This window comes from Abrus precatorius, unplaced genomic scaffold (assembly GCF_003935025.1).
Source record: "Abrus precatorius isolate BTA unplaced genomic scaffold, Abrus_2018 Scaffold10, whole genome shotgun sequence".
NCBI classification, from domain to species: domain Eukaryota; kingdom Viridiplantae; phylum Streptophyta; class Magnoliopsida; order Fabales; family Fabaceae; genus Abrus; species Abrus precatorius.
The window spans coordinates 29,732,137-29,849,334 of NW_020874292.1; the positions used below are offsets into that span (position 1 = coordinate 29,732,137).

At 30.0% G+C, this 117,198-nt stretch overlaps 5 protein-coding genes and 3 non-coding genes across 13 annotated transcripts; 3 read left to right on the forward strand and 5 right to left on the reverse strand.

Moving 5' to 3' along the window:
• The first annotated feature begins 10,286 nt into the window (after window positions 1–10,286).
• On the forward strand, window positions 10,287–12,506 carry LOC113848524 (probable protein phosphatase 2C 13). The gene is made up of 2 exons (XM_027478102.1): window positions 10,287–10,655; window positions 11,208–12,506. Exons 1-2 carry the CDS (start codon window positions 10,449–10,451, stop codon window positions 12,207–12,209), a joined length of 1,209 nt encoding a protein of 402 aa, XP_027333903.1. The 5' UTR covers window positions 10,287–10,448; the 3' UTR covers window positions 12,210–12,506.
• A 3,252-nt stretch (window positions 12,507–15,758) lies between these two features.
• LOC113853379 lies at window positions 15,759–15,876 on the reverse strand. Its single transcript, XR_003502551.1, has one exon. It is a non-coding gene; the product is annotated as a U5 spliceosomal RNA (small nuclear RNA).
• A 2,561-nt stretch (window positions 15,877–18,437) lies between these two features.
• Window positions 18,438–18,555, reverse strand: LOC113853367. The gene has a single exon (XR_003502540.1). It is a non-coding gene; the product is annotated as a U5 spliceosomal RNA (small nuclear RNA).
• A 2,116-nt stretch (window positions 18,556–20,671) lies between these two features.
• Window positions 20,672–20,785, reverse strand: LOC113853412. The gene has a single exon (XR_003502584.1). It is a non-coding gene; the product is annotated as a U5 spliceosomal RNA (small nuclear RNA).
• Window positions 20,786–22,317: 1,532 nt separating this feature from the next.
• LOC113865199 (30S ribosomal protein S1, chloroplastic-like) lies at window positions 22,318–25,854 on the forward strand. The gene is made up of 6 exons (XM_027499608.1): window positions 22,318–22,651; window positions 23,313–23,669; window positions 24,128–24,409; window positions 24,492–24,602; window positions 24,902–24,988; window positions 25,371–25,854. Exons 1-6 carry the CDS (start codon window positions 22,391–22,393, stop codon window positions 25,473–25,475), a joined length of 1,203 nt encoding a protein of 400 aa, XP_027355409.1. The 5' UTR covers window positions 22,318–22,390; the 3' UTR covers window positions 25,476–25,854.
• A 1,315-nt stretch (window positions 25,855–27,169) lies between these two features.
• On the reverse strand, window positions 27,170–41,939 carry LOC113862886 (nuclear export mediator factor NEMF). 4 transcript variants are annotated; one of them, XM_027496181.1, is made up of 16 exons: window positions 41,584–41,834; window positions 41,393–41,505; window positions 41,217–41,313; window positions 40,995–41,119; window positions 40,030–40,525; window positions 39,718–39,903; window positions 37,788–38,081; window positions 37,024–37,176; window positions 36,051–36,205; window positions 30,523–30,628; window positions 30,086–30,403; window positions 29,438–30,016; window positions 29,013–29,091; window positions 28,316–28,400; window positions 28,041–28,267; window positions 27,363–27,804 (listed from the first exon to the last, which is right to left on the reverse strand). In XM_027496181.1, the coding sequence occupies exons 1-16, from the start codon at window positions 41,686–41,688 to the stop codon at window positions 27,611–27,613; spliced, it is 3,312 nt and encodes a 1,103-aa protein (XP_027351982.1). In that variant the 5' UTR covers window positions 41,689–41,834; the 3' UTR covers window positions 27,363–27,610. The 4 variants fall into 4 exon arrangements, with proteins under 4 accessions (XP_027351965.1, XP_027351991.1, XP_027351975.1 ...); XM_027496174.1 differs by having other exon boundaries at window positions 27,297–27,804; window positions 28,041–28,400; window positions 29,438–29,879; window positions 29,946–30,403; XM_027496164.1 differs by having other exon boundaries at window positions 27,170–27,804; window positions 28,041–28,400; window positions 29,438–30,403; window positions 41,584–41,939.
• Window positions 41,940–44,670: 2,731 nt separating this feature from the next.
• Window positions 44,671–72,879, reverse strand: LOC113852903 (E3 ubiquitin-protein ligase UPL6). Of its 3 annotated transcripts, none has more exons than XM_027483301.1 (27): window positions 72,813–72,879; window positions 72,282–72,480; window positions 68,191–68,288; window positions 67,904–68,031; window positions 65,039–65,150; window positions 62,457–62,637; window positions 61,566–61,748; window positions 60,377–60,559; window positions 57,233–57,308; window positions 56,629–56,747; window positions 56,220–56,521; window positions 55,980–56,076; window positions 55,666–55,809; window positions 55,081–55,164; window positions 54,918–55,004; window positions 54,632–54,772; window positions 54,410–54,535; window positions 53,557–53,655; window positions 51,595–51,662; window positions 51,155–51,221; window positions 50,453–50,623; window positions 50,277–50,366; window positions 48,310–48,390; window positions 46,522–46,595; window positions 46,377–46,448; window positions 46,176–46,265; window positions 44,671–45,137 (listed from the first exon to the last, which is right to left on the reverse strand). In XM_027483301.1, the coding sequence occupies exons 2-27, from the start codon at window positions 72,438–72,440 to the stop codon at window positions 45,071–45,073; spliced, it is 3,099 nt and encodes a 1,032-aa protein (XP_027339102.1). In that variant the 5' UTR covers window positions 72,441–72,480; window positions 72,813–72,879; the 3' UTR covers window positions 44,671–45,070. The 3 variants fall into 3 exon arrangements, with proteins under 3 accessions (XP_027339102.1, XP_027339101.1, XP_027339103.1); XM_027483300.1 differs by having other exon boundaries at window positions 72,810–72,846; XM_027483302.1 differs by having other exon boundaries at window positions 44,733–45,137; window positions 56,629–56,705; window positions 72,282–72,842.
• A 28,456-nt stretch (window positions 72,880–101,335) lies between these two features.
• LOC113852687 (transcription factor MYB108-like) lies at window positions 101,336–103,738 on the forward strand. The gene is made up of 3 exons (XM_027483031.1): window positions 101,336–101,780; window positions 102,373–102,502; window positions 102,642–103,738. Exons 1-3 carry the CDS (start codon window positions 101,615–101,617, stop codon window positions 103,360–103,362), a joined length of 1,017 nt encoding a protein of 338 aa, XP_027338832.1. The 5' UTR covers window positions 101,336–101,614; the 3' UTR covers window positions 103,363–103,738.
• The last annotated feature ends 13,460 nt before the right edge of the window (window positions 103,739–117,198 follow it).

A 117,198-nucleotide genomic window follows, 5' to 3' on the forward strand; every position in this document is an offset into this window, starting at 1 on the left:
TATTTTCATATTCCACTAAAAAAAGCAGACCAAAATTCGTCAGGCAGACCATGATCCTTTGGTTAACATAATATATGATTAAAGAGGAATAGAGAAAGCAAGAGAGAGTGAAATTTTCATAAGCTTTTCTTATCTGGTTCATCGTGATGGAGATAAATGATAGGAGTTACAACCCTTTCTCATTGTTGCTATTGAAACTTGGAAGCAGAAAAGTTTTTGTACTCATTGGACTAAATAATCTCTAACTTATTAGTTTATTTACTTATTCTAAAAATATAATAGTAAACATTTTTTGTAATGTGTTCAAGAGTGCGCAGTAAGCATGACAAAAAAAAGTACACAATAATAAATTAATAAATCATAAATTTTTATTACAAATTATAATATTTATTATTATTAAATATTAAATCTGCAATATTTATAATTTTTAATAAAACTCATCATACATAAATTTTTATTGTATATCACATTAAAAAAATAGTAAATTTGATATTTTCATCGCTCCAAATAATTATTTGTGAACTAAAGGTATTCATCACTTCCTTCTCATCCCCTCCTTCGAATCAAATTAACAAATGCAGCAGTTTAGTGAATAAAATAACATAAGAAAGTGTGTTGTGAGGCTTGAGAGGAATGCAAAGACGGGTAAATTATATTGGTGGAATGTGGTTTTGATGTAAAAGCAATCCATATCGTGACTCTTGTTGTTGTTTAGCTTATTGTGGCTATGAATTAGTGAGGAACACACATTTGGTACGCGACAACAGAATTAACGCATTCACGGGCGGAATCAAATCCCATATGATTTAATGCAAAAAAGAAAGGGTGAGAGAAAACAGATAATTATTACACAGACACACAAAGAGATAGAGACTTAGGACATAAAAAGTGACCCTCATCAAAACTAAGACCCCCCTTATATTATCCATATCTCTTACGTGACCATTCAAGCAAATAAAGGAACATCAAAATTAAAATGAGTTTGTGACTTCACCTGAGTTGTAACCATCCAAGGCAGTGGAGTTAACGAGATGTTTGTAATTAGGTGTGTGACTAAGCAAATTAACGTGCAAAAAGAATGTGACTTGGTTTGTAAAATATGTGTACGAGGGGGCTTTTATAGAAGTGCAAAGATTGGAGACTATAGATATGAAAAATGCTGAGCATGCATTCCCATTTGTCTTAACCTGTCACGTGTGTACAATCACAGGTGAGAAACTTCAAAAACAAATCAACAATCGCAGTTTCAACACAGCAAAAGTTTGTGTCTAGAGAGATTCTGGGGTGCACTTTTTTTTTATATGTGACAGAAGAGTTTGTGGCTATCTGCCATGCCACGTGTCATGGCTCACACTCACGCGCCTCACTCGCCAAGTTAGTGGTTCATTGCTTCAAAATGTGGGTCCAGTATGAGCATGATTGATAGGGCATGAGAGAGAGTCCCTTCAATTCTATTATGTATCACAGTTCCAACACAATATTTATGATCACATGCAGCTCTAAGCAGATTCTGCAGAAATCCGAGAAAAGGGTACTCTTTTTTTCCTTTGATCACTTCGTTTGAGGTCACATTTTGATGTTCATGAAGAAAGGAAGAGGGGACACGTGTTGGGGTGGAATAATTCACGGGCTGGTGTTGCTAGTGTTGTGTGTCACGGGTGAGTGTAAGTGGATTAATTAAAAAAGTTGCTTAATTATAATTTTTTGTTAATAGATTTGTTTTTGGGATTCTAATTAATGGCTGTTATTGTGAGGCAGTGATGTGGACAGCATATGAAGATCAGGAATATAACACAGCATTTTGGTGTCTGATTAAGTGACCTGTTAAACCCATTAGTTTAAGCTTAATCTTGTTCTCATTGCAGTATTTTAATTAAACATTGTGATCAGAAGACTTAGATGGACCAGCCTTGAGGGAATGCTGTCAAGTGTTCCCAAGTTCACTGGCGTTTTGCTTATTTTAACCAAGGAACAAACGCTAAAAAAATCTGCAATGAGTTTTTTTTTCTATTTTCTTTTGAGTTTTGTTAACATCTTTATCTTTAAAACAATTAAAAATGTAAATATTTAATGTATACTTAATTTAAAAAGTATTCTTGTAATAATTACAATAAAATAATAAATACTAATTTTATTTTTGTATCATGGTAAAGCATGTTTTGGCAAAGACAGAAGATAGGATGTTGGTGTGATGTTTTAATCCAAGTTAGAGTTTCACGTTAATTAAATGTATATATTTATTGTTATTACATATTATTAATATGAATTTTTAATTTTAATGGAAAAGTGACACGAATAATATTTAAATAACTGCATCTAAATTTTATCTTTTGAATAAAATTTTAACTTTTCTTTACATTTGTTTATTTTTGTATCTTTCTCTTAATTTTATATTATGTCGTCCATTTAACACCCGGGTTTTGGGTGTCAAATATCATTTTCCGAACTTTTTTTTAATGACGTTATATGGTATAACAGAAATTTGCATAGGTTATGACAACAATTTTATAACATTTTACGTATTGACCATTGAGCAAAAGCTAGCTGCAACTCAATCATCTCTTCGTGTATACAACTGTGTACACTTCTTGAATGTTCTCTCATTTTATAATTTGATATAGGAGGGTTAATATTCTCTTTTGGTTTTCAAATATGGTAACTTGTGCTATTTAATCTTTTGACAAGTTTATACACATTCGATTCTTGTAAGATGTAATATATTCTTTAATATACTATTAATTAAAAAAATTTGTTAAAAATTAAATAAGTATCAATTTTCTTATTTTTAATTTAATATTTTTTATATTTTTATAAATTTTATCAATAATGTATTAAAAAATATATTTCTACCAAGGCATTAGAGGTTTACACCTGGCAGTGCTGACGAACTCGAGATGATATATTATCTTTTGTTAAATCACGAGTTTTAGGCTTTTTGGAGAATACTGTGAAGTAGTGCTACTAATTTATACAAATAACTGTGTGCTCTTCATCCAGGTTTAAATTGAATAATTTACTAAACCAGTTCTTATAAGTATTATTTAATTTAATTTTAAAAATTATAAAAATATTATTTTAATTCCAATTTATTAAATGATAAATATTGAATTACAATAATAATTAAAACGGTATTTTTTTTATCGTTTTAAAAATATTTTTGTTCATTAGTATTTTTAAATATTATTATTTATTTTTAATAAAAAAAATATGTGTGATTTGTTAACTTGTATAAATACACTCGAGAAAAAAAAAGTATTGTTATTAACAAGCCAACTCAGCAATGAGTGTTGGATACTTCCACACAAGTGGGACTACGAATGCATAAATTGTTAATATAAGAAAGAAAATGTTTAATGGATACAAGAGTCTTAAGACTAAGTCTTGGATGAAATAAAAAGAAAAGGGATAAACTATGCTTAAATATTTTTCTCAACTAATTTCAATATGCTTGATGCATTCATTAATATTTATATTTTTAAAGAGTAATTTAATATATTACTCAAATAAATAAAAAGTTCTATGGTTCCATGAAAATGGATCTGCCCTAACTAAGACCCAAAAACAATCCATCTATCACTCTCCCATGTGTGACCCTTCAAATTAAAATTAATTAACATTTTTTGGGGTGGATAGATATGGTTAAAATTAAGTTATTTATATACCCATTTGAATTGTGGATGGTTTGGAGAGTCACTCGAAGAATGGATCAATACACATTGGGTATCTGTCACTTAAATCAGTGATGAACAGATTGGACATTGTTGAAAACAAATCATTCATGGGCCATTTATGATCCTCACAGGACTTTGTTTTTTTTTTTTTTACTCTCTTTTTTTCTTCTTTTTATACTCTATTAATATATATACATATATATATATATTTAATATTCTTCAGAATAATAAAATAAATTCTTGATTTTTTTATCTTCAAATTTAGTGTGGAATTTACATTTTAAAATTATGTTTGAAATTGACTTTTCAAAATTAAATTATGGAAGCTTCTATAAAAAATGATTTTGAAAATACATGTAAAAATGGTTAATTTTGAAAGTATAAATTTTAATTTTAGAAACTTATTTATAAAAGTAATTGATATTTTGAAAATTAAATTATAAAAGTATACAAATTTCATTTTAGAAGTTTGTTTCTAAAAATGTAAAATCCTAATTTCAGAAACTTATTTATGAAAAAATTTAATAATTTTGAAAAATAAAATTTGAAACTGTGAAAACTTAAATTTTAAATTAATTTAATTCTAAACATGTAGAATTCTAATTCTGAAAAATTATTAATAAATCCATAAATTATTTTTTAAAAGTGTGAAAACTTTAATTTAGCAAATAATTTAATTTTTGAAACTTATTTATGGAAGCATAGAATCCTAATTCTGTAAACTTGTTTCTGAAAGTGCAGTATTCTAATTTTAAAATTTTATTTCTAAAAATTATTTTCCGAAAAGTGGTGGCAAAACTTAATCTAATGTGTAAATTTTCAATTTAATTTATTTTTTAAAAGTATGAAGTTAATAGGTCGACAAAAACAGATAAAATACAGTTTTAATGATAAATTAAACTTTTTATAAACATTTAATATAATAAAAATATTTAAAGAGTAACGATGTTTAGTATATATGTTAAAAAGAATGTGGTGATGAAAGAATAACGAAACTTAAAAGTAATAGAGAGGAAGAATGAAAATTAAGAAAATTTTATCATCTACCTAAACATGATTATTTTAGATATATAGATTTTGTGTACTTTTTAATATCCATGTTTTATTTTTAGTTAAAATTAAGAATGTAAAAAATTATAATTTTTTATTAAAAAAGTAAATTACAATATGATAAGTGTATGAAATTAAAAGCCATTAAAACATTTTTTTTTCTTTTTGGTTTCTTACAAATATCTTCCATAAAAAACAACAAAAGTAGTTGAAACTATTAAATAAAAAGTTCTCATTATTATTTATTATTGTTGAAATTTAATTGAATGATATTGACTCCAAAAAGATTGAATAAAGTTACGACTAAATAAAACGATTTATTTATATTAGCTAATGGTGAAAGACAATATTTTTAGAGCAAGTTTATTTTCATTTTTAAAATATAATATAATTTTGTATTATATTTTATTTTTAAAAATAAAAAAATATTTTAAAAAAGAAACAAACATACTCTAAGTCATTATATTTGAATTAAAGAATTTTATATGTCACATATAATTGTTGTGCAAGCATGCTTGCAAATTTTGGAGTCTCAGTTTTTTTTTTTTTTCATTTTGTACAATATTCTCCTTAATTTAGTACATTCAATGTAGTACAGTCATGTTGTCAAATGTATTTGGTTTAGAGAGGATTATGAGTTGATTTTCTGTTATGTTGTTTCATGAATAGTTATAAAAAATATACTCACTTTACATACTCTCTCTCAATGTGAAGTCATATAAATGAGTTAAATATGCTAAGTAAAGAAATTTTTTTAAGTGTCATTACTCTACCAATATAAATACCGACTTAAAGCCTGTTTAGAACTAGGTTGAAATATCTGTTGAGTGTTTAGAACATAGTAAATAAATAAATAAATTCTATATATCCACATATCAATATGCTCTTAAGTGTTAGATATGGATTTTTTTTAGATGCACAATTTATTCAATAAATTTTCTTTAAGTGATAGTTTATGTCAGAAATTTAATAATAAAATTTATTAAGATAAGTTGAAAATAACTTATTTTCTACACTAAAAAAATTATCAAAATAAGTTTAAAACAGTTTTTGAGGATCATAAACTATTTTCTATGTTTCCTTTCAAACAAGTCCAGTATCTACTACTTTCTTCAGTTGATCTCGCTAGTTAAGATAAAGGATTTTTACCCAGAGGTTGCTTAGAAGGATGGTTTTGAAGAAAAATAAAGAAAAGGAGAAAATTTTAATTTTAAAATAAAAAAAATTATATGTTATTTATAATAATAATAAATTATTACTACACTAAATTTATCTTAATTCATTATTTTATATTTTGAATTTAAAAAATCATAAAATTTAAATATATTTATTCATTCAATTTCTGTCTCTTATACCTTCCTTCCCAAATAATCGGTGGCGCACACGTCTACTACTGAATAATTTGGTATGTTATCGAGACATGTTAAAGACAAGGGGATTCATACCTTGCCATTGTTGGATGTGCTAAACAAACACAGTACTATTCCTTTAGTATAAAGGGAGAAAAGCAATGCTAAAAAGAAGTAGTTTGCAACAATAACAACAATATTAAACTACAAAATAATAAATAATAGCAGTAAAAGTTAATTTATTTCACCACTGGTATAGTTGATCACATGAATAAATCAAATTTTAGAGTATTTAATTCATTTCTTAATAATACACTTTGAATAAAATTCTTTAATGAAATAAAATGAGTAATTAATGTGATAAAAAAATGTAAAGAAAGAAAATTAAATACATATGCTTAAAAGGTGACACACCCTACTGAAACTGGTTGATGAGATGCTTCTTTCACACATGCCTCGTACAGAAAAGAGCACCACAATTTCCATGAAAGAAATTTTATACCTCTTGAAAAGGAAAGAATGGAACAAGAATTTGCGTAATCCCAAGTAGCGTCTCTTTTCTGTTTATTATTAAGCCATGTGAATGGGATCTATAACGTAACTTGTGTTCCCAACCTTATGTTAATATTTTATGCATTTTTGCATGTCATAAAGTCATACCCCTCATTGATGGTTATCTACTTACCTTGTGGGACGAAACAACACTATTCCACTTTCCGGTAAATATAGAAGAAAAAACTTGATAGATAAGCTTCTAGCATGTTTTGGCTTTCAAATTTAAGCAATTGAATGGGGAATGACGTGTTGTAATAATCACCAATATCAGCTCTTATTATAATTTGGCACTACTTGATAATAGTGATCAGAGCCATAATTAAAGCCAATTTTTAAATAAGGACCGTAAGCAATCAGGTTATGGCCACGCATAGCATTACTGGGAAGGCACTTTGATTGATTAGTCATATAGAATTATAATAATATTGAAATGGAAAGGGTGCTTAATTGGTGGCCCAATCTTGCTTATTTTCATGCAAGAGGACTATTGAGTGTACGGATAACATGTTAATAAATTAACATATATTGAACACGAGAAGAATGTTTAGAGAAAGCAATAGCTTGTATTAAATTTCAGCCCAATGCACCAAACTCTTTAAACATGTCTTTCTACCGTTTTGACTTTAATTAGTACCAACCTTTTGTTTGTCTATTTCATCTGTGTGGAAAACATGCTTGGTTATGTCTTGACATATATGTCTTTTTATTCCTTTACTTGTGGGGATTACTTAATGTTGAAATTTTATATTTCCTAAGTGCATTTGGCATTGTAAAGAAATAACCATTCAATTATATCCAAGCACTGGCATATTCTATAAATTTTATCTACGAACTGCGTTTATTATTGAATAAGAACAAGTTATATTCATATACACATAATCAATAAAGTCGAAGCCATAATTCGCTGCTTTCAAGATAAAATACAACAAATTAATATTAAAAAAAATAACTCATACGTGATTAATGATTGCTTACTCTTAATATAGAGATAATATTAAATGACACCATGCACAAACTTTAATAAATTATATTTTAATAATTTTATAAAGTTTTGTCAAAATTATTAAAATATTATCTTATTAATTTTGATTCACAATGTCATTTGATATATTTCATTTATATATAGGACATTCGATTTTGAAGTACATTTACATTTCGGTTCCATTCAAGAGTCTTAAGTTCTATGTTAACCCGTGCGTGTCTTGAATTAATGCAATTCTTCGCAGTTATATTATATAATTACCAATGAAAATAATAATCAAACCTTCTTTATTTGTAAATTATTAATATATTCTGATTGTGTTATGTAATTTTATGTATAAAAATATAATTTAATTTATATATTCTAATTGCGTAAAGATTTTTTACACTCTTACCAAATCTTGAATTGTTATATTAACAATAGTTGTTAGTTTGTATAATATTTAGTATAAATTTATATCTATAATATGTTTTAATTAGTTAATAGTATAAAATTTTAACATTCTTAATTTATTAAAATTAAACTCATAAAAATAATACTTTCATTACTTCACATATATACATATAATCTAAGCATTGTCACATTGAAAAATAATGATAAAAATAATTATTTAAAGAGAGAAAAAACATAATAAAATGTATTATTGTTAAATAATGAAAACAATCTTTGAGACATAAAAAATAAAGAAATAAAAATAATATATGAAAAAAAATTATAACAATACAAGTTATTTCTAAGTGATCTATTAATTTTATATGATATATAAAAATTAAAAATTTAAATTGAGATTGATTAAAATAAAATAAGAGTTTGGTTTCAATAAATAGAGTCTCGCCTACAATTTATAAAATAATGAAGACTGTCTTAATTCACTTGACTAATGTTTTGCCTTAAAATTAATTTTAAATATCAATGTAACATTTTAAAAATAATATTTGACAAATATTAAAACTATAGAAATCTAACAATATTGTGGATTGCAAATTGATATTATTCAAAGTATCATAAATAATGCTTAAAAAAAGTATCAATAAATAAAAGATTATAAAATTTTATGAAATGTATGCACATTAAATTAATAAGTCCTTTTGACTTGTAAACATTTTTTCTCTAAATCTCGAATTATCGTTCTTGACCCAAGTAAATTCATAAACAGAACTCATTAAATTTTATAGTTTTACCCAAAAATTTACTAATAAAAAAATTCATCTTTGACTAACGATTTAAAAATTCCCAATTTTTTTTCTCCTTTTAAATTTAACATCACACTCCTCGTAAAATTGTTTTGTTCTAAACCGTTTAAAGAGTTTTCTACTTAAACCTATCTTAAAATTTTAATTGTTTGAGCTAAAAAAAAAGGATTTTAGGTAAAAAAAATTCAAAAGATATTGATTATAATAAAAAGTTGAAAGACTAAATTCAAATGTATATGTTCGTTGATGAATTTCAAACACAAAATTTGAATTTCAAAATCAATTTGAAAATATGCAAAACTCGATAGGATCAAGGTCGAACATTGATTGCAGTATGACAAAAAATCCATTGAAAATAAAGTGTCATTATGTGTTTCCAAAAACTTATATCACGAAATTAATATTTCAAAAATTCCAATTATTACTTTTTAAAAAATTTTGTAACTAGATCAATTTTTTTATTACTTTAATTTTCTATAAGAATTCATTTGAAAAAAAATTAATTTTTTACTAAATTTAATTTTTGATCATATCCTTTCAAAGGATTAATATAATAATATTTTAAATTTTTAAACTATTTATATTATAAAAAAATTGAAAGACTTATCCAGTGACAAAATTTGTGAAAGTCTATTTTAAAATATACTTTTTTATTTTTATCAATACAAAATTTTTATTTTAAAATATTCAATACACGCAATATAATACAATAAAATATAGTTTTAATGAATTAACTTATTTAATTTATATAAAATAATAAATTTATACAAACAAAAAAAATGAAATTACTTATATAAAATTTTAATTTTAAAAAATATATTAATTTTTTTTACATTAAGCAGATTATAATATTAAAAAATAAGCAATCTAAACATGTTATCAGCATAAATGAGACTTATTTAAAAAGAAAGAAAAGAATATTTCGAATAGAAAATGGACGTAAAAAATAAAATATTAGCAGTTAATAAGATTATTCAATTTTGTTGGCAATTTATTTTGAAGATATCCTTCTTCAGGGAGGTTACAATTACTTGACGAATACGCAATGTCAACCAAATCAACTCCTTCCAGAGAAAGGAGTCAATGGTATTTAAAATCCACACACAGAGAGATGTTTTTATCAAATAAAAGAATTTAAGATTTATTTTTGTTTTGGTTCTTCCACAAATATTTATCACTATATCTACAAATCCGTAGAAAAATCCCGAAAAATAGAAATTAATTCAAATAATAATTGGTCGTATTAAATAATGGATGCGTGGTAATTTAAACTTGGATTAGAAGGAAGAAAGAGATAGGGTTATTCTCGTCATTTCAGTTACAGAAGTGTGGCGAACCCAAGCCATAACTGGTTTTACATTTGTAGCCTTCATACTGATTCGAAGCTTCTAGGGAATATCGTGCCATCCAAAGGGTAGGATGGTATTTTGATAACGCACGCCAACTACCGCATTTTATAAATACTCCCGCGAATTACTTTGAGGCGAAAGAAAATAAGTAAAACGCAGACGCGCAATTCTGTTCGTTAGAGTTCTGAGGGAAAACAGAGAAAACCCTAATTCGAACGCTTTTGGAATCCCTAATTAGGAGCCCTAGTATTTGCTTCTACTGTTTTTGGAAGAGTCGAGCTAAACGCGGCGTTTTTGCGATGATCGTGAGCCAGAATTTGGTGACCGAAGCGGAAATCCTTTGTCAGCAGAGCATTCCCATGTTGGACGTTAAGTACCACCTTTGCGTCGCGCACGAACACGGTGTTAAGGTTGAGGTTTCACCTACCTCCAACGGTGTTCCCATCTTTGGCCATGTGCGAGTTCCATCTGAATCGGTTTCCGCTGAAACGACTCGTTTTGAATCGGTGAGTCCCGTTTCCTCGTTTTTTGTGTTTCTGTTTGAATCGAGTCTTTTTTATTAATTGGGCTGTATTTTTTTTTTGTTCGGTGAACGAGTTGGTAATTGGTGTTTCGGTTCGAATCGGTGTGTTTTCTTTTCTTTTTTGGGGATGATTTGGATATCAATCGGATGGATTTATTTGCTTTGGTTAATTCTCAGATATCTATCGGGTTTTGATTTCTTTCTTATTGTGTTTGTTAGATTTGGGAAGATCGAAATTTTCTTTGGTGTATTTGTGGGATTTCAGAATCTGTATTTTACTTCTAGGGTTTTTAATTGGCTGTTTCTATAATATGTTACGCTGTTTAAACGTTTTCCTCAGGGGAAATCGGTTGATGTAGCGGGCGTTGATGTTTAGTATGTTTCAGATTTCAATTGGTTATAGGCCTTCTTAGTGAAAGGGACTTGGTGATCAAACTTCTGTTTTGTCTGTTTGCGACTTTGTGTTGTTGTTTTAGGTGATTTTTTCTGAGTGGATTGTTTATGTGTTAATTGATGTTTTTTATGTATGATATAGGTTGTGAGTTGTTCTGAGATGATTGAAGATTCTATTTTAGAGACTCCTGCTGCCAAGTTTACACCGAATGTTCGATCTGGTTGCTGTGCTGATATTGGAGCCAGGAAATCAATGGATGATGAACACATTCAAATAGATGATCTGGCTGCCCACCTTGGATTTGTTTTTGAGCGCCCTATACCGAGTGCATTTTATGCCGTTTTTGATGGTCATGGAGGTCCTAATGCAGCTGCTTTCCTTAAGAATAATGCTATGACATTATTTTTTGAAGATGCTGATATGCTGCAATCATATGATGCTGATGCACTTTTTCTGAAGAGGTTGGAAGATTGTCATCGAAGAGCTTTTTTAGATGCAGACCTTGCCTTGGCTGTTGAACAAAGTGTTCCCGGTTATTGTGGGACAACAGCATTGACTGCCCTTATACTTGGAAGGCATTTGCTGGTTGCTAATGCAGGTGACTGTCGAGCTGTTCTTTGTAGGCGAGGAGTGGCTGTTGATATGTCCCAAGACCACAGACCAAGTTATACTCCAGAGTGCAATAGAGTGATGAAGTCAGGTGGTTTCATTGATGCCGAGGGGTATCTCAATGGGACTCTTTCCGTCTCACGTGCCCTGGGCGATTGGGAATTGAAAGTTCCACTTGGTTCTGGCTCTCCACTTATTGCTGACCCAGATGTTCAGGTGGTGACATTGACAGAGGACGATGAATTCTTGATCATTGGATGTGATGGGATTTGGGATGTAATGTCAAGTCAGAATGCAGTTAGTATCGTGCGGCGGGGATTAAGAAGGCACGATGATCCACAACAATGTGCCAAAGACCTAGTCAAGGAAGCATTACGCCTACACACTACAGATAACCTTACTGCGATTGTTATTTGCTTGTCCTCTGTTCAAAGCATTGCCGAATCATGTCCACCCCAAAGGCGAAGATTCAGAGCTTGCTCTCTTTCTGAAGAGGCCAGAAACAGATTGAAGAGCTTGCTAGAGGGGAACTGAATGTAAATACAATTTTCATGATTCAGAATCATTCGTTGTGTTCGGAGGCTGTTTTAGAGTTAGATAAAAGTGGCCATCAGTTTTGTAGGGATAGAAGAGGGTAATTGGTGGGGCATGGGGCGTTTAGATGTATTTAATTGGGGTGTTTCTCTGGGTTATGTGGGTGCATGTAGAGACAAATGTAGCTAGCTAATTTTGGCGGGAACCAGTGGGCATTGTTCCTACGTCTGTAAATAAAAGAAATGAATGATTTAGACTTATCAGCAATATTATGGGTGAAGGCGACCTCAAAATTAGTTCATATTTTCTTGCTACTTGCGTTCAATAGAGGTTTGTCGAGTTCATGTTTTAACCCATATATATATATATATTTCTACCCGTTTACTTTCAATCTTCGAACACAGGGCTCCAGATTCGAGAAAATAGTTCACATTAGGTGCGTTAGGTTATCGAGCTTAAAATGTTATTTCACTTATAAGATATTTCATTTAGAATAATTCAATGGAAACAAATGATTGAAAACAAAGTAGAAAAGATAAAAAATAAATCAAAACTTAACTTTTCAATTACCAAACTTAATCCAGTGGGTTAAAGTCTATCGGTTGCCCTCGTCCCATCCAGCAGTTGATGAGCTAAGGTGGGTAACCCCGTCCAAGTTGTAAACATTTTGAGTGTGTTTTTTGGCTGTTGGGGGAGACAGATTGTAAACATACGTGTCTCCCTCTTTGAAACACTGGGAAAAGGCTACTCTCTCATGCTTATGTAAGTCCAATTAAAAATAGTCTAACATTCCGATGAGCGTATAAGAGAGAAATATGAAAAAAACAACTGATCCTATGGAAAAGGAATAGAAAGATAGATGAAGATATAAAACTTAAGGATGTGAAAAGGTTGAAATGCCATCTTACGCATTTCCCTATCTTCATTATATGGATCCTACAAAAATTGCAAACAGATATATTTTTTGAACAATTTTGGAGACAGCTTTTAGTTCTTTTCTACTTTTTTGTGTAGTTTTGAGATACATATATACAGAAAAGATAATAATTATATAAAAATGAAAATTATATACAATAATATAATATATATTGAACTATTGCTTGTCAGAAAATAAACTAGCTAGCAGGAATTTTGTTGTAAGGCATAATTTGAAGAAACTTTTTTAACAAACACTAATTGTAGAAAAAAAAATGAATTAACATTTTTTATAAATTAAAATTAACTTATACACTTCAACTTATTTAAAAGCTTCTTATTTTTTAAACTTTTTCATTAATTAAGACACATAAATTGATTTTATTTTATTTTTAAAATTATTGATTAATTTTATTTTTTCCATCTTTGAAAAATTCATCCAAATAAAGGATTGCTCATTTTGTTGTAAGTTTCGGTTTGATTTCTGACATAGGTGTTTGTTGGGTTAAGCCTAAACCCCACTTTCCTCGGGTTCATGAAATATGCGCTTTCGGTGATTTCAACGTTTAAGCGGTCTTAGTCCTTATTGATGATGTTTTGTCGTTAAAATTGATCTTAATACTCTATATCATGTTTTGTAAATATCACACTTAAAAAGATGGAGAACGAGAACGTTAGTATGATTAAAAGGACCACTTTCTTTCTTCTTTATCTGTTCAAAAAGAAAAAAGAAATTATACGGATCAAAAAATTTAATTACTATTAATTGTTAAATTTCATTATGTATCCTTTATTAATTAGTTTCATATTTATTCTTAAATTACTCAAATAGTATATATATTTTAAATGAGTCGTTGAACTTCTACATAAATAAGAACAAATTCTTTTTTGGTTCTCTTATTAGATAAATAACAAAACTTGTTAATTATCGTAATGATTGAATTTTAATATCATAATATAAGACTGATTGAATTACCATGGAATAATGCTGGTTTAATTTTTTGGGGGTTGTGTTGTGTATACAGTATACACACTCTCAGGTTGCATCCAATGGGAAGACAACGGAGCATGTGAAGGCACTTGGTGTTGAAGGCAATCAATGGTGCTGAAGGACTAGTAAAGTTAATGGCTGAAAAGGAGACAGACAAAACATTTGGAGTGCAGTATATTTCAGTAACTGAGGACATAGCAAGTCTTTGTCCTTCAAATCCAACAACAATGAGGAGGCAGTGAAAGTGAAAGAACCCACAATTCCCTATTTTGATTAGTCCATCCACAATTGAAGAGCCGTTGCCACATTTTTCTTTGTTTCAATTTTGACAAAGAATTTTATGATGACTTGGATATGATACCAATCTTGTGTTAATAGGCACATTTAAGTGTATAAATACATAACATACTAGCTTTTTTTAGTTTGAACCAAGTATTTTCCACCCATTTCTTGAATCATAGAGATTATCAAAGCAAGCTTCATTTTTTTATACACACGACTGATAATCAAATCCAAGATGTTCAAGAAATTATCTACCAAATACATATTAGTTAATAGCTAGTTATTACCTTATGCATAATAAGTGGAATAATTTTGTTGCTTTGTTGTTAATTCATTTAACTGTTCGATGAAGCCATTTGAAAACTTCCTAGTAATCACTCGTCCATACTAATCGATCTTCACCTTTCGATCTTTATTTTACCATACTAGCAATTTGTAGCTGTATCACAGCTAAATGAAGTCTCTTAAAACTCAAGCTTTTTATAAACTCAGAACAAAGGTTAAATTTATATTTTTAAAGTGTTTTAACAATGTGGGATTTGTTCCTCTTAAAATGCCCTTTAAAAAAAAAAGAGTAAAATCTAATTTTGCATGTTCATGAATGTGTGACCTTCGAAGCTCACAACTTTTGGTGCCAATAATAAATTACTCCATTTTCAGTGGAGCCGTTACGGCAAATGCTCCTGATAATTTTGTCTCCAGTTAAAAGAAATGACATTTAAAAATATGAATTTGATACATAGTTTTATTATTTGTCCAAGTTATGTTATGCCCTATCTAATTACTATAAGTAAAATCCTACTAGCGGTTCCACTAGGATTGTGAAATCTACCTGCTTGACCCAAGAGAGTAATAAACAAGAAGTATAAAGGGAGAAACCAATCTACGGAAGCTCGGAATGTCACTGAGGAAAGTAGTGGAAGAGGCAATTCCATGATCAAAATAGATTATGAAACATGAATGTTAGATTGTGTTCGGATGAGACATTTTAAAATTTCTAAATAGTAATTTTAAAATACTACATAATTTTAACTAGAACTTATTTTTATGTGAAATAGAATAATATTTGCTAAGTACAGCGTTTGTAGTTGAAAACCTAAAAACACGAGATCATGATCAAAAGTGGCAAGCAATTTTTCTTCTATGGCAAAGCTTAAATATTGTAACCAATGGGACACATTTCATGTAAGGCGCCGAGGCGTTCATAAAATTAGTTATTGCTAAGAATCATGGCTTGACAGCGGAGATTGGACAGTCGAACCCTCTTAGAACAATTTCAATTGTTCTTGTGCTGTAAATTTTTTGCAATGAAATATCGTACTTGTCCACTTATCTATAAAAATTTAATGACTATAATTGTGAGGACTCTCGGAAGAGAAGCCCCTCCAAAAATAAGCGTATACTGTTTAATGTGACGAACACACGGTATTCTTTAGTAAAAGGCGAAAGAATAGTTCGCTTTGTGTTCAGCACACAGCTCCGTGACTTGAAAAGGTTTAGATAAAACATTTTATAGTAAGAATACTGCTTTCCTTTTGCTATGCTACTCAATGTGGGCTTTATATAGTTCTTTTCATGAGAATATTAGCTCATTGATTTTCACCCTTACCTGATTATTTGCAATCTCTTATGCACAGAATAATTAAACTTGAAGACCTCTTTTGAACAAGCCTCTGAGATATATTGCACTTACTCCATGGATGGGGTTTCCTTCACCCTCACCAATGGCTTCCTTATGCTATATTTCATATATGATTTCCTTGTTGATTTTTTAATAACATACTTCCTTCATTTTCCACTAGATGATATGGTGGTTGTTAGGGAGGATGGAAGCACAGACTTCACTATCAATGATGCTATAATTGCTGCACCAATTAAAACAACTACTAATAATCATTATCAATATGGTTTGTAAGCAAGTACCTTGTGTTAGTGTGGGTCGGTATGTCCCAACCTCATATACTTTACCTGTTAAACATTTTACAACCTGATCCACCCAACCATTTTATGAGGTGAATTGCATCAAAACCCGTCAATTCAAGGATTTGTCTTGAATTGATTGTTAAGGGGCAATTTATAGTGATTTGGCTAAGGATCAAAGAGATGAATGGTGATGAAAGGAACTAGTGAAGAACTTCAGGATCTGCAGAAAAGTTTGTTTGTGTTGAAGAGAGTCTCAAATAACACATTCCAATTTGACATTGCAAAGGACTTGGATTTTGTTTTTTGTTCCTAGAAGGCCTAGTTTTTTTACCTAAAATTAGTTTGGAAGAGTCTATAAACCATTTATACGAAACATCATATGACTTTTATATGCTGCTTTTAGCTTATTTTAATAAGTAATTGTTAACTTATAAGTTTGATTGTTAAATTTAAGACATAATTATTGTTTAAAAAGACTAATTAAATAATTGTTTAAATAAATAGTTATTTAAACACACTTTAATGGTCAATAACTACTGGTATTCATTATATGAATTATTACCTAATAGCATAGTTTCTATAATATTTAGGCCACCTTGTGCTCCATGTGAAATTTTGGATCTCGGAAGTAAGGGGTGATTTTTTGTTGTAAATTTTAAAGTTGGAATAACATAATGGTTAGCTCAGATCAATATGTTAGATGAAATTTTATACCTATTTGGAAGAAATTATAAACAAACAACTTAAAGAGTTTCATGAGTTATATTCAACTTATTTCAATAAACTTCTTGATATAGCTTTATCAAATAAGTTCTTTTCAATTTATTCTAATAAATTTCATCATTACATTTATAAGTCATTTAAATAAAAATATTGAATAAGTGCTTAAATAAGCAATTATTCAAATACACTGAACCATTGGATGAAACCATTTGAGTCAACAATTTCTAGTCCATATAAAAAATTGTCTTCATCTATCAATATTTATTTTATCATATTTTTGTGTGAGCGCTATAAAATTTAAGTCTCAAAACTTCTTAAGAAAATCAAGTGAGGTGTTAACACTTTCAGGGTATGTTTGGATACACGTATGCTATGCCATTGACGTTAACTTGAACCCAACACTTAATCTAATTTCACCTGTTCATGAATGAGGCTAGTGACACTCGATTGACACAACATTATTGCTCATTTTCTTATTTTGATACTCACGGCTTGGATGCCATTGATTGGCCCAACAATATTTGTTTTCTGGAGATTTCCTTGGCTTGAATGTTGTAGCATCCTGCGTCACCTCAGATGTTAATACATAGCGACTCGCACACTAATCCATCCGATTTGGAGGATATTTGTCACATCATATTAATATAATTGTTGCTAGTTTCTTGTATCATAATCGGAATCATTCTTTTCATTAAGTTTGCTTCTAGTGATTGATTAATAATGTTTTGGATCGTTAGATCACTTGGCACCAAATAAAAGATGGCAAGACTACTAGTGTCCAATAATGTTCTGTTCTCTCTCCCTCTCGTAAATTTTTAGTTAACATGCAGTTTTTAGTTTTTATTAATTTAACTTACTGGATTTGTTACAGCGTAAACCTTATTTTCATAGTAACAAACAGATGTTACTTTGGTATTTTTTGTAATTAATATATAACAAATTTTGTAACGAATCATAAAAATAAAATATGAACAAAGGTTTCTTTATAATAATTTCTTTCAGTCTTTGTATTACACTAGCAATAATCAAGGGACAAAATTATAAAATAAATTTGAAGAGTAGAGTGAAGATGCTTATATCTTTCATTAGAGAACAAAAATAATAATTTACTTATTAATAAATGAAATATGAATCCTTCCTAGTTGTTGAAAACATGCAACTCTTTTTATCATTTTATTGCAAAGAAACGAGCCGAATTACATGAGAGGAGCTGAAACCAATTAATTGCAAAGCTTGCAATGATAATCAAGATGATAATTTAACACCGAAATTCATGTAAGCCTGTACAACATATTATATTAAGCAATATAATTTGTGCCGATAATGGATATGATTCATAACTTGACACAAACTCAAACCAAATAGAGTTGAAAACATTTTACAATTGAGTTGTGAGGCCCTCTTTATGAAGACCCCTTCCAAAAATAATCGTATGCCGTTTAAAGTGACAAACACACGGTATTCTTTAGTAAAAGGCGAAAGAATAGTTCGCTATGTGTTTATCACACGGCTCCGTGATTAATCCGCATGCTAGCTCTTAAGTTTTATATTAAGAACACTGCTTTCCTTTTGCTATGTAATCAATGTGGGCTATCTATTGTTCTTTCCAGTTTCAAATGCGACCTTCATCTGATTTAATCCAAGAATCATAACGGTGCAACGTTCTTCCAACTCTCTGATTATTTGCAATCTCTTAAGCACAGAATAAAGAGAGGGTGAAGCTGGAAGAACTATTTGAGCAAACCTCTGAGAGATATTGCACTTCCTCCATGAATGGTTTCCTTAAGTTATATTTCATATATGATTTCGTTGTTTGTTTTTGCATAACATACTTCATCTTTCCACAAGATGACATGGTAGTTGTTTGTAAACAAGTACCTTGAGTTAGTGTTGGTTGGTTGGTTGGTTGTAAGTCCTAACCATCTAAAATGAGCATTTTACAATGTTAAGCATCAGGTACATTTAATTGCATCAAGACCCTTGGATTCAAGGATTTGTCTTGAGTTGACTCTTAATGGGAAAGTTACAGTGGATGGCTAAGGATAAAAATGGTTGATAACTTGATATGGAGATCAAAGGCACTGACAAGAAGTTCAAGATCTAAAGAAAAATTTGTTGTTGTTCAAGGGATTCTCAACTCTCAGATAACAAAAACTCTGACTGGATTATTACCTGATAACATAGGATTTTGTATACGGGCAGTAAGGTGATTTTTTGTTGTGAAAATTGAAGTCGAAATATCTTATTGTTACCTTAGACCAACATGCCATTGACTTTGCTCTTGTCTTGCCAAAGCTCCTTACAACTCTTAAATTTATTCCACTTGCCCATGAAGGAGGCTAGTGACCCTCGATTGCCACCACGTTATTACTCAGTTTCTGATTTTTATGCCTATAGCTTGAACGTTTTACCATCATGAGTTGCCTCAGATGTTATCAGTGACTGATCCATCCTTACTCCCAAAGAATAATATATGGATTTGAAGGATGTATGACTGTAATGACATCTAGTTTCTTGTGTCAAAATCATGCCTTTGATCAGGTTTGCCTCTTGACTTTTAGTACTTGAGTAAATGTCTTGACCGCAGGATCACTCTAAAGCAAACAGGGATGTCAAGACCACTAGTATGTGTCATTGTTTTCTTAGTTTTAATTATTTTAGTTAATAATTTGGTTTAATTTATTAGATTTATAAGAGTAAACATTATTTTCATATTCGAAAGACGCATGTGGTTACTTTGCCCTCGAAAGGTTTTTGTAATTGAAGTGTTACAAATTTCATCCATAAAACATGCAAAATATATTGAAGTTAGTATATGAATCGAGGTTTCATTATTATTATTTGACTCGAACAAATAAAAGTTCAAATTGATTACACTTGTAATTTATTAAGGGACTAGATCAATAGTTAATTTAAAGATAAGTTGATGGCCCTTATATCTTTTAGAGAACCGAAGTAAGAATTATTTTTTTAAATTGAATACTTTATAATTTAACTTATTGAATTTATAACAAGGTAAACCTTATTTTATTAGCAGGTACAAATACTGTTACTTTGATCCTTAAAAAAAATTGTAATTAATTTAAAACCTTAAAAAATGTTGGAATTATTATAAATTTCATAACCTATCTATTATGCAGAACATTGTCAAAATAGTATATGAATAACGGGGTCATTATACTCATTTTTTTGGGTTTACAATCAGACGAAGGACTAAATTGTTGGCAATTGCAATTATTAAGCGAGTAAATTAATAATAAAAATAATTAAAGGGATAATGTCATCTTTTAGAGAACAAAATAAGAATTTACTCAACTATATGAAACGTAATATTTTACTATCCACTTATGATTCCTTTTTAAGCCGTTACAATAATCAACTTCCTTTGTTATAAAATTACCATATATAGCAAAGACTAGTGCCAAATAACATGAGAGGAACTGATACAAATTATTTACAGACATAGTTTAGGTACACCAATGACAAATTTTTCAAAATATTAAATCCTACATGTATACATTAACAATATTAGAAGTCATGCTAGTTTTACTTGCACGTAATTTTGTTTACCTCTCCTATTAGACAATTAAGCACTCACAAAAATTTACAACTAAAATTGCATGGTCTACACATACGATTGGACCCTTTAAAAAATTATCGTATGCCGTTTGAAGGTGACGAATACACTGTATTCTTTAGTAAAAGGCGAAAGAATAGTTCGCTTTGCATTCATCACACGGCTCCGTACTCACCTGAGTGAAGTTCTAAGGTTTTTATACTATGAACTATAGTGTTCTTTCACTATTCTATTCCATGTGGGCTTATATAGCCATTTCTGAATATTGACCTGATGGATCCCGTGAAGCTGAGGCACCAAGAGCTTCCGATTGGGTGTTTTAACAATCTCTAATGCACGGAACAAAGGGAGGGTGAAGCTTAAACTAGCGTTCATACAAACCTGTAGGATATGCTACCACTGGGCTTCCCTTATGCTCTATTTCATATACGATTTCCTTGTTGGTTTTTGCATATACAATGAGTCGACCTCACCCACTATAGATGATGCCATGGTTGTTTCATCAATTAACAAAGCTACTAATGATGGTTATTACTATGGTTTATAAGTAGTTATAGTTGATTGGCTAAGTATTGAAGGGCTGATATGAAGATGATGGAAGCATTTGTGGCACCGATAAGACAATGAAGCTATAAAGAAATTTCCTTTAATAGAGCCTCAGATAACATAAGAAACCAGTTTGATATTCTCTGCAGAAAAGTTTGTCTTTTCCCGTACTGGTTAATGATGATTGGAGTTTCTTGTATGGATTATGACCCGACAACAAGCATAGCTTTGTGCTTAACCATTAACGAGACCAGCTTATGCTCACCACGCAATATAAAGTTATTTTGAAATGAACATTCAATCGGAAATAAGTTGTGGCTCATACAGATTAGTAAAAAATTCAGGTGAAGTTTGGAACTATGTAGTTTACGTCTCAGATTGAAGTTATAAGCTAAAACTATTTGATTAATCTGTGTGTAAGTTTATTACCCGCATAGTTTTGAGTTAGGATTGCTATTTTGAATGCCTAAATAATTTAAAACCTTTTAAGCTCAACTTAAGCTTTCTACTTGCATCGGAACGAGAAATTGACAAATTCAAAATGTACAATATTCTCTTATCTTGTAAAATTCATAATTTTTTTTTTTTGGGGGGGGGGGGTGTTTAAAAAATAGAAGTCTTATTTAGTACAAATGAGACTAATTTAGTATGAATCACTTGTTAATATTTCATTAGAGAACTATAAAATTAAAAAAGTGAAAACAAAACAAGAAATTTTGTGAAAAATAAGGATGACTATACTCTCAGTTTTCGTCACAATTAATTTTTGTACTACCAAGCATTTTTAATATTAAAAAATGCAATTTAGTCTCTATAAAACAAGTCAATGATAAAAGTTTCACATAATAAATAAATAAAATTTATATTAAAAGAATCACAGTAACTTTTAATTAACTAATGTTTTTTAGTTTAAAAGACTCAAAATTCAAACTTTATTAGAGATAAGACTTTTTATCTAATAGACCTAGTACTAATATTAATTATATATATATATGTAATATAATATAATAAGACTATATTTTTAATAATATATATAATTTAAATTTAATTTTTTGAAAAATAAAACATTTATCTCCTAAATAAGTGTCTATTAGTGGAGATATTTTTTATTAAAAGAAAAGGATAAAACAACACTTCATTTTAGTTTCTGAATTTATTTTGGTGTTAAACAAAATGATTTGATACCTTATCTTCTTCATACGAAGCAAAGAAGAGTAACAGGCAATGATGGCGTCTTTGGCTCATCAGTTAAGGTGGTCCTCACTGCCGTCGAAACCAATCCACAACCACCGAAGACGCAACACCGTCGTGTGTTCCATTGCCATTGAAAACGCTCAGAACAAAGAGAGAGCCAAACTCAAACAACTCTTCCAAGACGCCTATGAGAGATGTCGAACTTCTCCCGCCGAAGGTGTCTCCTTCACCTTCGAACAATTCTCCGCCGCTCTCGATAACTACGACTTCGACGCTGAAATTGGAACCAAGGCTCGTTCCCTCTTTTTTTTTCTCATGAAGTTACCAATTTGATCCTCATATTGCAATCTGTGTCTGGATTTCCCCTTTGGGTCGCTGTGATTTTGAGTTTTATTCTTTGTTTCGTAGAATTTCGGACTCGGTTTAACTGAAAAGGGCAAGGGGTGTCGTTGAATTGAAGTATTTGCTATGAGTGTGCGTGGATGAGGAGTGTTTAGAAGTTATAGAAATAACTTACGACTCTAAGCTTTTTTTTTGGCTAAGTAAGTAATCAAAATAAGTTATTTTCAGTGTCTCGTTGAATTGAAGTTGCTGCTATAAGGGTGTGCGCACACGCTTTGAGAGTAGCTTATGAAAATAACCTGACTCCTAAAATTTTCTTAGCTTAGTTCAATAATCATTTTGGTATAACTTATCAAAATAAGCTATTTTCTATTTATTCTAATAAGTTTTATGTTTAAATTTATAGCATAAGCCATCATTAAAAAGGACTAATTGAATAAGCACATTAAGCTGTGTATTCAAGCGCAACCTTTGTCTAGTTTGTCGGTGGCAATAGTTAATACTTAATTGTTTGTGTATGGGGAAAACAAAAAATAACTGCTTGAAGTTTTTGCCACAGATGGGGTTTTGGGATAGTTTGGTGATGATTTGATTGGTGGTGATGTTTCAGGTTAAGGGTACTGTTTTTGCCGCAGATGCGAGTGGAGCTTATGTTGACATTACTGCAAAGTCGACAGCGTACTTGCCTTTGCAAGAGGCAAGCATCTACAGAATTAAGAATGTGGAAGAAGCGGGCATAGTTCCTGGCTTGAAAGAGGAGTTTGTGATCATTGGTGTAAATGAATCGGATGATACATTGATATTGAGTTTGAGGTCTATACAATATGACCTTGCATGGGAACGCTGTCGACAACTTCAATCGGAAGATGCTGTTGTCAAGGGTAAGGTTGTTAATGCAAACAAAGGAGGTCTGGTGGCTGCAGTGGAAGGCCTTAAGGGGTTTGTTCCATTTTCACAGATATCAACGGTTAGTTCTTGACCTGTTTTGACATGAACTTGCATGCATCCGATTCAAACTTTCCATATGGCAGGAGTTCAACTAATTGTCAGTAAAATAAGCATAGTTGTATAAGGGCTTTTGGTGGGAATAAAAATCAGATGAGTGGGAGCTAATTCTTTGTTTGGCCAAAGAATTGCTCCAATAAAGCGTTCAACAATATGGAGAATGACAAAGCCATGATAAGTCTTTGACAAGTAGTGAGTTTTCCATATTGTTGTCAATATTGAAATTGAGTCATGCAACTTTATTTAAAGAACTTATATGTCTCAGCAAGTTCATGTAGATAGATAATTTTGGGTAATTAGTAAGTTTTTTTTTTTCTTCTTTTTTTCATGTTCATTTCTGTCTTGCGCATGTCCCCTTCTTAAAATTACAACTTCAGCCGCCAACCCAAACTCTATCCCTTTTGCCTATTTTCTTCTTAGAGAGCAACTGGAGAAGAGCTTCTTGAAAAGGAGATTCCTTTCAAGTTTGTGGAGGTGGATGAGGAACAGTCCAGACTTGTCCTCAGTCACCGTAAAGCTGTGGCTGAGAACCAAGGACAGCTAGGAATTGGATCAGTTGTTACTGGTTCTGTTCAAAGTATAAAACCTTATGGTGCCTTTGTTGACATTGGTGGTATCAGTGGCCTCCTTCATGTCAGTCAAATCAGTCACGATCGTATAACTGATATTGCAACTGTTCTTCAACCTGGTGATATTCTGAAGGTAAACCTATAATAAGCTATGTGGGCATTTGCTTGGATCCCAGGTGTCATGTGGACATAAAATCTTGCTTATCTTTGGTTAGGTGATGATCCTAAGTCACGATCGGGAGAGAGGACGAGTAAGTCTTTCCACAAAGAAATTGGAACCCACACCTGGAGACATGATTCGCAATCCAAAGCTTGTCTTTGAGAAGGTATGATTCAAAGAAACTATATCAAACCTTTTGCATGCTGCATATGTAAATTATGATTGTAGCATATCAGTGTCTTCATTAGTCATGGTTTATTTCCAGTTTTCCATGCCCTGCTTTTTATGCTATCTAGATTGATATGTTAGAAGAAGTCAAAGCAATGACTTCCTCTCCTTATGATTTGATGTTGTGTTTCTTTCCATCTCTTCCGTTTTATGATCAATCATCTATGTTAACCCTTTTCATTAGCATTATCATTTTTGAAAGAGAACACACACTTGTAATTCTAATTTGTTTTATAGGCTGAGGAGATGGCTCAGACATTCAGACAGAGAATCGCTCAAGCAGAAGCTATGGCTCGTGCTGATATGCTAAGGTTCCAGCCAGAGGTATTTATTTGTTAATTATTTTTTCAAAATTCTGAATTCAATGAAAATGAACAAGCAACAAGGGATTAAAGGTGACTAGAATACGAATAGCATAAAAAAAGGCCACCTCTTGCAGCTGCTGATGAAAAGTATTATAGCTTCCAAAATGACAAGATTTAAATGATTTTGATGGACCTTCCTTAGAGGATGACATACTAGAATTTATATACATTTCATTTAGGATGATCTTAGTTGGATAGAAGTGGTTTTGGTATTTTGGATTCCTGACTGACTAATTTTACTGATTTGACATATATTCCTGCATTTACAGTTTCATCTTTAATTTGAATAAATTATTTGTTCATTTGATGAACCTGTTTTACCCTAATCCTTTTGTTTACAGAGTGGATTATCTCTCAGCAGTGACGGGATCTTAGGACCACTTGCTTCAGATTTGCCTCCAGAGGGACTGGATCTGAGTGAGGTACCAACAGCTGAAGATTCATGATTGAGGCTTGTGAACACCTTGCTCTAAATATTGTTGTAGAGAGCTAAGCCAAATATTTTCTTTTGTTTGGATATATTTATCTTTCCGACAGCATAAAACAAATTCAATACTCTACCCATTTGACAAATTGCCCCCTCCTTCAATTTTGACTATATAATGGTTCTTTTCGGCCACTCATTATTGTAGTTAAGGTCAGGCAATTAGAATTCTTCATTTTCTGCCCAAATTATAGTTAGACCAGTTCAAAACCAGATTTATATATTTATGTCTTCGACAATATTAGGCCCGTTTGTTTTAAAGTAGTGTAGAACTGACTTTAAATCGTTGCATGTACCAAAACTAATCGTATAATCATAAATTTTTATTGGATATATTTTTTTATTTATTGAAATATGTAAGATTTTTATTGGATAACATCAGAATGACAATGCCAATATCATATTACCTTTTTTTTTGCAACAATTAAGCGTCATCCAAGCTATAAGCCATAATGTGAATACTTTGAAAGAAAAGGGTATGACGTATGTTAAAAAAATGGATACATGGCAGCCACGTTCATTTTGCAAAAGCAGAATCTTGATTAATTGCAGTTCTTACATTTCATTTCATTTCAGTGTGTATGCATCTACTCATTGAAATCAGGGTATTAAAGGAAGAGCAGTTGTGTCGTCATCAGATTTATCTAAATACCAGAAATACTAAATTCATCACTTATCACTGGTTTGCATCGAGGAACACGCGCATCACACACACATATATATATATAAATATATATAAACACACATTTTTTTCTAATGTGTAGCTACTGATACATAAAAGTAGGTTATATATAATAAATTGTCATTAAAAATTGTAGGATATTGTATTAAATATTATAATTTTTAATAAAAATTATTTTTTATTGTATGCCTTGGACACTTTTAAAAAAATTGGTATTAATATATGTTATATATTCAAAAATTTTAATGAAAATAAGAATATTTTAATTATATTTTTAAAATTTGCTGTTTATAAAATGAGATAAATAATCTAGATAATGATTAACTATAATATAATATATAAGATAAAAAAATATATATTTTATGTAAATTTGTTGAATGGGGATAAAAATTGTGCTTGTTACGGTACTCTTAAATTTGAAGATCAATTGAATACTCTCTTTAGATTAAACTAAGATATTAAAAAATATTTATGCCTTTTATAAAAATATCACTAACTCAATTACTAAAATCAACGGTTATGATTATTCTATATATACAAAAACATAAAATATTTTTTTCTTTTTCTAAAGCACCGTAAACAATTACTATAGTGAGTAAGGCATTTATAAATTTTTGTTAATTTAAAATTATTTATACTTTGTTTATATACACCAAATTAAATGTAATATATGTTTCAATAAATAAAACAAGTAGCTTGATCATATTTTTTATTTTTTATAAATTTAAGACACGATAGATAATTATAATACAATAATTGGATGAAAAAAAATTATAATACAAAGTTGTTTAGATATTTTAAAAATATAAAATCCTTTCTTTTAAAATTTATCTATAATACTAGCAATGCTAACTTTAACTTCAACCTTATTCCCTTCTATTTATCAAATTAGAGTACTCGAATTTGCAAGTGACTTGATTTTCATTGTACTCCTTTTAATAATGCATGTGTCATTTTAAACAAATTGTTTTTCAAAAAAAATCAAGTCTTGTTTTGAATCTATGCGGTTTGTTTTCCAATTATAAGTATACATCTGACCAGTGGCTAACTGAGTCTTCGGCAGTAAAGAGCAGATAACCAAAAAGGAAACAAAACAAAAATCCGTACAATTTCAGTTGTTATCCACATAGCCAGCAGATCTACAGGGAGGAAAAATTTTCAGCTGTAGCAAAACAGAAAAGGAGAATAAAAAGGAACTCTTTACTTCACCTATGTAAATCCTAAACGGGGTTGGGGATTAGGATCCCATCCTGGAGTCGAAAGAAAACTTGGGGGACATTCAGTTCTAATCCAAGGGCTTATTAATAGATAATGGAAGTGCACTATCAGAGTTGCAGGGAACAAATAATTAAAACTGCATGAAATAAGTGCAGTTAGTTTTCTAACTGTAGAAGATATAGCGATCCTGGGGTTTGCTAACTCTCTTGTTTGCTGTTCTTCTTGCCCTTTTTTTGCTTTTGTTTCAATTGAGTAAGGCCAGCTGCTGATATCTTTACATTACCAATAATTGAAGCAACTAGCTCAGGATCTGTGCAAGCTTTCATCAACTCCTTCTCCCGGTTTGTGGCTTCTGACATGTGGCTGAACAAGTTCATTGCAGTCTTTGCAGCTGCACAATAAATTGAGAAGAAAAAAATTATGGTGACATCTTGAAATTAAATATCATTATGCTGTGCATCTATTGCTGCATAAATCGTAAACTAGAGCATAGGTTGCCAGGGTCGGGGAAGAGAAAGCGAGCATCGTAGACTCCAAGCAAGAAATAATACCCATGCATTAAAAAACAGTATTATATCTTAAGGAGAAACATGGTAAAATTAAATAAAAATAAATAAAGAAAAGAACCTTTCCCTTTCTTCGCTGGTCCAGGAATTATCTTCACCCGGTATTTGTAAGACTGAATTGCATTGTATGGACCACAGACAGGAACAGCATATAAGAGAATGTCATTAGGAAGTGGATTCCCTGTCAAGTAATCCACGTCATTTAGCTTTTCTTTCTCTTCTTCTCCTATTTCATGGATATCATCTTCTTCCATTGCCACCCTATCTGCTTGGGAAGTGTCAATAGCACTCATGTTGGGATTTTCTTCAGCTTCACCAATTGCATGTCTATGCAACAGATCATCTGTTTGCTCCTTACAGTCACGAGATAAGTGACCTGCCTTTTTACACTTGTAACATATTTTTGGAGCTTCTGCAGGCCCTGTTACAATAAACATTAACATTATAATATCATAAACAATATAGCAAATTTAACGGCAATGATTGGCATGTAAATATGTTTTCTGTCTATTTTACAGCAAAGTTTAGATTTCACTAATCAGGTAACGGTTATGAGGTAGTGACACATTGAATTGCAAAACATGCCCGAGGGGGCAATGAACCAAGTTGTGTCACTACTCAGCTCTTTAAGCAGCTCAAAGAGTCTAGTACATGAAACTTGCTAAAGAATTTCCTAAAGCTTGTCCCATGGACACAGTCGACTTCTTTGATTCATAAACTGTCAATTTGATCAAGTCATATATATGAATAAAATAAAAAACATATTAACAAAGTTAATATATATTACTATAGAGAAAGTAATATATAGTATAATATGCATGTTCATGAACCTATTGAACAAAGTTTATGAGCCAGCTCACAGCTAAAATTAGCTCATTTATCTAAAATGATTCAAGCTATGCCAAGCAGAATAATTCACAAGCTTTATTCGAGCCAGGCCCAATCCAAACATATTGGTTCACAAGCTGAGACTGAGCTCGGCTTAGCTCATTGTCAGTAACACTGGTGATGAAACTTTTTATGAAAGGCTTACCACTGCTGGGTTTTTCCCCCTTGTCCAATGCTTCATTTCTAGATGATGTCTCTTCCTTCTTGATTGATTTTCCAGAAGACTAAAAATACACCCAAAAAACCAACTTTAGAGCTAAATAATCATGGACCTGGTGAAATCAGAAATATGCAAGAATTATGTGGAAGCAGTAATATATTCTTTGAGAATTTCCATTGTGTGATCTCTTAGGTACTTTCTTCTATTCTAACTTATTTTTAGGGAAATATTACAACATTAATTGAATTTAACCTTTATTGAATCATCTTAGAAGGTATGAAATAAGAATCCCAGGCACATCAGAAGTTCATATTAGAAACAAAAACACATGCATGTATTGCGCTTCTATAAAACATGTGAATTATTCTGTGGACAGAAATGAAAGGACATTTGTAAGCTAAAGAACTCACAGCCAACAATGCCATTCGGATGCTCCTTTCTTCCTCATCTTGGTCAGCATATTTTTCCTTTATCTTCTTAAGTTTGCTCCTCTGTCCACGGCTGATTTTTTGACCTCCACCTTTCTTCAAATTTTGAACTTCTTTTGCAGCTAGATTAGCAGAAATATCTTTCAGTTTTGATTCATCCTTTCCATGTTCAACATTTGAATCTGCTTCTTCATGTTTCTGTTCTTTTTTAAACTTTCTTCTCTCAGCTTTTGACACATAAGGTTTATCCCTTACTGCAGCTTTGCTCTGTTCAAATAGGTGCTCACTGCCTAAATCATTTTGCGAATTCTCAACTTCAAAATTTTTACTTGATTTAGCAACAGATCCAAGTCCTAAAGCTCGATCAATAAGTTCCTCAAGTTGAGGGGTAACAGATGCTAAGCCAGTTCCACCAATGTCAGATAATTTCTCCCTATCAACCATGTTCATAATACTTGTCTCTTTCACAGGAAAATCCTGTGAAACTGCAGTTTTGTCATTGATAGTAGTAGCCAAACTAGTTTGCAATGAGTCTGCAGCAAAGTCTTCTGATAAAGGTTTCTGTGAATCTGCGGATAAATTACCATTCCTTTCTGGGTCTATTCTTTCCGAGTCTGCAGCAGAATTTACATCAGTGACATCCTTCTCAGACTCTGAATCAGATTTTTCTTCGAGAGGACCAGTTTCTTCATAATCATCTATTGCTTCCTCCTCTCCTCTTACTCTCCTTTCATTTAAATGTGATCCCAAGGAACTCTCATCCAAGCAAAATAGTAGGCCAAAACCCATGATAAGAGGATGTGGTGGAAGAAAGTTTTTCTTTCCCCGGATCATGAAACTCCCTACTGTCAGATATTCACCTGTGGGAGCAGTTTTACTAACCTGATGAGGATAAACCCACCAGGCACTAGTAACAATTTTTGAATCCCATGCCTGGCTATGGCAGACCTACATTCCAAAACGATATGGAGGTGGTAATTAACATTTGATTTAGCTCACAAACATGAAGTGAACCAAAAAAGTAATTTTAGATAACATTATGGAAAGGTGTTAAAACTTCAACATACTGTGAAACATCCTGCTTGGTTTAGGGTCAGTGGTGGAACTGGTTGCGCAGGCTTGTGATTCTTGATAACTGTACTAGAAGCTCCATGCAGATCAGCATGTACATAGCTATTGCATAAACGAATCAACAGTATGAGAGATCAGATATTGTACCAAACCAAATTTCAAAACAGAAAAGGTTTACACATTTTAAGGGAGTGTCTAATCATTTTTATTTCTGATTGGGGATTGCAGATGTTTCATGCACTTCAAATTGCAGCTTAGTGTATATATATATATATATATATATAGTTCATTTATTAGATATCACATGGTAAAAATAATTTGAATTACGGGGTTGAAGTGAAATGTCATAAGCAAGGAAGAAAGAGCCTTCCTGAGAAAAAGGGGCAAGAGATGGTGCTGATGTAGCAAGTGCAAATGAAGAAAACCAGTATATTTTAAGGACCAAAAATGGAAGCATCTCCCACAGTGAAGCATGCAAAGAAATATTACATCAATGTTATCAATGGCAGATGGCGGCTCATGGCGGAAACTCAAAAAACTGCCATAAAGTTATGGCGGCCGCCATGGCGGGTTATGGCGGATGTAATAAAATATATAAAAAAATACTATAAATCACAGAAAATAATAAAAAATAATTAACTCAAAATATATATAACATAACCTTTAATCTAAAGTATAATTAAATACAAAATATGTAATTATCAAATGTCAAGTTAACAATAAAAATAAATATTATTAGTTTAGTCTTCTTCTTCAACTCCAACATAATCATCCTCTTTCTCATCCACCAAGGCATATCCCTCCTCCTCTTCTCCTTCAGATTGTGGAAGATTAAATTCTAATTCATCTTCTGTTTCTTCCGACATTTCTTCATCTTCTAATTCTTCATCATCATCTTCAAGAACCATTTTGTCTCTTCCTTTTGTTATTGAACATGCCTTGATCTTGGCAACTTTTGCAGCTTTGATAGTGATACCACTTGATGAACTCTTTCTTTTCTTAGAATGGCGCCTAGTATATGTTGTAGGCTCTCCAATTCCAAAAGCTTCATAAACAGTTGCCCAATTTAAAGTGTTATCACCATAAAAAACTAAGTCATTTCCAGCATCCTCATCTAGAGCATCATCATCCATTTCTCCAACCAACCAATCATTACACTCATCAATATCATTGAGTGTAATTGGATCAATTACATCTTTAAAATTGTAACGTTCTTTGAGTTGTTGGTTGTATTTCACATAAACCAAGTCATGTAATTTTTTGTGATCAAGCCTATTTTTCTTCTTTGAATGAATCTGCAACGTGAGTTTAATTATAAGAATATTAATTAGTTTCTCTTTAATTTCTAAAAGAAAGTAGTAGGCTCGAGAGATAGAAAATTACTTGCTCAAAAACACTCCAGTTGCATTCACATCCGGATGCACTACATGTCAAGCTTAAAATTTTGATAGCTAGTTGCTGCAAATGTGGAGCTGAATATCCATACATTCTCCACCATTGAGCTATAAAACGAAAGATAAATTATAACTCTAAAGATGAAGTATAACCTTAAAATTAAAATATTGAAGAATTTGATGAATTACCAGGAGCAATGCTTTTTCTTTGTGATTTTGCAAAGTCGGACCTAAAGAGACCACCACCGCTCTTGTAAATTGGTAATTCAAGTAATATGCTTTGTTGCACATCCCGACTTGGCACCAACCTCTTGATACAATCATACAACCCATTTGTAACTTCCAAATCAAATTCAATTTGAAAGTTGTCATAGTAAAATTCTGGGTTTAAAATGTGACCAGCTGCATGTAATGGACGGTGAAGCTGACAAGTCCATCTGTTATCAATGATTGCAAACACATCTTTGTATTTACTTTTATTACTTTTGAATGACTTCATGATAGCTTCTTTACTTTTCTCCATTGCTTCATAAATATACCCCATGGCTGGTCTTCTTTCTCCATCAACTAAACGTAACACCCGGACAAGAGGAGCCATGATTTTCAAAGTATACACCACATTATTCCAAAATACAGGATTTAATAGAATTTTTGTTGCTTGCTTCCCTTTAGCTTCCTTTGATAACTTGTTTTTACACCATTCCTCAGAAGTAAACATCTTTCTAAGATTTGTTTTTCTTGGTGAAGCCTTTCTAATGATAGAAAAGAAGTTGCAAATCGAGTAACTGCATGTCTTACCAATTCCCTCTTGTTTGTAAAATTTCTCAACAAACTCAAGGTACTTGAATGACTGTAGATAAAGCCAACAACTGATATTCCCCTTTGAATTGTCTTCTTTATCAAAGGAAGCTTTCCAATATCTTCAAGCATAAGATCTATGCAAGGAGCTGCACAAGGAGTCCAATAAAGATGTGGTCTTTTTGCTTCTAACATCTTACCAGCCAAGACATAATTGCTTCCATTATCCGTTATCACTTGCGCAACTTTATCTTCTCCAATCTCTTCCACAAGAGCATCAAGCATCTCAAATAATTTTTCACCAGTCTTCACAAAATTAGATCCATCAATAGACCTCACAAACATAGTACCAGCAGGAGAGTTGACCAAAAAATTAATCAAGCATCTTTGCTTTCGATCGGTCCATGCATCTGACATGATGGAACAGCCATGTTTGCTCCATTGCTCTTTATGATCTTTCATGAGGGAATCGGTATATTCTAGCTCTTTCTTTAGAAGTGGAACTCGAATATCATGATAACTTGGAGCTGGTAAATTTGGACCGAAAGCACCAACAGTTGTAAGCATTTCTTGAAAGCTCTTCATTTTAATGAGGTTAAAGGAAAGGCCAGCTTGATACCAAAATCGAGCTATGTATTGATGGACCCTTACTTTGGCTTCTTTGTCATAAACTTCTCTTATATTTGCTTGTCTCGATTTTAACTTTTTCCTTTTCTCAATTGCATTTTCTGGCTTTCTACACAACAAATCCATTGGCCCTTTTTGATTACCCATGGCAATAGTATGTGTTTGGGTATCCTCCTCATCCTCACTTTCATTATAGCTTACACTTTCAAAGCTTCTCACATTTGGCATTTCAAAGTTGTTTTGACTCTTTTTATCCTTTTGATATGCCTCAATCTCTTTTCTAACTTCTTCGGGACACTTGGGACAACCTTTCACATTACCTTTCTTTCCAATCAAATGTTGTTTCACTCTAGTAATTCCAGCACTCATAACTTTTCCACAAAAGTTACATACAATGTTGTTTGTATCACCCTCTTTCAATGAATGAGCGTATTTCCATCCCGGGTCGGATCGATTAGAAACTCTTGATGATGAAGATTCTTGTTGAGCCATGTTAAGAGAAGCTGAAATAAATATAATGGGCTTTTTTGAGGATAAACTCAGAAAAAACAGAAAGGTGGTTGAAGAAAAAATTGAACCATGGAAAGAGAAAAACAGAAAGGAAGAAATAAAAAAAAACTGGAAGAGAGAGGGAAATACAAAAAAAGATTGCTACTGGAAAAAAAGGGTCGCCGGAGATGGAGGTTCAAGTCACCGGAAATGGAGGTTCAGGTCGCCTGAGATGGAGGAGATGTCGCCGGAGATGGAGAACAGTCACAGCCACCAGCAGAACAGTAACAAGTCAAAGAAAACAGCAATGGAAGATGAGTGCGACGTCGGAGAACAAAGAGACGAAATAGAGATGAGAGGGATTGGAGAGTCCAGACGAACAGAGATGAGAGATCGGAGACGGGAGATGAGATCGGAGACGAGAGGGATTAGAAGAGAGAGAGAGAGAGAGATCTGAGATGGGGTCGGCTTTGAGTGTCGAAGAAGAGGGGTACTAACCTTATTTCTGCGCGGGTAACGGCCGCCATGGCGCCGCCATCTGAATCCGCCATCTAATGGAGGCGGTTTAACGGCTGTCTTCAGAACTGCCATGGCGAACTGCCATGGCCGCCATTTGATAACACTGTATTACATACAAGAAACAAGATATGCTATGGATTTCCAATCCTGTAGCAAACTTACCATTGAAAACTAATATACAAATTCTTACTTTCTTCTTATTAAAGAAGACAAATTTTATTCAAGAATAGAAAAACTAAGGGTAAAGGGGCAGAAAACAAGCTATATTCCAAAAAGGGGGAAAATCATTTTTGTATCACTTGCCAATCTCTTTGCATATCCATAGGCACTCCTTCACAATAGCTATTAGCTAAGAACCACATTGAAGCTAAGAAACACTACATCGCATAAAAAGATGTCATGCAAATAGTTGTCATTCCAAATTCTTGAGTTCCTCTCCACCCATAGGCACCAAATACCAGTAAACATGGAACCCAGCCAAAAGGGCAATCCTCAAAATCTCCTAAAATGTCTAAAATGACAAGAGAAAATGTTATACACACACTGGACAAATTCACAAATACACCAAAAGCATCTAGCACTAGCAGCTGGTACTGCAGAATTAAATGCCTGCTATTGTCTGACAGAGACACAAATGCATAAGAAGATAAAACTTTGTGAGGCTATTAGTCCTATTAAGTGCATGAATCCAAATAAAAAAACTTCATCTTTGAAGGGGCCGTGAATTTCCAAAGGTAGTTAACAAGAAAAACCTTTCCTTGTTCAAAGAGGATGATGAATTGGAAGGAAAATTTACAAGTAGATTCCAGTCTCCTAAGGAGTCTTAAGACCAAATCCTCCATTGCGGTGAAGAAAAGGGATGAGTAGAGCCAAGTAAACCAAAAAGCACATCAAACTCTACATTTTTTTTTCTCTTACTGAGGTTTCAGGGGGAAAAAAGACAAAAGGTCCAAGACAAGGAATGATTTTGGAAGGAATAGAAGCTGCTAATGGGTTAATGATGCCACAAGGAAAGACAATTAAGATGAGGAAAATACATAAAAAGGATTACCTCTCCAACCAAAAATCCTACCAAAATTGGATACAAAAACAATCACCAATGTCAAAGTCATCAAACAAAGAAAAGCAGTATACCCATGAGATAAATCTCCAAGAACTTTAATTTGCATTGTGCACAGCCATCACATGATCCTATCCATGAACTTGTTTAAAGAAGTTGAATCCGGATGAACTATCATAACCTCATAGTTAATGCAATATTCTTGGACGTCAAAGTTTCAAGATCAGATCTCCCTCCTCTCCCCACCCCCCCCCCCGGCCCCCCTTTTTTCATAGGGTTGCAAGGTATTTCCCACTAAGATGATCCCTAATTTCACTATTGGTATTCCTACTCTAAGTTTCCCATGATTTTCTGCAACATCCATAGGAATAAAGGGACCATGAAGAAATACTCAAGTTTTCTTAATAAAGTATAAGACAAGCTTGGGTTAAATATACATTTCTTTCACAAAGACATTCAAGTTAATATATTCTTTGAATGATCTAGAGACATGTTAAACATCAAAGTATAACTCATTCAAAAGAAGATAGCATCTGAACCAAAATAATATTGTTTTCATGATTACTCAATAATATTTTTTGGTCAACATTAAGCTTTAGCAAATCTAGGAGAGTGTAATATAACAAGAAATACTCACAGATCTCCTTTTGACATATAACGCTTCACTATCATCTCATTTTGCTGTGCATCGCGTCCACTGATAACCAAATAGTTCTCACTGCTAATGAACCAATTAAATTTCTCAAACCAGTGAACTTTGCGCATATGTGAAATTGTGGCAACAGTTTTTTCCTGGAAATTAATTGGATTAAAAAGGAGAAAATTGCTTACAATTAATTAGCAGCCAGATAAACCAAACAATAAAAAAAACAGACTGGGAACATGCATATCATTGTTTTATGTTTATATATTCAGTGCTGAAAAGCCACTATTATTTTCTTACTGGAAGAGAAGAAGAAAGTGTTAACACTAAGAATGAGGCACTCTCCAAATATAACAAGAACTGATCAAAGAAGAATAGCATAAGCACTAGAAAATAAAATTTGGCCAAACACCAAAGAGAGACCACAAGGACAAATAATATCCAACCACCATAGAAGGGGGAACTTGCATTAAAATTTAAGAGAAGTCACAAAAAGTTACATTTTAAAAAAACAGCTTCATTAGAGCAGAGAAAGTAAAAGGTGTGGAAGAAGAGGATAACATTAAACTCCAAGGTAAAAAGGTAAAAAAAATACAGGGGAAACAAATCACAGGCGATGAAGAAAGAGGAATTCCAAGAAAAGTATTATGATCTGGTAATGGCAGATTTCTGAATGTTGCCACAAACTCAAGTGAAATTTGTATGTCCTAAAAGAAATGAGACCCCCTTTAAATCACCAATTTATAATATGTATGATATCCATAAATGTAACAAGTATTGGCCCAATAAACCTCTGAGAAGATTAAGAGACAAACTCTGCAAAACTAATTCAGTTTCTTTCCATGATCACAGACTACACGTTTACTTTTCTCCAAGTTTCTTCTTCAATTTATTTGAGATAGCAATCCAGTAAGTATATATCAATTTGCACTCTATATTAAAGATACACAAATAAATTTCTAGCCACCTGACTAAGCTGTAATCGAGTCTTTCTCTCTGCAGCTTTAAAAGCTTTTTCATGGGCAGTTATAGTCTTTTCCTGTTTACTCTCTTGCCTTTTCTTCAGTTCATACCACCTCCTAGCATTGGCATGTGCGGAGAGAGCTAAATCAACTTCAACCTTAAATGTAAACATACTATGGTTACTAATATTATATATCGAAGGGGAAAAACAATTCCACATGTAAAGAAAATAAGTGATGAAAGAAACAATGGAAAAATAATAAAATTCCAGTCAAAATTTTGTTTCCTTATCATGATAAGATTGGTTGAAAATCATATAACAATGGTGGACAGTTTGAGAAACACAAAACTACACACAATTCCTCTTGTGCACAACCTAGATGTCTTCAAGGAATAGTAGTCTGAAGACAGAACTTTTAAATGTTTTATGTAGCATAACAGAAGACCAAAAGAAAATTTTTAAATAAAACCCATGTTAAAATTGTGGCAATAGCATCCTACTCTACACTTGGTGGATTTTATTGAAGTATGAATCATATTTTTAAGGGGGTTTCAATGGCACAACACTTGATCTGGGATAAATTACACATAAAATCCTATTTTTAACGATGTTTCCATGTTGATGGATTGAGTGCTTGTTTTTCTCTATTTTCTTGGTTGTTGCCTACACTGCTCCTTTTGAGGAGGATTGGTTATCCTCCCTTCTCTTCGTAATTTTTCAGTCCTAATGAACTTCTTTGTCCAATAAATAAATAAATAAATAAAAACCTTATCCACAGGGAGTGTCTTCTCATCATCATCCATTTCATCAAGATTGTTGGCCAACAGTAAAGTCATGCAGTTCCTCTCAAGATGGAGCTTGTCAATGAGACCTGCCACTGGGTTTCCAGCTTTCTTTTCTTCCTTCACCATCCGAGCAAGGTCATCCCAGTTCATACCCTTTGCAAGAGCTACACGAACAGCCAATATAGCAGCATCCACATCTTCTAAGTTGTATTCTATCAGTTCTGCCATCTTAACACAATGATTGGCTTCTTTCCTCAAAACATGCACTCTATTTTCCTACACCAGATAAATGAGTTATATTAATTTGTACAACATATCATCACTGTCAAGTATCAACTATCAGAAATACTAGAGCAACCACTTTTTTCTCTCAACTTCGCATGATTACATAAGTGAAGTCCGTTTCTGTGTCTGTATCAAAAAATATTAATGACAACAATGATATTTGGATGTGAACAAAAAATAAATGAAGATCATATGAATAAAATTTGAAGGAAGATTCTAATTCATCTAGAGAATTCATCAATTGAACCATTTTACCTGACACCCAGCCTCCCTTGCTCACAATAATAAAAACATGAAACTTTCATGCATCCAGACAAAAAATTATACCAAGTATCGGATGTTCTAAATTTTTATTTTAAGTTTGTGTGCTGTGTTACTATATTCAATCATAAATGATTCTCAAAATTCATAGGTTGAAAACACCAGGCATACATCCAATCAAGATTCAGCCCTCTAATGAATATGAGTTCAAACACAGAATAAGGGATTCGAAACTTGATTGGTTTGAGAAAGCATTCTATTTTTTTATTTCCTATTATGAAATGAAGAAAGAGTGTCTTATGAAACCAAACAGATCCTTGTTTTCCTGTCCTCCATAGCAAGAAAATTATAATTTTAAGTACCATAATCCAAACCTCTATATTTAGCAAAATGAAAAAGGATAGATATATAACATGGGCTTCAGAAAATACCACTATTAAGCCTTTTGGCAGACAAGAAACTGAGCTCTTGTAAAACTACACTTTTCAGATCCACATGTTTTGTGGCCAAAAGGGGATTTGACGCCAAATGCATCAAGGATCTAGTTCAAACAAGAACAGTGCAAGTATGCTTTGCTGTTGGACCTAAATCATTAATCATTTCTATAGAAACTTGATAAAAGAATGTGTTTTGTGTCTCTAGCGATAACATAATAATAACACATATTCAGATAGAAAAGCAAAATGACCAAAATATTTTTCTGGTACAAGTGATTTCAAATAAAAAAGCAAAATGAACATCTAGTTTGCTAGAGACAAAACATAAATGTTGGAAATAATATGATATCATGTAAATACAGTAATTATGTAATGGTAAATCTTTATACTTGTTATACCCTGTGTATTTAATTCACACCGCTATGTAATTGACACATGGATTCCAGCATATGTCTCCCATTTTCTCCTCTCACAACAATAAACAAATTTTTAGTACCCAATCATCATGAACATAAACTCTCTTCCTTCTCAAAATTAATGCAAAAGTTCTCTGATGTTTCATTGAAACAGACAACTAAAACCCATATAAATTTGAAGGTTACAAATTAGACCACTGTTACTACCTTGAGATGGCCCTAAGATGAGCAAGTCTAATAAAGAAAGGAGCCTAATTTAAAGCATCCAGTGACATCAACAACAGATTCATTATAAAACAAACAAGAATGCAATGTTATTGGACAGAACACTCAGTGTGACAGCATATAAAATGGCAACAACAACAACAACAACAATAATAATAACAATAAGATAACAAAAAACACACCCAGGTATGATTCAGGACAAGATATTCCAGACTGAATATTGGATGCTACATGGTTCGGCTGACATTTCAGTCATGCAAGAGTTATAGTTTGGGCGTGGGCACCAACCTGATCCTGGCGTATCTTATTAAGTTTCTGAGCAGCTGAGTTTTCTTTGGCTTTCTGCTGTTGTTCAGCCCTTTGACTCTCAATATTGCTATAGAACTCATCTAAGGCTGCATCAAATGTCTCAAACTTTGTATAATCCCTTGACTTAAACTGGTTGAGTAAAATGGGGCAGAACTCATCATACATCTGTTTCAAAAGATACAGGAATGTAAACACTAAATTCCACAAAAACTATCAGTAAGAAAATCTTTTCACCTTACTCTCTCACATATTCACAATGCCACTAAAATTATAAGAGAAATAGAATATAACCTGGCTAACACTTCCTGGTTGAGATATGGAAGAATCCTTCCCCAAATTTTTGTTCTGCATCAAAATGTATCCTTCAGGAACTATATTACCTGAAATAATATCCTCCATCCAATCTTCAAACTTTGCAACAGCTTGGACCAAAGCTTGAACAGTAGCATCATCCCACGTTTTATCTTTGGGAACTTTTGTATTGGGGATTAAGCCAGCATCTAATATTATGTGTTCAGAAAGTGCAGGTCCATAACCAAGTGCCTCCCCAAGGACAATCTTCAACGTGGCAGATGATTTCCCACCTTTGCGTGTTCCCTGCTTCTCTTTTGTGACATTAGAAGTATTAGTCCCATCTCCATTGACCTTAACAGCCTCATCATTATCATCTTCCTTGGAAGACATCAGGGCTGCATGCAACTTTTCAATAGTAGTTCTTTCAAAAACTCGACAACTTTCCGTAGGATACCGATGGCGTGACATGATTGCAAGCCCTTTATCATCATCCCTATTATTGACGAAATGCAAGCATTCCACTTATTATAGAGACATTTTTCAAATCTCAATCGATAAATTAAATAAGCAGAGAACCCAAGCATTAAGAACATAAATTAAGAAAAAAGAAGCTAAATGCGTTCAGAAAATAAAGTAAAACCATGTTAGTAAATTAATCCCATTTTCAACAATTAGCATAGTATGTCAAACCAATTAGCTCGATAGGGCACGACATGAAAAACTCATCAATACTAAAAACTTACATACAAAGTCAATACAACAGTATCCTGATCCTCCATTAACACATGCATTGTCATCCTTAACAAGTTTTTCTTTTATCCAAACAAAATAAATACTACTATTGTAAGCTAATGAAAATATATGCTACCCACATGCAAATTTTCAGTTCTGCATTTATATTTTGTCCTACAGCGTACACAAAAAAATGGGAATTAGAGACCAAAAGAGAAAACAGTAGGAACCTGTGAGATCGTAGTAGAGTCATGACAGTAAAATTAGAATCAGTGAGGAGGATGTTCCCCTGGGCATATAGCTCCAATATAACATAGTTTGCATTCTCTCCAAGTCCAAATTGAAAGAGAATAATCTGTCACACATTCATGAAAACAAATAAATGAATAAATTTTGAAGAGTGATGGTACAATACTACTACAAGGAAGAAAAGGAAGAAGGGTTATATATACCCGATCGTACCCAAGTTGGCGCACATCCTCGAGCCTCCTAGTTCGAATATGCTTCCTCAATTTGAGAGTGAACCCAGAAGGAGTGTTGCTTTTGTCGCTGCAAATAGGGAAAATAATAAAAAATTTAATTTGTGTAATTTTGATGGAAACTAAATCGTGATTGTGATTGTGATTACCGCATGTAGAGAGTAGTGTGCAATCTGACTCCACTTTCGATGAGAAGAAGAACCTTCTCGCTCTCGCCGGATTCGGAGACTCCGCTGCTGTTCATGAGCTTGAAGACGTAGGTCTGAACAACAAGAAGAAAGTGAATTGAATTGATAAAACGTAAGTGAAAAGGAATCAATGGATTAGAAGTGAAAGTAACCTTAGGAGAGAGATCGTAGACATTGGAACATCGCATTCCGATTAGCCTACGGAGGCATTTCACCTCCGCCGCCACATCGGCGGTGTTCATCCGCACCTTCACCATCGCTCTCTCTTCTGTTAGGGTTAATTGCTACAATCACAATTATGCGATGATGAAGAGTTAGGAAGAAGAAAATCGACTCTTGGGTAACTCTATTTCGTGTTTTTTATTTTCAATTTTTATGTAACCTTCCTTCGTTAATATTTAAAATGCTTAGGAAAGTTGGGTCTTGCTCAGAGTTAGAAGCCTTACTTCGATTGAAGAAAGTGTTCTTGTCTTTCTTCCAAAGTGAAAAAACAGGGTCAATTTTTTTCAGAAAAATGTTACATGTTCCTACAATTTTAACTTACAATTTCTTTTATTCACAGAAAAAGAAATATGTATCTTTTAAAAAATATTAATTAATTTTGCATTTCAAATTTTTAAAATCATATATGTCACTTTCATATAAATAGAAAAACTTGTAGGATAAAATAGAAAAAAGATAAAATATTTTTTTTAACACACTAATTCATCCGAATAAAAAAGAAGAGGAGAGAGATTTTAATAAAAAGAATAAATATTTTTTAATAAAATTCTATCATCTTTTATTTATATGTTAGCAATAAATATATCAAAAGAATTAATAATTAATAAGATAAATTAACGACAAAAATAACTAATTATAGATGATGATAATAATAATAATAATAATAATATCAGTAACCGTAATTATAATAATTATTGTATATTTTAAAAAATATATAAAAATTGTATGATTTATTTTTTAACTAAATTAATTTTTTTTTAATTGAAGTAAAATTGTTTTGAAGATGAATTGAAAACTAATTTTATTTTATTTTAGCTGAGTATGTTTTATTTTAAATTTTGCGTTTAAAAGTCAAATTAAAAAACTCATGACTTTGAGCATTAGTTAATTGTTAAAAATTAACATAAACTTATTTATTTTTATAATATTTTAATTCAAATAATCAATCAAATATATTTAGTTAGTTAAATAAATAAGTTGAAATTTGACAATAAATTTAGAAACCTAAATGAATAAAATTCAAAAATTATGCGATTAATTTGACATTAATATTTTTTAAACATACATCTATGTATGTATTATTTAAAGATTTATAACTTTATTTATTTTATTTTTATGTAGAATAGAATGTGTTAAAGCTTTTTTCTTCTTAAAAAAAAGTCTTAGCTTTAATTTGAAGTTTTATCTAAAGGTAATACATTTAAGATAAACTTTTTTTATTCTTTTTGGTTCTTGAGAGTAAATGGTCGAAAGAAGTTTTTTAAAATAAAATAATGATGCCTTATAAAATTAAGAGGTGATTAACTATGAAATAAAATACATCTTGAATAGTATACTCAATAAGATAAAAGGAAATTCCTACTAACCTAGTATTGTGCTTTTATGAAAGGAAAAAAGAAAAAGAAAAAGAAAAAGGCATTATCACAAGCACACCTACATTTACATTAAGAAAATGTAATATGTTGAAAAGAAAAAAACACTTGTCCAATATTTTTAATTTCCATGCATTTAATACAAACTCGGAATATTTGTATTCCTGAAGCTTACGTTCATTTCTTAAAGTCCACCACCCATTAGAGTCTTTTAATCCAAAAAACCAAGAAGCAAAAACAGCATTAACCTTATTTAAAAAACATGTATTCTCTTTTTTTATTTCCTTAGTATTTTTTTTATATATATTTATAATTGAAAGTAGTTATCATTGTTCATTATGAAAGTATATTGACATAGCATTAAAGTTTTTGTTGTTATACATAAACACCTAACCAATTTCAATAAAAATCTCGACTATACAGTGAAAACTAAACATAGCCTTTTGTGTTTTAAAGGTGAAGCAAAATAAATATAATGCTAAATATGATTAAAGTTTAACAAAATTATACCATTTAAAATATTTTAAAATTTTTTTATCTAAACGCTCTTTCAGTAATTATCCAAGAGTTAAATGTGATTTTACAAGTCTTGTAATATGAAATTATCATTTTATTCCTTAAGTGTACTTAACTGTTGAATGCATCTCTTAAGACTTTGACTGTGAATCAATTATTTCTTAAACACAACTTGATATTTTATATTCCTTATTGTTAGGTTTTAAATTAATAACGATAATATATGAACATATTTTGTTTAATATCAAATTATTTTCATTGAAAATAAGTTATAGAATTAAAAATAAAAAAGAGAGGGGCAGAGAACTCTCAATTTAATTTTCTATAACTGAATGCATCACCTTATTGATATTTCAAAATTTTGAAACGCTAGAAGAATCCCTCAATGATTTAAATCATCATCAAATTAGTCTTTCAAAAGTTTCATCATTACATTAATCTCTAAAAAAGTTAATATGTTGTCAAATTAATTTCTCAAAAATGTTAAATGTTATATTTCATTCTTATATAGGGCTAAAATAGTTGCCAAACAACATCTTTGAAAAACTTAGTGACAAATTAAAGTTAAGAGATTAACTAGACAATTAAACTTTTTAATGTTTAGTGATGACAACAAAAATATTTGATTGATCGTCATTCTTGGTAAAGGGCTAATATAATGAAACACAAAGCTTAGAAATGAATTAAAAGTTTTCTAAAAAAAGTCAAACTTTTTTATTGGCAAAATATTTATTAACTGGAGTTTACCTCTCCTGACCTTTTTCACTATAACCACTGCTGTTATTAAATACAAACAAACATTCAATCAAATACCATTCATAATGCAACTATTATATTTTATTCTCAGTTGTCTTACATCTATTATTTATCTTCTTTTTTTCCTTTCTACCTCTCCCTGCCCATTGCACATCCATTTAATGGGTGTCAAAGGACTACTTTCCTTCATAGTAAGATGTTAAAGGCTGTTTTCTCCCTTTCACCCAAGTCCACATTCTAATCTTAGCAAGGTCTAAAACCATTTGAGGGTCCAGTTGGTAATGTGTTTTGATAATTTAATAATCAATATACATAACATTTATAAGATTTAACTTCATCTTGTTTAACATGAAAAAAATCCACTATTACTGAATAATATTCTATGCAGTGGCGTCATGTTTTATAACGTCAAGGGGACAGTGTAGTGAAGTAGGGATGAAAACATCGTTGGTTCCTTCAGTTTTGAATTCCTATACAAATTTAATATTACACAAATATCCTACCGCATATCTATCTTTCTTAATTATACAAGCAGTGAAAAAAATTCCTGCCAAAAAGTGAATTTTACAAAATTTATATTTAGGTATATTTACATTTAGAGACAAATTGACAAACAAGATAAAAATAAAAATATATACACGGCATTACTATTCTCAGTTCTCACAACTATCGGAAAATATTTGTCTTCTGTGCCGCTTTGACGATTGTCTAGTAGTGAGTGATCCTCTACTAGTATGGAAACGTAGGATGTGGTGAATTGCAGTGCCTCATTTTAACTCAAATCAAAGCCAGCATCAGCATTTATGGCATAAAGTAATTTGGTTTCCATTTGCTCCTTACTGTATTGGAAGATGAGTGTTCGTTAGAGAAATAGTTAACAGGCAAAACATAACTAAAAGGATGAATTAAAATAAAATCTAAACAACGGTATCAAGGCAATATAAAGATGCATGAATATATGCTAAAGAAAGATGGCTCCCGTTATTGTGCCTCAAAAGCTGTCCTAGTTTTCAGAGTCCTAATCAAGGGCGGTAAAAAAATTATAGGGAAAACAGTAATATCGAAATCATAAACCAGAGATCCATCCTCCCTCCCTTGACAATTTGCAGTAAACCACCACATGAACAATGTATGAAATATTCAACAACCAAACTCAGTCAAAAACTAAAATTTTAAAAAGTATATCAATAGAAAATTTTTATTAGAAATCACAGGATGTCATGAACTATAATGCAATAATAACATTAATGCTACAATTTCTTATAAAAAACATAGTAGTTATTGATTTATTATTGTATCCTTAGATGCACGTTAGAAAAAAAAAAATACATAATGAGTCACATCTAGCCCTACATAACAATATCTTCAAAGTCAAACTCTTAAATGATCCTCTAAGAACCGACACCCATAAATTAAGCACTTTCAATTAAAAAAAAATATTATTTCATAAATTAATATCCAAAATCCCCTATAAGATTTTAATTCAACTAAAATAGTGTATTTATTTTTAAATCAGCTGAGATAATATTTCAATATTCCTACAGCACGACAAACATCATTCCTAAGTGATATCTTGTACACAATAAAACTTTCTCCTGCCTCCAGGAGACGCTAGACAGACAGTTAATGGCACATCTAAAGAATCTCAACCTATGTCACAGTTCTCTAGATTAATTTTAGTTTCCAATGTAGTCTAGCCAATCAGTTCAATTTATTTAATAAATATATGCTGCTAATTGACAGAACAAAATTTCTCATTATCATGTCAGTATCATCAGTTCCAATATATTCAATTCTGACAATTCTCAAGTTCTACAATAAACAGAATTCTATGTTTGCACAGCAAACTGCAAAGACAAGCTGGCACTATGACAAACCTTCTATAAGGTGGAAGCTTTAGCAGATTCATACAAGTAGCTGAGGTGGGTAATCTGTCAAGAGCTTCCTCTGAAGCATTACCACCGGCCCTACAAGAAGAGATATCAGATAATTTCACTGTGATCTTGTCTTTGCAGGATACAAGAATCAGTGAAAAGAAAACAATTTGAGCAAATATTTAATGCAATTAAAGCATTCACCTTTGTATGCAAAACAAAGGTTCAAGATATCGGAATCCAAGCAATGGTCCCCTAGAACAACCTGTCACAAACCTGTAAAGATAATAAATTTGTTATTTAATGAAAAGAGCCACTAAATCATATCACATAACTATGTATATCTTACTTCAAAAATTTCTTTTTGTTTTCCAATGAAAAGCCTTTGAGAACTTCCCAGAACATCTCAATCACATAATGCTCCTGTCAGAAGAAACCATATGTCAAAATTTCACAAGTCAAATAAGAAAAAAGCCGGTTCAAGACACAGAGTTGGCTTTCCTATCATGACATTCAAACTCCAAAAATTTAGACTGGATGGCAAAAATAAAACACATAAACTACGGGATCAACAAACACCATTTTTTATATAGAAAAGTTTTATTAAATAGAAAAGGAAATGCCTTTGAAAAATCAGTAAAATTAGGGGGAGAAAAAGATATCCTCCAACATCAAATAAAAGAAAAAAGACTAGTTGGAGGAAATTCCCCTGAAACAGCAACCAGAAGATGTAAACAACCAGATCTGCAACAGGTTTAGCAAGAGGCTCCCTTATCCCCCCCTCCCCCAACCAAATGTATTATCCAAAGGGTTGGAAAGACTGAACCCGGCCAAAAAAATTTCACCTCCATTTTACCAAGACCTTTAGAATGAGACATCAAAATTCATCCAATGTTGAATGACAAACCCAGTGCTCAACGAGGACCCAAAAACATTGTTCCAAAGGAAAGTAGCCACCTTACAATGCAAATTAGATGGTATAATGTTTATGAACTTGTTGAATTTAGAGAGGAAGATTTAGGATGGAGTTACTTGAGTGGAAAAGGGAATAATTTAGAGAATTTTCGAATCGAACAGATTATTATAAAGTACATTTGTTGTGCAGCAGAACATCCATACACATACACATCCCTATTGACAAAGTGGGTGCTGTTTCCTAGACTGAGAGTTAATAGGCGCAACTTACTAAATACTAATTATTACAAATATTAGTGAATTTTAACATGTGAAACCACATGATATTCTAATGAAGGTTAAAAATTAGTGGGAAAAAAGTGACAAATCCATATATCCTCTAAAAGTCATTAGTATCATAATAAGGAAGATTTGGACTTCGAAATAAGACTTGTCTAGAGGGAATCTCTGGAAGTTAAGAGAGCAAGGAGTTAAAAGGAAGAATTACAAGAACGCTCACCCTAGGAATCTAACGTTCAAATTTTCCTATTCAAATTGGCTGAAAATGGTGGTATAAAGGTTTATAATAAGTTAGTCTCTCTATAGCTCAAGCCAAAAACTTCTAGAAAAGTGAAAGTCCCATGTTAAATGACAAACAGGTATTTGATTGGAAAAATATACAAAATAGATATACTGTAAAGGTGACAGAAACTAGACCAAAGTTTAGAAAATATGCAGTATATGGCGTGTATATCCTCCCCTGCTACTGATATTAGTGATAGAGTCAGAAAAGAAAGGAACAGAATGGAAATAGCCAAAATAAAATGACAAAGGCTTACAAGAGGCACGGTCTCCCAAAATAAATAAATAAATCCCTCGCTTATAATCCTTCCCCCTCTCTCCCTGTCTTCCCTTCTTATATTTCTCTCTTTCAACAAACCCTGGGTTGTGTGCAGATAGTTACATGGAGTCAGCTGATTTATTCAGCTTCCCAGGGCTGTTAATCCCATTTTTCTCCTCCCTTTCTTTAAATGGTCCACCTAAGCAATATAAGAAGTTCTAACATGCCCTAGCCAAAGTTCAATCTAGGAAATTTTTTAAATAAAACCTAATTAATCATTAACTGTATTAAAAGAACTATACAAAAGATCAATCTAGGAATGTTTTTCTTTTACAGTATCATTTGACTGTTTCCAGCTAGGCATTGCTGACTAAATCCTCACAAAAATGCCAGAAAGCTTACACTATGATAGCCTCCTGCATAGTTTGTATGCATCCGCAAATCATCAACATCCAAGCTGTCAAGTGAACCTGATATCAGAAGCTATGAAAAGAAATAATGTCAATCAAGTTGGATATTAAAACGCATTGTGGCACAAATACAGATTCCAAAAAGTTTTGGAGAACAATTTGAAGATTTCACCCAAGAAAATTAGCGGAAAAAAATAAAAAAGGACAAAAGTCATCAAACTAATGAAGTTCAACAAATAAGTTCATATTAGAAGGCCAAGGCTTTCAGCTACTATATGTATTAGGAGTATAAGAGGTTTCACAAAACCAACTATGGCTACAATCTAAAACACAATAATACCATTTGCAATGCACTTTAAAGCAAGGTCAAACGAAATTGCATAGCTGATGGCTTTCAGTTTTGTTCTTATTCCCAATTGCTTCCTCAAATTTCCACTTCTCTAGAAATTTGCATGATAGGAATTCATTAAATTGACAGTCTCTTTTGGTGTTGCCAGATTTAATGCCTCGCTCTTCTAATCCAGAGGTCAAATTTTATGTTTGGATTGTTGTTCTTAATAGGATTAATATCAGTGATCTACTTCAAATTCAAAAACCTCTAACTGCTTTATCTCTTGATTATTGCATAATGTGCAGATCAAGTTCGGAAACTGGTTCTTATTTGTTCTTTCAATGGTCAACAGTCTCCTTTCTCTGGAATAGCTCATTTGGTGTTTTTGGTAAACACTGGGTTTGCATCTAAGGACCTTCAGCAATTCCTGTGTTAAATTTAGGAGATTTGACATTAGTAGAGACTGCCAAAAAGCTTTGGCATTGTTCACAATGTAGTTCTTTGATGCATTTCATAGGGAAAAAATGCTAGAATCTTTCCTAGACACCAATCTCCAATTAAATTCACCAGGGATCAACAAGTTTTTCTAGCTTTTCTTGTAGTGTTCTGCACAGTCTTTCTAGGGGGTCTCCGTAGAAAGATTGGGCATCCTTACGGGAGCTGTATTTCCTTTTGGACATCTCATAAAATTCTTTGAATAACAATAATAAGAGTTCATGTTAGATACAATCCTCCCCCCCCCCCCCCAATCAGATGGTACATTAGTGAGTTTAAATAAGGCATGTTGCCTATAGATAAGAAGAGGGGAGGTTAAGAGAGGGATACTATGGCATTTGAGAGGAAATGGGGGCCTTTGAGCATTGGGAGGAGCAGATCCTTGAAGTTCTGCAGCATTCTAGCTTTATAATTGGGGTTTATCCCTATTTCTTTGTAATAAGATACTAGGTTCCTATCAGTTCAATCTTTAATTTAGTGTTGCTTTTGTATCTTAAGTTTTTGTGATAGTCGGTCTTTTGTAATTTGTTTAACAGGTTTGTTTTAGACCAAAACTCACATAAAAAATAATTGCAATCACACAACAATAAACAATATGATGAATTTCACAACAAAGTGTAGTTTTAATTATGCAGTTTATAAGTATTTCTAAATTTCCCTTAATTTATGCTCATCAAAATAGGCATTAACATTAGACAAAACAAAAAAATTATCTTAGCACATTGTTACATATGGCCCTTTTGATTTATCACAAAGTAGAAGCTTCAAAGCACAGAATGGGAGGAAAAGTGTCATGCAAAAGCAGCCAAGAAAAAAGAAGAGAAAGCAGAAACAGAAAACGATAGCTTCAAGAAAGGTCAAAGGCATAGAAGCAAAGATAGGGACATAAAGGCATACTTTTCACTTTATAATTGTGTATCACCAGGAACATAATTTGCAACGGCAGACAAAAGACAGTTATTTACCCAGGCCTCTAGCAGTGGCAAGGGTATATTACAGTATTCATGAGAAAATGATAAGCATCCAGTTGTCAAACAGATCCTTAACATCACCATACAAGAGAAGGAACTAAAAAAAATAAAGAAAAAAAGGATAAATTCACTGGCTTAAAGTGAATCAAGTTAGAAGAAAACCTGAAGTTCATGCTCATTAAACATATCAATCCAATCCTTCTGAATAAGTTGCTGAAATCCTCTCAGGAAATGAGAACTTTGTTGACGTATCTAAAATCATTATTTTTGTTAATGTACTGGGAGCAAAATGCATGGGTACTAAGGGATGTGATTCAGATTAAAACAAATTTACTTACCTGAAAGTTCAAGCGATGGTTGGCTACAAGATGGATAAAAGTAATGACATTCTCATTAGTGACACGAAGGTTCTTTCCCCCTGGAAGCAGCTCCTCTTCTGTTTGCTCTCCATATTCGTTGTTTACTATAACAAAGTATAGTTCCAACTCCGAAACATCACCCTTATAATGCTGTTAGTCAAAACAGATTCAATGAGAAAAAGTTGAACACTCACTCAGAAAATCAAGGGTGCCCTATGAGTAATCTATCAACTTTGGTCACATTTGAGTCAATGTGGGATGTCAATAAATACTTCTACAGATTTCTTTTTTAAGTTAGCATAGGCACATGCTAGTTTAGTAAGGATAAGTACGAAAGGTATGAAACAAATAAACCTTATAATGCATACTACATTTCAGAAATATTTGTATTGGGCCTATTGGCTTTATAAATTAGAATATTTTATAATTTATACAATTATCGATAGTTTGGGCATTGCAAAATTTAGTGCATATCCCTATGGCAGGACAATTCAACATGCTGCTGTCAGCCATGCCATGGTTATGTATATATATGTATATAGTTTATATCTGTAAATTTATATTAAAAAAATGTCCAGTTATGTAGTTATACTAACATCTTAGGGAAAACAAAATAGACACTCTTAAGAGTTTTCTCAAGAATGAAATGGATGCCAGGAAATGAAAACAAAGTGAGGATACCTTCAGAAAGATAAGATGACGATATAATTCTGGGTCCAAGGAAGGCAAGTCATTCAAATAGTTGTGCCTGATATAAGGGAAAAAGAGGTGTAAGACAGCAGGAAGTATAGCCACCTCTTTAGCATTTGAATGTTAATTTCCAATCAAATGCACAAACGAACTTCAACAAAAACAGAGACAACATATACTGCAATCATGGCAATACACTTTTATCAGAAGTGCACACAACCCATCCATTTTTAGAAAGACAACACATTCAAAACCAGCAATGCATTACATGAATGCTACCCAGTCTCATTAATGAATCTCAAACATCAGCATAAAGCAGCTGTATGCAAGCATGCATGAGAACTCAGGATTTGAGGATAAACAATCTACATTTAAATTAAAAAAAAAAAACTACCTCAAACAGGCAAACCAAAGGATGTCTTAAAGCTTACTTTTGTTTCAATTTGCTCAAGAAGAATGTAGCAAATGGTAAATCAACCAAAATCCCTTCAAACATAGCCTGCAAATGTAATATGCAAGTGAGAAGTTTGGTTCCAATTAAGCACACGAATATAAGAAAAAAAACCATCCACCCAAAAAATAGGATGCAAACCGATCGATCATGTGACAAAGAAGATAGAACAGCAGCATCAGGTAGCACATTTGGTGACTATGCAAGGCCCTACATTATTTGAAATTGATGGGGCCTAACTCAACCCTAAAAGCCAGCTCAAGGGGAGAAAATTGTCCAAGTCTTAGAAGGACTATTTTGACTATATTCCTAACCAATATGTGACATTTAAACACATCCAACACTGGACATCCAAAGCACAAAATTTGTAGGATTAGACATCTACAAGTGACCCAATATTAAGACTGTATAAACTTTGATACCATATTTGAACATAACTTAACCCAATGATCAATTGGATTTTTATAACCTTATTTCCTCTCATTCTTAGCTCATTAATCCTCTTTTGTGTTTAATTGGTTTGAATTGGATCATTTTATGATGTTTAAATTTTATTTGAGTTTTATTTAATTTTTCTAGTATTTGGCATATTCTAATACTGTTTTGGTTTGTAGGCCATATCTTGAGTTATAGAGCTCATTTCATTATGATTCTTAATTTGTAGGAAAACTAAGAAAAAGGCGCACAATTCCTATGTAGAGGTCAGAAACCAATTCTGATGATAAGAAACTGAAACTGAAACTGGGCCTGAAAAAAGTTGGAACGCTGCACTCGCAGTTCTGACTTTGGTGCAATATTTGAGTCATATCTCAGTCCACAGATGTCCGTTTAAGCCCATTTCAGTTGCGTTTTGAAGCTAACATTCAGGGCTACAATTTCTCTTCATATCAGAAATCAAATAAGATAGATCTTCATGGCCAAAAATACCACCAAAGATCTTCGGGGATTCATCATGGATACTGAGCAGCAATTACAAACAAAACTTTTCCTCCAAAATTTGAATTTGAACAAATAAGGATTCCAAAGACAACTATTGAGTAGAGGATTAATGTAATTGAATAATTATTAATTAGGTTTTAACCCTTAAGAGCCTGTATTTAAATTAAGGCAATAGGTTGTAACAGGGTTGATTGAGACGCCAAGTTAGATTAGGTTTATGTTTTAGGAATTGAAAAAGGGCTGAGACACTCTTGAGGATCGGTTTCGCAATTTATTCAACAAAAAATTCGGTTTTATCTCTTTCTTCTTTCTCCTTTTGCTAATTATGATTTCGAATTGAAGTTCTTCGTTTAGATTGATAATTGTGTAGTTGTTTGATTACATATTATTCGATTGGTGTATGTAATTAATTTTTAAAAGAGTGTGAATTAAATTTTCAGGTTTGAAATCTAAGATTAATGGTATTGGTGAATTAAATTAACACAAATCGATTAAGTTCTAGAAGTTTCTGAACTTCGATCGAATTATGTGTTAATCGAATGCATGAGGGTTCTCGTGTGAATGCTTAATTTGATTTGAAGTTTCATTCGAATTTAATATTAATCACTAATTTGTTGGTTGATGCATCTTCTTGGAATCCAGTGATAGAGTGGTCGTAGTTCTTCTAAATTCTTGGATTAGAGTTTTTAATTTTTGTTAACTTTTGATTCTAATTAGTGTTATTCTATAAATCAAACCCCTTCTAATTTTATAATCGTATAACGTTATCATCGTTGAAAGATGACTCGGATTGCACCTTTTATTACATAATTTTTATGCAATTCGATTTTTAATAATTTGTCTGAACGCGACACTCACGATCACCCAAATGCAAGTTCAAGGGAGAAGGATCCTATAAATCTTATATGGAGTATTTAGGCCATACTCGTAGGCAATGTGAAACATTTTACCACACTTTATTAAAGAGAAAAGTAGATAGGGGTAAAAAAGGGACAAAACATACCTTTGCAAGAAGAGTACCAAGAAAGTGGAAAAATTGGAGATGCTGTTCATGTATCATTCCTGATCCAGGGTTAGGATAAAGTAGGTGATCTGCTGTTTCCTGGAAGCATTGATGTTTCAGAAATTCAGATTACCAAAAACCAATAAATCACAACATACAAGAAATATCAAAGAAATATTAGCTGAAGCAATGTCCAATCATACATTTCAAAACTTCAAAACTTATCTCCCTAATATTTTCAGTGACAACATAGATGATGGGTTGTTGTTCTTTGGCATCATAGTTGTTAACTAGTTATATTTTTAAATTTTAGTAAACAGCTGCAAAGTTTATTTATTCACTAGAATTCTATACACTTCACTCTTTTTAAAGTTATTCATTCCAACCACCCCACTGTAATCATATGTCCACTTATGGATAATTGGATACATAAAAAAACTTCAATTTGGTGCTAAAGTTCAATACTGTCACATTGTCACGGATCAATTCTCCTAAAAGCTGAAGCCAATTAGTAGAGCTGGGAATAGTTTACAAGCGAACCAGCTATTCCAAAAGTTTTGTTAGGCGAAAAGCACATGAATGATTTTATGTTTAACATGCCCTCCCATGCTTTGGGCTAGAGCAAGGATAATGCAGAAGCATACCTTGAGCAAAAATCTAACTTTTAGTTAGAAAAGTGGGGTAATATAATTCAAACTCTAGAACCTGGACCATGTAATCATAAATGCTATAACACCATGTCATGACCAAAAGCTTAAGCTATTAGGTGAAGGTATATGAATAGTCTTATATCTTCAGTTTTTATATCTATAACAAACATGAAACATAAAAAATAGGACAATATTCATATGACCTTAAACAATCCATATTGCACATCAAAGGCAGCACGTGTGATATTCTCCATGAAATCTTTGAATATTCCACCTCCATCTATTCCAGCCTCTTCAACTCCAAATTCATTGACAAAAGTCACACGAATCTGAAAATTGCATAAAAGGATGATTTACATGTTCCCCCAAGAAGACCAGAAAGCAGGGGAATAAACATGAGCATAGGCCTTAGAAAAGGACATTACCAATCCTCGAAGATCATCTTCTGACAACTGGCTCATTTGATTATAAGCATCTTCCAAAATATGATCCCTCCTTATTCTAAACCGGTTTCTAGTAAATACAGCATGAGATCCATGTCTTTGCCTAGCAGCAGCTAGTTGAGACTGATGAAACAATAAATAGACAATAGTTAAGTTTATGAAACCAGTCACATATAATGGCATGCACAAACTCCAAAGTTGCTCATTACCATCCATTGTAAATCCATAACCATATCTAAATCAAATCAATATTGAGTGAGATTCTTACAGTGAAAATCTTAACCCTGCTAGTAAATGGTATCAAAAAAGCTGCCTGTTTCAAAATTTCATTTGCTCGAGTATTTTCAATAACAGCCTGCAGAAAAAATTGCAAAACCACCAAATTAATTTTTTGTTTATATCACCCTAAAAAACAATAGTAGAGACAATACCTGAGAGATAAAGAAGTCATTCACCCCATCAGCATGGAAGTCACTGGGGGATGTAAACTGTCGTCTGTTGTTCCAATCTTGAAGCTATGGGAAGAAATTCAAAAGGCGAGTTAGGATGAAGATAAAACCAATTCATAAGCATATGGTTATTGGTAGCAAATGCATATTGATACCGTTTCAGGGAAGAGAGACCAAGGAACGTGTAATATGAATAAAAATTAGAACATTAAGGACAACCTCCAGACAGTTTTTTTCTTTGAATAGAAAATGAAATATTACAAGTGAGGAAAGAGCGAAAGCACAACTACAGAGAGTATAAGTTATCCTTCAAAATGGAATAAGAAAAAGAAATCAAAAAGTAAAAATAAAGAATAAAATGCAGTAAGACTGTCCAGTCTCTCTGAAAATCGCTTGAAATTGTAAGAGCATAGCACCATAGAAGCATAAACAAACCCATTCCAATGTAATGCATTAAGAGATACCCTTGAAGATCACAAATATCATAATATTATGGACAGATTTCAAGTTCAATAGAGAGGAAACATGAAATTAGATATATAACTATGATTGTTTCTACTGTTCTACCTGGGACAGTAGTTCAGAGACTACAATGCTAACCCTCTGTTGAATGGCTTCAATAGACTGCTTTTTACTAGCTGTGCTAACAAGAACTGATTTGACCGAATTAGCAGACGTCGTATGATTCACCCACAACAACTGCCATAGAGCCTGCAGAAACAGGAAACTTCAAAACATAACTACAATTGCAAAACAGGTTACTTTTGTAAAACAGGTTATTTTATTACTGAACTTTTTTTCCTTTAAGAACTAAGGATTTCAATCTCAGAACTCTCAACAACTTGTCTAGCAAAATTAGATAATCCATTTCAAAACATTACCTGCCTCAACAGAACAATGAGGCTTCTAATATCCTTCAGTGATAGTGGTTTCTCTTGCTCATAATATTCCTCATTATCAACTATCATAAGCATATGCCTGAAAGGAAAAACAAGTTAGGATACACTTAAATCATTAAGCTCAAATTATTATATAATTAGAATTTAAAAAAATATATAACAACAGTGAGCAATAGTTCATGCATCAAAATAAGTATTTATTAAACAAAGAAAGATTATTACTTGTAAACAGGACAGAATACAGCAAGAGGCAACAGCCAACCAGGTGCATCACCCGAGAGGTATGATAACCGCTCAGACAAAGATGACCATTTTTTATTCTCGTGGCACCGCTTCATAAAATTCCAAAGCATAGGAACAAGTTCGGTTCTGTAGGCAAGCACAGTCATAATCCTTTCAAGAGGCAATTTGTTGAAGATAACATATAAAAATCCACAAACTGCACCAACAGCTGCAACCTCCCTATCATCTGGCTCAAAATCTGAACCATTGGCCAATGAAAAATCTCTAAATAATATATTTGTCTGCACATGTCAAGAACTCCAAATTATCCATCAATTTTTCTTTAAAAAAATGGCAAAGAAAATTTTCAGTGACACTCAATACAAAGGACATTTGCAAGATGGAGTACCAATTGCAGAAGGAAGCGAGTATCTATGGCATTACAAATTTGTTGATTCAATTTCCTGTCCAAAGCTACTTCCATGACTTCATCATCACTAGTCATATCATCCTCAGCAATCACAGAATCTAAAATTAACACTCAACAGCTTAAAAACAAATGGTAAAGAGAAAGAAATGCCTCACATTTACTTTAAAAAATGATAAATTTAATAATTATGATTAAGCAAATTCCCATGGCTGCAGAGTTATGCTCAAGTCTAATATAGAGACAACAGCTCACTTATTTTTGCATAAGTAGAATATGCTCTGAGATCAATTTATCCAGGGTTCTAGGAGAAGAATGGGTATATCCTTCGACTTTGGAGAAGTAATTTGCTAGTGTTTGCAGGTACAACCAGGCTGTGATGTTACGGTATTGGAAGGAATATAAAAGCGTACATATTTCTTTCCTTGCCGTAACAGCTTAAGCTTTTTGGGCTTTTTTATTCATGACATAATGAAAGAAAGAAAAGAAAAGAGATGAAAGAAGACATTATTCAATACAATTTGTTAAGAAGAAAAGAAATATCTTTAATGAGACCAAGAAAAACTTGTGTGATTAGAAAGCATACTTTCTCTACCATCAGATCTTGTCAAAGATGGGAGCCCCTCCAGCAAAAACGTAGTGACAGCAGCGAGGTCTATGGCCTGAATAGAAACAAACAAAAATCAACTTTGAAAATACAACAAAATTTTAAGCATTCAAACTCCAATCCCATCAAAAGATCAAACTGCCCCCAACCCAAATGAAAGAAAAGATATTTACAATGTCTAATATCTAAAGATAAGCTTTATTCAGAATGATCCTAGAAGATGGATAGTTGAAACCACCACTAGATTGAATCACCTAGTCAGTAAGTTTTATGAATACCAAAATAATTGGACAAGTTCATGGTTCTAAAAGAACAAAGAGAAATTAAATCTCATATAACACTTTCACTTCAAAATTCTCTTTATAATAAAGATGAATCTTTATTCCTAAAAAGTATTCAGGATGCAAAAATAGTACACAGACTAAAGCAATCACTGATAACTTGGTTCAGGAGATTCACTTTGTGCATTAAAAAACAAGGCTACATGCAAGGTAAAGCTGATCATACTATGTTTGTAAGGCATTCATCTGAAGGGAAGATGGCTGTGTTAATTGTGTATTTGGATGATGATGAAGTACTTACAGTGGATGATTTAATAGAGATAAACAGGTTAAAGAACTGACTTTCTACAGAATTTGAAATTAAGGATCTTGATCACTTAATATAAATTTGGGGGATGGAAGCTGCAAGATCCAGAAAAGGGGAATTGTTGTTTCTCATAGAAAATACATTCTAGACCATCTTAAGGAGATTGGAATGAGCCAATGCTGACCAGTAGACTACTAGACACCCCAATTGTTCCCAATGTAAAGCTTGGAAATGACCAGAAAGGTGGAATCACGTACTCCACCAGATATTCTTGGCTGTTGACAAAAATAGTTAAGTTTTCCCAATTACTGGTTCCGTTGAATTGATTAGGCACACAATTATAAGGGAATTTTCAGATTTCCATTTTTTGCAGGTGAAGATCATTCTTTCCAGGTTGCAGGATCTCCAGTCACGTACCCTAATTTTTCCTTTACCCATCCAGTGTCAAATTCACACATAAGCCCATTCAAGGTAGGGAATGTTCCAAGCTTTGCAGTACCATTTGGTATGTGAATAAGGATATGTGGTACATGACCTTTATAGGACCACGGGGTATACTTATTTGGTTTTCCTTTTTTGATCGAAATTCATTTAGCATCGGATTACTAAGCACTCATAGACTATATATATGTATATAATAAAATTTACAATACATAAAACATAACTTAAAAAATAACAATGCTAAAATACTTTCATTAAGTCATAAATTAACAAAAGCATAAGTTTCATAAGCTGGATTCTTTCTTCTTCTTCCTTTGCTAATCAATGCCAGAAAGTACTATTGTCAGCAATACATCTTAAAAACTACTCATGTAACATCCATCGTCTGCATTCCTTTCTTGAAAGTGCTCTTGGATTCTTCTTCCCACGCAATAAAATACATTCTAAAATTGGAAATTGTTGAGTGTCTTGGATCGCAAACGACCCACCATTTGGATCACAAACCATGCAACACTCACTTACCCCATTAAGTTCGTGAATAATGAATAGTAGACTAGAACATTGGGATAGGGCATTGATGGAAGATGAGGAAGAACATGATTGGCTGCTCCTTGATGACATGGTAGAGGTTTTCGAAGGATTTAGGATTTCTCCTTTCATCTTCATCACTGTAGTCACCACTGATGAGAAGTTCTTTGGATCAGAGAACAAAGCTCTGATGCCATGCAGTTTTTGAAGAAGTTATAATTTTCTATCAAATTCATTTGAGATTATACAAGGATGAAAGATATAGGCATTGTTGGTTAAAAACATTAACCAATCTCCTGCTACAACTTAGGGAACAGAAATACAAACACAAAGGATAAGAGACAACTTAGGAAACAGAAACACAAATACAAAGGATAAGAGATAAATTGGAAAATAAATCAGATCAGAATCAAATGTGTCAGACCTTAATCTAATCTAAACAAATTCAAGGTGTTGTTCCAAATTCCTACCAAACTTTTACATATATGATCAGTTGTTCACAACTTCACGTATACAAATGGTGTCAAAGCAAAGCAGAATCAAAGTATGTATAGACTTGAATAATGTAATAATTACAAATACTTCTGTATTTATTATAATTTTTTCCAGGATGTTTTGGAAAAATGAATGCAGCACATGAGCTCCAACTGGTTGTAAACAGTAAATGTTCAAAGTTTACCAATAGAGGAAAAGTTTTCAAAACTCAAAGAAAAAACAATAGGAATCAGTATGGATATGATGCCTTTGAGACATTGATGAGCTTAATGATTGCAATGAAACTGAGACTCAGACAATTTAAGTGTAGCAATGACCCAAAAGACTGGCTACCTAATATGCCATGCTTCAGTTTATATACATTAGTGTCAAACTGATAATCAGGGTTAGAAAATAGCACATGTTAATATTAGGATAGCAGTAGCACATGAAGAATTATTCACTCCTAATCACTAGGAATGTGATGTCGTGAGCCTTTATTACTGTATCATTGTATTTATTACTTTGTAAATTCAAGTCCATCTTGTATCCTGCTTTATAGACAAACCCTCTCCTTTGAAACAATCTTCTCTATCCCTTTATAAAACCACTGCATTTAAAAGCCTAATAAGTAAACTCAAGGTAAAACCATCAATAAGTAAATATCAAAAATCTAACAGCATGAAATGTATATCCGTCAAGGCATTTGGCTAGGGGGAGATCTCAGAATAGTTTCTTTGTGATACAATAAGGCATTTGGTTTCAACTTCCTCTAACATTCATGGTTATTTTAGAGGGATTTCATTTACCAAACATGTTTAGGGGATGGGAATCTTTGCTTCTTCTATCTCCTTGTTTTGTGTTCCAATTTTCAGGACAATTTCCTATCCTCCAATCTCTGTGCAATCACCTTTTATATTCATGCACTTCTTCCTTTATCAAAGGGGGAAAAAATGTATAATATCCATTGAGATACCAATATTTGAGACTTGGACCTACTCCTATACAAGTCATGAAGCGAGATATATATGAAGCAAATTAAACTTAGAAAGAAAATAACAATTGGCCTATTCTACTGAATAATTTTCTTACCATTTCAAATGAACAGTCAGGTTGAGCCAGAGCAATTCCGCCAGTTTCTAATATATTTCCAAGAAGACAGGCATAGGTAGGAAATTCATCTGATATATCCTTAGGTAGACAGCTGATCAGATTTGGCACAAATTTTGCCATTTGATGAATGTAATGTTGGCTCAGGCCCTGTTTTGCGAAAACCTGAGTACCAAAAAAGAATCCAATTTAACAAGACTAGGCAAAGTTAGGAGAAAAGAAATATGTTAGTAGAAAAGAAATATGTCTAGAACATTAACAAACACATAAAGGAAACTCCAAGATGAAGGCTAGAGATATTGAAAGACAAAATATTAGGGACATAAGCAATAAAAAAAATCAAAAAATAATCTCATTCTTAATCAGCTTGAGTTACCCCCAATCCCATGGATTCTACTTAACATGCAGATTGCAGAGGTCCATAAGCACATGATAAAGAAAATAACTATTGACAAAAAAAAAAAAAAAATCATATTTTTCATATTGTCCAGTTGCTTATTTGTTAGGAGTTAGGAAGTTAGTTAAGCAAATAAGAGGATGTAAGGGGAAAGGGATTCACTCATTCTTGTCTCATCTGAGACTTGAGCTTTTGCACTTTCTGAAAGGAGAAAACTTTAAGGAGGTGAAACCCTTGGAGGAGAGTTTTCTGTCCATTCTTCTGTTCCTTTGCAATCAATCAAGAAATACAATCTGTCTTTCCTTTTCCCATTTTCTAATATGGGTTCCTAACATTTTGAGTTATGCATAGCATATTGACTCGTTCTCCTCCAGTTGAGGTTTATCAGGTTACATTATATTAGTTGATTTCACATTTTAGTGCTATCCATCAGTGCAAAGAGAGATTATAAGGCCTGGTCGTATGCACTAAAATTTTTAATTTTGTGTATTTCAACAGAGAGGAATAGAAGGAATTTGAAAGGAGTTTAAAATTCATCAGGTAAAATTGCTTTACATTCATGCTTTATTTCAGTGGTTTCCCATGAATTTCATCATACAAGGTTTCTAAGTTAATGTTCTAGATCCTTTGAACCATATAACATCTTTCCTGATCTTAGCTCCCCCTTAATATTTACAAAACAGATACACATCTTTGATGATTAAAACCTCCCTTTAACTTGTATTTATCACAAAGAAACGGACATCCACCAAATAGAATTAATATCATAAATACCTGTTTTAAGTTTGGAAAAACATGCCACAAGAAAGGAATTGTAAGGATCTGTGATGAGATGCTATGTGCTGGATCAGCATGTGAACAGATACATGGCTTCTGACCAATGTGACATATTGCAATGGTAAGCACACGCTCCAATGATGATTCCTTTTCACTGTAAATACAATTTTGAGCATTATCCTGCAGTAGATCATTTAGGGAGTTTATGTGTTCATGTGAAGCACAGTATGTAATAGATAAAACGAATATCATATGAAATAACAAAACTAGAAACAGTCAGATTAACCTTTTAACATGGATGGAATATAAGTTTCAATTGTATATTTGATCTACTGACACAGAATTTCATAATTAAACTAATTATTACACATGAAAGGACATAGATGTGTATAATGAACGGAAGTCTCTTCAAAGTTCAAACACATAACTTTAAGTCAAAAACATATTCTCTGTGAACTCATGAGGAGAATGGCTGAGGGAAGAATTGGAATGTCTAGTGAAGCCTCTACAACACAAGGATTTTTTTTTATAACAAAGAAGGGAATGAAATCAGAGGTAAACCAAATTATTATTGCCCCTGCTTATTCCTTTGACATCAAGAAAACTTCAGACAAGGATGGTATCGAGAATAATGCATGCTCTCAAAGACAATAAAAAGAAGAGAAAGAATTACAATTTAGGCTATCCTGTATTTACATTCTAGGATGATAATTGATTCAAAATTAACATACATACAAACATCATTCATAAGTTGACTTTATTAATCATTCTAGTATTTAGTTATCCTACACAAAGTATAAACATGTTAACCAAGATATACATTAGATGGGGTTAATTGTGTAGGGTAGCAAGAAATAAAAATGAAGAAAAAATGAATTGCAGAGCTACCTTTCCTGTAAGAACAATCTCCCTAAGTAGGCTGAAAGCATTGTTTTGAGACAGATATCCTACTATCTTACAGCTCCATGGCAGTTTGGGATCTATCAACAATACTAAGACTTCCAATAACGGAGTAGCTGACACATTAGATTCCACCAGAGTGAATAAAAGCTGGTCCTTCAACTTATTTCTGTCCAGTAAAATACTATATAAGCAAGATAACACGAGAAAAAAAACTAGCAGCAGAAATAAAAAAAAAATTATGTACTCAATGAAAGAAGAAAAAAGGAAGAGGATTTCTTTAGTATCAAAACAAATAATACAGCAACATTAAAACCCGAGGCAAGATATGTCTTCCATTAAAAAAGTCAATGACAATACAAGCTTCCAGGATAGGTCATGAAATACATACAAGTCACCCAACATTTAAGCATATATACAAGCCATTTTTGTTGACTCCATATATCTCATTATTACAAAAGTACAGTGGAACAAGCCAAAAACCCAAACTAGAGCCCCAGCCTAATCAATTATCCACCATGGCTCAGGCATGCTTAAATAACAGTGCTTAGTGTGCGTTTGGACTTCAGATTAGCTTTTTTGTTCAACAGAATCGTATTGGGATAGCTTTTGAAAAAAGAAAGTAAAATTTCCTTTCAAACTAAGCTTATCCAAGTATGCCTGTAGTTTATATTTTATTTATAAATAAGAAATAAAACATATTAGAGGGAAAAATTGAGAAACCAGGTATTAGAGATTTTTACAGCAAGGAACAAATAGAAAATGTTATAGGAAAAGTTTTAGTTATTGAAAACTAGTGTTGTAAGGAATTTGCGAGACCAAAAAATTATTCTACCGAAGATCCTTCAAAATTATAATTATTGGAACTTTAACTTGACTAGAAACTTCAGAGAAACTGATGAAGTCCTTTCTCAAGTTTCCAACTCAATATCCTAATCTTTGGAGTTTCCACTTGGACAAACCCATTTCCAGGTTCAAAACTTCCTCCCCGAGTTCAGGTCTTCTGTTTGAAGATAAGCATGAATAGGATTAAGTATTAAGTATTAACACAGCTCTATCTCCTTCTATTGTGTGTCACGCACAGATCTAGAGAAAACTAGCTCTGAGCTTTCATCAAGGACCAGTTTCTAACATTTTATGATTTTAAAAACTTTGGCTTAGCAGGCTATGATTTAATGGCAGTGTTCTATTTTTGCCATATTGTGGTGTATGATGCATCTAGTTGGATAGAAATAACCTCCTCAGGCCCAACTTTTGTTACAGTATAGTATTTATTGTGTGTCTGGCATCTCTTTGGTGGTCTAATCAAGGTTGGTTAAACAGAATTTCTTCTACTGAAAGTCTTCATGCAGTCTATTGGCTTGCTTTTTTATTCACTTTTCTGTTAAGAGGATTTTATGCTTCCTCATCATGTACTTTTCCTCTCTTTCTTCCTAGTCAGATTAAAATCATTTATGTGCTTTCACCCTTACAGTTTCCATTTTTAGGATATTAGATTATCGTGTGATATCTACGACCATGTAATCTAGAGTTCAATTCATGTGGCTCCCATTTTTCAAAATAAAATTTAAAGCTCTTCTACTGAAAAAAAGATACAGATTTGAGAATCAACTGAAAAACAATAGTAGCCATCTATATTTTTAAACTCTCTCAGAAAGCACCTTTACCCATCAAACACCCTCCATGTTCTCCCTAACCAAGCCAGCTCTTCTAAGAGCTTAAGGGTCTGTTTGTTTACTTGAGAAAACCAAGTTTCACAAATCCCAATCACATTGAAATCCCAATTGAATGGTACTGATTAATTTTCAAAGCAGAGAAACTCTTTCAAAAATATCAATGGATAAACAATCAAGCCCTAAGTTATCTGAAAAATTGGTTTGACATCTTTAATGCACCCCCTTACATGATCCCCTCTTAGTTTAACGCATGGACAGTAATGCACAAGCTCACTTGAGGATTAGTCTTTGAAATTCAACTTAATTATGAATAAAGGAGCAGCAATGATTGAGGACCAAACCCCTAACCACTTGATCATAGAGACCTTGATACCATGTCAAAAACCTAAAAGTGTAGCCATTAGGAGAAGGCACAACATTGGCTTTATGTCTTAAACACAAGCTAATCATATAAAAGAAAAGGCACCAAGTTTTGGCAGGATCCTCCACCTCCTATAACCCATTTCCCATCTCAAATTTAAACTCAATACTTGGCCATCACTTCCAACAGGCAATCTAATTGAAGAAATAAGCAACAAAACTTGGGAATACAAGTCTATCCCATTAAAAAAGACCATCTCCAGAAATACAACCATTTTCCTGACTTTAACCTTGCTGACCTCTGTACCCTTGTACTTGGTATATTAGATATGGCACCACAAATTACATTAAGAACCAATTCAACATGATTTGAACAACTCAGATCAGAAGCACAGTTAATAGCATCCAAGTGACATGCAACTTAGAATCCAACCCAAAATAATAATAAATAAAAGAGAAAGTAGCAACCAGCAAGAGAATTTAGAAAAGCCAAAAGGCCCAGAAAATTCAGAATTTAAAATAAATAAAGCCAACCTATTCTGATGTATGGCACGAATACAAGTATATACAATTTGCTTCACTCGGTAGTTCACCAAAGCACTTGTGGATGAGTAATCCACACCAGCAAAAAGTCTCACAACATCCCCTGTTGCATATATTTTCTATGCATTAAGTTCCATGCACAAAAGTAAAACTTGCAGAAGCAAGGATGCAGGCAGATATCTACAAAATTTAAAACTACTTTTCTTCTAACAAGCGCCAGATATAAATATATTAGCATCAGTAGCATGCAGAAAAAATAAAGAATTATGTATTTGTATCTCTATGTCAAAAACAAAAAAATCACAAGCCTTCCTAAAGCCATGGGGGAGCAAACAAACAATGGGACTAAATTCTCAACTCTATTCTCCTCACTATGCTGTCTCAAATACACCCACATTTACATATATCAATTTGGCTTTATATCAAGGCAGTCAAAAAGAAAGTGAGATAGTTGCTAAGGTGATTGATGGAGCAATATAGAAAAAGACTTATATTTGATTTTCATTGATTTTTGAGATAGTGTATGATAGAATGCCAAGTGAGGTATTGTGGAAGGCCCTACAAAAAAAAAAGGAGACTATATAGTCATGGTTGTTAAACACATTTTAACTCAAAGTCAAACCCATACAAGTTTACAATCCTAGCTAAGGAAATTGTGTCAAATCGAACATAATTTGGATGAACTTGAGTAACCTCATGACTTTATACTCAGTTCTACGTGTTTAACAAAACTATGGGAAAATTGCATTTTCTCACCAAAATAACACAACTTGGAATTAAGGCACCACTTTTCTTCCCTCTCCGCAAGTTGCAAAACACCACATTTAGAATTAAGGCACCAAAATCACATTATAATTATATGATTGGGCTATTTTAAGTATGATTTAAACCTTGTCATTGTGCTTTATTTCATCATTATGCCTTTTTAAACATTCTTTTTGTATGAGGAAAACTCGTAAAAGTTTACAAACATTCCATGAGTTTACATAATCTCTCAAATTTAACAACCTTGCATACTGTGTTATATTTGAGCAATCAGAGATATCTATGATCCTATGAGGGGGTCATATATAAATTCAATGTAGTAAAGATAATAATGTTGCATTAGATGAGTAAACATATTAGACAAGATAGGAATAAGAATGAGTACATTTAGTGAAAAAGTTGTGGTAGCACCTATTATAAAAAAAATGGAAGAATCTCACATAGTTGGTTTGAGCATGTGTGAATAAGACTAACAAAAACCTCAGTTAGGAAAGTAAATCGGATGGAAGGGAGTCCTATAACTAGAGGTAGAGAGAGGGGAAAAAATGAACAGCCACAACAATTCTTAAGGATTTAAAGGTCATCGGTTTATCTATGGACATGATTCACTATAGATATAAAACACTATAACATCATTTGATCCACGGGAAATAGGCTTGTTATTTAGGGTCCAGGTAAGGTGCTGCCACCATGTCAATGTCAGAGTTTGAAATAGCTGAGAAGTACTGTTCAATTGTTGTCATAGCTAGAGTTGCATTGAGAATGGGAAGATGAGCAGACTCAAATGAAAACAGGTACAGGGCCACATAAAAATGTAGACTGATCATTGAAACACTGCTTTCCACAAAAATTTTGGGCAAGTCATACAGAAGTCGAATTGAGCCATACTGAAATAGTATCAGACTCTTACCAAACTTTGAACTTGAAAAAAAAAAAAAGTTGCTTACCTAGTACAGACCCAAGTGTACCCATACCAAGAATGTTTAAATGTAAATTATATGCATACCCATGCTTTAGAGGAAGAGACATAGGAGATTGTATAACAACACAAAGCCTTATCCTACTTGGCGAAATCAGCTACATGGTTTGCACAACATTACTGGGCTCGATTAAAAAATCAAATTCTCAAAAATATTATTTACCCTAAGATCTCTTAATATAGAAAATTGTACAAACCAAAAAAAAATCAACATCAAGAGCCGCAATAGATACTAGAGTCTAATGGAAAGACACATAAGGAAACAAAAGACTTGGAAAGATATATATGCTCTACATCAACATACAAAAAGCCTTGAACTAATATTCAGGTGTCAAAAGAAGTCCTGTGAAATGCTCTAGAGAAGAAAAGAGTTTGTATTGCATAAATACAACCTATAAAAGGTCATCTATAATGGGACAATGACTAGCGTGTGGCTCATGATGGTATAACAAAAGATTTGCCAATAAGAATAGGTTAGCACCAAGGGTTGACTGAAAGTTCATTCCTTTTTATCTTCTGATTGTATGTACTTATCTATCCATACAATGGTAAAGGCCTCAATGAATGTGAATGCTGGGCAATTAAAGGGCAACAGGGCACAAAAAATGTGGGGCATGGGAATTTTGTGATGGATGAATACCGATACAATAAATGATAACATCAAAATCAACATGTTAGAGTAACACATACTGCAACGAAGATTATACAAAAGCGCCTAAGGTGGTTGGATCATACGAGAAGAAGACTAATAGAGCCTCCAATGAGAAAAGATCAAATGGAAGATAGTCCAATTAAAAGGGTTGAAGATAAATTAGGAAATTTTATGGAGAAACGATTAAAAAAGACCTTGCTATGAATTATTTTATTAAAATTCTATTTTTGGATATTGCGTGATGGCTGTTAATTCATCTATGTAATTGGCTCCACTTGGTGAGATAAGGCCTGCTTTCTGTTGTTCAGTTAAGACAAATCTTTTTTTGGAGGGTGGATGGATTGAACACAAAAGAAATAGCTTTCCAGTTTGCAAAATCTTGCTAAAGAACAAATAACCCACATACAGTAGAAAATAAACAACAAAAACCAAGGCAAAAAGAATGCTGATTAAAAATTACCACTCTCTTGAACAAACTGTTGAAGCAATCGGCAAATTTGCACAAGAATTAAAAAATCATCAACATTTTCTGCATTAAAGAAATAGAGGAACTGGCGGAGGAAATCAGAATCTGGACCAAAAGCATTCCTGAATGCACACAAAATGGTATTAACTTGAGTTGTAAGAGTGGAATGTTCAGGTAAGACCATACTAAGATAAAATACAACAATAATTTTAAAGAAACTTTGAGTAAAAGGTAGTAAATAGCTTTCATGCAACCATGAAGGAATAGCAATCAAATTTCACCTGTCTAAATTCAGGCATTTCTTCCCATAGATTGTTAGGAATTTCTCTCGCACCATAGACTGTTCCATTCTGACAACTTTTCTCCCTCTGAAGCATTTCTGTAGCAAGAATAAATCAACTATATGCAAGACACTCATGAAATGTATATTACCACTTATCATAAATGTACCTTCCCAGTAATAGGCATGTACAGCACATATAAACCAGAATCTAGAAGGCTAAACTCTGTAGCTAGGAAATGTAAAATGTTGATTTCACATAGATGTGAATGCTAAAAGTTATTTTACAATTTTAGAACATAAATTTCATCAAATCATAAAATTGTACTGACTTTTTTTCTTATTGGAAAATGCATAGCATTAGCATCATTCAACAGACACTTACCATAACTTTCATCAAATTGTACTTATTTCTCACACAAATTTCATAATGATTTTTTTTCTTATTGCAAAATGCATGGGATCATTCAACAGACATTTACCACAACTAACAAGGTCACTCTTGTTAAATGTTAATTATAGGGGTAAAAATGGTCAATAGCTTGGTAAATTATTTGGAAACAAAATCTTTCATGTTGAAACCATTATGTACAGTGTATGATTGGTGGAATCAGGCTGTTTATTGGCCATAATATTGTAACTTTCAAACAACTTTAAACTATTTCCCCAAAATTGTCAAGGGTAAGTTGGTCACATGGTCAAGGGAAGGTTAGGTATGATAAGGGCAGGATTCAGGAGCATCCTCCTCAGAAGATCATTAGTATGGTATTTGCTTTAGGCCTTTCAAATTAGATATAATGCTCCTATATTTGCACATGGATGGCAAATGATACAAATCATTGACATCATTAACTTGATTAGATGTAGGTCAAAGAGCAATGAGGGGAATTTGATTTCCAAAAACATTGCTTTAGTGCCTAAGTGGCAATGGCATTTACAATTATATATTATTTCATGATAGCACCAACACTAAGTAACTTGAAGTTATGGTTTAGACTAAATAGGATTGAATCCCAAAATCACTGTAACTCTTGCAAAGCCTTGTGAGTTCATTACTAAAGCAAAATTCGAGTTAGCAATGTAAAATAAGCTCTTAACCTTAAGTTATTGTCATGATAGTATTCTTATTTATGTTAGAAAATGCATAAAAAATCAAAGTATCATTTAGCTCACTAAACTATTTATTGAGATTTTAAGATTTAAAACAGTATCAAATGACTAAGGAGAAACAATTTGGTTCCTATATATAAGTGAGAACAAGTCAGATATTCACAACTGCATAAAATATAGAAGGATAAAACTTATAAGCCACATGATTAATCATATACTAAGAAGAGATTGAGATCCTAGAAAATCAGTTAACAAAAGTTATTTATCTTCTACAGGAGTAAAAGTACCAATCATCAAGAGAAATATAGTGGTATGCTTTGGAAAAAAAAGATGTTTGATGTAGCTCATATCTAAGTTATATAAGATATGTATAATAAGGTAACTACAAATCTGAAAACTCCTACATAAGTGACTAATCACTTTCTTATAAGGATAAACTTACATCAAAACTTAGCCGAAGATGTCTATGAGGCCTTCAAAGGAGCAACTAAACACCTTACAATAGATCCTTACTTATTTAATCTAATCTTGAATGTGTATAGTAAAGATGTACAATAAATTACCCCTAAATATATACTTTTTGCAAATGACATAATTCTGATTGAAAAATTAAGGGTAAAGGTTAACGCTAAACTTGACATTTAGAAACAAACTTTGGAATAAAAAGGTTTTAACTTCAACAAGAATAAGATGAAGTATATGTAATGTAATTTTAACAAAAAAATAAGACGAAAATGATTTGGAGATAAAACTTAAAGATTGTGTCATATCACAAGTTCCTACGTTAAAATATCTAATAAGTTCCTAAATTAAAATATCTAACAATAATTTTACAAGATGATAAAAAAGTAATAATGATATTATAAACAGAATACATGTTGAGTACTTAAAATGGAAAAAGAAAATGTCAAATGTCATTTGTAACTGCAAAGTAACTATTGAACTCCGAGAAATTGTATCAAACTACTATACAACCAATTGTTTTTTATGATAGTAAACGTTAGACTTTAAGGAAACAACACACGAAAAATGTGTAACAGAAATAAGAATGTTAAAATAGATCAATGACCACATTGGAAATTATATAATAAAAAATGATTGTATTTTAGGAAAAATTGGAATGACACTAATTGAGAACAAATAATAGAAAATTACAGTGGTTTGGGTATATGCAAAAGAAGTCATTGAAGGCAATAGTGAAGAGAGTAGAACGCATGAATTGAAGCATTAGCAAAAGGGCAAAGTGAGATCAAAAAGAATTTTGAAAAAAAATTATTTAAACAAATCCCATGATAAATAATATATCAGAGAATTTAGTTTTTTTATCAAGTCCAACAATGTCATATGATCCATGTATTATAGACGACCCCACCTCATGGAATAAGGCATTTGTTGTTGTTATTGTTGTAAATTAATATGAAATCATCTAAAAGAACAATAAATATAATTTGTTCAACAAACTCAAATAAAATTATACCATATAAAGTAATAAAAAAATAATAACAATTTGGTTATAATTTGTAACAAACTAATTAATAGATTAAGACATAATAAAAAATATATTCTTTTGATTGATACATAATTTATATATCTTTTTAAAATGTAGTATTTTACTGTTTTTATTTCTTATTTAATGAACATATCATATATATTAAATATTACTACGTATTTTTGCTATAACATTAAATTAAATAATATTAAAAAATAGTTAGTAATAAATTATTTTTTTTTTCTCTGCATTATAATAAAACAACCCTTATATTTACTCTTTGAATGACTAAAAGGGTAAATGACTAAGATAGCAGCAAATAAAAGTAGGTCATGAAAGAAACTTATGGTGGTTTTGTCCAAAACAAAATGCAGAGCTAGCTAACCTTGTTAACAGACTCGTTTGAAAATTTAAAACTTGCTTTAAGGATTTGCAGTCTTGCCTTTGTCTTAGGCAGGGGAACTCAAAAGGATTAGCCAAAAACGCATGTTCTACGCTAGACCTTTCACAGCTCTTTCTCCAAAGAAATGTCTTATGTTCAGCTCCATTCACAAGCACGCACTAGTTTGTTTATGCATTGTAAGGCAGCTAATTTCTTTTCAGAAAGTTTTTTTGGTGTTCTTGGTGAAACACAAGGGTTTCTTTTCAATTTGGACCAATTCTCTATGATTAGTTTAAAGGTTTTGGGAAGAACAAGAAAGCAAAGATTTTATGGCAGTGTGATGCTTTAGTACCTATCTAGTGAACATAGTTAGTGTGTTAATTTGTTAGGTGGAGGCTCTTGAATGGTTTTATAACTCTAACAAAAAATAATGTTAAAATTAGTGTCTCTTCCCGAAACATCTATATTATTGGATGGTACTGCACGTATGGCTTTTCTTCAACCCATTGCTCAGTTATTTCAGGGGAATATTTTTCACCTATATGCAAAGAGTTTGAAATTTTGAGCAACTTAATTGCATTTTTTTAGCCACTATATCATGCCTTTCTCTTCATTTTTTGTCCTAGGATGATGTCCTATTCTCCTCCTGAATCCTGATGTAACTTTATCTCCTTTCTTCATGATATTATTATTCTTCTTCTTCTTATCAAAATAACAATAATAATTCAATCACCCATGATAGCTTGGTATGAGACCATTCACAACAGCTCAACCCAACTCCCTACTTATTTGCTTCCTAAAAATTACGATGTTATGATGCTTGCTAAGGCCCAGAGTGCCCATCATCACATCTCAAAAACACCCTCAATATTATGGAACACTTGAAGTGAAGCCAAAACAATAAAAACCCAAAGCATCAAAAGAGCAATTCAAATTGCCAGCCAGCTTACCACAACAACAATTTCAAACTAATGCATTAAAAAACAACCATCGATGCAAAATGAAATAGCAAGTAGATCCACTCGAGGTTACACTTAAACAGCACACTACACTGATGCGAAATGCAAAACCAATCGAATCTAACGAAATGCATTAAAAAAGGCATGGAAACCTGAATCCTGAGTGCAGCAGAGTTTTGCTGGCGCAGCCACAAACGCCGATTCCGCTCCAATCGCGTCTGTTCTAGAAGATTCTTCCTGTCCCTTTCCTTCGAGCTTCGACCACCTAAATCAACACGCTTACGAGTAGAAGGATCGCCGCTGAAGAACATGTTTATTCGATTTCTACGCGAGCTTCGGCCAATTCACGCCCTAATTTCAATAAACAAGTAAAAATATAATGAAAGCGAAAAATCGAAGCACGCGAAGTGGAGATTAATTTGCAATGAGGTGATGAGAAAGTTGCCCTAGAAATTGGGAGTTTGAATGAAGACAATAATAGGGAAAGTAGTAGGTGGAAAGAGAATTCTGATCAGAAAACCTATTTGATTAGGGAAATAAAAGTAATGTGAATATCAGTTATGTATTTATAGGGAAAGAAAATTAAGAAAATGAAAGAAAGAAAAGGGGAATCTTCCCTAACTTTCTGGGTGAAGTGTGTGTTATGAAGGAGGAAGGTTCTAATGGGAGAAAGAAGCAACCACCGGTTTCAAGTGGTAAACTGTGCTGGCAAAAGATGGAAAGAGCACTCGCAAGTAGCAACAGAGAAACTAAATTGTTATGTTTATTTTTTGGTTTTTAAATAATAAATGTATTTTTAATTATATTAAAATAATAATTTTAATTTTAATATCTATTTATATGTAAAATTAATATAGCAAACAAATAATATTTTCAATTGCTTTGGTCTAACTTTTCCCTTTAATAAATATTATTTTTCAAATATCTTGTCACGTTTTGTTTTGTTCTCTCTTTACTATTCAATAAAAAAAATGTAGAATGTAAAGCAAAAGGCAAAATGCGACAATAAACTAGCATGACTAAAAAGGGAATACTCTAACCATTGTTCTTAAGGAAGGAATATAAGGAGAATGACATTATAATCAATGATGCTTCTGGATAAATATAGAAGAACTTGAAAAAAAAAATCTTAAAATATATTTAAATAGCTTCCATTTTTCCTTCTTTTCAGTTGTGACCTGCAATAGAATAGAGTTGAACTCTAGTTTTTATTTTTATTTAATTATTTGAAAGATAAAATTAATATTTTATCTTAATAATTAACTAGAGATTGTAACTTGATTGTCCTGCACCTTCAAATGTTTTGTGGTGCTCGTTAGACTCTTTCTAGCTAGCATGATAACGAATAAGGTGTAGATTTGGGATTGAGGTTGCTACCTATAAAGGAACTTTAATTAATATATATGTTAACATGTGAATTAATTGAATAATACTATTTAGAAAGTAAGTTTAGTTAGAAGAGTTAATACTTTGTTTTTAAATATTAAATTCAAGTGTTAGCATTTTTTCGTATAAAAATAGTTATAAGATAACTTTTAAAGGTAAAAAGTCTTTTTAATTAATTACTATTTTATAAGAACAATGTCTCAAATGATGCTTAATAATGATATTTGGTTGTGTAAAAATTTTTATAAAAAATTACTCTAACATTTGAGTCAAAATATAATACGATAGAATGATATTAAGAAATTTTTTTCTTAATACAAGTATTAATAGATTTGTCATTTAGCACACTTCACGCTGTAATCGTCAATGTATGAAAATGCATATCATATTTGTATAGTGAAATAAAGTGTGTCTTATTAAAAGAGTTACTCAGAATTAGGGTATAAGTAGAATGCTACTAAGAAATTTTTTTCTTTACACAAACATTAGTGAATTTGTCATTTATCAAGTGTACAGTGAAATATAAAGTGTCTCATTAAATAAGTTATTCAGAATTATAATATAATATGGTAGTGTTATTAAGAAATTTTTTTATATACAAAAATTAATGAATTTATCATCTAGCACACTTGACACATTGTAATTGTTAATGTAATACATCTCATGTTTATACAATGAAAGAAATAAATAAAAATGCACGATATTTAAGCTAGACTTTAGACAAAATATATAAATATATTTTAAGATAATTATATTTAAATAAGGAACATAAATAACATTGTTTGTATTAAAAATAAAAAATATAAATATTAAAAAGTCATAAACAATGATTATTTTAGGAATGATAAGATATTTTAAAGTTATTTTTTATTTTGTATTTTTTTGTAAAAACAAATATACTAATCATGAATATTATTTGATAAATAATTAATCTAAATATTTTTGGGTTTTCAATGTGAGATATTGGTCACGTAATAAATTTTTGTATATAATATTTTTTTTAAATCATAGAATACAATATTTTGATAATATTAAATATTAATTTTTTAACAAAGTTTATTATTATTTTTTATTGTATATCATTACATGTATTAAAAACAAGATACTATCACACGTGAGTAAAAAATATTAAGTAATAAAATTAACAGATTAACAAAATATTTGCACCATGTTTTATATAATAATAATAATAATAAATATTTTTGAAATGTTTTTATACCGTAATTTTTAGCAAAATGTTATATTATAAAAATTTTAATTGTAAATACTTATTAAAACTGTTAATTAAATATATATTTTTAAATGGAATTTTTTGTCTTAAATAATTTATACAAGCAATCTGATGTATTGTATCATACAATTAATTTAACTAATTTTATTTAATTGCAAATAACGTGTTAAAATTATTTTGCTAATATTTATTTATTGTGTGGAGACAAAACCTTGGTCAAACATAGAACTAGCATATAGAAATTATAAATCAAAACGCATAAAATTATTTTAAAATGTGCAGGATAATCAAAAGTCGTATTATTATTATTTATATATTTTGGACTATTGTAAATTTGAGGACCAGAAAATAAACAAGGACGCCTTTCTTTTTTGTGTTTTGGTCGTCTCAATTCTTTTTTCTTCAAAAAAGATGTTCGAGATCAAAATCGTATTGGTTCAAATAATATGAATCAGCTGGCCCAGAAACATATTTGGGCCTTTATCTTTGAATGATGCATTTCCTGGACTTCTTGTATATAGTCCACCAAACTCTTAGTCTATAATGTTAAAAAAACTCATTTATCAAGACCTAGTTTACAAAAAATAAAAAAAAATAAAAAATAAACAACAATTCGTGACACCCAATCCAATTCTGATTAGTTTTGTTTTAGAAAAACGAATCCAATTGTGATTACACCTAACTCGGCCATTCGTGTAGACGATTAAGCACACTAACTTAGATAGTTACATAAATGGACCCAAAAGCAAAATACCAATAACCCAAGAAATCCTAGAACTTTCCAATTCATAACACTTGTACCTGTTGACCAAAAGAAAAGTCAAAAACATTTTTTTTACCCGGAACATGAAATATATAAGGCAAGAAGTGATAGCAGTTGACCTGACCATAGTCCCTCCCAAAAATCGAATATGGGTCATTGTTTTTATAATGTCAAATGGTATTAGGTGTTGCTGCAAAAATAACAGTTGCAAATCAATTAAGGCTTGAGTGCTTCATTCTAATTCAATGACCAAGAAGACAACATTAACATAAAAATTTGCTTATAGCCACAATGCTTACCTAGCTGACTCACTAACTCACCCACTTAATTATGAGTTTTCCTTAAACAATATGTAAGAAGATATTTTGGTTGTTGACCTTTAGTATGAGTCTTTGACCGTTATTTTTTTATCCCTTATTTTTTTTGGGTAGGTATTTAACATTGTTTTTGACTAGCAAAGCTTGTTGATTTGTTAGGGAAGGCAAAGTTGAATGTGAATCAAGTGGCAGGTTTAAGATACCTTTCTGAGAGTGACCTATAAAATGAAATAATTGCATATAACTCGCTCAAAAGATCAAAATAAATCCAATTTTTCTTTCTAAGCAATTATCTTTAGCACTGTAGTTACTAATCGTTTTAAGTTATAATACTATCACAGTGAAATACACGTTCTTAATTTGACCAATATCTTCCTTTGGTATATAATAATGTTATCCTGATACGATAATATATTGAATAACTTTCCCTTTGTTGACAAGCACTAAGCAAGCGCACGAATGGTATGCTTTGGCTTCACGGACTTTGCTACATTGGTGTGAAAGCTATAATTAGAGATGGCTTCATATTTGTAAAAGGTATATGTCCTCATGGAGTCTAGAACTTTAAATAAAGAATTAAAGACATGTTTAGAAGAGTTTTTTAATCAGTTTATGACTTTCCTTCGTAAGTTATTTTTAACTTATTTTAATAAGCTTATTTAACTTATCAAAATAAATTATTTTTAACTTATTCCAATAAATCATTTATCATCAATTTTATAGTATAAATCATAATATAAAACATTAAATAAATACTTTAATAAATTATATATTTAAACATAACCTAAAACAAAGGAGACACCCATGATATAGTGTGTGTACCATAAGCCTGAATAGTTAAAGATTTTATTTTCTACGAAAAAAGAGGGAAGAATTGTGTGTTTTCAAAACTTGCTGCATGGTATTAAGTTATAATTAATGGGGAAGCCATGGCCGTATGCTAGTAATTTGATTCGACTAAACAAATAATGATGTTGGGCTTTAACCAAACCACATGTTCCCTATACCTAAGGTTTCCACAAGAAAGAAAGTTTTTAGTGCTTGGTTTTGCTTTTTCCTTTGAAGGGACATTGCTGCTGAGTTCAAACTCCAAGGCCATACATAGGTTGGGGGGGGGGGGTGTTCTCAGTTTGTAAAATGATTACTCTCCAAACATAGTGAGCAAAGTGCTTTTTGTTTTTGCCTTCCACTTGGGAGGAAATGTTGCTGATTCGAACTCCAAAGCTAGGTTGTGACTTGAGCTAGGTTCTATGCTCCTACTTGTGTAATTAATTAAAGTGAATATTTTGGTTCATATATAGTGCACAATAGTTTGGCCTATTAGACGGTCCCAAACATTTTGTCCCATGTTACGCGTTATGTGCTGTGTCTTTTCAAAGCATATAGACCAAAAAGCCAAATTTCACCATGCATTATAATGGTACAAATGGGGTGTGATAATGTTTCTTAGAAAGGTGAATGAAAGGATGTCTACAACATCCACATGGTGTTCATTATGATGAAGAAAGTTAATTAATCTCAAAAGAAAGATAAAGTTCACGTGCCAGGAAAAGGAAAGAATTAGATCAACACATTGAAGCTATGTGGGGGACGAAACTCTAAAAGTAATAAGATACTGTACATTCTTTTTGAAACTCAATTTATAATCAATCATAAAATTTGTCGTAAATTTATAAATTTTAAATCATTCCTGAGTTTCTACTTTCTGCAAAATATGCAGTTATGTTAGACTCTCACTTCATGTTAACTACTCCAAAAACTTACTATGCGTGCGTATACTAAAAGATTTCTCTCATAATGAATGAACCAAAAATGAAAACAGAAACCGAAGGAAAGATTGTCTTCAGCCACAAGTCTGATTCAAATGGGTTATCAAAGATATTCTGATTAAGTGCAACGAAGAGGACCATAATGAGAATATATGTCAATTACCGTTTGAGACCCATGTTTGTACGAAGTATTCTAGAGCGTAAAACCAGCCACAAGTTAATAGATAACTACGTATCTATAATATGAATAATCAAGATTAAAGGATAATTAAAATTATATGATTCATTTAAAAAGTAATGTAACATATATTAAAAATGTCACACCACTCTTGCAATTTTATTATGTCAAATTATAATAAAATATAATGATTGAATTTTGAATTCTGTTCTCATATAGAATAGAAGAATAATGTTACACCGACGTTAGTATTTAGATGACAGTGATTAAGTAAACGGAGTTTTCTTGCTTCAAATTGCAAACTAAGAGGAGCTTAGATTTAGGAGACTCCTTTTCATTTATAGAGTTAATTACTTAATTGAAAATGTACGCTAATTATTTTAAGGGAGACGTTGCGAAATGTAACATCATGCAAGAGGACAAGTAGCATGCAGCTTTTCTTTTCTGTGGAGGGTTCCGAAATTTTGAATATAAAAAGAAAAACTACTGATTTGATGAGATAAAAAATATATGTTGAATTTCTTCCTAGAGCCAAGAAATTAATAAGAAAAAACAAAAAAGGTGGTTAATCATGGGATAATGGGAGAATATATTAACATTGCAAGAAACCAAAGTGAATTGAATAAACCCGTAATAACGTGGTCTTAAAAAATAACAAATATATTTAAAAGTTTCAAATCGAAGACCTGTCGTTTTTAAAATGTACTTTATTCATTTGGTGCCATTGTATCTAGACTAAATTATTTATCTTTCTTCAAATCTCAGTCATATTTCTCTTCATAAATTTGAAGTCTCAAACATCACTGTCTCTCAATCTTTCTCACATCACTACCTGTTTTGTTACATATCCTGTTCGTCATCATTTTCATATTTTTTTTATCGTCATCGTGATATAGTCTTATCTATAATTCAGAACCATACACTATTTTTTCCTTCTTGTTTCCATATCTTGACAATCGTTAATATTACTCTTCATTATGCAGATACATCAAGAAAGGAGAGAATTAAAATGAATATATTTAAACCTCCTAAAATCTCTTCTTATGGATTTTTTTCACTTGTAAATAAAAATATAAAATTAATAGTTAAATATCTTTTTAATCACTTTAAAATACTAAAAAATTGCTTTTACTTCCTTTTTTTTTTTTACTTAAAATTAGTCCCTGATTAATCTCATGATTTTGTAATTGGTCCTTTCTATGTAACTTTGTTATTTTTTTATGAGCTGGCTGAGGGTGTTATATTCCAACAAAATATTCTTGCATTCCATACAAATTGATCTATAACACGTGACCCAAAAATTTCCATTTAAATAAGCCTAAATCCCTGTAGTGTGAAAATATAGCAAAAGACAAAGGGATAGTCTAAAAACATAATAATAAGATACAGGGACACTATTGAAACAGATCATTGTTGTCCGACTCATAAAAAAATAATGGAACCTACAAAATGGGGACAAGTTTTAAAATTTGTCCATTAGTCATTTTCCTTAGTTTTGAAACCAAAATTTATATTTTCAGCAAATTTTGACTTATTACCATAGATTTGTTAGCAATGCAAACTATCTCTATGGTTTTAGGGGTCATGTTAGAGCATTTTGTGTGTTATACAACTATAGACCCCTCGAGATACTAGACCTATGTCATTCATCATAGAACATATTTCATTTTAATTAATACATAAGATCCATTTGGAGAAGCACAGGTCCATTTTTTCTTTCATTTTCTTTACCTACTGTATTATATTTTATCCACAGAAGTGCATGGCATTACAACCAGGGGAAGGAATTAATCTAATAGGATCCTTCAATAATGGCTTTTGAGGATACATCTATCGTCTAGTGAGAATGTGGGCTTTGGTGACTTGGCCATGCATCAGATTCAAGTAAAATGACAAATATGATAGTTACTGCTACAGCTGGTGTTCAAATTTCCACACGATAACGTAACCATGGACGGTTTATCTAATTAATTAAGAAGGTTCTCAATCTTTTATCCAACCTACAAATCTAACAAAAAAGAACGTACCTACTCTCTCAAACACAAAGAACAGTTCTCAAACAGTTTTTAAGGGTTTCAGCTCAAAATCTTCAACTTTTGCTTTATGAAAAACCATATTCAAATATCTATACTTCATAACCAACCTTTCAATGATAACCACCACGACTCAATTCCTCTATGAAACGTTACCAACATTAAAGTGGAATGGTCCCCCACAGCGCCCCCAGATGCCCAATTGACGTGTGTCAATGGAACCATATATAGCACCCAACATGTGGCATATCGATTTTAATTATGAATAGAGTTTAAGTGGAGTTTTTCCAACATGTTAGAAATAATCTATAAAAATATTTTTTTCTAATTTTTTAACTTATTTTAATAAAAATGAATTATTTTAAACCTATATCAACAAGTTTTACATTTATATTTATGACATATAGTGTATTTGAAATAATTTATGAATTATTTATAAAAATAATATTGAAAAATTGTTTAATAAATTTTCAATTCAAATCATTAAAATAAGTTTCTTTTAACTAATAAAATTATAGTTATTTTATGGCATAAATTATTGTGTTAAAAGAATTATTGAATAAGCAGATGCTTAAATTTTGTATCCAGATGCACTTTAAGTCATCAGGTAAACAAATTATTGAATAAATATTTAATTAAATTGTGAATCCAATCTTAAATTTGAATTAAACTCTAACTCAATTTCAAAAGTTATTTCAAGAATTGTTTTAACTTTTATAAGTTATTGTTTCGTCATATTTACGGTTGATGTTAAATTTTAATACAATCTCTCAGCTGAAGAGTGATTTTTTTTTTCTTCTTATATTCCATTGAAGATAGATTGCATCGGAAAAGCCATGGATCAAGTAAGTTTCACCGAAAATATCATGAATTCAAGTTAATTACATTGAATGATTCCGTGGGCCACAACTATTTTTTTAATCAAAAGTGATTTAATATTAGATTTATAATAGACTCTCGTGTCCTATTATATTTAAGTTAACGTTCTAATTCAACTTCAAAAATTAACCCATAAAATATATATTTTTTAATTTTATAAGTTTTTATTTAGTTATAGGACTTCTCAGCCAAATGCACCCTTTTATTGTTAGTGTAATTTCTCAATTCAAATTAGAGTTTTGTTTCAATAAATGTGAAAATATTAAATACAAGCTTTTTCATCAAAACAAAACAGTTATAATATATAATAAATTTCACATAGATTTGGTCCTTCAATTAATCTCCTCGTGAGCTCCCTCCGATCACGACCACCACATCTCCATAGTGTGAACTCCAACATGAAAAAGGTAAATGGATAATGGTAAACCCTCCAATTCTGAGGCGTCTGAACAATCAAAGAAAGAGATTAGTACGTAGGAGATAGAAGCACATATATTAAATAAAATTGACCAAGACAAAGCTTATTATGATTGTGGTGGACATTTTAATTAATTGTGTAGTGGATGCATTGAAACAAAAGAACACGCTGTGATGGTAGACCACACGAGGGGCTGTTTGTAAATGACAGAGGAAGCACTAATTATTTTATTTTGGATTAGCTGCTAATGTAGAATTCGAGACAAACATAGTTACGTATGCTTTATAAAAATAGCAAAGACTATGGGTAACACAGATTCACGCTTAGGCTTATAATATTCATTTCTTAACATTATATTTTAGTCCCAAAGCTCATGCGTGCATCCAAGGAACCAGACATTGGTGGTCGTCGTTTTCCATCTTCTCTTGCGTTTTGTTTTGGCGTCTTCCTCTTTTACCACTTTTTGAAAGAATATTTCGATTTCTTCTTAGTTTTATATAGCTAGCTTCGTTTCTTCATGCGGTGGTTTTTAAGGTAGAATATGTTCTATTAGTCCCTTTTGTTTAACTTACTTAAGTTTTAAATCAACAAATGTATCTGACACAGTGAATTAGAAGTAATGGTTACATTCATTTAAAGATAAATAATACCCAATTTATTTAATAGGTGATGACAAGTAAACTTTCATTACTATATTATAATATATGAAGATAAACAAAAATAAACTAAAAAATAACTTTTAGCATAGTATTTATATTTATATTATTAAATATAAAAAATACACTATAACAAGCATATAATCAATGCCAGTCAATAGGCCATTTACTTTGCTGAGCAGGTTTAGTTTGTAATGATAATATGATAGATAGGCAGAGAACAGAAATACGAAACAAGGCAATGGTAATTGACTTCTGTATTTTAAGAAAGTGAATTCTATTTTCTTTAATGATAAACTATCAATTTGGATTTACTTTATTTTTAATTTTTTTTTGTATAAAATAGCATTTTTTTTATAAATTAAAAGTAAAAAGAATAAATATATTTTCATCTAAACCAAATAAGCTATCATTCCAGGTTTGATGCTAGGGTATTTCCAACTAGATTTGGATTCTCTGCATTCTAAGCGTAAATTGTAGCCTACAATCTAAATTTATTTAAGCAAATTTGGTAAAAAAAGTAATTTTCAGTTAAGTTAAAAAAATTTGTTTAAGTCAAAATTGTAAAAAAATTTATTATTTTATTTTTTAATTCTTCTTTAAACTATAAAAAACTTTAAGAAACTTTTATGCAAGATCATGTGATCACATTTTATAGCCTTGCCACATAAACTTAAAAGTTTTATAACATGTAATATTGCAACTATTTTTTAATCAATTTTTTAAAGTTGTTATTTTTATCATCATTCTCAATAATTTAACTCAATTCTAATTAGTTCTACCTCACTATTGCTTACTACGAGTAGCACACTAAATAATGCATTTAAAATATTTGGTGGAATGATATATATAAGGATCTTTGATAACTAAGTAATTATTGATAAAAAAAAAAGATTTTTCAAATTTTCTGTAGTTTAGAGAAGAAGAAAATGAAGTTTTAAAATTTTTCACAGTTTTAATTTAAATGAATTTTTTGACTTAAGTAAAAATTACTTTTTTATTAAATTTACTTAAGTAAATTTTTTTAATTTAAACAAAAATAACTTTTTAGTCAAATTTAGTTAAACGAAATAAAACTAGCTTAAGCAAATTTAGACTATAGACTACAGTTTTGCCAAAACTGCAGATGATCCAAGTCTTTTTTTAACTGGCCTCATTTTATAAGAATAGGGTTAAAATATTCAACATTATTTACAGAGTCTTTCTATCATGCCCGCCTGAGCATATTATTCCTATTTTACAACTAATAAAAAATTTAATAGTTTTCCACTTTTTAAAATTTATTTTTAACTATGATTTGCTATCAATTGTTTTTTTTTTCAAGTAAAATCTTCTTACTCATTTTTATAATTAATGTTTTTTCCTTCATTGCATGGATATCAATAGATTAAAATAATTGTTTAAATAATTAATTAAAAAATATTTATATGACTATTATAAAATTTAATATTTTTTAAAAATATATAATTATAAACAGTAATAATAAATTTTTTATTATATTAAATAAAATTATGAAAAATGTAAAATTAATATTAACTTAAAAACTATAAAATGTAAAAAAATGATGAAAAAATTATAAAAAAAATACTCTGGTTAAAAATATTTCTAAAATACCCTTATTTAAAAAATACTCTTAAAATTGATCTTATTCAAGTAGTATAATTTATAAATTATATTTAGATGTTGAAACTTTTATTTGTTTTTTATTTTTATTTACATCATTTTTCCTCACTAATTTTTTGTGTGATCATTTCCATGAAATTTATATTTTGATAATATGGTTCTATACACATAAAATGTTAGTTATCCGATTGTGGCTAATATCTAATAAAATAGATAAATTCTAAATCAGAAATACTTTGCTAATTATATTGAGTGTCTTCAGCTCAGACTAATTAGAAAGTTCCATGATGGATCGGGGAAAAAAAGTTGCATATATGGATGACACTTTTAATCAATTCTTTTTTTAATGAAAATTTAGAAACCTTGGCTTTGTTAACACAATCACGATGTCTGGTACACTGGCCAAGAAAAATGAGAATAGAAGCAGCTTCAATATCGGAATTCTCGAGAGTGCTACTCATTAACGCGTAACCAGAGTCAACATTTGCATAATTGCATTCCAAGAGAACATGTAAATATCCAGCGGATTTTTTTTAATGAAGGAGTGTTAAGGCTGGATACAAAATTTCCTGGGTGAAATGGAAAAAGGTTTGTAGACCACGAAAAAATGGTGACTGCATTATGAATATGCAGTAGTTGTTTAACTGAATACTTTTGAAAAAATGATTGTGGTGAGGTGTTAATTGTTGTAGTTCATTGTGGGTGTTAGAAGCTTAGTATGATAGACTAGCTTCTACTATTTAGCATACACCAGTCCGCAACAAATGTTCTTTGTGGTGGCGTGATTTGCTGGAAGTTATTCATCCAGGAGATTCATGGTTAGATGAGAAATTAGATAGGAGTGTGGGTGCATGTTTGTACACTCTTTTTTAGAGAGTAAGCAGAGTGCGATTGTTTGAGGCATTCCCTTATTAACTATTTGAGTAAGTACAGTGTTGTCTTTGTGGTTACATAGAAATAGAATAGTATTTTGGATGAGAAGTAAGTCATAAATTCTATTATTCTGAAGTCTTAGAAATGACTATCACTTATTAGTAAAGGAGAAGCTATTTCGTTAGCAGATTGGTATCTGAACTCACAAAATTACTTTCGTCTTAACTTTACATAAGTATATTTCTAATTTTTATTTTTTTGAATAAATATTAAGTTTTGTCTGTGTATATAAGTTAAGTTTCTCTTAAACTCTCTTTAATAATATATAATTTGCTTAACGAAAAAAAAAGAACATGTAAATATGAATGTGATCTAAGATTCAAAAAATAATTTTTAAATTTTGAGTTATTTATTTATTTCAAATATTTAAGTAATTTATATTTGTAATTTTTTTATATATTTTTAAAATTTAGCTAACTTTAGTTTAATTGTGATTTCTTTTTTACTTAAGTCTAAGTTTTTACTTTTATTTTGCTTCTGCTTTAAGTTTTATTTTTTATTAACTAAGTTTGTATTTTTTTATTATTATTATTTAAACTCTGACTCATATCAAGATTTGAGCGTGAGTCTAATTTAAAATTGAAAAGAATAAGATTTAAGCTTAGTTTGATTTTTAGAATTTTATGATTTATTTTTTTTAAGTTCAATTAGCTTTAATCTAATTATAATTATTATCATTTTAACCTTTATTTTTATTTAGTCTAAGCTTGTATTTTAAGTATCAGTATCTATTTAATTTTTTTTTATTGCCATAACTTTTGTTTCTTTTCTTGAATTTCTTTTTAATATCACATTTTAATTTCTTCTTCTTCTTCTTCTTGATTGTTGTTTTTTAAATTTGAATCTTTCATTTTTTTTTATATAAGCTTTAACACTATAATAGGATTTAAATGTAGTTCTGACTTTAAATCCGAGTAGTTTGTTTGTCTAAATACTTTAAAAATTTAGGCTCATAACTTTCTTATTTATATATTTTATAATTTATTGTTAACTCACTGACATAAAAATATTATTATTTAATATATCATATATCGTCTCGTTTTTATTTATTTAATTCAAATTATAGCACGATTTAATGTATTATGTTTTGATATCGTTCCAAAAATTTAGTCATTTATTTTTCATGAATTTTATTTTTTGTACAAAGCTATATATAACTACATGATTTATCATTTGACATATGTACGTGAATAAGAACTATAATTATTTTATAATTTAAATATATTTTTAATCTTTGAAAATATTATTATTATTTTAGAATTAGTTTCTCTTTACAAATTTTTACTCGTATCCCTATCATTTAATCTAAAATGTTGTATCTTTAAGTCCCTCGCTAGTGGGTTTTATAGGAAGTGAAAATAGTTTTTTTCCTTCTCTGATTATTCATTTATTTATTTTGTATTTGAATATAAAATATTAACGTTATATTATTTTAATTAAAAAATTTTAAATAATGAAAAAAATGATATGTTATTCAATTACATTTTTATTAATGAATTGTCAATGTCAAATTAATTTACGTTGTTATTCAATTCAATTGTATACTGATATCATTGATAAGTTTGATAACACCTGAGTCTGACTCATTAAATAAATATAGAAACATATCATTGGATCATATTATTATATATATTTTTTATTTAATAAAAGGTCATTCTAACGAGTGTTTTAAAAATATTCATTAAAAATGTAAATGAATGAAAGATTTTTATTAAAATTACAGCAAATGTGCATTGATAAATTAAACCCAAATTAAAGATCTATTCAATTGATTGTAAGCTTCTGTTTGTTGTCAATTGATCTCTCCGCGTTACTATTTTACAGATAAATCTTAAAGCAAAATTTTTTACTTAAGTTTTTTTGAAAAATATATTATATAATCTAATATTGAAAGCTTAATCATGCTAAAAATTGAAACAATAATAGTTGATGGTGCTTGTTTAAAATGAATTAAAGAAATAAATTTTGAAAACTTCCTTACCAGTGGAATAATTTTTATCTCTTTAACAAAAAAAGTTGTGAGATGTTAGAAAAATTACAAAGCAAAAATAAAATAAAAATATATATATATAATATTATAATTACCAAATTTAATTTATTTTTTAAAATTTTAAAATAATTCTTATAAAATTATTTTCTTAATTATAACAATTAAAAAAATTATTTCAATGTCTCGTTTTGAAAAATATATATTGTTAATGACGTAAAAATAATTGAATGCACATGTTTTAATTTTATTAATCATGTAATGAATATATTTTAATTTTTTAAATTTTGGAGATACGGTACAATAAAAAAATGTTATATGTCAATGATTTGACATTTGAATTGTCTATGTGTAAATAAATTTTTATTAATAATATGATGTATTGTTATATTAGTTTTTTTTATAGGCAAAATATATATTATTAAAGAGAGTTAAAGAGAAACTTAAAACTTATGTATATAGAGAAAAAAACTAATACTTTCTTAAGAAAATAAAAAGCAAAAATATACTTATGCAAAACTAAAACGGATATAATTTTGTTAGTTCAGATACCAATCAGCTAACAAAATAGTTTTTCCTTTACTAATAAATGATAGTCATTTCTAAGAGTTCAAAATAATAGAATCTATAACTTTTTTCTTATCCAAAACACCATTGGAAACATTATTATATTTTTATGTAATCACAAAAACCACATTGTACATATCAAAACAATTAATGAACATATCTCTTCTCTTTTACTACAACCAACATCAACCAAAGAAAGCAAGTGAGTCAATAAATCTGAAGGCAAAATCAATGAGAATCTAAGCTAACGCGCAATAAAGTACCAAATTTGAGATAAAACTGAACACATTTAAAACAAATGAGTTAGAAGTTCCTCCAAACCATGATAGAAGTAACAAGTTATATCATCAATTTGAACATCACGATCAAACAACAAACCTTTACAAAGAAATGCATTCAACAACAATTGTCAAGAAAATACCAAACGCTTAAAAGGGACCTTTCCTCTCCATAGCCTTTGCAAGACGTCCACTATACACTGATCTATACTATTAGGACTACAAAAAAGTTTAAATAATCATGAATACATAACTTGTACTGAATAAAAACCTGAAAAATTTGTCCTTTATACCCATTTATCTTCTTGTAAACCTTAATAAAAACTACATCCACAAACTCCAACAAAAGATTAAAACTTGAGATCTCATATTGAAAGAGTTATTTTCACCAACTAACATCTCAAAACCCACATATTACCATCATAAAAACTATTATGTAATATACAAGATTTAATATTCCTCGCCACTATAAATAATCACAGAAATATTTCACACAATTACACCCCGCCACCCACTTATCTTTTATAAAAAAAAAAATGTGTAAACTTGCATCTACACTTCTATCCAACTTCTCATTTTCAGCAAATCACTTGTTATATTAATAATGTGATATATTAAATAAATAATTTTATCAATATAAAAATAATATGCATTATATTAAATATTATTGTTATATTGCTAGAGTAAATTTCATACAATGTTTATATTAACAAAATAATTTTGACAGGTATTTGTAACGTAAAAAATTTAAGAACTTTGGGGAAAGTAATTTTAATTTAGTGGGCTGTAAATTAGTAGAATTAAAGAATATGGTTTCGTGCCAGTTTTGTTTTTATACAAATATGGAGTAATATTTCCTCTTCTTCAGATTTAAAAGTAATATTTATTTTATTTTCATTCAATATTTGTTAATTAATAAAATATGATCAATTTATTATATTAAGTTATTCTATTTTATCAAATTTTTATCATAAGAAAAGTGCTGAATTAGAAATCATTAAGATAAAATAACTTTTTTATATTAGATTTGTACTCATATTTTATACATTTTTGAATATTTTATAAAAAAATTTAAAACAAATTTATTATTTTTATAAAAATTATATAAACATTTTTAATAAAAATATTTTAAAAAGTTATATATATTAATTTTTTTAAAGAAAAGTATATTTCCCAAAGCATTTGTAAAAAAATATTGTAACCATTTTATAAAAGTTTTAAAACTTTTTACAATTTTTTGTTCTAATTATAATTTCTTTTCTGAAAAAAAAAATTAATTGTAAAAAAAATATATCATCATTTGATATCAAATTTCAATACTATATGTATATGAAAATATTTTGTTAAATTTATATTATATATATATATATATTGAACAGTAAAAGTTTAAATATTAATTATCTTTAAAAAGAGTACTTTTTATTTAAATATAATGTTTTTTTTCTCTTATTTTATATGTCTTTATTTATTTTCTAATCATGAATTATCATATTAAACAAATATTAATTTCTATAATAATTATATATTAAAATAAAAAAAGGATATAACTCTTATATTCGATTTAAGTTTTTCATTTAACTTATATTTAATAATCAATAAAATAATAAATTATAATTCGTTATATATATAAAAGAATAAAATAAAAAAATGAACTCAATTAACCTCATATATTTTAATTAGATTAAACATATATTTTGAATTAAATATGACTCATCCAGGCAAGTGTACAAGGCTTTAGAATCTGCAGATCCAACCTTAATTAAGCTGTTTCACTTGCATTTTGCTATCTCGATGGGCACATTTTTTTTCTTTTCAAAGAAAAACTTTGACACTGTTTTCAGTTCAGCTAGCGCTTATTCTTATTAGTGGTGGAGTCAAACCATCAAACACCGTTTTGTTTGTGTAACTTATATATATTAATGACTTAGGTGCGTTGGTTAGTCGAGTAATCGCGAATATTCGCTTTGGTTGCAGTGTTTAATGTAATAACATCTTACTTAAAGCACGTGAAAATTTTAAATATCTAGCAAACTTGGGGAGCAAGTAGTATAATTTACTTTAAATTAATTAACATACATTTTTTTTACACATAGATAGATACACATGTCGAGTAGGATTAAATAAAACTACGTGTTATATTTAGCATTGTTTTATAAATTTTAATTATTACGTTAGGTTAAATATATATATATATATATATATATATATATAATTATTAAATTAAAAGAAAGGTAAAGTAACAATTCTTTCTTGTGCTCCTTTTACTCCTTCTCGTGATATTTTTAATTTGGTCTCACAGTGGGAAGACCGCTTAAGATTAATTTTTTTTGTGAAATTTTTTTATGATAAATTATTAATTAACAAGGAAAGATTTAAGAGAAGAATGTTGGATCACTATATTTATTTTAGGTATGATGAGATACTTGAAATTATTATACGTGTTCTTTATGATTATTTTTATGTTAGACATGTTTATAATTATTTTATTTTATCCAATCAAAGACTTCCCTTTTTTTAATATTGGTTGATATTAATCCTTTTTAACCTCATTTTTAGCAAAATTCATTGATGGAATAGGTTATTTAGTGTTATTATGTAATATTTTTGGAAAGACATAAATGACATTATCTTTCAAAATTGTATTATTTTTAATCTAATTTTTTTGTCCAAAAAACTCATTGTGATTTTGAGTTTTTTAACTTTTGCATGAACAGCTCCAAAAATCTCTCCAGGCTTACTAATAACTAGTTTTGGTTGAAATAGATTCCTCCAAATTCAAGTCAGCTTAAACTGAATATGGATTATCATGCTTCTCTCATCAATGGAACTTATGTTTGTGAGGACTAATTTGGGATAGTATTTATACCTGATTTTTTAAGTAGACTTGTTCCTTATTCTCCTCTTATTGCTAAGCAGTTAGGCATCTACTTAGGGAGTGCAATTGATCATACACAAGAGTATTTAAGTTATTTAAATTAGAAGTGATTTTAGGGCAGTCCTTTCATTGATTTTAAATGTTTAAAATTATTCTCATCCTTTGTTTTATTTGATAAATGATATTAGAGATTTGTTGAAATCTGTCAAATTTATTAGATTTATTCACATTTGTAGGAAAACTTACTAATGTTCTAATAGGTTAACTAAAATAAGTTTAAAGAAACTTTCACCTTATTCTCATATTGAATAGGCACTTTTCTCTTTGTATTTCTGTTTAGGTATTGATATCATTGGCATTCATCCTCTTTGATTAAAAAAAGTAAAAAATGAAAAAATTTCTTAAATATATTAAGTTTGTAAATATACAAATAAAAAATTAGTTAATAATTTATTAAGTAATTTTATTGTAATATCTAATATACATTTTTAATTAATTATAAAATTATATATTCATGAATATTTAATTTAGATAAAATTTAATATACATTGTTAATATGAATATATAACCTTATTCGACAATTGAATTAATAAAAATTTAATGTTATATGTTTTTGTATAATTTTTATCTAAAAAAATAAATTATTAGAATAAATTTAAATATTTTATTAATAAATAAGGAAGATACTATACTAAAATATGTTGATAATATATATTAGTACTTTTAATAAAATTATTTACAGATATAATATATTGTATGTTAAATTAATATATTAGTTCATTAATTTTTGTAAACTTTGATGAAACTTAATATATCCTCACAAATTTTTGAGTTGTCTCATTTTTTTGTCCATGCATTTATGACTCATTTCTCTTCCCTTTCAAATTCCAATAGAAAATTTTCCATTTTTCTTCTTTTTATTTCCTATCGTACCTTCCCCAACATTTCTTTTCTCTTTCAAATTTCAATAATATCCCCTTTCTCTCTCTCTTTCTTGTTTTTTTTACTTTCATTCAGGTTTTCACACTTTGTTTTATTTAGAGAGTTTTTTAAAATTATAAAAAAAATGAGAAACAAGACAATGATGATGACATCAAATGCAAATAAGGTAGTAGTCTTGACGCCTTTGTTTTCTCTCTCTCTATTTTCTTTTATAACTATAAAACTCTACCAAAAGCTTTATAATTTTTTTAGTCAAAGTGCGAAGGAGGGGACAAATTATAGAAACATTAATAAGGGATAAAAGGAGAAAAAAATAAAAAAAAAAACTTTTTTTTTGTCAAAGTTCAATGAAAAAAAGACACAAGTTGTGAAAGTGTAGAGGGAAAGACAGAAGAGAAGAGAATAAAAAAAAAAGCAAAGAAAATTCTTTAACCAAAAATTTGTTAAAAATATATTGTATTTTTGTTAGTGTTCACAATGAGTAAAAAATAATAATTCTAATAGAGTTGGTATTTTTTTTATTATAACAATGACTTATTTAAAATATTTTTATAAATTTAAATAACTGAAATAAAAAATAAAAAAATTAGAAACTAAATCTTAACAAAATCAAGAGTTAAGGAAGTAATCTATTATTTTAATCTTATTATATTATTAATATATATAAATTCATAATATTTATATCAATAATATAAATTTTTGTTAGAAAAAAAGTATGATAACGATAACTAATCTTACATTAAATTATTAATAAATAATATTTGTTTTAGTGCTTGTTAAAAAATAATGTATTACTCCTTCACTCAAAAAGTTTGGATAGAAGAAACAAATGGATTTCATTTGAAAGGAGTCAATAGAGTGGATTTCATGGCATTAGAATGTCTAATTATAGTTTACGACAAGACATCATTTAAAATGACATCCTTGATATATAACAGCATTCATCTAGTAAGTAAATAGGAAGTTATGTGAATACAATGGATTAATTCAATGTTCATGGCACGCTTTTCTACTCCTTTTCTATACCTAACATAAGTATACTTAGTTCTTCTAAAGAGGGGAGAAATAACACGCTTTGCCTTAATATTTCAGAGAGGTCAAAAGATTTGGGAGACGAAAAAGGGGTCACAGTTAACAAACGAATGTAGACAATTTGAGTCAAAGACGCTTCAGAGACAACAATACATAGGGCAAAGATAATAAATTTTACACGATCATCTTAGTTATGAAGATAGATATTTTAATTTTCATTTTGAAATATACACAAACATATGCACATTTGTGTATTTGGAATTTGATGTGCTAGGAGGACACCGTCCATAAGGGAAATGTCAACGCCTTGAATCCTGAAAACCCGGCTATCTTTTGACAAAAAGACTAGGAAACTATGGATGGTGTCACTCTCATTGAACCCAAAATATTCCTTGTGACATGGATCCCAATAACGCATAATACCATTATGAAATTAATAATTTTGCAAATTGCAGTAATAATTACTTAACTAGAAGATATATTCAAAGAGTTGGGGTTGGCGTAGATGCCTTCTTATGGTATAATCAGTGGTCAAGAATGCTGTTATATGAGGAAATTTTCTCACTTAGCTTGACATGTCTTGTTTCTTAATTGTAATAATCATCTATGTGCCAATTGCCACTTAATTACCTTCTTAATACAAGTACAAGTTTCTACCGCAACTGGTGGTGCTCTCTAAAGGAGCTTAATACAAAAATTTTATATATTGAGGCATAACTCGTTAATTATAAAATTAACATGGGGTTAGGTGCGTGTCTTATGACATTTTGGAAGTAGAAAATGAGCAAATTTACATCAAGAAAACAAAGGCTAGCAACTCAGTAATGTCACATTTTAGTAATATTCCTAATGTGCCACTCGATCCCTATGACTTTTCTTCCATCTTTAATTTATCTATTGTCATGCTAACTGCCTACATTTTCGTCTTTGGTATTCTCTCCCTCTTCTTCAATCTAGTTCGTTATCCCTTCACTAATTTATGAGAATGTTGCATAAATTTCAAAACTTTATTTTTCGAAACTGTTATCTCGCAACAAAACGTGGGAGATTATATGAAAGAAAAATTAAAAATGGATTAAAATTAGTACAATAATGCTCATGAACCTGTAATGGGTGGTGGGTTTTGGTGGGGCTTGACCACAGTTGGCGTTCTAATTTTCTAATTCTTCACAAAGGATCATACATGGTGGGCGCGACACGTGTCTAAGTTTATGAGATAACTATAATCCAACTTAATCTGTTCTTTCTTTAATTTGTTCAGCTTTTGCACTATAGTTTCCTTGTGGGGGGTAGGAAAGACTATCTTTAGACCTCTGTCTCTTTAGCAGGAAACCCCTTTTCACACTGTGTCCTTGAACAAGTGCATTCTTTAGGAGACTTCATTTGCACACCACTAAATAAGGAAACATTAAATAATCAATCATATCATCTTCTGATCAGAGTTAACATAACTTAATTAAATGTTTCTTTAATAAGTTTTATTTATAGAAAAATTTATTTTATAAATTTGACTATAAAACATTTTTTTGAAAACAAAATTATTCGATTAAGTGTGTCATACTCAAAATTTTGTTAGAATCATTTTTAAAAATATACAATAAATATAAGAAAACCCATGTTTTAACTTATGATTAACTTGACAACTAGTAATGACACACAAAAAATTATATCCTTTAAGGTTTGGGAGATAAGAAATATTAGAAGGAAAAGGAGAAAACATGATAAATATAATCATAAAAAAATAATATGAAAAAAGGTTTAAGGTACGTATAAAATGAGAATAAGGAATTAAATATAAATTTTAATTGAAAAATATGGGAAAATGTGTTATCGCATTTTTGATAAATTTTGAATTCTTTAATTAATTTACTAAGGTATTAGTTAGTATTTGACAAAAAGAAGATAAATAATAATATGACATATATAATAATAATAATAAAATAAAAGAAGGAATAATGAGTTATGAATATCATACGAAAAGGGAATGTAATTATAGTTTACCCTATTTTATACTAAGGTAGCATTTAATTTAACTTTTGAAATTTCTCTTCTTCTTTAAAACAAGATCGAATTAAACATAATTTCCAAAGTTTTAAAAGAAAAGAATTTTTTAATGAAAATAAAAGTAATAAAAGTCATGACATGGGACGAGGAAAAGTATATCCAAGATGTAAAATAGAAGTAACAAAATGAGTTCAGCTTAATAGATTAACTTATTTAACTTGCTAAAGGTTGAAATTTTTCTGATCCATCCTTTTTTTTTTTTTTCAAAATGTGAGTTAATAATAGATTGGACCGTTGACATTCTTTTATTATTAAAATACAACTATTAATTTAATATCATTTCAATAATTTTATGTTTTTATTAGTTTTTTAATTTTAAAAATTTATGTTTTTGGCTCACTCTAAGCAAGTTAGAGCAAGACGAGGCAATCCTTTTTTAGATGAGATTCAAATAAGGCAGGATAAACTGAAACACTTTACTACCCCTATTTTAGCAATTTCATGAGCAACTAAACTCTTCTTATATATACTTTTTCAAACATACCCTTTCAAATGTATCCATGGCATTTCCAACCAATGCAACAATTGTTGTGATGAGTTGAGCATTGATCATTATCATGGGCTTCGTCTAGACAAAGAGAGTGAGCGATAATAGATGAGTTAAGTGATCAGAGTGAGACCATAGAGGGCACATAGGGTAATGAAATTAGGGTATGCCTTTCCTTCTTTTTTGTTAGGAATGGTGGATGCAAATTTTCTCATCCATTTAAAATCTCCTGTAACTCTCAAATTTCATCCACTCAAACCCAAAATTAACGCTACTCAACCAAATCAGCAAAGCCATTATGCAGATTGCATGTTTTTTTTTTATCTAGTTTAAATGTAATTAATCTATCTTAATCATTCAACATAAAAATTAGATCCCAATTCTTGGACATTATTACCCTTTACTGAAATTTTAGAAGTACAAGTCTTTCCCACTCCTCTTTCTCGGTGCTGCACAGTACACATCGTGTCAAATACTGGGTGCACAACTTAAAGGCTTTCCATATTTCAATTTTGAATTTTACATAACGACTTTTCTTGGTGAGGGAGTTTTACATACCGATTCGGTAACTTATTCAATGCTAAATTTTTAATATAAACTTTAACGATCTATGATAATAAGTAATATATTATATTTATATTAATTATTTAATCTTCGTTAATATACTAACAAAATAGAATGATAATTGGGACAGTTTGATTGGTAACCACTAACCGGGGTTTGTGGCAAAATTTCCCTTTAGAATAAGTTATGGACTGGTCCTGGGCATCGTTAATAGGGATTATTTTTCAATGCAGAAATATGCATAAAGTAGAAGGGATATGTGCAAGAAATGAACCCATCACAGTGCTTCTAATACACTAACATCGAAAATCTATTTAAAGAAATGCAAAATTCCTTTTAAATCAGATTGGAGGGTGTGGATGCAAATCTACACAAACTTAGAAACTTCTGAAACCAAAATTGTTGAATGATAGGATTAGTTGTGGCAGAATAAGAACCAAAGAACAATGAACTTTATGGAATCCTATTTTCCTTGTGAGAGCAACTATAAAGAAAGCCCCTAGCTAGCTAGCTAGCTAACACGTCCTTTTTGATCCACAGGTCCTCAAAGATGAAGATGGCATTATTGAACCAAAGTAGAACTCGCTTGAATCTTCTCAATATCTAGATTAAATAAATGTTGTGCTTTATATTATACCGTATTCATTCATCTTTTTTTTGTTTTCCCCTTACCGTAAATAAAATGTGAACTTATAGAGTCTTTTTTTTCAATCTCAAGAAACCTGCTTTGTTGAACTTATTTCATTATATACACTAATTTTATTTTTAAATATTAAATTGAAAAACTCATAATCAATAACTGGATTTATAACATTATAATGATTTCTTCCGAATTCCCTTACCACAGTGATAAATGAGAAACGTTGCTGGATAAAATTATTGAGAGTAAAATATATCAAACATAAGGGATAAAAGCATTACATATGGAATATTAAAGTAATTAACAAAGTAGCAGAACTCCTATGAACACTAGCCACCATTTATGTTTTAACTTTAATCAGATGCCGCATGATTGTCGTGTAATAAAATTAATGTTTCGTGTTTCCTGTTCATGTTATCAGAATCACTTACGCGTATACATACAAGGATACTAATGTAGAAAAAAGAGTATTTTAAATTCTTATTATGATAGTGAATAATAGTGAAACGCATGCATATAGATTCCACCCAGTATAGCTTGTCTTTGAGACTTTGCAATCTTATCCGAAGAAAATGATTTCTCAAATCTAATTTGAGAAAAATAATGGTCGAATCACGGTGATTATATATAAATCCTTCTTTCCCCCCAACCATATTAAAAATTCCATTGTGAACAGATAATCATGAGGTGGTCCATATCGAAACTCAATATATATATAAAGCATAATCTAAACTTGTGATAATATTTTAAGAGATATGTCACCGTTCCCCAATATGCAATAGATGTCGATATTCAATGGAAGTCCTGATTTCTTTCCCACCCAATTCTATTGGGTTATATTAAGATAGCTTAAAATAAAAATTAATATATAATTCCCTTTAATTTGATTTAAACTTAGTTATAAATGGTGGCGGCCACCACCCAGCAGCCTCTATAGATAGCATACTGGTCGGTACTATTCATGATTTCCATATGGATCATATGGGTTTATGTAAGTTCCTCTCTTTTTCTTTTTCTTTTTAATTTTGAGTTTACCCTCAAATTGTGCAGAGATTTCAGATTGTTTTACTGTTAAAGAAAAGGGAAATTATGATAACCTGCTGCGTGTTTCTAAAACAAAATAATATAATTAGCCTTTTAATTACATTTGGGACCAAACTATGTGATGAAAAATAAAACTATATAAGCAGCGGTAATCACATCCACACGCACATCCATTGCAATTAGAATTGCAGCACTATATATTGTAAAGTGGAATTACTTTATGATTTGTATGTAGGTGGTCCAATCCAAATGACTGCTACGTACCAATGTAGTAGATGGGACATATAGTTAATAAAAATCAGTAGCATTTTTGCTAAATAAAGAAAATTAAAATACTTAACAATCCAATTTGGGAAAGGAATGAAATCAAGGTGTCTTTCTTTATTCCAGAAAGCTACCACGATGTCAGGTTCCAATCGATCCATGGAGTTTATCAATAAAATTAAACATACTGCAGTTTTTATACTGGAACTTTCAGTAGTTAAGTACATAATTCAACGTTGATTATGTACCTAAAATAATTAAAATTCGAGGATTCAATAGAAATTAAAACTGCAACCTCTCTTGAAAAAAATATTTGAACTTCACTGAAGTGATTTATGTAGGAACATATAACCTAAACGTAATTCTCGACTTGGGAAAAAAACAATTAAGACAATCACTTTAATTAAAACGAGATTTAGCAGATGGTCCCTCAAAGCTTTATATCATAAAAATTCAAAGGATTGAATGGAAAATTTATTCCAGCCGTCCTAGTTAGAGGCACATGTGACATGTAGAAGAAACCGTGGCCTCTTTAACTTTATATGATAAAGATGTTAGATTTTAATCCACTTATCATTACAAAAATAGAAATAAAAACCATAGAGCGCGTTGTGTTGCGCATGCAATGCCTGAGATTAGTGCCTTAGCAGCTCGGTAACATTGGCCAGTCCCCATAAATTAAAGTCTTATTAAGAGGTGTCTTTATTCTTTAAGAGTGTTGGCTAATCAATAAAAAAATACTTTTTAAAAAAAAATCATATCAAGATACATTAAAAATCTCAATTAAATGTATTAATAAATTTTTTAACTTTAATATGAAAGAGATCGTTTATTAAATAAAAATACAAAAGAAATTAAGACTTACTAATTTAAGTAATTAAAATTGTATAATATGATATGTTTAATATTTTTTTAATCAATACTTTTAGTACACTAGCTTATTACTTGAGTGTTACTGAGAAAATTAAACTAACAAAAATTAAAGTATAAACTATGCTAAATTAAAATATTTTCAAATTGAATTAATAAAATTAAAATAGCAATAAAATAGTAACCTTCTTACAAGAAAATTATATTTTTCTAGAGATATATATTACGTATTTTGAATGGAAAGTAACACAAAATCAGTAAAAAAAAACTAATAACTATAATTTGACAATTTTTAAATCAATATGTTATACTATATTTTCACATTAAAGTTTCTAGTATGATGTTTTTTATTTTAAATAAAATTCAAAAAAGCATAAGTGAAGAAAAATATCAAATCATATTTTGAATATAAATTGCAAATAATATTAAATTATTCATCCTGAAACCACGAATTATTTAATAAAAATAAAAAAATAATTTTTATAGATTTATAATAATTTTTTCATTAGATCATTTATCATCTTTCATATACTTTAAAGAATTTTGATATGATTTGATTGAACGGTTGAATATAACAAAAAACTGAGAATTTAAAGATAAATGGAATTGCTTGAAAATATAATTAGAAGGAAAGACAACCAAATTACAAAAATTTCTTAAAAAAGACATATTCTTAAAATATCTCATATTATAAATTACAAAAAAGACATAAACAAACAATTGTATGTAATTATTGCTGAAGATTGATCATAAAATATTTCTTAAGAAAATATTAAATAAAAATTAAAAGCAAAATTATTATAATAAAAAATATGGTATTTAATTTTTTAAATGTAAATTTTTAAATATTTAAATAGTATGTCGTTGTATTTGTATGTTGACTTTATTTAATGTAAAATGTAACATCATAATACTATAAAAGATTAAGGCAGGGAATAGTATTTGAATATAAAGTGTATATATTTGAAATTTTATATTCAAAATTTTAAAACATAAAAATATAATAAAATTATGATAACCATATTAACTATTGTGTTCAAATAAAAATTAAATATTTAAAATTTAAATTATTAATATGTAAATTTTAAACGTATTAATAGCAAATATGATATTAATATATTAATATCATACGATTTCATGAGATACCACTTAACACATGAAATAATTGGTAGTTATACTTCATAATTATCTTTAAATGTGTGAATAATAGACTACTTAATCCTAATTTTTTTAGTGCATTGAGAAATGTATAAAAACGAGAATATTTAATTATTTTGAAATATAAATTTTTTATTATTTAAAAAATTATAAATAAAATATTAAATTTAAGAATAAAACAAATATTAATATTTACATAATTATTTTTAACTAATATTGTAAAGATGCTAATACTTTCTCACACACGTAATTAAACTCTTAAATTTAGATTTAGTTAATCAAATAATTTTTAAAAATTTTTAGAATTTTTTAAAAATCATAGTAGTCACTTCTTCTACCTCTATTTTCTTTTTCTTTTTCAGTTCTTCATTCACATTTTTCTTGTGGCAGCTTCGATTGAGATAGATGGAAAAAAAATGACTTCATGGCATTGTACGACACCAGCACATTAACGTAAAGTAATAATTTTTCATTAGTGGGTAAATTAACTTTTGAAGAAAGATTAATTTCGAAGGGTAAGACTAAAGTAGATTTTATTAAGCTTTTAGTGTTATTTTTAATTAAAATTATATCTTAATAACTAAATTAATTTTTAATGGCCACTCATATTACACAAATTACTGAAATAATAATTAAAATTTGCATTGTAATTATAAAATAATAATGAAAATATTACCTTAAAGTTTATCTTTTTCCATATGATAAATTTTAATCCCACACCTATCAAAACTAAAGTCTAAATGGCAGAGTTAGCAGAACAATATAGTCTTTTATATATGATATAGATTCGTTAAACTAAAGCAGCAACATGTTAATTAATTGCAATATTGAACTTCTTTGGATTATTTAATTGTGATAAAGGAGAAGGACAGGAATACAGAATCCTAGGGCAAAAAAAGATTAAGAGAAAAGTTATTTGGGAATATCTGAAAACGAATTAAATTTAAAGAAAAAAAAAAAAACGAAAGAGAGGATCTCTCAACAACCGCAATATTCACTCGAACTTGAATATAAAAAGCTCTCTCGAATATATTTCCTGAAAATAATTTAATTAAAACAAAGTATCTTTTAAAATAATTACCTTTTATATTTTTATTCACTTTTTTATTGCTATTTTTTGCTTTATTAGTATTTAATTTTTAGATTTATACATACGTATTGTGCGTACTTTATTTCTGATCATGAATAATCTTTCAAAATTTTGAACTCTACTTCAATTTTCAAGGACAATATTTTATGAAATCAATAAATTAAACTCAAGACGACGATTATATTATTTTCTTTTAAAATTGAACTTTATAAAAGTATGTCACCATTTTAGTCATATTAATCAACAGAAAAATAATTAACCATCAGAAGTTAACGATTTTTATTAATATAAACATTTATGATTGGATAATAAGTTTAATTTTTATATTTTAATATATTTAACTTATATTTTAAACAAAAATGCTAATAATAAAATATTATTTTGGAAAAGAAAAAGTGAGTATGAAAATTTTTTATGTGAATTCTAATAGCGTGTTTCAATGAGCATTTAAAACTTCTAAATCACCTTTCAACATATAAATATAATATAATATTTATTTCAGTTTATTTGATTATTTTATATAAAAATTTATTTTATCTTTAAGCGTGTACTTGATTTCATGTTAAAAGAATATCATAAACATGAATTTAATGTAAAAATTGTAACTAGTTACAAGTAATAAAATTGAAATAAATATGAATCCATACTTAATTAAATGTTTAAAAAATTATAACTTTTATATATAGTTAAAAAATTTATATTATATTTTATTATAAACATAAAAAGAAGTTATTTCAAACTCGATTTTTAATTAAAACTAATTTTACAAATTTAAACAATTCAAAATCAATTTTACAAAGAGACATCTAAATAGACATTAAATATAATTACCCAAATCGTTTGAAGAGACTATTATTCCTGCATCGATCTAATATTTTTATTCACATGCCTTAAGCCGTCTTTACGAGAAAAGCAGGAAAAAAAAATTAATTTTTTATGTTATTATGAGCTGTGACTTATGAGCATGTAACAACAAACAACTGATAGGAGTAACGGAGCGCACGCGCGCACACAACAAAGCCAGGAAAGTCAAACTGTCAAAGCGTCAAACTTCGTAGCCTTTTCTTACTTACAAGCCATAATAATTATTATTATTTTCCTCTAAATTCTTACTTAAGTGTTCCTTAATTAAATCATTAATTTTTTTACTACTTCAGCATATTTTCTATTCTCTCTCTCTCTCTCTCTCTCTCTCTCTCTCATCATCCCTTCCAACTCTTATCATTTTCTCCCTCATTTTCAAAGCCCCATATATCCTTGAATATCTATAAAAAGCCCCCACCCTTCTTTATCCTCTTCGTAATAAGCCAAAACCCTCTTTCTCTCTCTCAATCTGTTTACATCTTCAACTAAACCACACTTCTTAGATCAAAAGCTACCTCTGTTGTTTTGTGTTGGAATCAATCAATTAACACATATTCAAAGTGGGTGTAGCTCATGGAAGTGAAAGGAAGGGTTATAAGCAACTCCAACACCATCATCCAAAGCGAGGATGAGATGGACCTTCGAAGAGGCCCTTGGACCGTTGATGAGGACCTTGCCCTTATCAATTACATTGCCAATCATGGAGAAGGTCGATGGAACTCCCTTGCCCGTTCTGCTGGTAACTTCTTTTTCTTTCTCTTATTAGTTTTCATCAAAGATAAAGATCCCAATATAATACTATATAATATAGGGTATATACTAGTGATTTCATGATTGCAATTTTGACACAAAAAAACTAATTCCACTATTTTCTTCAACACTGCCTTTCTAATTAATTTCAAAATCTCTATAATTGTCGTGTGAAAAGGCCTTCACTTCTCGTCTCGTTTCATCACCAATCAATTCTTTGGGCAGAAAAGCCAAAGTTTGCGGTTTTCTTATATATATGAAGAGCATCATGATATGGTAGTGGATTATGTTAGCTAGGACTTTAATGGCATATACTTGTGTGTGGTGGGGCATAAAACGAATAATGAAATGAAAAATGTAATTATAGGTTATAGATAATTGCTTGGCCTCATCCCCATTTATGCAAATGGGAAAAAGAATAATGAGTTGATACCACAATTAAAAATCATATATTTGTTACAGAAAAAAAAAATAAAGTCCCATAAAGGAAAAACAAAATGCTCTTTCTTTTTTTTCCTCGTTATAGTAGTATTTTGCTACTCCAAAACTTTACCAACTAAAGTAATTTCATTTTGTTACAGGACTCAAACGAACTGGGAAGAGTTGCAGATTGAGATGGTTAAATTATTTGCGTCCCGATGTTCGACGTGGCAACATAACACTTGAAGAACAACTTTTAATTCTCGAGCTTCATGGTCGCTGGGGAAACCGGTAATTAACCCAAAAATATTATGCATGCATTTAAACACACCATTATTTTTTTAAAAATTAAGTTATTCATCATTAATTTCAATATTCAAAATTTGATGCCCATTTTATTTAACTCAATCAACTTTTACTTTCGGATCAGATGGTCCAAAATTGCTCAATATTTACCGGGAAGAACCGACAATGAGATCAAGAACTATTGGAGAACCCGTGTCCAAAAGCATGCCAAACAACTCAAATGTGACGTGAATAGCAAGCAATTCAAGGATGCCATGCGCTACCTTTGGATGCCAAGGCTTGTGGAGCGCATTCAAGCCGCCGCAGCTGCCGCCGCAGCTGCCACCGCTGCTACTACTGCTGGTTCGCCGGCCTTATCTGCTAGTGCCGCCGCCACCGTCACCACTACCAACAATACCACATATAGGTACAACTACGACAACAACCTTAACAACAATTTTGAGGTTCACAGTGGGAACATGATGCCAAGTCCAGCAATTATGAACAACTTTGGAGGTTCACAAATTACACAAAGTTACACTCCAGAGAATAGTAGCACGGGGACAGTTGCATCATCAGACTCGTTTGGGACTCACGTTTCACCTGTCTCGGATTTGACTCAAGATTATTACAATGTCCCAGTTGGTAACAATAACAATAACCCTAATCCTGATTATTACCAACAAGCTCATGATCAACTCAGCTTTTTGGATTGCATCACAAGCCCATCAGGGTTGTTCCTTCAGGAGCTGGATTTCCAATCCATGGAACCAAACACCCCGTGGATTCAGGGCGAGGACACATCCAACAATTTCTGGAATGTCGAGAACATGTTGCTCTTTCAGCAACTCAGTGACAGCATGTGAAACATTCGCAGGAGAATCAATGGTGGCCGGGGAATTTTAGAGGAGAGAGAAACAAAATGGAAAGGAAGGGTGAAATTGTGAAAAAATTACAGATGAAAAAAATTATGAACTAGTAAAATGATCAAATAGAATAAATTCACATATAGGACACACGTAGGATCCACGATGGACAGAGATTTTAAACTAATTAAGGAATATAAGGGAAAATAGAAGGAAAATGTGAATTACTTTTCAGTTTAATTTGTAGGTTTCTATTTTTGTTCTATAATTTTCCTTATTTTAGAGAGGGTGTGGGGAAATATTTGTAATTTGAGTTTTCTTTTATATAATATTTGATTCTTTGAAAGTATTACATGTTGATTCCCATCTTAATTCCCTACATAGATAGCTAGTGACCAGTAGTGAGTGCATTAAAGATGCATGATCGTACAATTAAATTATATTAATATCTAAAGACGTGTGCATAATTGATTCCACACACTCACCAGAACACTTTTTCATTTGTCAATCCCATATTACAACTGTTATTATATAAGTAATCCCACTTTTGAAACCTTGTCCACGGGACCTGAACCAAACCCCGCAAAGTGTTTCTAGATCGTTAAAAAAGAGGTGGAAAGCAATTGTAATTTTTTAGACGTGGTCTTGTATTATTGGTAGGCTAGCTCCAATGTTCAAGTTGGCTCTTAGGGACAAAACTTTCAAAAGTTCAAGCATAAGCCTCCATTATTATCATCGTTAATGATCATAAAGCTTAATTTGCCACCTAAGTACGATTCCAAGGACCCTACCCCAATTTTTACTCACGCTTTGTTGGATTTCGTACGAACAAAGTTCCACTATGATCCAAAATTACCAACTTTCAGTCCAATCCATACAAGCTAAGATGCCCTCATGGGTGATTTGGTAAATTCATGCATTGCACGTGCAGAGTGAGTTCCAAATTGCAAAACATGAAGGTTGAAGGAACAGTTGAGAGAGAAGATGGTCATGGCGGCGGGGAATCTTTGTAGGCCGCGTGCCTATAGGAGAAGCCATCAATGTGGTCCCGAATAGCAAGGTGTTTAGAAGTTGCCACGCGTTTTATTCCAAATAAATCATAGTACCTCTTTTTTCAAAGGAAATGCATTAAAAGTAGCCGAAATAATAAATTACCTTACTTCAGCTTCCTCCATTGGGACGACTGTACCATTTCCAGCCGCAATTGAAAAGGCCCTCCATATACGTACACACTTGCTACTTTTATACGTATTTCCCTCCCTCTCTTTCTCTCTTTATATTTCTATTCAATTACTTCTCTCATTTTCTTTTAGTCAATTCGTATTTTTTAATTTATATTTAACAAATTTTTATACTTAGTTAATTATTTTTATTTTTCTAAATATTATCACATGATAATGCTACTTTTATTTAATATTATTAAATTTAATCTCACATTTAATATTTATTTTTTATTTTAATTTGAACTCTCATCAATTTTATTTATTAAAATTAAATGAGAAAAAATAATAAACTTTTTTAAAAAATTATAAAATGTCTTATAATAAGGACCATTAAAGTCTTCTAAAAGATGCTTTTATAAAGCATGAGAGGGTGTGTTAATTATTAATTTGTGATACAACTCATTAAGTTTACAATAACGAAAAAGTTTTTTTTTTTGTATATGAGACTTTTTTTCATTTTGAAACGTGAGTATTAAAATAAAAATAAAGTAAAAAGGCAATTATATAAAATATAAAACATGATATTAATTATTTAATGCATAAATAACAAAAATATATCTATAATTACATGTATGATCCTGTACTTTTTTCTTTCTCTAGCTCTTTTTCATAATATTGAGATGCTTGCTATCTTAAATAACCATTAAAAATCTTTTAAAATGATTTTTTCTATACATGATCTTAATATGATACTCCATGTGAGATAATTTTATTTGAATTAAAAATTTTCAATATTGGATTTTTTTAAATTTTACTGAAACATTTTAAATTCTTTTTTATTAGAACCTCTTTCTCCTAAATGAAACTTTTCTTACACAAGATTCGGACGTAAAAACCTACCTGAACCAATGATCTATTGGTAGGAAAATAATAATATATTTAATATAAAAATAAATTATAGTATTTATTTCTTTATTTAAATAATTTTAAAATTATAAATAATTACTATTTTTAACTAATATTTTTATAACGTATGTGTTGAAAAAATTTAATTTCATCCTATTAAACATGACAGCCAAGGATATGTTTGGATAAATAATTATTCAATGAATTTTCATTATATAAAGATTAGTTTATAGTGTAACTTTAAACATAAAATTTATTAAAAGAATTTGAAAATAAGTTATTTTAATAAAGTATATTAAAATTTATTAAAATAAAGTTAAAAAACTTATAAAAGTTTAGTGAAAGTTTATTGTTTTTCAATTATAAATGGGTGCAATCAAGCAAGTGTGGTGCAAATCCAAGTTTTATCTTTTGTCTGAACTCAAACTCGACTGAAATGGGATGCTCACATTCGTGTAGAGGTCTTTAAGAAGCCTTAGAAATTCACGTTGAAATTCAAAATTATAAAACAATGAAAAGACGAGTGAAGTATATCTGCAGCAAACACAAGACTAAACGCATATAGCACTTAAAGCTTCTACTTCTCACTTACAATATGAAAAATTTCCACACTCTCACTTCTCTCTCGATCTTCTTTCTATCAATCTCTCACCCTCTTAGTTTTTCACTCTCTCTCTCTCTCTCTCTCAAACTTTTCTCTCTTAATCTCTCATTTCTTTCAACCATTCGTCTCCTTCTTCTTTCACCTAGTGACACTGTGGTGAAGGGATGGTAGCGGTCACAGGAGGTGGCGACTCTGGTTTATAGTAACGGACAATCAGATAATGGGCGGTGATTGGTGGTAATGAGACTCTGAAATTTCAATGGGAGCTGTGTTGTGATAGTGTCGAGAAAAACTAATAATGGTGGTTTTAATGGCAGTTTTGTGTGGTGTGATAGTGGCATGGTGATCACTTTTGATAGGCAATGGCGAAACCCAATGAGAAAAGGTTACCCACCACAAATTTTTTATGACGAAAAAGCCTTCAACTTGCTTGAACCCACTCAAGATACTCATAAATTGCTCAATTGGTAACTTGTCTGACCCAAAGAGCTATTTAGTCAAACGGTTTTCTTATTACTTTTATCAGTTTGTTTTTATTTAAGTTATTTTTCAACCTTGAACCTGATTGAATTCGACTATTGATTTTCGTTAACTCTTTCTAACACCCCTTAAGTATTCTTTTAGTAAAAACATTGAAATTAGCTTAAACCAAATGGCTGGTCAATTGAAGGGACCTAGAAGCAATGGATGCAAGCTTATATTTATAATGTCCTGATTATAGATATACATATTTAATTTCAAATGTGTTAAATTGTGATTGGACATTGAGGTAATCATATTAGGTTTTAAGTATTAATAACCAACGAAAATTTGTTTAATTGATAAGGATTGAATTTATGTCCCACAGCAAGTTTAAATCTAAATCTCATTAAAGGATCTCAAGTATAAAAACAATATGCATCTTCCTAAAAGATGCAAGGGACAATGACTTCGTTAAATAACGTGTATTATGGTATCTTAAAATTTTTTTTGAGTACCGTATTTAAAAGATTTATACTAATAAAAAAGAAACATGTGATAAATTATAAAAAATATATTATTATATATAATTTATTTAAAATTATTATTTATATTATTTATATATATTTGTAATGTATATATATTGTATTGAATTTCTTATTTTATTTTATTTTTTTATATTTTTTATAAATTTTAAGCTTTGAATATAATATAATTTATATTTATGAAATTTTTATTTATTATAAATAAAAAAATTATAACATAATATATTAATATAATAATTAAATAATTGAATATTAATAATAATAAAATTAAAAATATAAAAATATATTAATATAATAATATTATTTTTTTTAAATTGTAATTCGTTTAGTTTTAATTACATATTATTAAAAATTTAACTGCTTTTTCGTTTGTTTAAATATAATAAATATAATAATTTATTATTAAAATACGTATTTAAATATTATTGGTTAAAATTTTTTTTTATAATTCTCTAAAAAATTTTAAGAATAACAAAGAATTTACCTTGTTAAATAATATTTTTTATATAAGGTTTAATTAATGGAATAAATCCCACGATTTTGATTGTCAGTCGTGATCTTACGTGTTCATAATATGAGTCTTGTTAATCAATATTTTTAGAATTGAACGAAAAAAGTATTTTAATGTAACTTTAAATGAATAGGAAGATGGTAAGCAGACTTAGATGAGGTTAAGAGTTAGTTTAGGCATGTAATTGATGAATGTCTTGTTTATATTTATATGTATTTGGCATGTGTTTCTTGACACTAAATTTATTGTATATGGCTCACCCCAGATATAGATACGTATGAGGAACGTATTCCAATATGCACGTTGAGTACAAAAAGAGGTGATTACATAACTGGACTCCACAACCAGAACGGTTCAAAGACTTTTTATCCTTCAGCCACGTTTAGTTTCCTGCAATGTTCTTCCACCATTCTAAGCAACCTTCGGTTGATAGGGCCCGAGGATGACTTCGGAGTCAAGAAGTGGGGCCCATGCTGAACCCACGTGGGCATTAAAGAACCAAAGTAGGGCCCCACATGAATATGTGGACTAAACTTTGATTGCACCATTAAGGTATCTGAAAATTTGTGTATGATGATCATGTTATGGCCACATTTCATCTCATTACTGTTCGAAAGGAACTCCTCAAGTGTTACTTACAATGAACCTGGGGCCTATGAACTTATCATGTCACGTATCACCAAATTTTTGGATTGAAACAAAACAGATAATAACACCATCGGTTTCTTTTCTTTTCTTTTCTTTTTATCTATTTCATTTCCTAATAAAGATGAATTATAATTAGAATTATTATTAATTATTTTACCTTATTTATAAACTATCAAGTATCATATTAATTTTAAATTTATGAAACTTATCAATAAAAACAATGATAATAACGACAACTATAACATCAATTTTAGTGTACAGGGGGTTTTTTAACATAAATATTACCCACCTATATAATTATTTTTTATGCACTTTTTTAAGGACGAAAATAACTTAAGTAAATTTTAAATTTATAATTATGTTCATATTAAGTCTAAAATCAAGTCCAAGTTTTTCATAAAACAAGTTAAAGCATATATTTTTTTTAAATAACCTATTTAGTAAAAAAGAACAGACTTTACATATTATTTAAAAAGTTTTTTAAATTTAACAACTTTAAATATTATTTTGATTATTATAATTCTTATTAAAGTTTTACAGTAACATTTTGAAATTATGTGTTTATTAGTATATGTTTTAAGTATTAGACTTGAAAAAAACGATTCAAACATGATAGGTTCAAGTCTTAAATCTTGAAAAATAGGCTTGATGATAAAGTTTCCCTTGACTCGATATTTCTATCCCTGCTTAGGAGCCATAGAAATCCATCTTTTTGTTATAAATTTTTGTGTTTATTCTTGAGGGTGGGATAATTTTTATTCATGCTTTTTCGGATAATCATGTGTCTTTTTCAATTTTTCAATACATATGATTTTTTCATTATTTTTTCTTAATTAGTTATTCAATATGAGGGGAATTTTACTTTCCTTAGTTTGTTTAATAAATATTCATATTCATTCAATTAATAGCAAATGTAATGAGATATTTTCAATCAGACATAATTTATTTGTGAGATTTGTGTTAATAAGACATTCAGTTGAAAATCATATAAGTAGATATATTTATTTATTTAATGAATGTGTTATCAATTTAGCACTTTATTAATATAAATATTTTTAGAATATACTGTAAATTTATTATATATAATTATTTATTATTATTGATGAATCAGTTCTTTATTTGAACAAATAAATATGATAGGTTAAAATTAAAATCGAGTTAAAGGGGGTTTTAAGTCCAACCTATGTTTTATAAAAAAGTTAAACAGGTTGGGCATTAAACCTGGCCCATTTTGATAACACTAAATAAAATAACAATCCGTATTAGATTGTTAAATGAATTGGGTAATTACTTCTTTGTTCTTTAAAACAAATGTAATGGCATTTTTTTTATCTAATCTTGCACTATGAAATTTTTGGAAGTCTATTTAAAAATAATGTGGATTTCAATTTCATGTAACGGACACGTTTTCTTATATTACACTGGTATTTTTTAATTTAGATAATACACACACAGAAAAATTATTATTAGTAGTAAAACCACTTATTTTAATAATGAAAAGTACAATTGATATAAGGCATTTCAAGGTTAGGGGAGGGTTTATTTTTCAAGAAAGAGTACATAAATTTAAAATATAGTATAAAGATTGATTATAAAATAGGATTTCATAACCTTTTAATCTCAATAATGATAGGATTTCATCATTAGATTTAAAATATAATATAACCCTTTTCTCTTTTTTGTACATTTTCTAGCCCATTCTTATCATAATTAGTAGTAGTACATCTACATTACATCCTTTTCGTTGATCGTTTATCAGTTGCGTGAAGTTTTGTGATAAAATGAAATAAAATCGAATAAACAAACCATGGTTTCAAGTTAAGGGCGTTTTAAAAGGCCTTCCTTGCAACCCCTGACAGCCACAAGTTGAAGGTGCGCAGACAGAAGTTAATGGTGATCACCTCTTGTCAACTTTCATAGGTCATTGCCTCAAAATGCATAAGCTCTTTCCTGCCCGTAACAAAGAAAGAGAATGCTTGTGTTGGCTTTCCACTAAAAGGAAAAAACACGTTTTACATTTAGTCTTTAATTATGATCTTATTCTAGCTACTAAATAAATCGAACCACATATTATGCTTGTAGATGGATTCAACCTTAGGTTCAATACTCAAGAAGAAAAGTGTGTTTTGTATTGCAATTGGTTAGAGAAAAATATTGTCTTATACGTTAATTTTGGAAATTCCAATTATATAGTCATCTCATACTCAAACCTTGTTTATCCAAAATAGCGTGGTGGGTTCTTATTAGACACAAATGCTTGTCATATAATGAATCCAAAACCTTAGGGAATTGAGAAAGATAGTTGCAATTATGTGTAACAGATACATCGCTGCACTACTACTGCCTTTAATGGAAATCTTTTGTCCTATCTCTCTTTCTTTCCTTTTCCTACCATATTTTTTTTTCCTCTTAATCATTATTTTTAATAACAAAGAAATGAAAACAACAAAGAAAAGATATTAATTCTTCAGGTACATACTTGGAAATCTTTAAGACAAGAGGATTAGAAATTAGCATAATTATTAAATTACATGCCACAGTAGAAATATTTTTTTCTCATAATAAAGAACTTGAATTTTAGAAGTACCACTTTAAAACAATTTACTTAACTTGTATTTCTGGTTTAAGACATTAGCCTGAATATTAGAGTCATGCATGTCTAGTCAAAGATTTTAAAAAACCCATCAGTCAATACATGAAGGTACATTGTTGCACTCCAAGGGGATTCAACTTAAAACTCAAGGGAATATATTTCAACTTTTATTAACCACACAAACTGTATTTAATATAATTGTGTAATATAGAAAGTACTTCAAGATCATGACTTCAATTTCTATTCTAGTCATTTTCATCCACTTTTAGTTTTACGTACGTTATTTTGGTGACGTCAAATGTTTTAATAATTTCACTTCAATTTCGTCATTCCCTAATCAGCTTTCATTTCACTGGCCTTGTGGGTTACTACTATACAGATCTATCTTGTTCTCATTTGATGAAGAAAAAAGAGAACCTTTAACGTAAAATTTTAAAACCATGTTCTTATGTGTGGTTAGCGAGCATGGCCTCATGTGAAACGTTCTTAACCTCCATACGTTTTAGATAAGGCCAAAGAAGAACTCTTATTACGTGATGAAACAACTCGCTAATCTCTTTTCATTTACGTTAATATATCGTTATCGTACATTCTAGTGGTTCTTGATTTTCCTTAATATTAAGACGATAACTAAGCCACTTTAATTAGCTTGGCTATAGATTTGTTGATGCTCATATTTCCTTAATGATAAATATGCATAATCTTGAGCATTCAATGAGTTTTAAAAAATGTCCTCGTCCCATACAGTATTTTGACTTTATCTCTTATCTTAAACGAAGTTTTATTTATACTTTTATATTCTCAATTAATTTTCGACATTATTTATTTCATTTTCTTCATCTATATTGGTTCACCACCACACTTCTATGTTTGCTTTTATTTTTTTTCCTATTATTGAAATACTTGCAATTTACTGTTTAAAATTGAGAAATTATATAGCAAGGATCAAAATTGTTCTTGACACTTCGTTCCAACTAAGAAAAGATTATCGTGGAATGTTTACAACTTTCGCATCTAATTAATTATATACATCGCATTGTTCTAAATATAAAAATAGAAAACGATACACCAACCAATATAAAAAAAAAAAAAAACCTTAGTTCTTTTCTAAATAAATATATTACTTATCAGTAGTGTTGACCATTTTAATAATTATTATTACTTTAATAGAAATAATTTTGTTAAAAGTAAATTGATAAATTTTTACCGAAGAGCAATAATATCTTAACAAGCATCAAATAGGTTAATTACCCTAAAAAAATTAAATAACGTGATTTTAATATCAATGAAAAAATAAACGTTAAATAAAATTCATTATGATAATTTATTAAACAAATTTATTTCACAAAAATACTTAAAAGTTTAAATAAGTTAATAATACTTTTTAATAAATAATTTTTCTTAATTTAAAAGGTCTCGATTTTTTTTAACTCTGAATTCTAACCTCAGACACGCATTTAAAAAAAATATTTAAAATAAATTTATTTATAAGTTATGTCTCCATTTTAATTACAATAAATAAATGAATAAATTATACTCACATCCCGTAAAATTTAATAAAATTTCAGTCAATATATATATCTCTTTATTTTTTGCTTTTACATACACAAGTCTCTCTTAATTAAAACAATAACATAATACTGTATATCATTTTCAATACCATAGACTTCTTTTATTTCTTATATGATTATATAAATTGAGAATGTCAAAGTAATATAAAAAAATAAAAAGAGTATCATTTTTTTTCTAAATCTCAAGAGATGTAATCATAAACTACTCTATTATTAAATACAAATAATATTGCTGATGGTTTGGTAAAAAAAATTGAAGAGAATGCATATAAGGATTTGATCATAAATTAGACGTAAGGATAAAACTTGACCAAATGAATTAAGATTTATAAAATTTGAGTTTAACTGGATTTTTAGCTTTAAGGTTTACGTTTGGCCTAGTTATTTGATATGGACTATTTTGAAGGACTTAAGATGACCTTTTTAAAAGTTGGACTTAAAATAAAAGTTTATCTAAAAAATTACATCTTAATAAAGTCTTTTAAATAATAAATATTATATTTAAATAAATTAATACGTCTAAATTATAAAGTTAAGCTTTTAAATAAAATAACTATATAATTTTAAGATATATTATACATATTATTATTAACTAATTAAATAAATCGATCAGTTAAGTCTAAATTATTTTTAACTAAATAATTTTAAAAAAATAATTTAACTTATTTAGTAAATATGTCTAAGTTAGCCTAAGCTTGGCCTACACTAAACTATAAATTTTTTATGAACAAATTACCTTATTTTTAATCAAAGGATCAAATAAAATAAATATTTTTATAGAAAAATACTATATTTTTTAGTATTTCAGTTTGCAAAAAAAAAGAAGTAATATTCATTTTTTTAAAAATATTAACTAGTTTTTATTTTTTAACTTTTGTATCTTCAAAATATGTGTCATTTTTACGTGGAAAGGAAGATTTTTAAGCTATAGGAATATAAATGATTTCTCAAATTTTACATACCAATAACAAGCAAATTTAATGTCCAACCCAAAAAAAAAAAAAAAAAAAAAACCTTAAGCTTGTCATTTAGACTTTATTGCTCAACTCTATCCGGTCGCCACATCCATTGGGATTAAAACTTCTTCCATTACACCTACCCCGTTATGAATATTTTTAAAATATAATTTATGCAAGAGATTGTCTTCTTTTTGTTTACTTCAAAAGTTTACTCAATATATTATTAGTATGAAGATTTATACAGTATTAATTAATTAAAAAAATCATAAATTTAGTTCATAAAAATTTATATTGTTAATGTTTTTAATTAAATTCTTTATACAGTAATCAATCATCCTATAACCAATAATCATCTCATATAGACAAAATATTAACAATATATGTATTAAGAAAAATAATTAATTTATAAACACAATTAATACATCGATATGAAATGCATGACAAGACATAACAATTTGACCCGAAAAGGTAAAATCTGTCTCATTCTCACATAGGATAGATTTTAGGGTTTTTCTAACTAGTATTGTGTGCTAATTAAAAATTAACAATATTTTTTAAAAACCTTCTTAACCAGTATTCTTAGAACTTTTCATCATTTACCTAAACTCTGAAGCCGGGGGTGAATATAAAAAACGCGTTTTACGCTTAAATTGCAATTTAATCTGTTGCCAATTTTAAGCCAAACAGGGAAAAGGGAAAGTAGCCAAAGCTTGGGATATAATTGGGAAATTACCAATTGCGTGCGTGACAAGAATGCATTTCAATATTCATCTCAATGTATATAATTGGTACACACAGCATCAAGCATTATTCAGAAAATTAAACAACACACTACAATCTTCTTTAGAAACATGAAAAGAGAAGAAGATCGAATTTAAATGATACGAAACGAATTTCGACGATAAAGTTACAAGGATGGTCTATGTTTGAGTTAATCCAATAAAATTGTTGACTGAGCAATGCTCAACACAAATCGTTGGCAACTTGAGCTAGTTGGTTGGGCAAGAGTGAATCTAATCATTAGAGATGAGATTAACATTAGTGCTCTTTGACTATGAACAAAACAAGGGAAGAAAAAACCACAGTTGTGACTTGGTTTACACCTAAAACACGGGTCAAGCAGATTATATATTTGTTAATATGTTGAGATGTGAAATTATATCATTCCTTACGTCACAGTTTCGAAGAACTCCATGTAATTATCAAGCAGAAGGATTTTTTATTTTCATGCGGTTTGAATTATCTGCCCAAACCTATACCAAATTCTTTAAATAAATTATATTTTTATTTATTAGTGGTGACTTTTTCAATTACACACATAATTACTTTAATTTTTGTCTGAATAAAATCATCGACGTGGACTGGGCCAACACCTTGGTCCAGGCCTATGTGGAGTACGCTTGTTGGGCACAGGTGTTGTAGTGGGCCACAAGAGTTTGTAGTTGAAGAGTTGAAATAATCAATCTACTCCTTAGGGAAGTTTAGGGATATTATTATCGTTACTGTAATAATAAATTTAAAAGAATATTTTACATTTTTAAAAATAATTCATTAAATTTTATTATCTATTTTATATATATTTAATATAACATTAACGTGATTATTATTAAATTACTTATTATTATGCGTGAAACTAAAATTTTCTGAATTTTGATTGTGGGAAAGATCTCGTGGCACTGAACTGAGGGGCTTGATATCATATTTTCAACAGGTAGTTATATGGTTGATTGTCTATCTATCATTTTAGAATTGTAGTACGTGAATGGCGTAGCAACATTCTAGAAGTAACTCTCAGCAAGTTCATTTTTAAGGTTCATTCAAACTTATAATAATGAGTGAATAACAGCATAAGCTTTCAGCTATAATATATTCAAATTAACTACTAATGAAATGAGTTATAATAATTTAATTATTTACCAGCTCATTTAGTCAACCTTCCACTCTTATAAAGTCAAGATTTTTGTTTTATTTTAAGATAACTAGTTACTAGACAATATTTAATTTTACCGAAAATTCTCATAGTAAGAATTTTTTAATAACTTAATAGACATTTTAAAAACATAATAATATTTACCATATAATATTTTCATAATGTTTTGTGAATTTTTGCATGTACTTTGTATTAAAGCTGGAAAGGTATGTTCGTTTATCTAACCGGCCCAAACTCGTCCAATAAAATATAAGACTCAAGCTTTAAATTTTTAAATTTAAATTTATTTACTCAAACGCAATTAAGTCTAATGCAGGTTAAGTCTAAAAATTTATAAAGAAAAAAATAGACTTTGTCAAACTTAAACACAATTTTAATAGAAAAAAAAACTTAAATACAATTTTTGTGAGTCCAAATTATATTTGATATAACATTAAAATCCATATTTTTGAACACTATTTTTTCTTTTAATAATTATTAATATTATCTGAGTCCTTTTCTAGACATTGAGTTACAATAAATATATCAAAATTTTGTGATTTTTTAACTAAAATGAGAAATCAAAACAGGTCATTATTTAAGACTTATTTTTTTATTATTAAATTTTATATTTTGACAATAATTGATCAATCTTTTTAACGCTTTTATATTATTATTATATGACCTTTATTCTAAAATTTTGTTACATTTTATGACTAATACACAAAGAATTAGGTGAGTTAAACAACCCAATTTACAAATATTGTTTTAAAAAAATTGAGAGATTTAATAATATCATCACAAAAGAAATAACTTTAGAAAAAAATGAAAAGTGAACTATTAAATGATATGTAATAAAAATTAGAAGAAAATTAAATAAAATAAAATAAAAATTAAAGGACTAAATTACTAATTTGATCAATTTTTTTATGAAGTTTTGTAATTTTTTTCAAGTTGTAACACGTGTTTATTTTCTATGTCATATTCATATATTTATTAATTAATAATTTGAATGAAGAAAAAATGTATCTTCTATAATTTATTTGATTAATATTTTTAATTTTAATATTAAATATAATAAATGTTTATACATCATCAGCCAAATAAATTTTGTTGGTTAAGATGAATTTTAAAAAATTATATATATATTTACCATTTAAATTAATTTATATAATATTTTAATTAAATCTTAAAAAATTAGAAATATATCTATGAATTGCACAATATTTTTAACACATCGGATTCAGTGAACATAATGTTTAAAATAAAAAAATAATATTTAGCAAAATTTTTTTTTGAAAAAAAGACATAATATAATATAAATAAATATGCTATTATCCCATCACACCTATTTGTAAAGCAGCCCTTGTAAAATAAAATTTATACTAAAAAAAAAAAAACTTATCATCATGTTAATTAACAAATGAGAAATGCTAGCAAAAATACTATTTATTTATTCATTTTAACACATTTTTAATTATTAATTACAAATATTTAAAAATAGTAAAAATTATGTAGATTTTTTTAAAATTTAATATTTTTTCATATATTTTTATAGTTTTGAATAAAATTTAGTCAAATATTAAAAATATATTCGTAAAAGTTAACAAATATAAAAAACAAAGAACATGTTGTTTATGCTATTTTGGCTCACAAGTTCCAACACTTTGACGAGTTTGAGAGTAGTGAGTTGAACTGTTGAAGTATCCAAAATTCAATACGTCAATTATAAAAAAAACTCTTTAGCTTATCATAGCTGCTGGGTTGACGTTTTGAAAGTTACTTGAGTTCGTCCCGCAAATTTAGCTCAATTATCGCATTAAGTTTTGCCACTCAACTTCCCAATTGTGTTCCTTCTTCCACATCAAACATAATACCAACATCTACTGTTCTACGTTTTCTTTCTTCTCTTTCCTTTTGTTTATTGTTTTTCTTAATACATTTCATGTCAGTACAAGGCTCCAGCAT

Coding starts and splice junctions, on each gene's coding strand:
- LOC113852903 (XM_027483301.1), bottom strand. CDS start 72,440: ATGTTCTTCAGCGGCGATCCTTCTACTCGTAAGCGTGTTGATTTAGGT. Junction 56,077..56,219: donor GTATTCTGTCCTGTTTACAA/GTAATAATCTTT, acceptor TTTTCCTTTCAG/GCATATGCTTATGATAGTTG. Junction 53,656..54,409: donor TGCAATATGGATTGTTTAAG/GTCATATGAATA, acceptor CAATGCTTCCAG/GAAACAGCAGATCACCTACT.
- LOC113862886 (XM_027496164.1), bottom strand. CDS start 41,688: ATGGTGAAGGTGCGGATGAACACCGCCGATGTGGCGGCGGAGGTGAAA. Junction 41,314..41,392: donor CACACTACTCTCTACATGCG/GTAATCACAATC, acceptor CCCTATTTGCAG/CGACAAAAGCAACACTCCTT. Junction 30,404..30,522: donor ACCAAGCAGGATGTTTCACA/GTATGTTGAAGT, acceptor TTTGGAATGTAG/GTCTGCCATAGCCAGGCATG.
- LOC113848524 (XM_027478102.1), top strand. CDS start 10,449: ATGATCGTGAGCCAGAATTTGGTGACCGAAGCGGAAATCCTTTGTCAG. Junction 10,656..11,207: donor AAACGACTCGTTTTGAATCG/GTGAGTCCCGTT, acceptor TGTATGATATAG/GTTGTGAGTTGTTCTGAGAT.
- LOC113865199 (XM_027499608.1), top strand. CDS start 22,391: ATGATGGCGTCTTTGGCTCATCAGTTAAGGTGGTCCTCACTGCCGTCG. Junction 24,410..24,491: donor AACCTGGTGATATTCTGAAG/GTAAACCTATAA, acceptor ATCTTTGGTTAG/GTGATGATCCTAAGTCACGA. Junction 24,989..25,370: donor TGCTAAGGTTCCAGCCAGAG/GTATTTATTTGT, acceptor TTTTGTTTACAG/AGTGGATTATCTCTCAGCAG.
- LOC113852687 (XM_027483031.1), top strand. CDS start 101,615: ATGGAAGTGAAAGGAAGGGTTATAAGCAACTCCAACACCATCATCCAA. Junction 101,781..102,372: donor CTCCCTTGCCCGTTCTGCTG/GTAACTTCTTTT, acceptor ATTTTGTTACAG/GACTCAAACGAACTGGGAAG. Junction 102,503..102,641: donor CATGGTCGCTGGGGAAACCG/GTAATTAACCCA, acceptor CTTTCGGATCAG/ATGGTCCAAAATTGCTCAAT.